Source organism: Lissotriton helveticus, chromosome 11 (genome assembly GCF_964261635.1).
Source record: "Lissotriton helveticus chromosome 11, aLisHel1.1, whole genome shotgun sequence".
In the NCBI taxonomy this organism is placed as follows: Eukaryota; Metazoa; Chordata; class Amphibia; order Caudata; family Salamandridae; genus Lissotriton; species Lissotriton helveticus.
The window spans coordinates 465,422,889-465,567,067 of record NC_136072.1 but is presented as its reverse complement, the minus strand read 5'-3'; the positions used below and the strand labels follow the sequence as shown (position 1 = coordinate 465,567,067).

The 144,179-nt window shown below is 44.0% G+C and overlaps 1 protein-coding gene across 1 annotated transcript; it reads left to right on the top strand.

Annotated features, from left to right (window-relative positions):
- Positions 1 to 67,757: 67,757 nt before the first annotated feature.
- On the top strand, positions 67,758 to 129,053 carry LOC144791348 (uncharacterized). Its single transcript, XM_078666026.1, has 5 exons — positions 67,758 to 67,851; positions 73,944 to 74,178; positions 80,011 to 80,091; positions 82,497 to 82,577; positions 127,160 to 129,053. The coding sequence occupies exons 2-5, from the start codon at positions 73,953 to 73,955 to the stop codon at positions 128,107 to 128,109; spliced, it is 1,338 nt and encodes a 445-aa protein (XP_078522152.1). The 5' UTR covers positions 67,758 to 67,851; positions 73,944 to 73,952; the 3' UTR covers positions 128,110 to 129,053.
- Positions 129,054 to 144,179: the final 15,126 nt, after the last annotated feature.

Here is a 144,179-nt window from a genome sequence, read left to right as displayed (position 1 = left end):
GCGAGTAAAAGGGATACCTTTGGTGTTCCGAGGTATTTTTATTTTAAGACCTTAGCAGGAAAAAGTATCCAAAGTTCACCCTGGAATATGTTCAAGCACATTCTGGTTTTTAGGGACTAGGAGGAGATCCAGTGATGAAGCATGACATATACTAGCAAAACGCGTGTCAGTTCTGATATTCCACAAGCCGATTCGACACAGCTGAGAGGCACCGGGAACTACGTTAGCAGGGCAATGACACACAAATGCATGAAGGGACGCGGAGGAGGGCTGCGAGGGGTCAATGTTTTATTATGGTTTCTTCTACCTTATGTTATGCTTGTTTAGAGTAGACTGTACAAACTCTGCCATAAGTCTATGTTAGCTGTGATTTGTGCCTAAAAGTATTTAGTTATGCACATTATATGATGTGAGACAGCGACTAACAGTTACACAAAACCAATGCTCTCAAATTTGTAACTGCTTTCCTGGTAACCTAGAGAACAGCCACAGAGACTAGGCTGATACTACACAGATGATCTGTTAAATTGTTGACAATATCGAACTTATATGTGTCATGAATGAGGCATCGTGAATGTAGCCAAATGCAGATACAAATATACACACTCAATAAAAGAGATTTATAAAAAATAAAATGAAGCATGACATCAATAGGGCATGTGAGGGTCAATCTAATAACACAATGTGATGCACAGATTACGGGTACAGTTTCACTTTGCATATATTAGGGATTCTTCATGATGCACAGGAATATCAACCAGTGTGTGTAGGATACCCTTTGTGGCTTCTAAATGAACTGGTAGCCTTGGCCCTAAGTTAGACAAAGATCCTTCAAGAAAAGCTGAAATTATAGAAGTATTAAATACTTATAGTTGATACAATGAGTGAGATGACATCCCTCCACAATATCCTCAAGGGTGTATAGCAAATGGTAATAGATAATAGCCAGTTGCTGACTTGGGGATATGGGGCCTGTATCCAAGCAAATGAATTAAGTAATTAAAATAATAACGTGGCCAACTAAGCATAATCATTAAGGGAGAACATTTTGAAAACAAAATCTCTAAAATGAGTAAATAAATATCAAGTTTCCCGCTAGGGCCCAAGAATACTTATGAGAGCCTGAGGAAGTCTGACAAAATCTATAAATTACATTAAATATAATAACCATGGCAGGGCGTGCCCATGGACACATGAAGACGCTGTGTGAACGCTGAGCTTCGGTGCCAAAGGCTCACAACAACAAACCTCCTGCAGCCCCAGAGCGTCCCGAAGTTGCAAGTGGATGGAGAGAATGCTCAGGGGCCTCAACGAACACTGGTGCAACCACAGCGCCGCCAAGGAGAGCTACACAGCTCAAGCAACTGTGCCTGACTAGTGACACGGTACACCAAGATGACGGAGGCAGTGCCGCCATTGTACTGCAGCGGCTGCCGAGGAGCAGTGAAGAGATGTACTTGATCCACAAGAGGACCAATGGAGAACCCTGGGCAGTGGAACAACAAGATTCCCGCCCCCTCCTCCCAAGGATAGAAGTGAGGCTTGAAACGAGGTGTGGGGATGAAACAGATGGAGAGGCCACGCCACACCACATCAGGGTGGAGCCAGGCCCTCAGCTGGGAACAGACAAGCAGTGGGGTGGTACCTGGGCAGATACATGGCAGATTTTACACAAAGAACAATAAGAGAATGCAGCATAGAAATTAATTTTCCTGCTCAGCGACTTCTCAAGTGTTGCACCAAAAGTAACCGGCTTATATCTAAGAATAAGTTGGGATAATCGGGCAAAGTTTCAGGTAATATAACAAGCTTAGCAGGAATTAGAAGCAGCAGTGCTTGTGGAAAGACTTTTATATTGCACTTTTTTATCGTATGGTTCCAAAAGAGAGTTACTTTAATTGTATTTTAAAATGTACTTTTGTGAAGGATATTTACATTGGACTACCATACCATATGGTTTTAAACGGGAGTGGATGTTGGCTGTATTTGTCTCTGTGTGCAAGGTAATTTTGTTTATTATACTAAAGCAGAAAGCACTTTACACTAGATCTAAATCTAAATCAATGCGGAGGACACATCCCAGCCAAAGAGAGAAAAACTTAAGCCAATGGCAACGGCAATAGACCAGGACCTGTAGACGGACACAACAATCATCCTGGCGGCCATAAAAAACACCAAAATGACCCTAGAACAGAAAATAGACATGATGGTACAGGATGTAGCTCTTTTGCAGGCCGATCACGGGAAATTAGTGGAGAGAGCAATGGAGGCAGTATCCATGCTGGCCCAGGCCCAACCTGAGATATCTGACCACACCTCCTGAAAACAGGCACTTGAGAAAGAGATAACTTCCCCTAGGGGGGGAAATTGATGATGTAAAAGGGAGGTTTCACTGCAATAATATCTGTCTGATTGAATTCCCGGAAGGGAAAGAAGGGCCAAGCATGGAACTATTTCTGAAGAACTGGCTATTGTTGATGGTCATGGGAAGAAAAGCATCTAACTGCTTCACAGTAGAGCATGCTCACGGAGCCCCAGGCCGACCACCAAAACTTGAACCACCAGCGTGACCAGTCATGGGGGTTCGGGGTGGGGGGGAGAGAAAAAGAGAGGATTCAGACTTGTAGCCAAACGAAAATCTTGCTAGGGCTCACGCCCTCTGCATTCCATTGCAGCTCAACAGTACAACTCACAACTGTTAATGTTTCAGAAACTCAGTGCGGATGAATGATGAACATACCGTGAACTTAGGTGGTAGTGAGTTTAAACACACTGACAAGGTAAGGTAGGAGGGGAGGGAGTTGGGGAAATGTTTGTAAGTGGAAAGGAATACCAAGATGCACAGGGCTTATGAGGGAAATACATCACCCGGGGAGCAGTAAAGGGACATAGGGATGGGACCCAAATTGATGAAAATGACAACATACCCACCAAAGCTGTTGACGTGGAATATCAACGGATTAGTGAATAAAAATAAAAGAGGCATAGTGACCAAAGTGCTGATAAAAAATTCAACTGACATAGTTTTCCTTCAAGAATCACACATGACAGGTACCAAACGTGAGATGCTGAACAGGGAGAAATACACAGTAGAGAGTCACTCTAGATACACCACAGACTCCTGGGGAATGGCAATCCTGATTAGGAAAGTGGTACCTTTTCATATCGCCAGAATATGGACAGATGACTTGGGATGCTACACAGCAGCACTGGGAGGGGTAAACGATAGTGCTCGTAAATATCTTTAACACCGCTAAAGCTACAAACAAATACACTACAATATTTGGGTCACATACTCACATAACTGCCTCAGACTCTGACTATAATAGAAGGGGATTTTTACATGGCGCTGGACAAATAGTTAGACAGAACCACTGTCAAACTGTCAAATCCCTAGAGGGGAAATGGACTCTTTTTATGCAAGCACGGAGAATGGGGACATCATGGGAACGTTACATAATACACGCATGTGTCATGACTCCCTGTCCAAGCCTTTAGAAGCTTCTTCTAAACCCTAAAAGGTGGAAGGCTAAAATGTTTGAATGGCGCTATTCGCCCATAAAAACCCACCCCTTTCCCGTGCACCTGCACTCCTTCGTAATCAGTTATGTATGATTGGTTTACATTTTTGACTTGAAAGCTAGTTCTGTATCATCATATTGTGGCTCATTGCAAGAACTGATTACGGTGTTGCCATTTTCGCTTGTGCTTCAGTTTGTGTTAGCATATTTAGCCTCTCTTCGCATCAGGACGTATGCGGTATCTAGAAGAACTCTCACACTCGCGTGTGCATCGGCCTGACGTCGCCGTGCACACGCATACGCTGGGTGCGGCTGGGTGCGGTCGGCTATTTAAACCGCACCCAGCCTTCTGGAAGACACTTTGCCTTCCGCCTGCTCCAGATGAAGGTCGCGCTGTGAATCCTGGCACCAGGAGATTTCCAACTTACCTGTTAAAGACTTCGGGCCTTCAGGATCCTTAATTGGGGGTATCTTTTTCTGTGACAACAGCCTGGAAACCTTCATTCTTCTCAGCAACGGAACCTGCAAAGACAAGGAAAGAGATAAGTGATTGTTTCTTTTAACGTTTAAGTCGCCCTTCACAAGAAGGGGACTAGAATAATTTTTGCAACTACTACGTCAAGAAAGACTTCGTGGGACATGGAACTTTCCTGTTTTTTTTGAGAACATCATTTTGTGAATTCAGAACTTTTGATGTAATGTAAAGTGTCAGTGGGTGTTGTATACAATCTAGAGAGGTAGCAAGGGGGAAAGACTGTTACTGTTTTCTTTGTGTACGTGATTACTCTGTTTCAGAAAGCAAGACATAATCATCCAAGAATCCTGGGTCAATATCTAATTGCTTCTCCCTGCCACCACATAAATCACACAACGAGACAACAGAACAGAAGACAGAAAAGCACCCGACACGACAGAACATCAGGACAAGACATACTGCACGAAAACCTGACAACAGCTGTTCGCAGGTAGGCAATTGGTTACAACCCCTGCGTGCAAGCAGAAGGGTTAGAGTTTATTGTAAAAAGGACATAGGAAGGAGACTCGTTTAGTAACCCTTGAACCTTGCTGATTCGCAGGTCGACAGCAAGAACATTTACATCCAGTACCGGCCCTCCTCCCCATTTTCTAGCTTTATTCTTGTAGTCTTTTCAAATCACAAGTTTAAGGTTAGTCACTAGGGAAGTTGGTCCCTTGCGTCTCTGCGAAATTTACTGCGTCGTTTGCAAGAGCAATATCAAGACAAGGTAAGAGACGACGTAGTATTGATCTGACAGAAGGCAAAGCCCAACTTGAACGATTTCGCCCAGACGCAATGGAGCAAGTTTCTTTACAGGATATCACAGCGATTTTAAATGAGTTAAGAGAGGAAAACGTAGCCTTACGTAGGGATATGGCAACTCTTCAAAACTTAGTACAACACAAACCAATTTTAAAACCAGCTACCTTTCAAGGGGCCGCCTCTACTCCTGAAGCTCAGACTCAAATTCAGGTAGTTACTCCTGTTCAGACTCCTTTGGCTCAACCCGAGAGGTTTTATGGAGATAGTAATAAGTTCTCCATCTTTTTCAATCAGTGCCATTTACATTTCCTGGCAAAACAAACTGCTTTCCCGGATGATTCATTCAAAGTGGCCTTTATGTTATCTTATTTAGGGGGCGATGCAGCTCTTTGGTCAGTCCCCCTGGTAGAAAAAGACGACCCGATTTTATACAACTTTAGAGCTTTTGAACGTTCTTTAGGGAAGATTTTTGCAAAGCATGTCTTCGTTCAATCTGCAGACAATGAGCTAATAAGTTTAAAGCAGGGATCATCGGATTTGCTTCATTATATTTCTGTCTTTAATCGTCTGGTCCCTGAAGCCAATTGGCCATTAGACAAAAGAGTTTCTTTATTCTATAGAGGCTTAAGGGATGAGCTCAAAGATATGGTAACTCAAATATTAGAACCTCCCGAAGACATCAACAAATTCATAGATCTTGTAGTGAAATTGAACCACAGATTGAGGGAAAGGAAAGGTGAAAGAGGAAGATTAGATCACAAGGTAATGTTCCTTAAGGATAAGATCTCAAATCCCCGAGATTCAACTCCTAAAGTAGATCCAGTAGAACCTATGCAAATAGGTTCTAACCGGGGACCTTTATCCAAAGAGGAAGAGGAAAAAGATAAAAGACGGAAACTGAACCAATGTCTATATTGTGGGAAAACTGGACATTTTGTTAAGGAATGTCCTACTAAACCCAACAAAATTAAGTCAAGGTCCTCAGAAGTAGCAGTCACTCTAGAAGGGTCGGAAAACTAGTACACTCGAAAGATGAGGAGGTCAGTTTATCGAGTGTTTGTTCCAGTTCGGCCTCTACTGTCCCACCCAAAGGGTGTCGACATCTTTGCATTATTGTAGAATTGAAAAGTTTGTTAAATCCCACAAGTTCTTGGAAAGTAGAAGCAATAATCGATTCAGGAGCTACAGGCAATTTCATAGATACACAGTTTTTGAAACACTTAGGGTTCAACTCAATTCTTAAAAATTACCCGGAAACAGTAAGGGCAGTAGACGGTGAGGAACTGTCTTCTGGACTCATTACTAAACAGACTGAGGAATTACTAATGGACTGTTCTCCCATGCATAGAGAAAGAATCCTGTTTGATGTAATTGATGCACCACAGTTTAAATTGATTTTAGGAATCCCGTGGCTCATTCTACACAATCCTAACATTGATTGGGAGTCAAGAACCGTAACCTTCAAATCGCCCCACTGTTTAGACCATTGTTTTCTGTTAGAACGGACAGAAGACGTAATTCAAGGCTTTGACTTCACAGCAGATTCTCCAAGTGTCCTACTCCTTGAGGGAGTTCCTACGGTATATTCGGACTTACAGGACGTTTTTGACAAAAAAAAGGCTAACACTCTCCCACCCCATAGGGATTTTGATTGCAGAATAGACCTTGCACCAGGGGCAACATTGCCTTGTAGTAGGATATACGCTTTAACGGAGAAAGAGAACGATCACCTACGAGGATACCTAGATGAATACCTTGCTAATGGTTTCATTAGACATTCCAAGTCACCTGTGTCATCTTCTCTTTTTTTTATCCCGAAACGAGGAGGGGAATTACGCGCATGCATCGACTATAGAGCATTGAACAATGTGACGATTAAGAGCAGGTATCCCTTACCTCTTATTCCGACATTATTGGATCAGGTAAAAAAGGCCACCATTTATACAAAATTGGATCTGCGCGGAGCTTATCATCTAGTTAGAGTCAGAAAAGGCGATGAATGGAAGACTACTTTCCATACTAAATTTGGTCTCTTCGAGTACCAAGTCATGCCTTTTAGACTCTGTAACGCTCCAGCAGCTTTCCAATTTTTTATAAATGAAGTGTTGCATGAGTTTATCGATGTATGTTGTGTGGTCTATATTGACGATATACTGATCTATTCACAGTCTGAGGAAGAACATGTAAAACAGGTTCGAGCCCTTCTTCAGAAACTGCTTTCCCATTCCTTATACGTGAAATTAGAAAAGAGCCTATTTCACGTGTCAAGAGTAGACTTCCTAGGATACATCATCAGTCCTTCTAGAATTGAAATGGACCCCAAAAAAGTGGAAGCTGTAAGTTCATGGCCAGGACCCTCTTCTGTAAAGCAGGTTCAAAGCTTTTTAGGGTTTGCAAATTTTTATCGTCGGTTTATTCAAGATTTTTCTCAGACGATAACTCCCATTACCAAATTACTGCGAAAAGGAGTGAAATTTGATTGGACTGATTCCGCCGACAAGGCTTTCCACGAATTGAAAGTAAAATTTACTTCAGCCCCCATATTAAACCATCCTGATCCACAACAACCGTTCATAGTTGAAGCTGATGCTTCGCAATTTGCTTTAGGTGGCATTCTTTCACAACGTGACCTGGAAACTGGTCAAATGCACCCAATAGCCTATTTCTCCAAGAAGTTATCTCCAGCAGAACTAAATTATGCTATTGCTGACAAGGAGTTATTAGCTATAAAAGCAGTTTTTGAGGAATGGCGTCACTACTTGTTGGGGGCTCGTCATCCGATTACAATATACACTGATCATAGGAATTTACAAGCCTTAAAAAAGGTAAAGGCCTTATCAGCCAGACAATTAAGATGGTCTATGTTCTTTGATGATTACAACTTTGTTATTACATATCGCCCAGGAAAAGAAAATCTAAAAGCTGATGCCTTGTCTCGAATTGGAGAAAGAAGCGCTGAGCAAGAGTTAATTGTGCATCCGGTATTGCCAACCACATGCTTTCAAGCCAGTCTGTCTGTCAAAGATATTACAGAAGACATAAAAATAGAACTAAGAAAGAAAGGGGTTGAAGAATGGAAAAAGGACTATCCACACCTTCATGAATAAGACAAACTCCTATTTGTACATGAACTAGTTTTGGTCCCTACAAAAGCACTGCAGAAATCTGTTATTCATCTTCTCCATGATACCCCTCTCTCAGCTCATCCAGGTGTTATGAAAACTTACGAACTCATTAAACGACATTTTTGGTGGCCATCAATGTTCACCACTATGTTGCGACTTGTAGTGTCTGTATTCGAAATAAGGCCTCTCATCAACCTCCAAGTGGTTTATTAACACCTCTTCCCATTCCACCCCAACCTTGGCATTCCATTTCATTAGACTTTATTGTGGAACTTCCTGTAACTAAGAAAGGGTACACTACCATTTTAACTCATTTCATCCCGCTAAAAATACTGCCAACCACTATGGAATTAGCACAGCTTTTAATGGAGCATGTCATAAGATTGCATGGAATTCCATCAGTGGTGATTTCTGACAGAGGGTCCCAATTTATTTCCCATGTTTGGAAAAATGTAAGCTCTCTTCTACACATGGATGTTCGTTTATCCTCAAGTTACCACCCCCAGACAGATGGTTTGACAGAGCGCACCAATCAGACCATAGAACAGTTTCTTCGTTGTATGTTGACTAGTGTTTCCGAAGAATGTTCATATATTCTAAGTGTTTTAGAATTTGCATATAACAATGTAGAACACACATCCACCAAAATGTCCCCATTCTTTTGTAATTACGGTTTTCATCCCAAGAGTTTTCCAAATGATATCAAGATGCATGATTCTGTCCCAGCTATCCATGAATACGTTTCTAGTTTGTCTTCCATTCATGACGAAGCCCGTTACACTTTAGCCAAGACAAAAGAGGCTCAAAAAGAGGCAGCAGATAAACATAGGAGAGAACAACCTCAATATAATCCGGGAGATAAGGTCTGGCTAAGCACAAACAATTTGGCAATAAAAGGGAACAAAAAATTAAATCCCAGATTCATAGGTCCCTTTTCCATAGAATAAATCATCAACCCAGTTTGTGTCAAATTAATTCTCCCTCAAAAATATCGGATCCATCCAGTGTTTCATGTGTCATTACTTAAGCCTTTTAATCCACAAACTCGAATGATTCAAGCCCCTCCTACCATCTTGATTGACGGGCATCCAGAATATGAAGTTAAAAACATTTTGGATTCCAAGAGAGTTCGAGGCAAACATTTTTACTTAGTAAATTGGAAGGGCTATGGCCCTGAAGAAAGATCGTGGGAACCAATAGCTCACTTAAAGAATGCTCCAAGAATCTTAAGAACATTCCATACGCTGAATCCCACTAAACCAAAACCAATAGCAACAGTTTTAGGGGGGGATCTTGAGGAAGGAGTACTGTCATGACTCCCCGTCCAAGCCTCTAGAAGCTTCTTCTAAACCCTAAAGGGTGGAAGGCTAAAATGTTTGAATGGAGCTATTCGCCCATAAAAACCCAGCCCTTTCCCGTGCACCTGCACTCCTTAGTAATCAGTTATGTATGATTGGTTTACATTTTTTACTTGAAAGCTAGTTCTGTATCATCATATTGTGGCTCATTGCAAGAACTGATTAAGGTGTTACCATTTTTTCTTGTGCTCCAGTTTGTGTTAGCATATTTAGCCTCTGTTCGCATCAGAACGTATGCGTTATCTAGAAGAACTCTCACACTCGCCTGTGCATTGGCCTGACGTTGCCATGCACACGCATACGCTGGGTGCGGCTGGGTGCGGTCGGCTATTTAAACCTCACCCAGCCTTCTGGAAGACGCTTTGCCTTCCACCTGCTCCAGATGAAGGTCGCGCTGTGCATCCTCGCACCAGGAGATTTCCAACTTACCTGTTAAAGACTTCGGGCCTTCAGGATCCTTAATTGGGGTATCTTCTTCTGTGAAAACAGCCTGGAAACCTTCATTATTCTCAGCAATGGAACCTGCAAAGACAAGGAAAGAGATAAGTGATTATTTCTTTTAACGTTTAAGTCGCCCTTCACAAGAAGAGGACTAGAATAATTTTTGGAACTACGACGTCAAGAAAGACTTCGTGGGACATGGAACTTTCCTGTTTTTATTTTGAGAACATCATTTTGTGAATTCAGAACTTTTGATGTAATGTAAAGTGTCAGTGGGTGTTGTATACAATCTAGAGAGGTAGCAAGGGGGAAAGACTGCTTCTGTTTTCTTTGTGTACGTGATTACTCTGTTTCAGAAAGCAAGACATAATCATCCAAGAATCCTGGGACAATATCTAATTGCTTCTCCCTGCCACCACATAAATCACACAACGAGACAACAGAACAGAAGACAGAAAAGCACCCGACACGACAGAACATCAGGACAAGACATACTGGACGAAAACCTGACAACAGCTGTTCGCAGGAAGGCAATTGGTTACAACCCCTGCGTGCAAGCAGAAGAGTTAGAGTTTATTGTAAGAAGGACTTAGGAAGGAAACTCGTTTAGTAACCCTTGAACCTTGTTGATTCGCAGGTCGACAGCAAGAACATTTACGTCCAGTACCGGCCCTCCTCCCCATTTTCTAGCTTCATTCTTGTAGTCTTTTCAAATCACAAGTTTAAGGTTAGTCACTAGGGAAGTTGGTCCCTTGCGTCTCTGCGAAATCTACTGCGTCGTTTGCAAGAGCAATATCAAGACAAGGTAAGAGACGACGTAGTATTGATCTGACAGCATGAGCTACTCTTACTATACATGAGCACATAACATCCACTCTCGTATAGACTACTTCTTTACAACAACCTCAAAGGTACACATGTTCATGGCGGCAGAGTACAAAGGCAAGGGGAATATCTGATCACTAATCACTAAGCATCCAATCAGAAACTGGGAAGCCACGGGGAAAGGCTGAATGGGAAATAGCTGCATGGTGCCTGACCAACAAGAAAGAAATGGAGTGTCTGCAAAAGGCCACCAAACATTATTTCAAAGACAAAACTGATACAGTGCGGGGTGCGTCATCATTAAATGTCATTTAATAGCAACCAACGAGTTTAAATTGTCCTGTGTTGGAGAACACCTGTATGATTAAACGTGGTCCGTTTTAATGCTGGCTTTTTAACTGTGAACTGTTTTGTAATCTTGTATAACAGTTATTTGTTACCACATATGTATTAATAGTACCTTGAGTTTTTTTGTTTTTTACGTTCGAAAAAAATTTCAATTTTGTAATGTTTTTTAGGCCGCCCATATTTATTAGTGAATTATATTGAAAGAGTTTTTTATTGTGTTGTGTAATATGGTGTATGTGTTGTACTTTTATGGTTTTTATTAACTGAACTAGCTTAACCTTCGCGCGTTGCTGCGATCTCCGAAGAAAGGAAATTCAAGGAAACTCGTTATGATAATATTCAATTTACATTGTGTCATTTTTATTGAAACTTATTCATTTTAATATGGAAAACATTTCAAAGTGTCGTTTTAATTCTATTTATTTATTCGAGTGCTTGTGGATACACGATTTTTTGTTTTTCCGTCTGGTGCGTACATCAGTATTCGAAAGATTATGAGGGCCCTGGGGGGCCGATATTTAAAAAAAAATTATGCCAGAAACCTTCGCGGGAGTGTACTCAACGACTTCCCAAAGTTTCCTGGCGATCAGATGAATGCTGTTTTAATTCAATTTATTTATTCGAGTGCTTGTGGATACACGATTTTTTGTTTTTCCGTCTTTTGCGTACATCAGTATTCGAAAGATTATGAGGGCCCTGGGGGGGGCCGATATTTAAAAAAAATGTATTCCAGAAACCTTCGCGGGAGTGTACTCAACAACTTCCCAAAGTTTCCTGGTGATCGGATGAATGCTGTTTTAATTCTATTTATTTATTCGAGTGCTTGTGGAAACACGATTTTTTGTTTTTCCGTCTTGTGCGTACATCAGTATTCGAAAGATTATGAGGGCCCTGGGGGCCGATATATAAAACAAATTTATGCCAGAAACCTTCGCAGGAGTGCACTCAACAACTTCCCAAAGTTCCATGGCGATCGGATGAATGTTGTAGTAATGCATAAAGGACAAACAGACAGACAGACATACATTCGTTTTTATATATATATATAGATAAAGTGGTTTGATTGACTGACCTGTGTTGCAAAACAAAAATGCATATATGAAGCTGGGCATAAGGCAGGGAAAATGCTAGTATGGCTCAGTAGCAGGGAACAAGATAGGAATCACATCTAAGAAATAATAGCCCCAGACAGCTTGACAATTCAGGTCAGTGAAACCTTAGCGGCTGCTATGGCAGATCATATGCAGACATTCTATACAGAGAGGCTGCACCTATCTGAAATAAACCTACAAGATTTTGTCCAAGACTGCTCCTGCAGGCGGTTGATGAGTCGTAGCGTATTGGCACTAGAAGAGGACCTAACAAGGGAGGAAGTGCAGTTGGCACTCACACAATTTTAATCGGGAAAAGCCCAGAGTCCCAGTGGCTTCCCAGGAGAATTCTTAAAGAGAATGACAAGTGAGATAATTGCACCAACATTCAAGTTGTACATCTAGGCATACCATAAACGAATGCTCCCTAGAGACCTTGAAAACGCAGCAATCATATTCATACGCAAAATAGGGAAACTTAGGGACCAATAGAATTCCTAGCGACCAATATCGCTCCTCAACTTAGACACCAAAACACTAGCAACGTTTTTGGAAAACCAACTGAGAGGCATAATCCTAAAACTGGTGCACCCAGATCAGTACGGATTAATGCCCCATAGATCCACAAAATGTAACCTCAGCTGCCAAAACCAAAACCAACATCACAGCTGTGACAGGACTGAGTGTGCCATTGGCCGTAGTATCGTTAGACGTGAATAAGCGCCTCAGTGGCAGGGCCCTTCTTATTTGAGACTCTGAACAAAATAGGATTCGGGACAAAATTCTTGAAATGAGTCAAACTGCTATATATGAACCACAGGGCATGACTCAAAGGAAATTGGATCCATTCTCTGTCATTACCGATAAAGAGGGGCACAAGACAGGGCTGCCCCCTATCACTGATGTTGTTAGCCTTCGCCATAAGGGCCCTAGCAGAATAGATAAGGGGGGACGCCAAAATATGGGAAATGAGATGGGAAACCACTTGGTAGGAACAGATATTGCTATATGTGGACGATATCCTTCTGTATCTGGTGGACCTAGAGATATCCCTGACAAGAGTAGATTTGTGTGATATACTGGAGATACATGGAACTGGGCACACATTTGGAGAAATCCCTGGTATTCCCATTGGATAGTTTTTTTTGTTTTTTTTTTTAAGAGTTTTATTAAATATTAAACAGTATTACAACTGCAGTCAAAGGCATTGCAAGGCGTAGCAAGATAACACCGTATCTAAAATGGCACAAATCACAATGGCATAGTCACTAACACAGCCGTTTTGCCAACATCCCTGAACGGGCAGGCGGCGAGGACCTACACACCTCCCTGCATTATGCAGTAGTATCAACATTGATAGCTCGGTCCCCAAGTATAATGTGAATACGCCCCCCGTTGTCACTCCCCTCACCACTGCAACCCACGCTCACAACGTCCACTCCCATCCCTTCGAATATTCCACTCACAGATGCTGTCCCATTCACCCCCCCAGCCGCCCCTACCCTCACCCGCATCCTACTATCCCGAAGCGCCACTTCCTCGCACAACATCTCAGCCGATCCCCTCTGGGTCAGTGCCATTCGCACCACCCGCGTCCCCGTCAGTCCTTGCCTCCACCCCACTGTTGTTTTGTGCACTCTGTGTATATGCTGCGTAATATCCCCAAAAGTTCTTAGGTCTGCTTCTAGGAGGAAGCAGTTCACTGTAGAGTTCCGACTGTGTAGAGCAGTATAGCATATCTCTAGACCATTGCTGCAGCGTCGGGACCGGCCCCCTCAACCAGCACATAGCAACTCTCCTCTTGGCCATAAGTAGCCCCATGTCCACTAACCTACGGATCGCCTTTGGTAGCTTTTTGGTATATCCCAAGAGAGACATGAGTGGGTCCAAATCCAATGCAACCTCAATTATTCTGCCAAGCTCTCCGAAGAATGTCTCCCAAAACGCATGCACCCCCGGGCACAACCATGCCAAATGCATGAAGTCCGCCACGTCCGCCTTGCACCTCTCACACTCTGCGTCCTCTCTCAAACCATATCTACAGAGCCTTTTCGGAGTATAGCATGTACTGTTAAGATAATTAAAGTGCACCAGTCTGTGCCTACCATACAGGGATATTTTTTTAGTGTTCAGACAACAATAAGACCACATGGAATCATCCAGTTGGACATCTAAGTCGCGCTGCCATGCAAGCCTGGCCGCTGTATATTTGTGCGCTCTGTGCGACACTGCAATCTTATAAAGAGCGGTGACCATCTTGCAAGGAGGGTCAGCTTTAATAACATGCGTTAATTCCCGCACCTCAGGGGGTCACCCATGTCCTCCCCCAGCAAGGCCCGCAGGGCCACTCTGACTCTGTTGAAGTGAAACCTATTCAGTGGCTTGTCGCTCTCTGGCGCACCCTGAAGCTGCTTCATTGTGCGCACTGTCCCCTCATGAAACAAGTCCCCCGCCACCTCTATTTTCATAGACCACAACGCTAGTATCACTCCCTTCTCTGTACATGGACCCAACCATCGCATCCATTCAATCGGCATGACCGGCGAATAGAGTATTGCGCCTGCTTGGTTTTGCAGTAGCCAATGCCAAGCATGGCTCATAGCGTTTAATGAGTCCACTATACCAGTCCTGCGGTCTACCTGCTCCATGATCTCCGCCGGCAGGGCTACTGGGGCAGCAAATAGGCGCTCCATCCGAAGGTAGGGTACCCCCTCTCCACCATGGATCCAGGCATGCAGATGCGCTCCCTGCGACACCCTATAATATAATTCAAAATCTGGTGCACCCAGACTGCCCAGATGGTATGGCAGCGTGAGTACACCCCACTGTACCTGGGCTTGCTTACCGGCACAGGCTAACTTGAGCATTAATTGTCTCAATCTATGAAAGAAGGTGCGCGGCAAAACCAAGGGAATATTAGTGAAGAGAAAAAGGAGTCGAGGCAAGACAACCATCACATAATAGATATACGTCCCATTAGTGACAACGGGAGCCGGATCCATAGTTCAACATAATCCTCTAGTTTAGATATGACTGTGCCATAATTTTCCCAGAATACGATATCCGCCTCCGTATGCAGACGAATGCCCAAATACCTCACTGAGTCTACCGTCCAACGGAGGGTGCAGTCCATCTCGAATTCTACGGTAGCAGGTGTGAGCGGAAAGACCAAAGACTTCTCCCAATTGACTTTAAGACCAGACAGAGCGCCAAATCTAACAACTTCCCTAATAACTGCCGTCAAGTTCTCTTCAGGTTCTTTAACATAAAGGAGTGTGTGATCCGCATATGTAGACACTACAATTCTATAGGTGGGGAACCCGATACCCTCATTCCCATGATATTCTCTTAAAGCACAGGCTAGCAGCTCCGCCACTAGGGCGTATAGGAGCAGGGAGAGGGGACAGCCCTGTCTGGTGCCCCTAGTGATATTAAACGGGGCAGTGACCAAATCTCCGATACGCACTCAGGCCGTAGGTTCATGATATAGAATACCCAGCATATGCAGGAATGCCCCCCCAAGTCCCATTCTCGTCAAAACTTGTCGTAAGAACCCCCATTCCACCGAATCGAAAGCTTTTTCCATGTCGGGGAATACTGCCACCGCTCTGTTCTCCTGGCGGACATGTTGCATAGTTCCGAACACAGTCCGGATATTATACGTTAAGTTTCTGGATGGCATGAAGCCTGCCTGCTCAGGTGCCACCAGGAAATGAGACATGAATGCCAGTCTAGTGGCCAAGATTTTCGCAAACAATTTTGCGTCAACATTAAGAAGGGACAACGGGCGATACGAACTACATTCATTTGGTGTCTTGCCTGGCTTCGGAATAGCGACTAGAATTGCTTCCCTCATCGACGGGAGCATTGTGCCTGTTTCTAACATATCTTCAAACAGGGCCGCAAGGTGCGGAAGCAACAGTTCCGAGAATGCCTTATAAAAGGTAACCGTCAGGCCATCCGACACCGGGGCACTCCCCGCTCTCATGCTGCTCAGCACCTCGATCATTTCGTCCTTCTCTATCGGATGTCTCAGCAGCTCCCTGTGGGCATCCGGAGAAATGGCAGCTGTATATACTCTAAGCACTCCCTAATTTGGTCATCCATCCCCACTGATCTGGTTTTATAGAGATCTGCATAGTACTGCCATAGTACTTCTGTCAGGAGGTCGCCATTGTCCGACTTAATCTCTGACACTTGCGTCTTGCCACGCCTAGCCTTCATCAGCCGAGCAAGGACTGATCCTGGCCTCTCCCCTTCCCCGTATGCACGTGTCGTGGCATACTTGCCTAGGGGTTTCACTTCACGATCCACCGTTTTCTGTTACTCTTTCAGGAGCAGCTTTATTTCGTCTTCTAATCTCTCACCTTCCCTGTCTACCCTCTCCTTTTCCAGTTTCTGCAGTTTCCCCTCAAGCTCAGCCAGGCTCCCCCTAATCGCCCGTAATACTCCTGAATGTTTAGACATAACTATGCCCCTGATGTATACTTTGAAAGTTTCCCAAATCGTCAAGAAACTGTCCACTGAGCCTACATTGGTGTCGAAGAAGGTTTCGATGGCTTCAGCTATCTCCTCTCGAAATAACGAGTCCATCAGGGAGTATGGGGGGAATCTCCACGTAAATGGCGGTATGTTCCTCCTAGGAGGTTTCAGAACTAATAGCAAAGGTGAGTGGTCTTAGAGAGTACGTGGCAACACAGTACATTGCCGTACCTGGCTAAACATTGAGGTAGATGCGAACCAATAGTCAATTCGCGTGTGTATATCATGGAAAGCCGAGTAGAGTGTATAGCCCCTCCGCCCCGCATTTCGCGCACGCCACACATCACACATATCCAGACTCACCATAATTTCCTCTATTTTCCTTGCAGCTGCAGCAGCGGCCCGCTGAGCAATCTAGCTCTGGGTTTCTGATCACATTAAAGTCCCCTCCCCACAGTATCCGAGTATCGCCATACTGGGATATAATCCTAGCTAAGTCACCAAAAAACTCGGGACAATCATAATTAGGCCCATAGACATTTACTAGCAAAAAATCCACACCCCGCCCATTACACTTAGATATAACATATCTTCCATCCGAATCCTCTTGGAGCATTTTAAGAGCAATCGACGACCTAGGGTCGGCCCAGCTCAACACCCCCCTTGCATGAGTAGTAAACCCCGCCGTATTTATGTTGCCCTCTAGCGCCCTCAACTTGAGCATAGTACTGGTGTTGGGGAGGTGCGTCTCCTGTAGAATAGCCAGGTCCACCTTATGTCTATAGAAATAATTCAGGACCCTACGCATTTTTTGATGGTCATTCAACCCCCTAACATTCCAGGACATTACCAGCAACCCGCCCTCATAAGAGTCAGACGTTTCACGTGTCATCAACTATGCCATACGACCCATCGTGCAGCCACAATATGAAAATGCCAGCCAAGCATGCAGTAACTGTGTACCAAATACCCCACTTCAAACCAGTCCCCCCATGCACTGCTTCCCCTGCAACACCCCCCCACCCCCACCCACAGCAGACCTCCCCCAACATGGCTGCATGAATCCCCAGTCCAATCCCCCCACCCCACATACCCCCCTTACCCTCAACCAACATGAAGAAGGTAAATAGATCAGTGCCAGGCACTCGCGAGCGGAGGTGGCTCTCAAATGGTAACGAAAACCAACTGGAAGCAACTAAGTTACCCTGCACCAGCCCCCCAGACTTCATAACTATATATGCAGCTTATTGCTCTGCAAACGTCACCCCAAACACTCAGTAAACTGTTCCCCGCACACTAACAAAACAATGAATAGTATTGTGGATGTGCACACGTTGTACCCTTGCCTAGGTCAGGCATGTCCCCCACCACATCATGCCCATGCACCTACAACGTTACCAAAGTACCTATCTTCCCGGCTCACAGGGTCAATAGAGGTAAGTCCAATCCCTGATGTCCCCATGTTCCCAACTGCACCTTTCATAAATCAACTTATTTGCAACAATTTCCAGTGTATTAGTGCAATCGTACACATGAACATTCTCCCTGCAAAAGCTAGCTCTCCTGCCCTGTCACCCCCTATGACACTCAGCACTCTTATAGCTACCAGCCATTGTTGCTCAGTCCTGCTTATCCAGCGTCGACCCCTCCGGGTCGTCCAGACTGTTCTGCTCCGGGCAGGGCCCCCGCTCTGCCGCCCAGTTCTTTATGGCTTTTTGCAAAGCTGAAGGGTCCGTGAAAATACGTGATCTGCCCTGTCGATTGAATCGGAGTTTCGCCGGGTACAGCATCGCATAATCCACTCCCATATCTCGCAACTGTCGCTTGAGCGGTACAAAGTCTCTGCGTGCTGCTTGGACTCTAGCAGTAAAGTCCGGATACAGAGCCAACTCCGAGCCTTCGTAGTGTAGTACCTTCTTCTCCCAAGCTACCCTCAAGGCGGCATCCCGGTCCCGATAGTTGAGTAATTTTGCGATGATCAGGCGCTGCGCCGCGCCCGGTGTCGGCCTAGGACCCTGTGCGCTCTCTCTACCACAAACATAGCCGAGAAGACTTTATCGCCCAGCAATGTCACCAGCAACTTTTCCATGAACTGCTCCATATTTCCCGTAGCCGTCGTCTCCGGTAGGCCTACCAAACGCAGGTTACAGAGCAGAGAACGCGCCTCGATGTCTTCAGTCTTATCCTGTAATACTCTCAAGACCTTGCCCAGCTGCTTATGGTCGGTATCCAAAGTAGTGTGCGCCTCTTTCACCTCCGTTAGGCGCCTCTCCAACATGTCCAGTCGTTCTGCATGTTTATCTAGGCACTCCCCCATCCTGTCCATACGGTAGGTCAAGGCATCCATTTTCGTGCCTAGAGACGTAATTCCGCCCTGCAAGGACTTCTCCATGGCTCTCAGCATGCTGCGGATATCAGGCTCCTACTCATCTTGGGACTGCGATGCCCCCCTAGACTCCCTGTCCGTGGCGGGGTCTTGCGATTTTGCCTGCTTTTGTTCGAAGTTCAATTTTGTCTGGGTCTTGTCACCCTTACCCATGCTGCCAGGCCTGCCCCGCTACGGCACAGTTCTCGCCACACAAATGCATCCCCTACACGTCCAATGGGAAGGCTACGATCCCAAGGCTCCAGGCATAGACCACCGGTAGCGCAGCACCCCCTTTCTCACCAGCTGTTCAGGATGTGGCCAGCCAAACAGATAGTCAGTCCTATATGTGCCAACAAGGACCCAGTACTACATCCACGTATTCTGTCCCTAGGGAGGTCTAGCGTAGCCGTCCTGTCAGCTTGGGCTGTAAACCGCTCTCACAAAATCATGTCTCATGTGTAACACCCTTCACCACGCCGGGCTATGTTATGTTATGTTACATAGGTTTGTATAGCGCACGGCTGCCCCAGCAAAGGGGCGTCCCGGCGCTTTCTGCCTGAAAGGAGAGATAACCGCTACTGATGGAATTTGCAACAACTTAACAAATTTTAGCAGAAGAGGTGGGTTTTTATAGCCTTTCTGAAAGATAGTAGGTCGTTCAATCTGCGAATCTGGGACGGCAGGGCGTTCCAGAGCTTAGCTGCAAGATACCGGAAAGAGCGACCCCCCCATCCGGGCTAGTTTGATACGGGGGACAACTACCAAGTTCAGTCCCTCTGAACGCAGGGTGCGTCGGGGCACATATGCTGTGAGAAGTGGACTTAGCATGGGTGGGGAGGACATTTTCAAGATTTTGAATGCAAGACACAAGGTCTTAAAGTGTATCCTCTTCTCTACGGGAAGCCAGTGGAGTTTTGCTAGGGTGTTTGCCACTGACTGATGCCGGGGAAGGCCAATCAGTGCTCTAGCTGCGGCATTCTGGACACGTTGCAGTCTTGTTTTCTCCGCTATGTTTGCTTCTAACAATAGGGAGCTTGCGTAGTCCAGCCGCGAGAGAATGGCTGATTGTACCACAAGCTGGCATGTCTGATAGTAAAAGAACTTTAGGATTGGTTTAAGGTTCCGAAGGATTCCAAAGCAAGTGGCAGCAACTTTTTTAGTCTGATGGGTAAAATTCAGGGCAGAATCCACCCATACTCCAAGATTTTTTACACAGCTTTTTGGCTCAGGTGGTTGGCTCAATGACTCAGGCCACCATTGGTTGCTCCAAGCCGCTGTCTCTTTGCCCACCAGCAGGACCTCCGTCTTGCCGGCGTTAAGCTGAAGGTAGTTAGAGGTCATCCAGCTAGTGATGTCGGCAAGGGTCTGTTTAAAATTCTGCACGCTCAGACCACCCTCGTCCTTCAGTGCTACCACTAGCTGGGTGTCATCTGCATAAGATACCAATGACAACCCATGCCTCCTGGCCACCTCCGCCAGAGGTTGGATGTAAACATTAAATAGGGTGGGACTGAGTGCAGAACCCTGGAGCACTCCTTGCTTGATGGTACACTCTTTGGAAAGAAACGGCGGGGTAGAGACCCTGAAAGATCTCCCAGATTAAAAAGCCTTAAACCAGTTTAGGGCTTGTCCAGATATACCGGCCTCCTCAAGCCTGAACAACAGCACCTCGTGTGAGACCGTATCGAAGGCAGCACTGAGATCTAGTAGAATCAGTGCTGCCATCCCGCCGGAGTCCAGTATGGTCCGGAGATGTTCTGTCACACTCAGGAGGCAGTTTCGGTGCTGTGTTCAGCGCGGAATCCATGTTGGGACCTGTCTAGAATGGAATTAGACACCAGGAATTTGGTCAAGATGGTATTAACATGGGACTCTGCCACTTTAGCTGGACAAGGGAGTAACGAAATGGGCCTGAAGTTTTCAGGTAGACTAGGGTCTAGCGTGGGTTTTTTTATGATGGGGGAGACCCAAGCTTGTTTCCATCTGGAAGGGATGTAGGCAGTGGAGAAGGACTCGTTTATAATATCTCGAAGAGGACCAAGTACTAACCAGTCTGCTTCTCTGAATTGTGCTGGTTTAAGGGGGTCTGCCGGTGAGCCAGACTTGATTTTGTTGCACAGTTTAAGAAAGTCTTCTTGACTAAGTGCAGGTATGTTGGTAAGTTTGGGCCTGTCCACAGCAACTGAGGGTGTGAGATGTGGCGAGGGAGGAAAGGTACTATATATTTTCTGAATCTTATCCATAAAAAAGATGCCAAATTCTTGCAGAGTATAGGGGTGCATGTTGGAATTTACTACCGTTCTTTTGGTGCTGAGCTCTTTTACTATTCTGAAGATGGTTTTTGAGGCGTTCTGGCTATTGCTAATCTCTGTGGCATAGTAAGTAGCTCGGGTTCTGCAAATGTTACGATGATATCTTTTTTGTGCCTGGGCATAAAGGGTTTTGAGCGAAGGGTCATAATCTCTCCTCCATTTGCACTCCGCAATTTTACACTCTTTCTTAAGGGAGGTGAGCTCTTCGTTGTACCATGGACTGGATTCCTGAGTTCGTGCCCTGATCCATTTAGCTGGTATCAGTGCATCAAGGGCCTGATTAATCCAGTCACAGAAGCCTTCGTATGCTTGATCGGGGTCCTCACTGGATTTAGGGGGGTCAGTTATAAGAAGTGCGTGAAAGTCTTCACGACGGAGCTTCCACCACGGCCGCTTCAGCACTTGCAGGGTGCATCTTGTATTAGGAGTGCTCCCCGTGGGCACTGTCATAATTACCAAAGAATGATCAGTCCAGGTCATAGGAATGGGGGCCTCTACTTTCACATTAGTCAGATTGGAAAAGATGGGGTCTAAAAGATGGCCGCCTCTATGTGTAGGGCAGCTGACGAGCTGACTGAGCTGGAAAGCCGCTAGGTCGGCTAACAAGGTGTTTATCTTGTTGTCAGTCGTGAGGTCGAAATGCATATTTAGATCACCCACTATGTGAAAATTAGCAGTTTCAGTGACTAGTGAACAGACATTATCGAGAAGCGATTTTATAAAGACAGTGTCTGGGCCTGGCGGTCTATAGATCAGAATACCCACAAAGGTGAACTGGGGGTTGATTTTGATATTGTAACGGGCACATTCGCTGCCTTCAATATCCAGTTTAGTGAGTAGGCAGGTGTAATGAGATTTAAAAATTATTGCGAGCCTGCCTCCTCTAGTTTGTCTATTTAAAGTATATATGGAATAACCTATAGGGGTGGCTAAGTTGATGACCGACTCCATGTCGTCTTGTAGCCATGTTTCCGTAAGGAATAGGATGTCTAAGGCATGGCTGGTGAGTAGCTCGTGAACTTCCATATGATGTTTTTGTAGGGATCTTATGTTGAGCTGGCCTATCCTCATTTGTTCGGGATTACCGTTCATGAGGGATGATGGCATTAAGGGTTTAGGAAGAGAGAAACCACATGGACATTTAAAGTGCCCTTTCCTACGTGAGAGGGAGAATTTTTTGCACATATCATCCAGGCAGTTGAGAGTCAGTAAATCTCGCCTAGAGTAGGTTACCGTGCCCCTCATGATATCATCAGGGTCCCTGGCGAGAGGCGACGTGCAGGCGCGGACGGGCGCAGACGGGCTTGTCTTAGGCGAGTCTTCGGCGTGCTGAGAACGTGCCCGATGCGCGCGTCCGCTGCGAATTCGCCCTGACATTGTCTTATGTAGTCTTGTGCCTCGGGTCAACTAGACCGCAGAGCGCTCGAGAGCCGTAAATACCCCCTGCCGGAAGTAGGAGCGTCTGACCCCGTTTCCACCCTACGCTCAATCGGCACTTGCCGTGGCGGACCAGGGTGTGTGGGGCAGCGGTGGTGGAGGTGGTAAATGCAGGTAGAAAGCACAGCAGATCACAATATACAATACGATGTGACTTTGGTGAAGTTTTAAAAGTGAAGTGCGGGCTCAATCAGCGCAGCTTCCTTCAGAGTGCCAGTAGAGCACACGTGCAATTTTACCGTTTTAAAAAGCGATCCGCAATTAAATTTTTGTTAACAGTAGGTGCGATCTCACTCAGCGCAACCTTACAGTCTAGTACAAAGCTAAGATAAGCATAGCAAACAAATTCCTAGGAGCAGCCTTTCTCCACTCGTGCAGTCGATCTATTAGTCAGACCAGTGCCTCGAGTCTTGGTTCTTATGAAGTCTCGTGCCTCGGGTCAACTAGACCGCAGAGCGCTCGAGAGCCGGAAATACCCCCTGCCGGAAGTAGGAGTGTCTGACCCCGTTTCCACCCTCCGCTCAATCGGCACTTGCCGTGGCGGACCGGGGTGTGTGGGGCAGCGTAGCGGCGGTGGAGGTGGTAAATGCAGGTAGGAAGCACAGCAGATCACAATATACAATATGATGTGACTTTGGTGAAGTTTTAAAAGTCAAGTGCGAGCTCAATCAGCGCAGCTTCCTTCAGAGTGCCAGTAGAGCACACGTGCAATTTTACCGTTTTAAAAAGCGATCCGCAATGAAATTTTAGTTAAAAGTAGGTGCGATCTCACTCAGCGCAACCTTACAGTCTAGTACAAAGCTAAGATAAGCATAGCATACAAATTCCTAGGAGCAGCCTTTCTCCACTCGTGCAGTCGATCTATTAGTCAGACCAGTGCCTCGAGTCTTGGTTCTTATGAAGTCTCGTGCCTCGGGTCAACTAGACCGCAGAGCGCTCGAGAGCCGGAAATACCCCCTGCCGGAGGTAGGAGCGTCTGACCCCGTTTCCACCCTCCGCTCAATCGGCACTTGCCGTGGCGGACCGGGGTGTGTGGGGCAGCGCAGCGACGGTGGAGGTGGAGGTCGATCCCAACCCCTCTGTTCTTCATGGAGCTGTTATTTCCCTGCAGGCAGCCAGACCTCAATCCACAATGAGCACACCAGGGTCAAGTCGGGGTATCTGCATGCGCTTCTGTCCCAACCAGGCCCGAAGGGCAACAACCCTCTCACCGCCTCTCACCAAGCTGCCTCACAGTCCACCATGTTCCCTCCACTTGTGGTTCCTCAGGCCTCACCACAGTACTCCGCTCGCCAGAGCACCAACAGTGACCCACACAGCTCCCCAGGGAGGGGCAGCATAGTCCTGCCGCGCCCACATGCCTCGCACTTCCACTCCTCGGGGCACTCAATAACGGCGCCACGGCGCTCCGAGACTCCAACTTCCGTCCGCCGCCTCCAATAGTTGCCAGGCCGCACGTCGAGCGACGTCGCTCGGCCGCTCCTGCTACTGTGGGCTGGGGATCCGCGGCCTGGTCGCCGCGAGTCTAGCCGTAATCCGTGCAGAGCCTTCAGCACCCCGATCTTCAGCCAGGTCCCGCCAGACCGCTCCGGACACTAATTCGCCGCTCAGGCGCTATACACAGGGGAACAGCAGCCTCGATAGCGGCAGGATATTTGATGTATTGGGTGATGCCTCGGGAGAGCTCAAAGCTCAGGCGGCCATTTCGTCTCCAAGCAAGCTCCGCCCCCCCATTCCCAATGGATAGTTGGACCCTGCCAGAGCACCTACATATTTCACTAAAGATTGCAGTCCACCATTTTAAATACCTGGGACAGTGGACATCCAAAGATGAAAGAGCTTATTATAATGAGAATCTGGCCCCTACTACTAAAGCAGGCTAAGAAAGGATATAAAACACTGTAGAGCACTACCACTCTCTCTGATGGGCCGGCTGCAATTTTTTAAATGATTACATTACCCAAATTCATGTATATACTACAGAACAGTCCATATGCACAACCAAATTCTTTCTTCCAAATTCTAAATAGGTTTCTAAGATCCCTGATATGACTTGATGATTCACCACGAATAGCGTTCCCCACACTCCAACGCTTGGTATACGTAGGGAGTATAGCACTGCAGAATATTCGAAAATATTATGAGCAGCCCAAGTCAGTATAATGAACGAATGGGCATATGCCCCATTGGACGACCCTGCACTTAGATTAGAGTGAGCAGCGCTGGTTGAGAAAGGTTACCTCCACATCCTCTATGGCGGTAAGCTGGTCACGGATGCACCGCCAATGACGGCAACAGTGATGTACATCTGGCATAAACTACAGAGAGAAATGGGATGGGAAAAAAGATTAACACGAAGACCACCTTATGGGTAGGTACCAAATTGGGTCCAGTGAATAAACTACCGGGTTACAGAAAGTGGGACATGATTGACCTCTCCACACTAGAGAATGTATGACATGTAAACAGCATAGTATCATTCAAACACCTCAGGGATGAATATTACATGGCACCCACACAAATATTCAAATATCTACAACTGCTAGCTGGTATTCTCCCAGGGGAGTTAACCAAAGAGGATTCCCCCCGGAATGAGGGTTAATGGATGGGCATATGATCACAAAGGCAGTTTCCCTAACATGCAGTACATTGATGAGAAACACACAGGGTGAATCGGATAAATTGCAGTCACAATGGATCAAAATGATAGGGGAGCTAGATGATGATGACTGAAGATGCGCTGCAATTCCCATATGAGAATTAGCGATCCAGGTGCGTTTCTGTCTAATCCAATTAAAAATATTACACAGGGTGTACTATGAATGAATGACTGACTGAGTTATTTGATAATGCTCATGAATCACCCCCACAGGGGTATCTCAGTGAACTATCCCAGGGTACTCTGACACAAATAGTCAGGGTAAGTGTCTACACGCCTGTGGTGGATGTATGACGTTACAACGCATACTTTTACCACGCCTACCATTACCACGCAATTTTTACAACGCAGAATCCATTACAACGAAGTACCATTACCACGCATGTATTTACAATGCATATACCTTTACAACGCATACAATTACAACGTAAGTATTGGTAAGTATATAATATTTTTTAAAATTTAATTTAATTAAAATTAATATAATGTAATTTAATTTAATTTAATTAATTTAATTTAATTTAATTTAATTTAATTTAATTTAATTTAATTAAATTTAATTAAATTTTATTTAATTTTATTTAAAATTTAATCAATTTAATGTAATTTAAATTTAATTATATTTTATTTTTACCCTGTACCCTTTTACCCAAAAACCCAAAACTGACCCTGAACCCTAAAAATACCCCTTTACCCAAAAACCCAAAACTGACCCTGAACCCTAAAAATACCCCTTTACCCAAAAACTCAAAACTGACCCTGAACCCTAAAAATACCCCTTTACCCAAAAACTCAAAACTGACCCTAAACCCTAAAAATACCCCTTTACCCAAAAACCCCAAACTGACCCTGAACCCTAAAAATACCACTTTACCCAAAAACCCAAAACTGAGCCTGAACCCTAAAAATACCCCTTTACCCAAAAACTGAAAACTGACCCTGAACCCTAAAAATACCCCTTTACCCAAAAATTAAAAACTGACCCTGAACCCTAAAAATACCCCTTTACCCAAAAACTGAAAACTGACCCTGAACCCTAAAAATACCCCTTTACCCAAAAACTGAAAACTGACCCTGAACCCTAAAAATACCCCTTTACCCAAAAAACTGAAAACTGACCCTGAACCCTAAAAATACCCTTTTACCCAAAAACTGAAAACTGACCCTAAACCCTAAAAATACCCCTTTACCCAAAAACTGAAAACTGACCCTAAACCCTAAAAATACCCCTTTACCCAAAAACTGAAAACTGACCCTGAACACTAAAAATACCCCTTTACCCAAAAACTGAAAACTGACCCTGAACCCTAAAAATACCCCTTTACCCAAAAAACTGAAAACTGACCCTGAACCCTAAAAATACCCTTTTACCCAAACACTGAAAACTGACCTGAACCCTAAAAATACCCCTTTACCCAAAAACCCAAAACTGAGCCTGAACCCTAAAAATACCCCTTTACCAAAAAAACCAAAACTGACCCTGAACCCTAAAAATACCCCTTTACCCAAAAACCCAAATAATATTTTTAATAAAATAATATACTTACCAATACTTACGTTGTAATGGTATGCGTTGTAAAAGTACCTGCGTTGTAAATACATGCGTGGTAATGGTATGCGTTGTAATGGATCCTGCGTTGTAAAAAATGCGTGGTAATGGTAGGTCGTTGTAAAAGTTGCGTTGTAAAGGTTGTATACCGCCTGTGGTCTGAAGGGAGGGGGGATGGAACAGACTAGAGGAGGCAGCGGGCACATGAATAGAGAGGCAGGCACCCTTAGTGCTGTTGGAATATGAGGAAATTTAGTTTTAGCATTGGACAAGAAGCTCCTTATACACCTGGGCTTTCTATTAGCTAAAAGAAGAATTGTACAGAAATGGGGGAGTGCACTGCATCCATGACTAGAGGATTGGATGAGGTAAATGTATATATGCCACGATAAAGAAAAGCTGGTATAGAAGGGAAGAAGATGCCCCAAGAGTTCGGGAAAATATGGAATGGTTGGTCCACAGAAGATTAGAGATGTGGATATAGAGGGGAGGGAATGCCTGGACTGATGAAGGAATTGAGGACACCTGAACTAGGCCTAGGTTCAACAGGGACAGACTGCAGGCACTAGGCTGCATAGAACAGATAATCAGAGTTGACAAGACCTAACCATATTGGGATAAATGTGCAGGTACCATACTTAATAAGTTGTTGCGGGGTGGAGAGAATGAGCGGGTTGGAACGCACATGTATCATAATGTATGTTTTTTCTGTTTTCTTTGTTGTATATACAAACTCAATAAAATATTATGCAAAAAGAATAGTAACCATGCCCGTACAGACCCTTTTACCATGGAAGACAAAGTAAAAATAATTTCTGCAAAATGAGCTATAATATCTGGTGTCCGGCCTATGCCCAGGAGATCCATGAGAGCTTGAGTGAGGCTGAGAAAAAAATGATTAAATGAATTGCAAATAGTGATCATATTCTACAGATGGCAAACAGTCTAAAAGCACAGTAACAGAAATTTTAGACCGAAAAATGAGGTATAATATCTGGTCTCCTAAAACGCCCTAATTCACAATGTTACCAGTATGCGGGGTTTAAAGGGTCACACACAGACATGCTCACACAAGCTAACACACACACAGACACTCGTTTTTAAAACATGGTGGACAAACTCTTGGGTTGGAAAGGAAGGAGAAGGCACGGAGTACAAAAGGGAATTGTCTGCCTAGCAGGCACTTGTGAGAAGTTGGCCTGGTATATGATGTTCACTATTCTAGTGAGCACCTTACACCAGTCCAAACAACCCTTATGGTGATGGTTGTAAAGTCAACCTTATAGACCAGCTATCCTAGTGGTAGCATGGACAAAAGCAGTCTTAGGCTAAACTCAAGAGGGCATGTGAAGCCAGCTGTTTTACCATATGCAAACCTTTTAATATCAAATGAAAGGACACCACACAGGTTATATATTCAAAATATATATGTATTTATTTCTAAATAAATCCCCTTAACTCTTTATGAGCACAGGAGCACAAGCGTATAACAAGTAACTTAATATAACATACAAAAGTTGCACAAATATGGATAGGCCCTGATGGCCAGTAAAACCATATACTAAAATAGTGGTATAAGAACCACGCCACGAACAATGGTAAGGTCTAGGGCATTTGGAATCGCTGGGGCTACACTGGACTAACAACAGTTAGGACATGGAGGCCCACAGGATGCAGGTGCAGTGTCTAAATGCACACACGTGCAACAATAGAAGTCAATGGGTGCGTAAAGTTAGAAAGTTGCAGATTTGGAAGTCTTCCGACTGGACTAGAACTTAGCCACTTAAAACTAGGACACTAGGGATGTAAATCTCTACAGGAGCACCGCAGTACTCGCGTTACCTCACCCACAGGAAGCGGGTGCATAGGTGTCAAAGTGTGTCGGGTTTCGTCGTGGAGTTCTATGGAGCCTTGGAGAAAAGATGCTGCAGGCGACCAGGAGAGAAGAGTCCGGTTGGATCCAAGGGTGGATCGAAGATGTAGAGTACCTGAAAGCAGAGGGGACAGAGTCTGGGTCACTAGCCAGTGACCAGGAAGGAACCAGGAAGGAACCAGGTGAGGTCAGGTTACGATCAGGTGATGTCGTGAAGCTTGTCTCCGCTGCCACGTGGACCAGGAGGTGTCGACCACGACCAGGTGCTGGACACAGACTGTCCCACGAAGGCTCTCGCTGTCGGCGGTGTCGGATCTCGATTCAGAGTCAACAGGCCTTGGCAAATGCAACCCACGCAGGACTCGAAGATGGCTTCTGGATCAGACCAGCAAGGTCTGATGGGCTGCACCTTTTCAGGGGAGCAAGGGCCAGTCTGGAGCAACCAGACCAGCGTTGAAAATTCGAAGGTTCGTAGTCACAGAGGCCACTAGCCAACGGGCAAGTGACCGGACAGACACATCGAGCAGGAAAATGCAAAAGGGCCCCACGCAGCACTCTGTGAGTGTGGAGAGGTGATCTTTGGTGCAAAGGATGCTCGGGGCTGGGGCTTCTCAATCCCCAATGCAGCTTCGAGGGTGTCTCAGGAGCTGCACAGAAAGCACTTTGCTGGCTTTCCAAGATGGCCGGTCCCACATCTCTCGTCGCCTCCACGGGTGTGGATCGGGCTGTTGGATGTCTGGAAGTCCGGTTCTTGTCGGTCTCTGTCGTTCGAGCTCCGGCGGTAGCAACAACAAAGCAAACCGTTGAGCGCTTGATGGTGCCTGCTTGCACAGGGTGGTCACTCCTTGACCACATGGGAGATTCTTCAGTCTTCTACGTCGAGTAGGATGTCGAAGGGTCCAGAGTTTCGTATCAGAGTTTCAGTCAGGATTATCTAAAGTCTTGGGACACAGCTCCTACCTTTATTCCATATCAAGGGGCTGGATTACCTGCTAGGTCCCTCCTATGGGTGGGACCCAGGAAGGGGGTGGTTACACCCCTTTCCCTTTGTACAGTTTCGCGCCAGAGCTGGGGCTGGAGTGCCCCAGCACCGGTTTGAACTGGCCTATGCATGGGACACCTTGTGTGCCCCAGGCAGTGTCTAGTTTCATTCAGCCCTCCCTGCCCCAATCCACTATCTCCTGTCTGGGGTGGTGCTAGCACCTCCCTGTGACAGGAAACCTATTGTCCAGGCTTCCCCTGCCGGAGTTTCGTCCAGCAGCAGGAGGCCAGACTTGTGTCTGTGGCAGCAGCATCCATTTTGTGATGCTGAGGCTCTGGTTAACTTTAACCGGGATTAAGGAAAGTAACATGTCTTCTCCCTCTAGAAGGGTGGAATGCTACCCCTGTCGCCAGAATTGGTGAGGGGGTAGTATTCCAAAGCGTATGACACCTTACACAACATGTTTTGATAAAGCCAAACCAAAGTTAGCATCTGACCGCGAGGTACATAATGCACTTAAGAGTATATGGTATGGCAATATCCTGGAACAGCTATAAGGACATGGTTCCGAAAACTGCAGACAGGCTCAGCTCATGCTAGAGCACCATCTCACATAAAACCAAGCACTCTACTTTCAGGATTGTTACGGCCTGCCATAGGAGTGACTTATAGGTGCATATGTGTCCAGATATAAGGTTAGACATAGGAATACTATATCTAAGCAAGGGGTGATTACACAACCTTGCCCCAGCTGAGTGATCAGCCAGTTGTGTCAGTTTGGATGGCCAGCCAGGGGTGGCAAAAGATATGCTGCAGCCCCTGGTAGGCCTTGAATGCACCTATGCCCTGGGTACCTATAGTACACTATACAGGGGCTCATAAGGTGACCCAATATCCAATTAGTTATGTACCTAAGGTACATGGAGTCCATTTTATAGAGAGAGCAGATAGCCTGGGGCCCTGATTAGCAGGACCCCAGGCCAACTAAGTCGAAACCCAGCTAAACACAAGGCAAAAAATCTGGGGTAACCATAGTCAGGTATCCACCTTCCTACACAACCCCCCCCCCCAAACGAAAGGAGATACGGCTGACCAGGTAAGCCTATATTGCCTAAGTGGCCATATAAGGAAGTACCTGCACCAGCATGGTTACCCCCTGTCTCATGGTCCACTAAGCAATCCCTCACCCTAGGGGTATCAGAGGGTCTCCACCATAGGGAATCTCTACCTGTGGTGTGTTTTGGCAAAGTAAAAGGCTGGTGTTGAGATGGAGTACTGACGTGAGGCTCCACTAATGTAGGGCTCAGCTTCCTCCAATCACTATCCACCATGTGTGCCTTTCTTTCCATGACTGAGTTGCACTGTGCTCTCAGGGTCAACCTCTGGCTGCCTACAGCTGGAGGCTGGGTCCCTTTTGTTGGCTTACTGGAGGGACAGGTCAGGTTTGGGGCCTTTGGGTCCCATGTTTGGCTGTACCCAACAGTGTCCATCTGGGGGAGGTTCCTAACTAAGAGTAAGGGAGATCCCTCAGGAGTTTCTGTAATTTTCACCTTGCTAGGGCCGCCAGCTTTGGTGCCCCTAATCTGCAAATGGGGGTGTTCTTGGGGTCCACTGGCCTCCCTGTCCTCTACAGCCCTGGGCTGACTAAGGCAGGGTGGAGAGGGGCAGGTTACCTGCTCCAGACTGGGTTCCACCTTGGAAGGGTCCACTGACATCAGGGGCTCTGCCAGGCTAGGCCTGACTAACTCTGGGGCAGTTCCTTCACAAGGGGTAGGGCCAGTTCCCTGAAGAGGCTGACTCTCACCTAATGTCTGGTGGGAGGGAGACTTTTCTTCCTCCCTAATGCTCTCTGTCTGAGTGGAGTGATCCTTAGTTTCAGGCTTCACAACACTGAAATCTGTCTGAGTTTGGGCTGTGGCCATCACAGCCCCACCAACCTTTTCAGGAAGGGACTCAGTTTGGGTTTGGGCTGTTACCATCACAGCCCTGTCAATCTGTCTAGGGGAAGGAGTCTGCTGGAGATTGGGCTGAGACTAGCACAGCCCTACCAACCTTTTCAGGGAGGATCTCCTGAGCTGGGGCTGTGGCCATCACAGCCCCACTAACCTTTCCATGGAGATTTACCATTTTAGAATGGGTTTCTTGTTCTACCTCAGCCCAGGCTGAGATTTCCAGATCATTTCTCAGTAGACAATCTACAGGCAAGTTTGTAGACACTGCCACTCTCTTGGGGCCAGTGAAACCTCCCCAGCTGAGATTAACTACTGCCATGGGATGATCTTTCTGTACTCCATCAATGTTGGTCACCTGGTATGTGGCTCCAGGTAAAAGTTGCCTTGAGGGGACTAGACTCTCAGTCACCATAGTGATGCTAGCCCCTGTGTCTCTACAGGCCTCAATTTTCTGACCATTGATGAGGGGCTCCTGTCTGTGCTTGCTTAAAGTGTTGGGACAAGCAGTGAAGTTGGCAAATCCCTTGCCATCTTCACAGACAAGAGTAGCTGTGGTAGGAGACCTGGTTAGGCCAGAGTCCACCTGAGTTCCCAAAGTAAACCCAGCCAAATTCTTGGGGGCATTCCCACCACCTGGGGGATTACTGCTAACAGTAACAGGAGGTCTGGGAGTATTAATTGGGGGAATGTTTTCCTTATTGTTGGCCCTTGGGTAACGCTGTCAGTTTTCCAGTGGCCAGGCTGTTTACAGACATGGCAATAAGGTTTCTTGACGGGGAAGTGTTTTGGGACCCACCCCCACCATTGGAGTTTTGGGGCCCTGTGGAGGACTTGTCTTTTGATTTATCCCCACCCTTCTCTTGAGTCTTTTGGTCCCAACCCTGATTTTTAGGCCTAATCCTGGTCCTGACCCATTTGTCTGCCCTCTTACCCAATTCTTGTGGAGAGGTCAGATCTGAGTCCACCAGGTGCTGGTGTGAAAGCTGGTTTTGACAATTACTAAGGATCTGCTCCCTCATAATCAAATTATACAATCCTGTATAGTCATGTACTTTGCTGCCTAGTAACCAACCTTCCAGAGCCTTAGTAGCACAATCTACAAAATCCGTCCAGTCCTGAGTCTGAGCCTTTTGGATATCCCTGAACAACAACCTGTATTGCTCAGTGGTTAAGCCAAACCCATCAATCGGAGCACTCTTCAGGTCAGTGTAGTTTTTAGCATCCTCATGTCTAACTGTGAGGAGCTTGTCTCTTCCTTTTTCTGAAAAGGAAAGCCACAAGATTGCTGCCCACTGACTCTGGGGAACCTGCTGTACCATGCAGGCCCTCTCCAAAGCAGTTATCCACTTGTGGATGTCATCCCCATCTTTGTAGGGGGGCACAATCTTACTCAGGTTTCTATGATCATAGGAGCTGTATTTATCCTTAGGGATATTGCTGCCACCAGTGGAATCTAATCCACTTAACTTTTGCTCCCTTGCTAAAGCAAGTTTAGCTTGGGCCAGGGCTGTTTCCTCTTTCTCTATCTGAAGTTGGACAGCTCTCATCCTAGTCTCATGTTCTCTTCTCTGGGGGGAAGTCATTCCCCTTTGAGAACCCCTTGAGGCATTAAAGAGGAGAGACTCCCTGGAATACTATTAAGTCTGGACTTTTCCAGACCTAATAGTAGACTTCTCCCTTCTATTGCCTGGGAGAAGTCTACTATTAGGTCTGGAAAGGTGAAACTCCTCTCCATTCCCATGTAAACTTAGGTTAGCCTGGCTAAGTCTCCTGACTTGGACCTGGCTATCATCTCCATCTGAATCTTCCTCCACTTCCTCACCATCCTCTGGGGTTATCGAGTCATTTTCTGTGGAGGGGACACCTTCACCTGTGTTATCAAAGGGACCTGGTTTAGAGGCCTTCTCAAGATCACCTGCCTCTAGGACTTCTATCAGGTGTTGGATGGTAGGGTTGGAACCCTGTTTCAACTTCCTGGAGGTACACAATGACCTCATATCTCGGAAGTTGAGCATCTCATATCTGGAGGGTGCCTTGGGAAGGTCACTTACCACAGGTAGAGAACCAGAGGGTTCACCTGTGCCAGACATGACTAGTGAGGTGTGGTGTGTGCACCTACCTACACTGAGTGTTTGCCTACTAGAACCTCCCTAGGAGTTGTAGTCAGAGTGTGCTAGGCCCTTTCCTCTACAAAAACTAAGTTCAGTAGAACTTAAGTATTTTAAGCTTTGTTATATGTACCTATGGTACCTAGTGTGATCTTTCAAATTATATCAAAGATTACAATGGCAAAACAACAGCAAGCTCTATGCCAACCGCCGCACACCAATGTGAGAAGTTGGCCTGGTATATAATGTCCACTATTCTAGTAAGCACCTTGCACCAGTCCAAACAACCCTTATGGTGATGGTTGTAAAGTCAACCTTATAGACCAGCTATCCTAGTGGTAGCATGGACAAAAGCAGTCTTAGGCTAAACTCAAGAGGGCATGTGAAGCCAGCTGTTTTACCATATGCAAATCTTTTAATATCAAATGAAAGGACACCACACAGGTTATATATTCAAAATATATATGTATTTATTTCTAAATAAATCCCCTTAACTCTTTATGAGCACAGGAGCACAAGCATATAACAAGTAACTTAATATAACATACAAAAGTTGCACAAATATGGATAGGCCCTGGTGGCCCGTAAAACCATATACTAAAATAGTGGTATAAGAACCACGTCACGAACAATGGTAAGGCCTAGGGCCTTGGGAATCGCTGGGGCTACATTGGACTAACAACAGTTAGGACGTGGGAGGCCCACAGGATGCGGATGCAGAGTCTAAATGCACACGCATGCACCAATAGAAGTCAATGGGTGCGTAAAGTTAGAAAGTTGCAGATTTGGAAGTCTTCGGACTGGACTAGAACTTAACCACTTAAAACTAGGACACTATCGATGTAAATCTCTACAGGAGCACCGCAGTACTCGCGTTACCTCACCCACAGGAAGCGGGTGCATAGGTGTCAAAGTGTGTCGGGTTTCGTCGTGGAGTTCTATGGAGCCTTGAAGAAAAGATGCTGCAGGCGACCAGGAGAGAAGAGTCCGGTGGATCCAAGGGTGGATCGAAGATGTAGAGTACCTAAAAGCAGAGGGGACAGAGTCTGGGTCACTAGCCAGTGACCAGAAAAGAACCAGGAAGGAACCAGGCGAGGTCGGGTTGCGATCAGGTGATGTCGTAAAGCTTGTCTCCGCTGCCACGTGGACCAGGAGGTGTCGACGACAACCAGGTGCTGGACACGGACTGTGCCACAAAGGCTCTCGCTGTCGGCGGTGTTGGATCTCGCTTCGGAGTCAACAAGCCTTGGCAAATGCAACCCATGCAGGACTCAAAGATGACTTCTGGATCAGACCAGCAAGGTCTGATGGGCTGCTCCTTTTCAGGGGAGCAAGGGCCAGTCTGAAGCAACCAGACCAGCGTTAAAAATTTGAAGGTTCGTCGTCACAGAGGCCACTAGCCAACGGGCAAGTGACCGGACAGACGCGTCGAGCAGGAAAATGCAAAAGGGCCCTACGCAGCACTCGGTGAGTGTGGAGAGGTGATCTTTAGTGAAAAGGATGCTCGGGGCTGGGGCTTCTCAATCCCTAATGCACAGCTTCGAGGGTGCCTCTGGAGCTGCACAGAAAGCACTTCGCTGGCTTTCCAAGATGGCCGGTTCCACATCTCTCGTCGCCTCCACGGGTCTCAGCTTTGCTGTGGCTGTGGATCGGGCTGTTGGATGTCTGGAAGTCCAGTTCTTGTTGGTCTCTGTCGTTCGCACTTCGGCGGGAGCAACAACAAAGCAAACTGTTGAGCGCTTGATGGTGCCTGCTTGCACAGGGTGGTCACTCCTTGATCACAAGGGAGATTCTTCAGTCTTCTACGTCGAGTAGGATGTCGAAGGGTCCAGAGTTTCATATCAGAGTTTCAAGTCAGGATTATCTAAAGTCTTGGGACACAGCTCCTACCTTTATTCCAAATCAAGGGGCTGGATTACCTGCTAGGTCCTTCCTATGGGTGGGACCCAGGAAGGGGGTGGTTACACCCCTTTCCCTTTGTCCAGTTTTGTGCCAGAGCTGGGGCTGGAGTGCCCCAGCACCGGTTTGAACTGGCCTATGCATGGGACACCTTGTGTGCCCCAGGAAGTGTCTAGTTTCATTCAGCCCTCCCTGCCCCAATCCACTATCTCCTGTCTGGGGTGGTGCTAGCACCTCCCTGTGACAGGAAACCTATTGTCCAGGCTTCCCCTGCCGGAGTTTTGTCCAGCAGCAGGAGGCCAGACTTGTGTCTGTGGCAACAGTATCCATTTTGTGATGCTAAGGCTCTGGTTAACTTTAACCGGGATTAAGGAAAGTAACATGTCTTCTCCCTCTAGAAGGGTGGAATACTACCCCCTCGCCAAAGCGTATGACACCTTACACGACATGTTTTGATAGAGCCAAACCAAAGTTAGCATCTGACTGCGAGGTACATAATGAACTTAAGAGTATATGGTATGGCAATATCCTGGAACAGCTATAAGGACATGGTTCCGAAAGCTGCAGACTGGCTCAGCTCATGCTAGAGCACCATCTCACATAAAACCAAGCACTCTGCCTTCAGGATTGTTAAGGCCTGCCATAGGAGTGACTTATAGGTGCATATGTGTCCAGATATAAGGTTAGACATAGGAATACTATATCTAAGCAAGGGGTGATTACACGACCTTGCCCCAGCTGAGTGATCAGCCAGTTGTGTCAGTTTGGATGGCCAGCCAGGGGTGGCAAAAGATATGCTGCAGCCCCTGGTAGTACAAAAGGGGGTGGTGATGGACGGAGCATCTGAACCAATCAAACACTCACACCCAGTCAAAAGATCTGGGTTTGATCCATCACCGTTCTTTAGCCCACTCTGCCACCCCAGTTCAGACATGGCTATATGCACATCAGTCTGACCCTGTGCCTCATGGGAACAGTCCAGCCCGAACTGCCAAGCCATGCCTTCCCTGGACCGGAAACAAGCTCCCGAGGACCGGTTTCTGGCATTCCAGCCATCTTCAGCCCGGCTTGTTTGAATCCAGTGGCAAAGTGAGCAAGGGACTCACGTCTGAGCATACCCTGCCACACTTATGGCGGCCAAAAGCGGTACAAAAGGGGGTGGTGATGGACGGAGCATCTGAACCAATCAAACACTCACACCCAGTCAAAAGATCTGGGTTTGATCCATCACCGTTCTTTAGCCCACTCTGCCACCCCAGTTCAGACATGGCTATATGCAAATCAGTCTGACCCTGTGCCTCATGGTAACAGTCCAGCCCGAACTGCCAAGCCATGCCTTCCCTGGACCGGAAACAAGCTTCCGAGGACCGGTTTCTGGCATTCCAGCCGTCTTCAGCCCAGCTTGCTTGAATCCAGTGGCAAAGTGAGCAAGGGACTCACGTCTGAGCATACCCTGCCACACTTATGGCGGCCAAAAGCAGTACAAATGGGGTGGTGATGGACGGAGCATCTGAGCCAATCAAACACTCACACCCAGTCAAAAGATCTGGGTTTGATCCATCACCGTTGTTTAGCCCACTCTGCCACCCCAGTTCAGACATGGCTATATGCAAATCAGTCTGACCCTGTGCCTCATGGGAACAGTCCAGCCCGAACTGCCAAAAGATATGCTGCAGCCCCTGGTAGGCCTTGGATGCACCTATGCCCTGGGTACCTATAGTACACTATACAGGGGCTCATAAGGTGACCCAATATCCAATTAGTTATGTACCTAAGGTACATGGAGTCCATTTTATAGAGAGAGCAGATAGCCTGGGGCCCTGATTAGCAGGATCCCAGGCCAACTAAGTCGAAACCCAGCTAAACACAAGGCAAAAAATCTGGGGTAACCATAGTCAGGTATCCACCTTCCTACAACACTCATATGCTATCTTCACAAAATGGCTCATGAGCACAAGGCATGGAAAAGGGAGGCATTAAGGACAAAAGGAATATGGCTGTCTGCCCGTGAGTGTCCCACAACCACCACCAACAACAAACAAATTCAGCTTTGCAGGGAAGGTTTACCCATGTATACATACCCAAAATGTAGTTAGGGTCATCCAAGGGCCCCTCCACCAACCAACAGAGCTGCAGTGAGAATGTGTAAAAACAACTAAACTTTAGTCAATATTACAACCCAATACAATACCACTGGGCCTCTAAGGGAGGCAAAAGAAAGTAGAAACTGGCAAAAAAACATTAGAATTAATAATGCCCATAGCAATAACAGTGCTAGGCAATGCCCTCAGTCAAAGACGTTTCCAAGTTGCAGACAATACTCCTTATTCAACCATTTTCATACACACCCCACACGTTTAACAAAATGGTGCATGTACACACGGCAAAGGAGAGGAAGGCTAAGAACAAAGGAAAACTGTATGTCTGGGGCTGGAGCCCCTCCATTCACCCTCATGCACATGCAGACAAATATACCCCAAACTCTGCATTCATTTGAGACCATCCACAGGACTAAAACATCTCTAATGATTAAAATAACTGAGAAAAACAAATATGTCATACATCAGACTAGTATACCACAGTACAAAAACAATACATTTGGGTAAAAGCTAAGGAAACAAGAAGAAATATATCATCAGGTCTCCACCACCCCAAAATGATCACTCTAGTTCCACCCTGTCTTTTTCACCCCGGTTGACCTAGCCTGCATTCCCTAGTCCAGAATACAGGCCCTTGAGACACAAACAAAAGGAAATAAATCTAAAAAGAGGGACACTTTGTGATGCCTGCCCTTCCTCAAACAAAAAGAAATATTTTCTGAAGAGCTGAACTGAGTTTACTTGCTTTTCCCAAAACATCCATAGGTGGATTATGAAGCAGAGATTGCAGGCAGAGGGTGAATGATGCTTGATTGCAGTTCTAATTCCAAATTGATGAAAGATTCAACAAAAAACAGGGCCTTCAGAGCACAACGTGGGAGTCAGTGCTATATGTACAGAGGTCACTCTCTACCACACTTACACTGTCAAAAATATGAACATCACCCTAAAAAATGTTGCTGGAACGATGCTTTTAAGCACAAAAACCCCAATAAAATGCATTTGGCTCAATATTTGGTGCATGGCGGTGACACAAAAACGCACTGTACTCATAATAGTTATTATCCCGAATGAACTCCCCCATCATGCATTGTGCCTTAATGGCATAACATTGAGGATTTTTCAGCAGGTCTTCTGCTACACAAGTCTACGCCATCATAATAATAATTGAAAACAGGGGACCAGTCTGAGGTTCATATCGAGCCCCTCGATGAAGCTAATATTAGTTAATATTATAAAAGAGCAGATATCCTCTCCACTGATGCCTTTTCAGTTGTGATATTTCATTACAATAGATTAGTGCACCTGACTGCCGGTTTTAAGAAGTCTTCCCAGAACCAACCTTTATTGTCTCTAATTACATCTGGATAGGACAGATTCATTGATTTCAGTTATTGGGTTTCTAAATTGACATCAGCTGTTTGTGACATACATTGGACAACATGAATGAGGGCACCCTCCAATGACTCCATATGTTACTTCTCTGGACATCAAACAGATAATTATTCTATGTAAGTGGCTGACTTTTTATATATGTCTGCAGTTACCAACTCCCTCATCTTGTACTTTATAGATGAATGAGAATATTACTGATGTGCATTCTTCGTTATGAATGGGTAATATTGCATATCTTATTTAATACTCCTTAATTCACGTTCAGTTTCCCTCGATGTTTGTTCAATATGGGCATACGCCTCTTAGTGCTCATGGCGGCTGTTATGAATTTAATCGCATAAATTATCACATTGCCTTTATACATTATCAGGAGAGTATCTAAACGCCTATTGAGAAATTATAATTTGAGTCTTATAAATTGGAGTTAGGTTAATGGACAGAGTTTTTTTATGACTCAAAGCATAACAGCATGAGTCATTTCATTTAAATTGTTTACTTTATTTCGGTAAAACACCATTAAAGTAGTACACAAACAGATTTTCCAAGCAAATAAATAAAACATTGTTAAAAACATCATACAAATCTCTAATGACAACATTACGATTAAATCATAATTAAAGCATTAAAAAAATCAAAACTTACTAAATAAAAAAAAAATCATAAAACACCCTAAAAAGGGGCAACTATTTTTTTTCCCTTGATTCAGGGACAACATAATTTTCCAATGTATAAACCAGATACTTCTAAGGAACTTTGCAAAAGAAAAAAACTATTGTGGATGACGTACTAGATCTACAACTCCTCAGGACTACTTTATGTTGGCGAACACCCAACAGTCGGCACAAGCGGCACAGCATTTTTGCTGTTTGACGTAAATGGTACCAAAAAACAATAAATGGCTGTCGGTTTCTTCAACCTCACCAGAGGCTAAATAGCTCTTACTACCCCTCATTCCACCATTCCACTTGGGGGTAAACGGTGCAAGTGGGAGGGTACCCAAGCTGAAAAGGATATAAAGAGACGTTGTTTAGGAAGGGTCTATTTCATTTATATTTGTCTCTAGGGAGGAAAATGGCATAAACTCAAAAACAGTTTTAGTCATATGACCTCAATGTGGCCGATTAAGTGGTCTTTCCTCACCCTGTTTCCAATAGGTCATCTTCACGTTTTTTTCTGCGGTGGGTGTGATGGTGTTCACATCAAGCCAATATTCTTGAACGCCTAAAGAATTATGGGCCTAATTACAATGTCGACATTGCAGGTTTAAACTCCAACCGCCACATTAGGATGACAGCGTTCGGGGCTTAAACTGGTGGGGGCTCCGACTCGTTTCCAACTGGCTCAAGGAGCCTGTTGGTCAGTCAGAACTGCACTATAATCCCCTTTTGCCCTCGAGATTATGATGCTGGTTTTCTACAGCTAATCCAAGTAGGCCTTTCTGAGATGGACTGGCTGTTGAAAACTGACTTTGGGGGTCCCCGGCAGGGGCCCCTACCCACTGGCCCTCTGCATTTAGGCCTGGGGGGCACCTATGGTGCCCCCAGAAACATCCCTGCACTGTCTGGCAGGCACCTCACGGTGTCTGCCACACGCTGCAGGGATGTTTACAAACTTCCATTTTTCAATGGGAGTTTGTGCCTCAACCATTTTCAGCCCGCCACACAAGCTCCCATTGAAAAATGGAAGTTTGCAACTGCACCATATGCGGTTGCATCCTAATGAGTTTGCCAAAACCACCGACCTATGGTCGGGCAATTCCTTCCCTGAAAAGGTGTTGGTCGGAGGCAACTCCGACCGACTTCGTAATTAGGCCCAAAGTGTTTGTTTCACACATTTCAACCACAGTAACATATCCCTGCTTTGCTGCCTTGCCAAAAAATCTTTCAGGCCTTCCCTGTAATGTGCTAGTTCGGGGATCCACCAAAGTCGCAACCAGAATAAAAATCTGTTTAAGGAGAATTAAGGGAGCTATTGATCGGAATCCCAAATCTTGCCTAAAAACCAATGGGGAACTTAAGGAAAGTTTGAGTGCTGATCTAAGCAATGTATTTTCCGCAGTCTCTAAGACATTACATTTAGTGTGACGCAACAATTCAGCACTATACACAGCAGCAGCAACGCCTTTAGCCCTCCAGACTTTGAGTAGGGGACAAATAGGATGGAAAGAGGTCTTAGTTAAAGTTAAAGAAAGTAGCGCCCTATGGTTTAATATGAGAGCACTTCTTGTAACCTGGTCAGACCAGGCATTAGACCAAGGTAAACGTATACCAAGGTAGTCATTCTCTATAGAGATGAATGACCATGCACTTTGTTTTACTTGCATAGATTTTCATACTGTGATCAAGACAATTTTTGTAAAAAAAAATTCAAGAAGGTTTCAAGGCCTTTCGTGGTCTTTGATATTAGCAGGGTGACATTGGCGGATAATAAGACTGGGCTTAAAACCCCTAAGTACTGGACAGTCATTGTCACAATCAATTAAATAATCTATGCACTTGTTTTTTCTTTTTTTTTTATATTCTTTTTATTAGCAACAGAGAAAACAGGTGGCAATCATCACAATCAAGGCAATAATATTCTACATTCAAGCGCAGGATCTATGCACGTGTTAATAAACAACAAGAACAATGTTGGGGCAAGGACACAACCCTGCCTAACCCCCTTTCTGACTCTAATGGTGTCAGTAATTTCCCCATTAGGGACCCAGCGGACTTGGGCAAAAGAGTCACCATGAAGCCAAACAATGATGTCAAGTAGGGGGTCTGGAAGCCCTAGCTCACTAAGGGTGCTCCAGAGTTTATTCCTAGATACCATTTCAAAGGCTGATTGTAGGTCCACAAAGGTGGATTAGAGGCTTTCCCTCTTAAGGTCAATTTCCTTCCACCTAATTAACTGGAATCTAAAAACCTGGTCTACAGTACTGACCTTTGCTCGAAATCCTGCTTGAAACTGGGTCAAAATCCTATTTTTACTAACCCAGGTCATTAGACGATCCAGTACCAAATTGCTGAATATTTTTGGGCTACAATCTAGCAAGTTAATTGGCCGATAACCAACAGGATCAGCTTTAGAGCCTTTATGGATAGGAATTACTTCAGCACACTTCCATGATGCAGGGATATCAGCTCATGCTATTAGTGCATTTGCTACCTAAGTAAGATATGGGTCCAATGTCAGATTTGAAAGTAAAGCGATTTGCCGTAATTCGATCCAGCTTTAACAAATTCTTGAGAAGTGATGCCAATTTTAACTTTTGTTACAGAAAAAAAAACAGCAAGATGGAAAACGGGTTCGGTAGCAATTGAATTAGAAATACCAGTCAACTGAGAAGCAAAGTTAGTAGGCTTCTGTGGGGGATTGATAAGGGGGACCGCTATATAGATTCTCAAAATGAGATGCCCATTCTTGTTTAGATATGATAGATTTTCCTGGACGTGGAGGCGCCATGAGAAATAACATGCCAAAAAGCTGACTGATTTTTGGAATACCCCGCTGCCAAAATATGACACCGATAGCAGTATCCAAGCTAGTATTAGCTTAATTTTGTAGTATTTTTTAGGTGGCTCTGGCAGATTGAATATCAAATCGATGGCCACTTTTGAGAGCATTGATAAGGTGATTTGTTGCTAACCTGCATCTCTGATTAAACCATGTAGGATCCGGTTTCAGGGCAGGGTTCTTTAGTGCAGGAGGCTTAGTAAAAAATTGCATTTTCATTTCATAGAACTACTTAGAATGTACATCCATAATTAATGTGGGATGCAGCTCCTGGTCAGCAATTTGTGGAAGAATGGAGCACAAACCATGATATAAATTTTGCATGAGCATCCCTGTCTTTCACCGCACTTTCCCATTTAACCTTCCTACGATTATTGCTAACCATAAATCACCACAGGGTACCTGCTGCCGGTTGCCTGCCTTGACTGCATTACTACATAAAGTTAAAAGCAAGGGAAAATGATCACTCTCAAATCTAGGGAGGACTTCCATATCGATAATCTTTTCACTAGATTGAAGGTTCACCATGATATAATCAATACGACCTTGATACAAGTTCTTTCTAAAGGTAAATCTCCCCTCTAGGTCTGTCTTAGTTCTACCAATGCAGATTCTCAATTGGAGACTTAAGCAGAAGTCCATCCTAGGGCCAGAAATGTGTGGAATACCCTGATATTGATCGTTCAATCTCCCAAGTCTCCTGGGATAAAAGAATATCAAGTGTATCTATGAATGACCCCCAGTCAGTTTGAACAAATATACATGGTAGTCCAGCTATATTCCACAAACTCAACAAGAGGTCATTTCAATTAATAATCGTGGGCTGTACCCAGTGGTTGTATAAGGGGAGTATTCTGACATGTAGTCGGATAAACACTAGAAATGTTATTATGATACGGAGCTCCAACGGAAGATCACAACATCATACGACTGCAGATAACACATTGATAATATATAACATAATTCTTAAAAGACTATTCATTCTCAGTCCATTTACTCCATTACACGATACAAAAATAACTTTCCTTTGTAAAGTGCAGCCTCCTTAACACCAACTACAAAAACTACTATACAAAATACAAAGAAAAATTAAAGCAATCTTATAACAGAGCAAAGTGCAAAATACAATGAGCAAAGTGCAAAGAAAATTGAGACAGTCCTAAAAATTATATAACACACATGAGCCTGTTTAAGAGCTAAAAATGTCACAAAATAGTAGGTAACAATAAAATACCTAATAAATATCCCAAAACGTTTTTTAAAATGTATAGATACTATTGCAAACCTTTTTGTTTGGGGGGACAAAATAAAATAAACGGGTCTCCAAAGTGGAGTGAATAATAAATTTGATGAACATCGGTCATAAAAAATAATGTCTACCATTTTGCAGCGCCAAACACAGAAACACATGATTGATATATTTAATATGTTGGTGACATAACTCACAGATTCTATCCTTTTTCTGTAGTTTGGCCCAATTACCAGTAATTTCTTGTAAGGGCAACAGGTGCACTCTCAACCAGAGGATCAACCTTCTGATCCCATGGGGTAAATTCCAAATTAAATAAGGCTGCTGTTAGTTCCCCAAAGTACTTCCACAAACAAACTCATTACGCAGCTATGACTGACTTAAAACAATATCTATGGCCGAGCTAATGGTGGACACAGAGCTCTTTCTGCACATCTTCAAATTAAACGTTGACATGAAGGAGTCAATATTCAAACTATGCCCAAACACTTCATTTGCTCACTCAAAGGACCTAAAAAAAGCTGACCGTTCTTTCAACGTAAAAAAGATTTCAGGTCTCAAGGCTGCCCTAAGTGTTCCCTCGTCCCTCTAAGGAGTGAGTTAAACACTATAATGAAAAACATATGTTTCTGAGTTAGATAAAGGGATTGAATTACACTGTGGCACCACAGACCGCAATAGAGCATTACAGCTAATGGTCAGGGAGGGTGCTTGCAGATGTTTTGAAAGAGTAGAATGAAGTTTTGAGGAGCTCAGTCAATCCACATTGGAAAGAACCCATTAATCCTGAGTTAGCTCATCACTCTGGGTTGTTGGAACTCTAGTTTTCAACTGGATCTCCAATTTCGAAGTAATAAGGGCTCGCACCGTCAAAAATAACAGGCCATTGGTGAGAGAATTGAAGTCTAATACAATCAATTCTCTGAATTGGATACACGAGCATTCCCAACTAAATCTGAGTAACACTAAATCATTTCCTCACATGCCTGCAGTAGCGGCTCCTGGCAGGGAGTGCTGCGGGGCGGTGAGGTGGGGCGGGGGAGGGGCAGGGTGGGGGGTAGTAAACTCCGACATACGGCAGAACGGAGGTAAGTAAATCTGGTTAGTAATTTTTTGAGAATTGAGAGTAAAATACTAGCTCACTAGCGTCTCTTGTTTGCAGGTACATAATTTTGGATAATATTGGCAGTAGAAAGATTCTGTTTTTATGTTCCTAAAGAATATTAGGAAGATATTGTGCTTGTGCTATTTTTCAATAAGAATGTAATCACACATGTTGATACCTGTTTGAGACGGTTAGGTTTCTTGGTATTGAATAAGGAAAGATGAAAACAATCTCCCTCAAATATGGAACAGAGCGTTTTATCCTGCACTATTAAAAAGATGACGAAAAATGTTAAATCAATAGGCAATTCTGTATAAGATTTTGGGATGGACATTAAACCAGGTTGTATGTATTTATGTGCATGTTAAATATATTTTGTCCATATTTTAGGTCTTGTGTATATATTCATACTTTGCAGCATTGATGACGTTCCAAGAAGAGAATGTAACGAGTTGGCCGGGCTTGCAACGATTTTAACAGCGATGTACTTTTTCAAAAAAGTGTTTTATCCACGACAAAATAGATTGCAGTCTGAGTCTTTCAACCCAGATTTGTGAAAATCAATTGTGCTGTTTCTCTGACACTATTTGCACTATGTTTTTTTCAATAAAATGTATTGTGTGCTCGTCCACAACTATGTTTGCATCCATTGAAAAACTAGGCGGTTGGGTGGCTGGACTCTGGATGGTTAAGCCCCGGGACTATATTACCAAAATTGTGCATTTGCAATGTAAATTGCCACGTTTTCTTCTTTTTTGGACTTATAGAATGGCCTAACGATGACTTCAGGTTGTATGTAAGGTGGTGGGTGTCTGTCTTAGTAAAACTGTTCCAAGTCATTTGATTACTGTCTTTGTACATGCACGTTGGAAAGAAGAGAAGGTGATCATGGTCCAATAGGATGCCAACTCATTCAATCAATCAGGGTTTTGTAAAGCACGCTACTCACCCGTGAGGGTCTCAAGGCGCTGGGGGGGGCGCAGCTCCTGATTAGTCGAAGAGCCAGGTCATTGAGCTAAACAGTTTCATACGTGATACTTTAAAATCTGCTTCATCATGTTGAGACTAAAAAAGTCATCTCAACTTCATAAACTGCCTTTCAGAATGGAATGCTTACATCAGACCTTACAAAGGTACTGTTGGTGCTCGCGAAGCATGCTTTACACTGAGGATTTAAACCACTTCTATCTCCTTTCATTGACTTCTCTACATTCTTTCAATAAAATGGTGCTCCTTGTATTATGCTGAAAATGGCTGCTGAGGTGCTCGCTTGTGGCTTATCAACATCTTAAAATGGCTATGACTTTAAATATGGACCACAGTGAAGAGTACTTTCTCTACACATTTTAATATCCGAGGAGATCCGTGTTGAAGTGGTGTGATGCAGGGCTATGCCTCTGCTCCAATATTGTTTAATATATTTCTATAAACTTGAAAAGGTTTGGTTAATGTTGGGAGGAGGATGCATCTGGTGATTTGGAATTCATCTTTTATAGAGATCTGCAAACACCAACAAGTGGTTTTATGGTTACAACAGCAATACAATCAGACCCCTAAACGATTTCCATCATACGTAGAAAAGGCATCGATTAACAAAGGTCATCTATACTAATATAATAAAGAGAGAGCCCAAACCTTTGAGGCGGGTAATCTCAGGAACCTCAGCACCAATCACAACACCCAATACAGCGATGGAAAGGGCAGTTGCAGCAGAAGGACATAGGCTATGCAGACGCCCCCCATATACATTTAAACGGTAAAAGAACCGTGCCAGCAAAGTAGTCCCTTGTGGGCGTATCTGCGTTGTGCTGTGGGCGTGAGCTGGGGGCGTGACAAACGCTGGGGGCGTGTGGTACGTTCCGCCCTTCATGCCATGTCTCATATTGTGTGCTGTGGGCAAGTGCTGGGGGCGTAGGCGTGTGCAGGGCGCGGGATTACGGGGAAAAAAAGCAAGCGTTGTGCCCAATATTTCATTGTTTTTTCTTCCCAGGTTCTGTACATTCCAGCTCCGGGTGTCCACCCTGCTCCCTTTAAATTCCCCTGCACCCCATAATCATAACCCACCCTTACTCCCTAAAATACCCCAACACCCTTAAGCACTAACCCATCTTAACCCTATAAATATACCCTGTACCCCAAAACCCAAACCTATCCCTAAATCCTAAAAATACTCCTGTACCCCAAAACCCAAACCTAGCCCTGAACCCTATAAATACCCCTGTACCTCAAAACCCAAACCTACCCCTGAACCCTAAAAATACCCCTGTACCCCAAAACCCAAACCTAGCCCTGAACCCTAAAAATACCCCTGTACCCCAAAACCCAAACCTACCCCTGAACCCTAAAATACCCCTGTACCCCAAAACCCAAACCTAGCCCTGAACCCAAAAATACCCCTGTCCCCCAAAACCCAAACCTAACCCTGAACCCTAAAATACACCTGTACCCCAAATCCCAAACCTAGCTCTGAACCCTAAAACTGCCCCTGTACCCCAAAACCCAAACCTAGTGCTGCACCCTTAAAATACCCCTGTACCCAAAAACCCAAACCTACCCCAGAACCCTAAAAATACCCCTATACCCCAAAACCCAAACCTAGCCCTGAACCCTAAAAATACTCCTGTACCCCAAAACCCATACCTATCCCTAAACCCTAAAACTACCCCTGTAGCCCATAACCCAAAACTATATCTGAACCCTTAAAATACCCAAACACCCCAAAACATATACCTCAGTACCCCAAAACATATACCCATATACCCATACTTCCCTTATCCAAACATTAAAAAAAACATGCTTTTACCATTCATGCGTTTACAACGAATTTCGTTGTAAATGTATGTGTGGTAAAAGAATATAAAATGTAATGCCATGCGTTATAATGGCATTGCGGAGTCATGGTACTTTCGTAATGACAGTATGCGGAGTGATGGTATGCGGAAAGAAAGTTGCGGGATAATGGGTGTTTACCCTCCCCGGTAAGTACATTGGTGGCACGGCGGCCCACATATCCAGCAACATACTCATATTTTTTCACCACCGATTTGAAAAATGCACAGGTCTCTCTCATTGATGGCCAGCACCGACATACACTTTTAGACACACCTCCCGCCACAAGTTCTAGAATTGCGAACTTTAGAGCTGGGGAGCTACGTTCGAATCTCGGCATCAGCTCAACATCCTGTGATTCCAGGCAAATCGCTTTGTCTCCCCGTGCCTACCACAAATGAATGTGTTCTTCTGTAATGTAAATTGTGCTCATGGCATGTTGTCGAGTTCGCGCTATATAATATTGCAAGGAAAAATAAAGTAGGGAAACTCGAGTTCACACAGTACTGAGCGCGCACTCTTAAGTGCATCAGCAGTGCACTGTGAATCGGAGCGTTTCACAGGCCTGTCACAGATAAGAAATGCTATCAAAACGAAATCCTACAAAACAATATACTACTGGCCGGCAGCAATTCATACCCGGACAACGTCGGGATGGGCTGCTAGTTGTGGCATAAAAGTATGGTGAACATCTGGTTTCAGACTCAACCCAATTAAAGGTCAAAGAAACAACACATTTGCTTCACCTTATAACTTTAGACCGTTTTGCCGATATGCAATGTATTTAGGATGCTCTTAGTTGTCACTCATAATATTTTGCTTCCTAACTTTGGTGCAAGTTTATAGAATTTGCCGAGGCTATTAAGGATTCAGTAATCAGATTTCAGATTCAGTAATGAGTCACCGGTGACAGCAAAGGCATACACTGAGAGGAATCCCCCCCCAGTGCGGTGATTGCCTGGTTTATGATGACTCAAAATCTGTATTTTATTACAGAAGAAAAGGTGTGAACCAGGTATATGTCCAAGATCCTTTCCTCCTGCAATGTAGTGCAGACTGGACATATTCTTTAATGTTGGAAGACTACTCTCCATGTTTACCACCAAATCCGAACCATTTTACCTTAACTCCAGCACAATCCAGATACGTTGCTAAGTTATGCTTGGCACTATGCTGGTCTACCCACTAGAATAGTATCATCTTGGGATCCACACCTCAGAACTGTAGTAAGTCATCCTCATGGTTCAAGCAACACAGTTCTAGCAAAATGTCGCCTTCACTCACTATCGCCACTTGTGGGATATAAGAGACCATGGTGGAGGATAATATTCTACCATTAATCATTATCTTTAACACCAGAGCATAGTGTAGCTCGAAAGATGTTGCAACCACAGATGCAGTGCCATTCAAGTCATATGAACAACTGTTGGTGGGCACAGAAGAACCCTCTTCACCCAGGTACGCCATCTGTACACGTACGGGGCTGCAACAGACGTAGAAGGTCTTGCACCATCCTCTCCTTCCACATTACGATTTGGCTGTTCAAAACCATCATAGGTATGGACAATCCTCCCACCACTTTGAAAATGTTAATGCATCCTGCGAGATATACTCTCCCAATGCTATGACTGTATGTGTTGCAGTATAGGTGTCATGCCTAAATGGCATGCAGTCATGTTACTATGACTTAACATATCACCACATATACTGCATGCAAAATCTTTCACAAGCCAGCGTTCAACACATATGCATGATGTTAAAATTGTCACAATTTTCAATCCAGTAGCTTCTTGTTACTCAGCTTTCACAAAAAGAATTGAACTCTGAAAGCCCCTGGGGTACACCTGCCAGGAGGGCCCTGTTAAACAAGAATGACATATCTTGGTGGTCTTGGACTTGGAGAGTATGGCTAAAGCCCAGAACAGCCTGGTCTGTTGCCTGTCTCCCCAGTGTGGAGTAACCCTATGTTGGCAGTGGAACAATAACACTGTACAGAACTTTGAGGAAATGTCCCCTTGATGCTGAATCACATTTTGCACGGAATGGGAAACATTGCTGAGGAACATTTTCCTGGGACACCTTTTGGTCCCAAGCCAGTGGCACAGCGTATTTTCTTGCATTTGCAACCATACTAATAATTTGTTCCTGTTTTACTCTCCGTTTATTTTCCTCTTGTAGATACATAATTTTTTCTCTTGAAAGTTAATCACTCTAAATATCCTCGTGCAAGGAAAAGCAATATCCAAAGTTTCTCATGTAGATGCTGGGCCATCCGAACCTCTATGCAAAAACACGTACCAGAGACAGTCCATTTCAAAGCAGTTTATTTAAAACCCAATGCATTTCAAGCCTCAAGGGCCCTTCCTCAGGGGAAACTGAAAAATAAACAATTCAACATACATTATATTTCTATGTATTATTTACAAACACATCCTCATGCGCTTTACTCTTGATTCAAATTCTTTGCACTGCTCAATCTTACTCGCTAATATTTATAATCAATCTTTTTGCTATGACACCTTCTCACAAAATTAATGATTGACATCATCTGCCTACGTGAACTAGCACCTTTAAACTTTTCCTTGGAGACTAACACACAGTATACGATTATCTCTTCCTAAAAACGTTTCTCTCTCTGTTGGCGCACGTCATGTTGCCCCCTAGACCATTGCTTCCCTTACCTGCTAACAACTTCACATCTTCCTCCCTCGGTCAGGAAATGGAATAACCTTTCCTTTCCGACCACGTGTTTATAAACTTAACGCTTGTACCTCCTCCATGAACCCACCCACTTTTAGCAACACGATCATTACCATTAACGTGTTTGTGTTTGTGGCACAGCGTATTTTCCTTGCACAAGGATATTTAGAGTGATGAACTTTCAAGAGAAAAAATGATGTATCTACAAGAGGAAATAAACGGAGAGTAAAACAGGAACAAATGATTAGTATGGTTGCAAATGCAAGAAAATACGCTGTGCCACGGGCTTGGGACCAAAAGGTGTCCCAGGAAAATGTTGTTCAGTTTAACACGTGTTCTACGGGCTGAGCGCGTTGCCGGTGTGCACGCAATAATTAAAAGTTTCAAAGTCCAAAAAAAGGAAGAAAACATTTTTGAACAAAGAGGTGTGCTACCCAATTAGTTATGTGAAACATTGCTGAGGGCCAGTCGCTGAGTGCCCTTCCTGGGGAGTTTGGGGGAAGGAAGCTGGGTACACACAGATTGAACAGCACAGTTTGTGCTGCAGTCCATGGTCCAGGGTTTCCAAGTATATATATTTGTAGGGCTTTCCTGGGGGTTGAGTGATGGCTTGGTTACTGGTGGGCAGAACCATGCATTTTGAATGAAGAGATCCTACTGACCAAATACCTGTTAGAAGCTTGGGGGCACATGCATCATTGGTTTTTGCATTTGCAAACGGTGCGAATCGCAAAATTCGGCCGTTTGCGAATGCAAATCCAATTTTTGAGATGCATCAAGTTTTTTTTTCCCCCGCAATTTTTTTGCGATTTCTTAAATTGCGATTGCATAATGCAATGCATCATCTAAAAGAAATTGCGAATTCGCAAATTAGAAGTGGTACATTACCATGAAGTCAACCTTCATGGTAATTTGTGAAAAGTTTCAAAAATGCACAAAAGTGCATTTTTGAAACTTTCATTTTACACACACACATGCCCTTGGGGCATGTATGTGTGAAAAATGGACTTTATGTTACATTTCAGGGGTGTCCTTTGGACCCCCCTGCACCCTTGAAATTGCATTCTCATTTTGCGATTCCTTAATTGCGAATCGCAAAATGAGAATGCCTTCCTATTGATTCCTATGGGCCTCTAGGCCCATAGGAATCAATGTAAAGGGATTCCTTATTTGCGATTCGCAAAATTGAGAATCGCTAATAAGGAAAAATAAGATAACGCAAAAAAATTGCGATTTTTTAATGCATAGGTATTTGCGATTTCTAAATTGCGATTCCTTAATTTTCGTAATTTAGGAATCGCAAATACCAACAATGATACATGTGGCCCCTAGTGTTGTGCCTATTTATTAAGAAAAGGAATCTTATGCACAAACCTTTAACAGATATGGCATCAAAACAAAATGAAGCTCTGTTGGCTTGAAGAATAAAAGCGGAATGGATCTAGCGAGGTGACGATAAAATCAGGGTTTTGTTTAATCCAATTAAACAATCTACATAGGGTGTACTACTCTGGCGTACTGAGGCTGATGACTGGGAGAGTCAGTACTGCCGATTTCCTCAGAGAATGCGAACAGAGGGGCACATTCATACACACTCTATGGGAATGCCTTGACACATCTTCCTACTAGCGTGAAGTGGTGGGAACCCTGGCAGCTGTTACGGGGTAGCGCTACCCAGTAGTGGTGAACTTTGCACACTGGGTGTATGCGGGGATCAGATTGGCACTAGATACCAGCACCTATTTACAATCTGGGTTTAGTTGTAGCCAGAAGTAATATACACAATTGTGGAGGACGCTTGAAATACCACGACTGGAGAACTGGACTTGTAATATGGATTGATGTATGGGAGCTAAACAATTTGTGTATGAGGTTGCCCGCATACGTTTTATGCCTGGCAAGAGGGTTTAGTTGGCAGGTCGACATGACAGTGTAAAACTTCATATTGTTAAGTATACAAAGCCTCTGACACCATGGATCGCACAGGTTATTTTTTGTTCAAGTCCTATTTATTGACAATGAACGCTATTATATTAGCACATTATTTTAGAATTCAAAAGGGTACACATTGGGTGTGAACAGCTCAGCTTGGAATATCTCCTTATGACATGAAGTACATTTACTATTTACAACAAATAACTTGTTTAAGTAAATCAACGTGAGGAAAACACAGTGACAAAATTACAATGAAAAAATTAATAAATTCAAACGATCCACAAAAAAGAAAGAGAAATGTGAGTACATGTGACAACAGAATATTATTTACAACTGGTTTTTCAAGGTCCTACTATAAATCTAAGGGAGATTATGTTAGTGTCCCAGGGGAATATTATCAATTTGTCCCTCAAAGGGAAAAGTTAGTTATCCTGTATCTCGCCAGGGACAGTCATGTATTCAAAGGTGTTAGATGCCTAATTGTGAGATACGTCTCTCACTATATGTCCCAAATATTTGGTAAGATCATATGGCAAATGTCTCTCCTGGCACTGAAGTTGAGCCTACGCGTTTCGACCTGGATGGAACTCTTGACAGGATGGGAAGTTTAAGCAGGTCTTCATCAGGGCTCGCAGTAGGTGTTGGGGATCATCATATCACACCCAAGTGAGGGAAAATCAGTACTGCATTCCTTGAGTACAGTTGAGTAACAGGAGGCGGGGTTTCTCACAAGCCGGTGTGTTGAGGCTGTGTGTCCGCAGTCTTTAGTTACTGGGGAAATCTGGTGATTTCTTTTGTAGCGCCACGGCGTCGTCGTTGCGGGACGGTTTCTCCGCAAGGTAGAGGAGCAAGGGTGCCTCACATTCCCGGCGTCTCCTCTCTAGAGCGTGTTGCTTCTCTCTCCGCTACCACTAAAGTTTAGTGGTAGCGGAGAGAGAAGCAACACGCTGCGGACACACAGCCTCAACACACCGGCTTGTGAGAAACCCCGCCTCCTGTTACTCAACTGTACTCAAGGAATGCAGTACTGATTTTCCCTCACTTGGGTGTGATATGATGATCCCCAACACCTACTGCGAGCCCTGATGAAGACCTGCTTAAACTTCCCATCCTGTCAAGAGTTCCATCCAGGTCGAAACGCGTAGGCTCAACTTCAGTGCCAGGAGAGACATTTGCCATATGATCTTACCAAATATTTGGGACATATAGTGAGAGACGTATCTCACAATTAGGCATCTAACACCTTTGAATACATGACTGTCCCTGGCGAGATACAGGATAACTAACTTTTCCCTTTGAGGGACAAATTGATAATATTCCCCTGGGACACTAACATAATCTCCCTTAGATTTATAGTAGGACCTTGAAAAACCAGTTGTAAATAATATTCTGTTGTCACATGTACTCACATTTCTCTTTCTTTTTTGTGGATCGTTTGAATTTATTAATTTTTTCATTGTAATTTTGTCACTGTGTTTTCCTCACGTTGATTTACTTAAACAAGTTATTTGTTGTAAATAGTAAATGTACTTCATGTCATAAGGAGATATTCCAAGCTGAGCTGTTCACACCCAATGTGTACCCTTTTGAATTCTAAAATAATGTGCTAATATAATAGCGTTCATTGTCAATAAATAGGACTTGAACAAAAAATAACCTGTGCGATCCATGGTGTCAGAGGCTTTGTATACTTAACAATATCTATTCTGATTCCTGCCTCTGATTACCTAAACAGAATCAATCCCCTGTGATTTTTGTTAAGTGTAAAACTTCACACACACAGGCTCTGTAGTGGAGGGCCTGTACCTGGTCATGGGTCTACTTATGTAGGTGGCACAGTCAGTGCTGTAGACCCACTAGCAGCATTTAATGTACTCTCCTAGAACACATGTAGTGCACTTTTTCTAGGGCCATATCAGTAAATTAACTATGCCAATTGGGGTTGAACCAATATTATCATGTTTAGGGGAGAGAGCACAGATACTGTAGCACTGTTTAGAAGTGGAAAAGTGTACAGAGTCCTAAAGGCAACAAAAACTAGGTCAGAAAAATTAAGGGAGACAGGCAAAAAGTTGGGAGAAGACCACCCTAATGCTGTCAGGTCTAACAAGGTGCATATATAGTGGTACTCCATAAACAAGGTAGGTTTGTGACCTGCATCCTGTCCTACTTTTTCCTTAATGGTGTCCAGTAGATTAAAGCTGATACCCAAACCAAGGTAGACAGACCTTTGATAATATAAAAGAGTTTGGTCTAGCAGCGAAAGTTTGCGAACATTGACACACAATTAGGAAAATGTTGGATTAAAATTGTTAATAAAGAAGTAAAGAAAATGGTAAGTCTTATAAGATTTTAGGGGCTAGTGGCAGATGTAAGTGGAGATGATTCATTGGCATGTCTGACAGCACTTTTCCATTTATCCAAAAAATCAACATATCCAACATCAGTAAGATGTGAAACAGATTTGGGCTGTGTAGCTGATAGTGCCTTGATGAAGAGAGTCTAAATAGCAATCAGCAAAATGTGGGGGCATGTTTTGCCAGGCTAGTTTCATCTTTGGGTGGAAGTCGGTAGTGGACAACCACTTTGGACGATAGACAATGTATGATAACATAAAGTGTGGTTTGGGAAATGTGTCATACAAAGAGGCAAGATCTTCCTTCATTATAAAATAAAGCTGGAATATGTCCAAGATCATTCCCTCTCACATGTAAAATAATTACACTAGAATAGTGTGGACTTGTCATGTTATGTTACATTGGGACCTCTGCTCTCCATCCCATGCCATGAAATCCAAACCCCCTTAACTTAACTCCTGCCCAGCCCCAATCCATTATTAAGTTATGCTCAACTGCATACTGCACTACCCCTTACCTTAAGGAAACTCCAAAGATCCAGGCTTCATGACATCTGTGGACTGACCAGTTCAATCTCAATACGGTCCGAAAAATGAAAATAGTCGACATTTCAACCCCTATGCGTTGGATGGGGTCTTCATCAGGACAAAGTGGATGCCCCCTGTAACTTCGGAAAAATAATAATATGAAAAGGAATTTGTAACAGAACGGTGTCACATGAATGTAAATATTTGCATTCCCATACATCAGGATATACTTTAGGTTAAAGCTGCCAGATGGTCTACAATAAAGACAAGCATTTGCAATGCAATAGGTCTCGCATTAGGAAAGTTTGAGCTACTGGTATTGTAAATGACACATTTTTTGTTTATGTGTTGGTTTTGAAAATAGCGAAATTAATAGCTTTGTCACTTACAATGCCAATAGTTTGAACTTTGGCAAATGTGACACCTATAGCATTTGTAATGCAATATGTGTTGTATTTACGTGACTTAGATGTATTGATATCACAAATAACAATGGCTTTTACATTTTTTTAATAATTAAGACTTAAATAAAAGTTATTGTAATGTACAATGGCAATAGCTTAAACTCTTGTAAATAACTTTTGTGAAGATTATGTTCAGTGTATTTTATTGTGACGAAAATCCAAGAACAGAAGTGAAATATTAACATCTTTTTGTGACATTTGTAATAAAGTTTGAAACATTGAAAGAACATATTTGAACCAGTTGTTGTTGAATGTTGAATGGTTGCACAGATTGATGCAGTGGCGACGAGTGATGCTGTGGTGGTGCGATAGATAGATAGAGTGAGGGCGATAGATAGATTGAGTGAGGGCGATAGATAGAGTGAGTGAGGGCGATAGAGTGAGGGCGATAGATAGATTGAGTGAGGGCGATAGATAGATAGATAGAGATAGAGGGAGGGCGATAGAGTGAGGGCGATAGAGGTAGGGCGAAAGATAGATAGATCGATAGATAGATAGATAGATAGATAGATAGATAGATAGATAGATAGATAGATAGATAGATAGATAGATAGATAGATAGATAGATGGAGTGAGGGCGATAGAGAGTGAGGGAGATAGATAGAGTGAGGGCGATAGAGTGCGGGCGATAGATAGAGTGCGGGCGATAGATAGATAGAGGGAGTGCGATAGACAGATAGAGTGAGGGCGATAGACAGATAGAGTGAGGGCGATAGACAGATAGAGTGAGGGCGATAGACAGATAGAGTGAGGGCGATAGATAGATAGAGTGAGGGCGAGTGAGGGCGATAAATAGAGAGAGGGCAATAGATAGATAGATAGATAGAGAAATATAAACCCCAATAACCTGAGTCCCTTGTTGCAGCTCAATCATTTCAACATGTGCCACTGATTCAGATAACTGAGCAATAGCATGCACAATGTCAGATTTACCTCTGCTTCTTAAATAAAACTGGGAACCAAATCATGTTCACGCAGTGTTTAAGCTACTTCTATCTGCAAGACAGCTTCCTGTGAACCAGGCACACAACAATGTCAATAAGAGCAGAATGAATCCACCTTTTGGCTTCCAGCCTCCTGAGCCGCTCCAACCCAATACACTGTGTAAAAAACCTGGGAAGGCTGGGTGGTAGTACTTATATGGTTCCTGGCGGTTTTCAGAACTTTCCCTGCACTGAAATGTGAGGAAACTGTGAGATATTGGCCAAAAGTTGTAGTTTGCAGGTCATTCTGCATATGAAAACCTAATGGGATACACGTAGATGAATGAGCCCTTACACAACGTGATCTTACGTCACCTTTCTGATGAGCAAAAGGTACATTAATGTATCATATTTTCTCGCTCTAAATTGTTTGCGAAGAGGAAGCTATTATTCCAGAGTTTAACCAGCATAATTAAGTAGGATTTTTTAACAGGAAATTATGCAGTTTCATGAATTTAGGATATATCAAAGAAAGAGCACAGAAAATTTTATGAATGAGGTCAATCGTAGTAAAATTAAAACTTTCCCTTTCAATAGATAGCATGTATTCTGATTTACTAAGTTGAGACGCTTCTGCGAGTTTAAGCAAGTGATTTCATTGCATTTAGAAGGCACCTTATTTTTTCCGAACATGTTCTTTGCAGCCCTGCTAAGTGCCAAACATCGAAGGTTAGACTGACTCATTTCAGTGCATATTCCCACATCACTGGACTGAAATGCAATGTCCCGCAAATGTAGTAGTGCCCCTCTCCCTCCACGTTTCCTCTAGGTGCTTTACAGGCGCGATGCCGGTGTCTGTGCTGGAGGAGAGATTCAATGCTAGCAGCATCTCGCTGTTTAGTGTCTCTCTGCCCTCCACTGCTACATTTAAGTCCTGAAACAGCTGTGTGTTCCTTGCTTGATTTTTTTTTGTCACTTGCAAAACACACACATATTGCTTTAATGGGTATTTTTCTTTTCCAATCTGCTCAGTTTGTTTTTAGCATATTATTTTTACTTTTCATTTTAAAACCCCAAGTTTGGTAGTAATGTTAAGAGATTTGCACTGCTGAAAGTAGTTTTTCTATGTTTATATGGCACCGAGCAAACAGCCATCTGAGTGGAAATGTTATTCAGTTAATTTTTCACTGAATAACAATAACTCATTTATAAATGCCAGCACTGTAAGCAGCAGTAGTAACTTAGCAGAGAGCGTGGTTAAAAACATGGGACTGTTGTTTTTTTATATTGATATTGAGATATTGATATTGAGATGTATTTATAAAGCGCTCGTTCGCCCGGGGGCTTCATGGCGCTATAGACAGGGACACAACGCATTGGCCTTTGTAAACTTGCCCATAAAGGCAACAGGGATTTATCAATTGACCTAAGCGCGCAGCAGGTGACACCAGATTGACATCTTACACCAGCAGACAAAAAGCTGTAGTTCCCCTCACCCTGTCTAGCCATAAAGTACAGAAATATGTAGCCGGGCTGCTGCCATATGTGTCACTTTCAGCTCGTTCTGATTTGTTAACCCTCCTGCAAGCTTTAAAAATAAAACGACAAATCCCTGAATGCACCGTTGTTGTAAAAAAAAAAAATAATATTAATAATGAATGACCGAAGGTGGCAACCAATATTTTTCAGATTTTTTTTTGTTTTACTCGCATGATGACTGCCCTAAAGTATTACTTGGTGTCATTCAGAAAAACATTTGAATGTCACGCATTAACCACACGGACAATATCTTAATGTCACAGATCAGCAATCTGATTACTTGGCAGCTATGTCTTAGCTGTAGGCTGACATGCCAAAAAATGAAGGCTCGGCTCGTGCACCGGCTCTTACAGCCCGAGTCAACCATATCCTGACTACAATGTGCAAGTTTCTCCAGATGCCCACCAAGCCTTTCGGGACAAAACCAAACACTATAATAATTTAAAACGGCCGTGAGCATTTTGCAATCAGGGAAACGCGTTCGATTTCTTTCACTAGGAACAAAGAAAACATACAAATGACAGGCTCTAGGTTTCTGAATAAGGAATTTGCGCTGTATGACCAACACCTAATGACAGTCGGCTGTGTGATGCCACTTCTCTTTTCCTGACCTTCTTGACTTAACCAGCCCAAGCTTCTCACAGAACACACCCCATTCAGAAGCGACCACAGCCTGCGGCTACTTCCCCCCCCGATTAAAACACGTCTCACCTCTCTTAACCCACCACCACGTGCAAAGCCACGAGGGAGAACGAAGGGCCAACCATGATCTTACCCGGAGAGCGTGAATCCTGCAGTAGCAGAGAGAAAGAGAACAGCGCCACCAGGGGCAGTAGCGAGGGTTACGTCACCGCCGGGGACGAAGGACTAGCATCGCCTCGTTCGGGGACTATAAACCCAATCGGAGATGGCCAACGCATTAATTCAGTTTTTCTTTACAAGAAAAAAAGACCGTAGTGCTCATATCCTGTGTTTGAATGTGCTCTTTCCAAAAGAAACTAGCGGAAGTCAGGCAGCCTTCGTTGGGACGTGGGCGGGGCCTGCAAACAAACAGGAAGGAACTGCCGGGAGAACGTCCTGGAACCCTGCACGCTGAATGCTGGCTGCCGAGGGACACGCAGAAAGAGCCCGGTAAGTGGAGGGGGAGGGGAGGGGAGGGGGGGGTGTACGCGCGTGTGTCTGTGTGTGTTCGAGTGTGTCTGTGCGTGTGTCTGTATGTGTGCGCATGGGTCTGTTTAAGGGGGGGTGCCTGTGTGTATGCAGTGTGTGTGTGCCTGTGTATGCGTGTGGCTGTGTATGTGCGCATGCGTGAGTGTGGCTGTGTGAGTGTGTTTGCGCATGGGAATATGAGGCACGAGAGAGGCACGGCGCCGTGCGCGCCCACGAGGTGAAATCTGCGCTCGTGCCCCTCTCGTGTCTACATTCCCAAATACGGGCAACAATAGGTCTCGAGCAGACTCTGCTCGACCTAAAAAGGACTGTGGTCACATTGAAGAAGGTACTCAAAGAAAAAAAAGTGCAGTGATAAAAGTGGCAGAAATAGCTTAGATTACAAATTTTCACCATGCGTCTAAAAACCCAAACGCTGTGCGGTAGACTACTCCAGGGAAAAAGAGGCATGAATTTACAAAAAATACAATAGACAAAGATAAGGGCGGTGACGCTAACTCAGAAAAACCAATACAGACCATCACGCACATGCTAAATATACTCACTGCCTTTCCGGTAATTTGCTGGTTTCCTTTCACAGACTTTAGTCAACAGATGGATCCCCATAGATTTTCAAAAAGAAGTTAGATTTTTTTTTTTATCTGTATATTAAACACATATATGGCACAATTACATCATTCAGATTCATCATAATACGTATAATCACAAATAGCCTAAGTCGTATTCTCGGATCATCATATCTACGGACACACATTGTGCTGGCATGTCCAGCAGCACACACTTTAGCATTCTTTTACATTAAGACAGTTCTGGTTCAGGAGGCAGAGTTGGCAATTCACATAGTCCCCCTCTGTAGGTGTTCCATCCAAAAAGAAGTTAGATTTATTAATAAAAGTAGTTGTTCACAATGGAATAGGACGCTGCGGCAAGACCTTGAGTGGCCCGTCGATGGCTTATGATATGATAATCAACTGTCAGTGAATTGTGTCACAGCCCTTCTTTACAGGAAGAAATATTGTCGTGGCACAGAAGGCGTTCAATGAGCCTGCATGTGATGCAGTACATCTTTCATAATTACAACAGGTAACCAAACATGTTTAAATTTGGAAAAAAACTAAGGGGCCGATTAGGATGGCGGTTTTTCCGCATCCTCCGGGCCGGCGGAAGTGTCCGCCGGCCTGGAGGATGCGGAAAAACCGCGGCGGAGACTCCAAAGACCCACCGCCAAATTAGGATGGCTGGTGGGTCTGGAATTCCATCCGCCGCTTTTCCGCCGCGGTCGGCTTCCGATCGCGGCGGAAAAGCTATAACATGGCAGGCGGTGTCTATGAGACACCGTCCGCCATATTATGATGTTGGTGTAAATATGCTTTTCCACGGCGGCTTTTCCGCCATGGAAAAGCATACGGACATTCACTTTGGGGGCCCGTTGCGGGCCCCCTGGGTGAATGGGGGGTGCACATGGGGGGTACCTATGGTACCCCCCTGCATTTGCGTACACAAAGCAGCAGGCACCGTGCGGTGCCTGCCGCTTTGTGCATGTAAATGCAACACATGCATTTTTAACATTGCGGCGGGTGCAGCTTGAAGCTGCATCCGCCGCAATGTTAAAAATAGAGGATGTGACCGCCACCCTGGCGGTCACATCCTAATTGCCATGGAGGGACCGCCGCTGCCCATGCGGACGGTCCCTCCTACTCAGGGGTGGCGGACGGACGCAAGTCCGTCCGCCATCCTAATCGGCCCCAAAATGTGCGCTCCACTGTAATTTAGGATTGCCATGACATGACGTGGTAAATATTTATTTATTTGCAGTTTTGCATAAGCGGACATGGCCCGAAGGCTTCAGAGCACTTTACAACAGACAGGATGCAGGGTTACAGTGGCTTACAGTAATAGTAGGGACCCTGCTAGCAACGTTGGTTGCTTGATTGACACCTCACCTGCCTTCCGTGGGGATTCCATTGTCCGAGGAGCAAGTCCTGCTGCCTGCTCCCTCACCCTCCCCCGCCGCCGCAAGACTTTGCCACCTATCTGCGGTCGCAGTGTGGGGGAGGGCTTCTGACACCGGGGCTAGCTGGGACTACAGTTCCCAGCCTGCATAGCGACCGGAAGCCGCCAACCGCAGCAACAGAAACGCGCCAGGAGGCGCTACTTAATCTGCCTCTTCCCCGGTGGAGCGGGGGACCCTGCTAGCAACGTCGGTTGCTTGATTGACACCTCACCTGCCTTCCGTGCCTTCCGTGGGGATTCCATTGTCCGAGGAGCAAGTCCTGCTGCCTGCTCCCTCACCCTCCCCCCGCCGCCGCAAGACTTTGCCACCTATCTGCGGTCGCAGTGCGGGGGAGGGCTTCTGACACCGGGGCTAGCTGGGACTACAGTTCCCAGCCTGCATAGCGGCCGGAAGCCGCCAACCGCAGCAACAGAAACGCGCCAGGAGGCGCTACTTAATCTGCCTCTTCCCCGGTGGAGCGGGGGACCCTGCTAGCAACGTCGGTTGCTTGATTGACACCTCACCTGCCTATCGTGCCTTCCGTGGGGATTCCATTGTCCGAGAAGCAAGTCCTGCTGCCTGCTCCCTCACCCTCCCCCCGCCGCCGCAAGACTTTGCCACCTATCTGCGGTCGCAGTGTGGGGGAGGGCTTCTGACACCGGGGCTAGCTGGGACTACAGTTCCCAGCCTGCATAGCGGCCGGAAGCCGCCAACCGCAGCAACAGAAACGCGCCAGGAGGCGCTACTTAATCTACCTCTTCCCCCGCGTCGCGGGACGCGCGCGGGCGTCGCCGAGGGAAAAACCCAGGACAAGGGCGGGACCATCTAAGGCCATCGTAGGCCAGAGGAGGCCGGGCCGGGGCATCCCCCTTGGAACTGATTTAAGAAAAGAGGGGAAAGGACAGAAGGTACAGACATCCTTTTGACTAGTTCTACTGTCATATAGGTTTCTCCCAAGTGTCATAGTAACGGGACTGGTGAACTTTTCATTGGGGAGGGGATATTGCTCCAGTGTCCACCATCAAAAGCCAGTTTGCTATGAACTGTAAGGGGGGCATTAGAGAATCCTTCAATCAGAGTAAGTCGCTTAGGGGAACAATGGACTATTATATTAAGAGCTCTGTCCTCCCTATTGCCCGCGAATTAGAGAGAATAGAGCGGTCACCAGTTATGGATAGTTCCCTGAGTGTGTGTTTGTCCCCAAAAACTACTGATCTAACTCAAGCCATTTCATTTCTGGAGGAACTAAACAATATGTGTGGATCCACATATGCTCCTGTGGAATCAGGAGATTTTCAATCTAGAGGTCCCATTTCCCCTATAGCAATGCCTAGCCCTAGGACCAGCTGCTCACTTCAACTCACCCAAATCTCACAGGATACACCACATGCAACAGGCCCAATAGTAAACTCACATCTCACTGTCGCTACCCAGGTTTCCTCTACTAAAAGGAAGAGGGATGGGGTTAGAAAAACAGGGAGGCAGGTCAAGCAACATACGCTAACTATAAATTCCCCACTCCCTAACACTCCTAGCATTGTAACATCTAAAGTATCTACCAATGCCTCCTTACTGGCCTCGCTTGAAAACATGATAAAGTCAATAATCTCTCCATTAATTGACAAAATGACCAGTCTAGGGGATAGGCTTTCGGGGGTCGAGGAAGCAATTAAGGCTAATTCTCTACTTTTAAGAACTAAGGCAGGGCCCGCTCATCCACCGTGTCCAGCCCCCACAGAATCCCCTAATACTACCATACAAAGTCAAACAACCCACAATCAATCAGTAGCCCCGCATAGCAAAAACATAAACCACTCGAAGGCAGCCACAACTTCACGGAGTTCTCAGCCTAGAAAAGAGCCAAACAAAGAAATGATACCTCAAACGGGAATAGCGGTCAATTGTGACAATCTGCCACAAAAAAACAATCATCTACATTTGCCACCAGAGGCCGCGCCCATTGTGTGCGTCCTCTCGGGGTGCACCAGAAGTCCCAAGGGGGAAATACGAACACAACCAGGATTTAAGAAACAAGGTAGTGTTTTGGCTATCTAAAAATAGACCTCTCCCATCCAACATTGATGGTACCATACTTAGCGTCAGAAGGGTGGGCTGGTTAGGATCTCTCCCAAAACACATCGCGGGCGATCTGGTACTCGTTAAATTTAGAAACAAACATGTCGTCTCATACCTTCAATCTCAACAGCCACAGTTAGGAGATGGGCCCATATCTGTTTGGAGTCTTACTGATTTCTACCCCAGAACATCTTATGCTCTGCTGCATCGCCGAAATGAACAGTATTAGTTATTTAGATACCCTACTACTATTATTTCTATTGAACACCCTGCGAAGCATTATGTATTATGTAATTCATGTATTATGTTGGTTTTAATATTTTATTGTGTTTATTCTGTGATGTCTTTCATGGTTAAATCTTTTTTACCGAAATAAAGACTTTGAATAGTAGGTAAACTCGGACATTTACATCAGTGGACGAGTACAAAAGTTCCCACAAGACACAGTTACATCAGTTGGGCCGAGGACATACACAGTTACACAAAGTCAGATCAGGACACTGTGTAGAAAGTACTTAGGTTTGGTCAAGGGCGAATTAACCAAGATGTCTGTCAAACAAGAGGAACTTGAGGTTCTTTTTGAAGGTTGCTAGGTAGGTGGTTAAATGGAGTGAGGAAGGAAGAATGTCCCAAATTCTAGTGGTGCTAACATAGAAAGACTGGTTCATGTATCGTTCTCGACTAAGGGTGGGAGGTTCCAGGAGAGGGGATTGGGAATTTCTGGAACCTCTATCTGGTCCAGAGATTTTCAATTTCTCGTTTAGGTAGGGAGATGAGGAAAAGAGCAGCGCTCTGTGGGTAACGCAAGCGAATTTGAATTAGGCCCGCGCTTCAGTGAGAAGCCATTGGAGGGTTAGGAGGGCAGGGGAAATGTGGTAAAATTTCTTGATACCTAAGAAGAAGAGTGCTACAGCATGAAGTGTTGCTCTCAATGGGCCTAGGCGAAGTTTGGTAGTGCCAAAAAAGACTATATAAAGAGAGGGTATGGTAACACGAACTACAGAATGCAGTTAAAAAGTGTGAACATCTGTGCAATAAGCTACATCTCTCTAACTAGCAGTGATACATGGACTAACGGTACGAAGTAGGGCAGGAACAAACAGAAATGTATCATAAAAAGTAAAAGGATGGTAGGTCGAGAATGTCCAATCATACTAGGAAGCAGACAGCTGGATTTCTAGCTTGATCCCGTGACATGATACCTAAAGCAACTAATAAGAAGTAAAGATGATGCAAATAATGCTTACTAAGGATGCTTGCTCCAATACTACTGGGTAAACACTCTTGTCACTGTGGGGGTGCAGAGCTAATGATGATGCAAACAGAGGGGTATTCTGTCAGCCAAACTTCTGTGACGTAAATAAATAACTAAAACTGCAAGATCATTTTCACCTCAGTTCGGAGACTGGCAACTCTGATGATACAGTCCTTATCAAGAGAATCCTGGATTGAAGAAGTGTTTTTTTAAGGCCGTCGTACACCAGGTAACGATGGAGTACAGGGGACGGACGGCTTGTGGCATAGTAAGTTGATAATAGTTGACAGATCTCAGACATCTGGTTGCTCTAATTCGGTAGAGGATGCTGACAAGGTGTAGGGGGGCTGTAGAAGTCTGAGGACACGGCCCCCATAAAAGAGTCAAAAAGTAAGATCTTTATTTCATGTTAGGCCTTTTGGTTACAAAAAGAGCAGGTAGGTCCTGTCAGGGCTCCACCCTCCCTCCATCTGTCTCTACCTCCTGGCTTTCCCTCCGACCACAGAGCAACATTCTATAACTTCATTCACTCTCAACATTCCAGACACCGATCAGATATACAGGGAATGGGGACACACAGTTACTACATACCTCCCTTTCTTACACCCAAAAAACACAAAGCACAGGCGTTCGCTTGCATATAAAGTACAGAAACAATTATTTACAATTACATAATCTCCAACATGAATATCTTAAACACCCAAGAACCTTTCAAAATCTCCAAAAGCCCACAAAGATACACAATGACAACAAATATCAGTAATAGAAACTCTGCCACAGGTCAAAACATGAGGCTCCTCATACCTTCTGGCAAGCAAAGAAACGAGACAACAACTAGGTTGTGACTACCATGGCACAATGGTCCAAGACATGCAAGACATCATTCCCTCTCAGCATTCCAGAAACTACCTCAGACATACAGAGAATGAAGGCACACAGGATACTACAAGGGCATGCCACTGATCCTTTGAAAACAAGGGTAATCCGTTTCTGTGTCCATCTCCCAGACCATCCATCATATCACCCAGCCACCTATCCATCATCCACCCATCATACTTCACTCTACCCCTCCATTCATACACCCATTCAAACCAGTGTGCAGCTCTCCATTTCAGCATGCCTTCCTTCATCAATCCCTCTATCTATCCATTCATCCATAAATCTAAATATTCATCATCCTTCTGACCAATGGTCTCTTAATTCTTCACTTCATCTACCATCCAACCATATTTTTCAGTATTGATTTCTCATCAGTTGTGCCTTCCATCCAAGCGCACACACACCTATCTCCCTGAAAGTAATTCCATCATCCACAGTTATCCATTCACTCATTAATCATCTGCTTTCTTATTTATAGATCCATGCATCTAACTGTTCATTCTTCCAGCCATCCAAGAATCCATCCATCCTCCTATTAATTCTTTAAGTTCATGTGCATTGATGCATATATATAGGCAGCCATTGTTTTCTCCATTCATGTCCACCTACCCTTCATCATCCATCCGTCTCACTGCCTGTCCATCCCTAAACCATCCCATACACTAATCCATCTTGCTGTCCACCTTCCACCCGTCCATCCATCTGTTTATCTCTCCATCCTCTTTTCCACCCACTCAGCTTTCATTATCCTTCTCTACATTGGTCTGTCAATTTAGCCATCATCCATCTGTCTAGTCATTCACACTCACCCCCACATTCATCCTCTCATCTGTCAATCCCATCTGTCCATTCATCTCTCCATCCACTCATCTCAATTCCATATGTCCATCCACGCATTTCTCCCTCTGACCATCCATTAATTTGCCCACACCATCTGTCTACTCCCCCACTGATCCAATTAATCAGCAGTCCATCCCACATCTTACATCTATCCATTCAAGCAAGCTTACTTACATTCATCTGTCCATCCACTCAATCACCTATCTCCTTGTCAATCTACCCATCCGTTCATCTTCTTACCCATCTACCTAACACTCCCACATCAAGTCTTCCAGCCCCTTTCCATTCATCCATCCATCTACTTTTCTGCCACACTTCTCATCCCTTCAATGGTCTGTTTATTTGCTGCCCAGCCATCCATCCATACACGGATCTATCTTGATGTCCCGGTATGCACGTCCATCCATCCAATAATCCATCCATCTATCCATCCGTCCAACAACCCATCCATCCATCCGCTTATATATCCTTTCATGCATCTACTCATCAAACTTTTCACCATCCTTTTCGCCTGTTATGTCTCTATATACTATATAACACTTTATCTGCTCCTCTTTCCTCCCACCATCCATTCATACATCTATCCATCCCTCCATCCATTCTTGTTCTCCAACCACCGTCTCTCAATCTATCCATCCATTCTCCTCCCATCAGTCTTTCCACCCATCCGTCTCTCTATCCACCCATCTCTTCATCCAACCGCCTGCGCCTCTAAATGTGACTGTCTGTCGTCTGCAGATACCTTAGAAACTGTTCTTCAGAGGCTGAGAATTGAGTCCTCGCCTCTCTGCAAGACTCTCCCACTTAAAATTACATTTCTTGGTGGGAATTACTTTAATTCTAACCAGTGTAGTATCCTCTAAAGATAGTAAATACTGCATGTAGTACAGGTTGTATTCAGAAAAAGATTCAGAAATGTGGCTGCACAAAATAAAGGACTCAAATATCAACTCTCTGTCGGTTTGTCTACCCATCTGTCGTGTCGGTCTGTCTGTCTCAGTAGCAGCCTGGCTGGATTCCATCTATATATAGATATATGCCAGTGCGTCGGTGGGCCACTTTGAGATAAGTCACGAGGGAGCGGCGAGTGGGGAGTTCTATGAAAGGGTGGGGTGCTAACTTTGTTTCTGGGGTGCTTGTGATCTGTGTGTGAATTCGGGCCGCACAAAGGAAAGCTGGCTGGGCCGGTCGGTTCCCAGCAGTGGAATGAAAGGAGCCGCTCCAGCCCAGGCCTCCGCTGGGGTTCGGGCGGGCCCGCGAAGCCACAAGCCCTTTTATCAGTGGAATGGGGTCAGCCTGTATAGCTATCATAACTCCCGGGTGGTGGGAGGCATTCACCTCGACGCATATAAGAGCAGCCATCAGATCGGGCAGGTCAAACCTCTCAGACATTCTCCAGCAACAGCAAGGTAAGGCCTCCCTCTATGCCTATGCACGCGGATTAGCTGACCAGAGGCAGGGTGCACGAGACGGGGGCTCGTGGAAGCACGCGCTGACGTGTGAGGGAGCGGGGAGAAGCCTGCCTGGGCATGCGCGTTAGGAAGAAAATCATGCGCAGGCTTAATTCCGAGGTCAAGGGGGAGCCTGAATTCCGAGGTCAAAGGGGAGCCTGCTAACAGGTGTGCGTGTGAAGTGCGGGTATGCGCGTCTCACAGGTGTCTGTGTATGGCAGTGGGCTGATTGTGTACACGGTACGTTTGTGAGGTTGAACTGAGCCGCGCGCGCCACGCGCACAACACAAATATTAGTATGAACTGGGGAGCAGAAGACCAACTACATGTATTGGGTGGTGGGACTGGCATGCTTTCATTTGCAATTAAAACTTTTGATAACAAAATGGTGGTGCTGGTTTTAAAATAGTTGTATTTTGGTATACTTATGTCAACAATATCTTTATATAATATTATTACATCCGAGACATACCCTATCATTACATCACCAAGTTAAGTATATACTTACTATTCTTAAATCCACCAATACTTATCTTCGGAGGCAAGTGTAGATGGAGTTAATAATAGTAATTATATACTGACTTTGCAATGTAGCAGGTAAGGCGATGTAGTGATGCAATATTATTGATTTTTTATAGCGCATTTTAGTGACCCACCAATTTTAGAACAGAACACAGGACTCTGCCTGCTGATTTTAGAGTTTAAGTTGGCCTTTTGCATGCCGCCATCTTGGTTCTTCGCAACATGCTTGCTGCATTTAATATTGAGCTTCCTTGTATTGAAATCCGGCATTTGCTTTTTCCAACCGTTGATTGTCCTCGAGATTGTCTTTGGTTTGTTTATGACCACACTTTATTCAGTGTTTACTGGTAGAGGTAGGGTGCATGTGGGCTGCTTGTTGTCCGTTCGTGGAATCAGATCCATGGTTGTGACAGATTAGGTAAAGGTTATGTTTTTTGGTGCTGTGAGATCTTTATAGTCTGTAATGGCAGAGCTTGGGACTTGGATCCCGCAACTGGTCAAGGCTGCTGTGCACTGCTCCATGGGTGACAGCAAGACTCGGAGTCCCACATCCATTTGGTGGACTTTATCTCAGCTGAGTGGCAGTAGGCCTGGGTAAAGTTCGAGGTAGCTTAAAGTACACATAGCGGTTCTACTTCTGAGACAGCGCCTAATTGTATAAAAGGCATCGTGCCTGTGCAATTTTGTCATAAACATCTGCATCCAGTGAGAAATGTAAAAATTACATTTATGCCGACTGTCCAATGGGAATGTGACTCTTTGTACTAGTCACCAGTCCAGATGTTAAATTGTCACCAGTCACCACTCCAGATGATAAAGTGTAGTTCTCAAAGCCACCAATCCAGATGTTAAATTTACACCAGTCCCATTGGTGTAACAAAACTTAAGGAGGCCCCCTGCAAAGTACATGGAGGGGCCCCCCTCTGACTCACCGAGGAGCTCTCATGCCAGTGTACTGTGCTGAGGGGGGTCCCCTGGAGCTCGGGGCCCCCGCACTGAGCTACTGACCAGTGCAAATGTCATCATATTTGACTTGTTACCAGTCCAGATGATAAGGTCTAGTTGTCAAAGTCACAAATCCAGATGTTAAATTGACACCAGTACAGATGCCACCAGATATTACCTGTCGGCAGTCCAGATGATATAGTCTAGTAGTTAAAGTCACTGATCCAGATGTTAAATCCAGATGTAAAAATTCACCACCACTCCTGAAATGTTTATAATCCAGACAGTCAAGAGTTCCGAAATATTTTTCGACTAAAGTGACTCACTTGTAGCACCCTGAATATTGTGAAATTGTATCTTGGATCTCGCTTTAACGATCTCTAAATCCTGATTTCTTCACAGCAAAGGATACTGAGTGATGTGGTAATTACTGCATATCCGAAATGTTTCCCTTTCACATTACACCAGGAAAAACTAGGCACACTTTGCTTCCTTTTCAGCGCCCTAGCAAACGTGATGGGCCAGATCACCTGCTTGAAGCATACATAGTGTTTATGCAAATCTAAATGTATAATTAGCAGGTGGAGAGACATGGGTTCCTACATGTTAATCCAACGTATTCTCAAGGATACTTCGCTCCCCTACATTCCCCTTGCCACAGTATTCATAACTTGGGGTGGAGGGAAAACTCGGCCAGTTTGCAGCCCACGCAAAATGGTGCTGATGTGAAAGGTAAAAACTGCTCGAAAGATGGTAAAACAGCCGCAATTCAAACTCTTATTGCGTCTTATGCCTCATTCTGAGTAGGGAAACGGATATATGTCAGAATCTCGGAGACAAAATATACTGCAATAAGACAGTATCCAGACTATCGAGTGGCACACTATTGGGACAGTAAGTATGCATAGGTAAGTGTAAGTGTACTAACTTAACTCCAAATCTATGTATCTTGAAGATAAATGTATACCTCTTTAAGTTGCAATGATGCATAGTTAAGAATAGTGAATGTATACTTACCTTATGCATTGTATTGCAATTGCGTTTATAGAGGTTGTTTTTTTTTTGCGGATAGCGTGGCAGTCCATGAAAGTCATGGTTACTGGTTAGTTCATTCTTAAAATGGTTCAGATAAAAAAAAGTTTCATGCACAAATTTAGGATTTTTGTGGTTGAAAATTGATAAATTGATTTAGTCTTCGACTCTCTAGTTGAACCATGCTGTGAATCACATCTAGGATTCTTTGGGATTAAACCATGTCAAGCATTACATGTAAGATTTTTTGGGTTTTGAACCATGCCAGACATTACATCTAAGATTCTTTGGGTTTGAACCATGCCAGGCATTACATCTAAGATTCTTTGGGTTTGAACCATGCCAGGCATTACATCTAAGATTATTTGGTTTGAACCAAGACAGACATTACATCTAAGATTCCATGCATTACATGTAAGATTCTTTGGGTTTGAACCATGCCAGGCATTACATGTAAGATTCTTTGGGATTAAACAGTGCCATACATTACATGTAAGAATATTTGGGTTTGAACCAGGCCATGCATTACATCTAAGATTCTTTGGTTTGAACCATGCCAGGCATTACATGTAAGATTCTTTGGAATTAAACCGTGCCATGCATTACATCTAAGATTCTTTAGGTTTGAACCATGCAAGGCATTAAATGTAAGATTCTTTGGATTTGAACCATGCCAGGCATTACATCTAAGATTCTTTGGGATTAAAGCGTGCCAGGCATTACATGTAAGATTCTTTGGGATTAAAGCGTGCCAGGCATTACATGTAAGATTCTTTGGTTTTGGACCATGCCAGGCATTACATGTAAGATTCTTTGGGATTAAACGTGCCATGCATTACATGTAAGATTCTTTGGTTTTGGACCATGCCAGGCATTACATGTAAGATTCTTTGGGATTAAACCGTGCCATGCATTACATGTAAGATTCTTTTGGATTAAACTGTGCCATGCATTACATGTAAGATTCTTTGGGTTTGAACAATGCCATGCATTGCGTGTAAGATTCTTTGGGATGAAAACAATTCCATGCATTACGTGTAAGATTCTTTGGGATTGGCCCAAGCCATTTCTTACATCTAAGATTCTCTGGATTGAGATTCATTTTCGGATTGTTTAGTTTAAAGTTAAAGAATAAAATGGATTTCTAAGTTAAGTAATGCATTCATGTATTAGCTACCTTAGTAGAGTTGGAACTCACTATATATATTTGTCTTTACAATATTGAGGTAGGCAGTATCCTCGCCATAATATTTCCCAGTTCGATGTTTAAAATTAAGCATTGTGGTAGAATACCAGGGAAGTTCATAATGGTGTGGTAATGACACATCCAGTAAATAGTGTACTATCTGCTGGGTGAGCATTTATGCCCAGGATTGGTGGCCTGTTGGAATGGCTAGGTCTCCCTAGCTGTTTGAGCATTCATTTGCCTGGTGCTTTCTTCATTTTAGTGACCAGTTTCGATGTATGTTAATAGTTTTGGAGCGTTGTATTTATATTGCCAAACTGGTTTTTGGCATCTCTTTTGGTAGGACAATATCAAGAGATCTCTCTATATATGAGACTCTTGCTTTGTTCATGTTCACTCCTTACGGTAATCTTTGGTTTGTTCATCAGAGTTTGTAAAAAACTTTGGAGAGGCCCTGTTTAAATTCCTGCAGGACCCAGCTCTCAAGATGGTAGAAGAGTTTTCTCCCCCGAATGCACTGTAACAAAGGCCACTGGAATTATGCGGGAATGGAGGACCAAATTATGTGGTTCATATAAACTACTAGGAAGAAAAGCGAAATATGCAGAATAATGCAGCACATTCTGTGTTGGTATTATTTCACTATTTTGTAATTTTAAGAACTATTGATACTATGTCGGCAAATATGTCACCTCATTAAGTCTAGTTTAATGACTCAATCCAGCAATCACTAGCAAAGTGAAATCTAATCAGTTGCCCTTTGTAAAGGGCCTGTCACAGCACTGCACCAAGAGTGTGTTTTTTTTTAGAAACGTTCGATCTCTTTAAGCTAGAAACATGTCTCATTGATATCTTAAACTGATTTAGCAGATGGTAGATAACGTGACAAGGGCACAAAAATCATAATTATGCAGAAAACACTGCAGCTGCAAAATCGCATATTTTCTGTAGCTCTTTCTATATGGACATTGAAGTCTTTGAGGGCGTGACGTCTCCTTTGTTGCGGGTGATGTTGTGGTCTATGAGTCCCTGGTTATATGTAAAGGTGATGCTACTCGTGAGCAGTTGAGGGACTGAGGTCGAGAGAACACGATGTCACTAGATTTCAAAGACTCAGGCCTCGACTATGACTTTTTGGCGGAGCGGTGGCGCGGCAATGCAGACCGCCGTGCCACCGTTCCGCTGATAGTCGCCGCAGCCCGCCACCCAGATTATGAGTTTTCGGTAGTCTGGTAGGCAATGTGGTGGTCCCATGGAGGTGCCTCTTTTAACCGCATCGTTGTGGCGGCTTTTCCCGCTGTGCCCGGCGATTTTAAAAACCCCGCGGTTCATGACGAACTCAGCTCGTCATGAGCGTACGGCAGGTTACGCTCATGACGAGCTGAGCTCGTCATCAGCCTGGAAGGGGTTAGAGGCCACAGTGCTTCTGAAAAAGTCACCGCAATGGGACTGCACTACAAGGTTCCTGCACGGCATGGACTCAAAAGTCCATGCCGTGCAGGAACCTACGTGCATGCACATGGGGGTACATGTTATACCCCCTGTGTGCATCCACATGCGGGTGAGGCACTGGGGGCCCTATAGGGCCCCCTTTGTTTCCACTCCTCCAAGGTTTACATGGAGGAGGAACCAGGGTGCAAGTGAAAGGTGTCCCAAAACCGAAACACAGCTACTCAACTGATGTAACACAGGCAGAGGTTGCAATTCAATTATATAGATAGTTCCTAAGATGTAGTTTTAAAAGAAAATACACTTTTGTGTATTTGTTTCTGTAGAGTAACAAAATGTATTGCACATTTTAGGCTAATGCTGCGGCACAGCATAGCCCTCCCACTTGCATATTTTTCTAGTGCTTCCATATGTTCAATCTATTGTGGTGGGGAAGAGGAAGTATGGTGCCTGATTATCGTGAACTAAATATTCTCAGACAAACATATTGTATTCTAAAGACCACGTTGTGACCACAGCAAAATAAGATCCTTTTGTTTTTATACATCAAAAAAAGGATGCGTTGCTTCACCCTTTTGTCTATATCTTAAGTTCTCATCACCCAATTTCTTACCTTCATTTTGATTTAAAACTCTTCTTGTTGCAAATACCCAGCCTTGGCCGCTGCAGGTAAGAGCGGTGGGGCCGGCCGATTTCGAGAGACGACCACGAGGGAAAATTAAGCAAATCATTGATTTTCCCTTGTGATCGTCGGCTCCACCCCTCTTACCTGCAGCGACTGCGGCTACAAATACTTAGACCTATATTCTACATATGTACAGTAGAATATAGGGGGTGCACATGTGGGAATTTGTATAATTGACCCCATTTAACATTTACTGTGTGGCAAATGTGATATATTCCTTCATTTCTACAGGTAGATCACATGATGGATAGGTGGGTGTTTGGTGGTGTCCAGCTTCTCCTGGCCTTTGTCTGTGTTGGAAATGCTGTGCCAAGTACCCCCGTTAGTGTGGTGGACCAAGCAGCCATGTGCCAAGAAGTGCTAAGCAGCAGTCCGACCCCGATGTCTGTGCCCTGGAGCTGCCTGTGCTACTCCTGCAAGGGAACGCAGGGTATCCCAGGGTCCAAGGGAGCCCCAGGAGCTGCAGGTAAGGGGATGAATGGCACAATAGCCTAACGCTATCTAAACACCTTAAGTCACGAAAAAAGGGCACACACATTCCCTGAAAAACCACACACTTAAAGGGTACTAGCGATTTCGTGAGGACTAACACGAAAACCCACAGAAACTCATTGGTTGTGGTAAGCAACGCACAGTGTACACTATATCTCATGCCGCATTTCATGCTCAGTACACCACTTTGCCAATAATTTATGAAAACAAACCTGTTTCCCAAGAGCAATATATGGCGTGTGGAGTTTTTCACATATGTGTTTTCCAACCCTAGCTAACCTTTAACAGTTTTTGTGTCAGGTATGTAACGAAAAGAGGCAGTTAAAAGTTAGTTATGGTTCATCAAGCATAAAAGAATAAAAGCAATGACATTCTCCAGCTGTGTTATGCAGTGCAATATATATATATATATATATATATATATATCAGAAGTTCCTCCGCTCAGCAGCGCCAGCAAACACTGTGTATCGGCCTCCAATTCTTTATTGGGTCAGCTCACAGGGGTGAGCTGACCCAATAAAGAATTGGAGGCCGATACACAGTGTCGTTGTTCTTTGCTGGCGCTGCTGAGTGGAGGAACTTCTGTTATTTTAAGGACCGTTACTTGGGTGGTCCTCTTAACGACACACCCGCTGATTTGCTGATTTGGAAGGCGACGGCTTATCCTGAGTACGGAGGAATAAAAAAAAAATTATATATATATATATATATATATATATATATATATATATATATATATATATATATATGACTCACACCACCTGCCATGATGTGCTTTTAATAAATTGTCTTTTTTTTCACATGCCATCGATAAAAAGGTGTACTGGGAATCAGCTGCAGTTGGTGTATGTAAGAGCGGTGGGGCCGGGGGGCGTGGAGGAGGGGGATTCGACAGATGACCACAAGGGAAATTAATTTTCCCTTGTCTGTCGAAATACCCCCCCCCCACCCTCCCTCCCGGTCCTACTGCCCCTAAGTGCACGGGCCGGGCTGCTGGGAATGGAATGCACAGTGAGCCTTAGTGTGTGCTGTGCATTGCAACAATAACTGGAGAATTTCTGTGTTTTGGGGTTTGTGTTAACTGATCCATGACAAACCTTTTTTCAATCAATGTCAGTTTTTTTTATTGTCTACATTGACCTACTATATACCCATTCTGCTCTGCTCACGTCCGTCAGCCACACCCTTTCAGCCATGTTCAATGGGGGCTGGCCACATTGCCTGCCTATCCTTACAGTGGACTTAATTTGCTGTCTGCCAAATTTCAAGCAGATTTGGTATACAACACCAAAGGTATTAGTGAAATGTATCTTTTATTGCCCCTCATTTATCTTTGGCTACCTAATAGATCTTCTCAAAACTTGACATAACCAGCACAAAGCTAAACATCTGTCAAATTGTGAATGTATTAGCCAAACAAAGCCACATTTATTAGCAATTGAACACTTCTTTGACCGCTCTGTTAAATCTGCCCTCCTTTATGGACCTGCATGAAACCGAGAAAGTGAAGAATAGGCTAAATATGCAAAGTCTCTGCCAAATTTTGTGAGGATATGTCAAATTGTGGCAAAGGTATTTATTTAGTAACTCAAAAATGGTTTTACTTTCCCTTTACCTCTTGGCCCTTCCCCTTAATGGATTAGCACGAAAGCTTAAATACCTGAACTGAATGTAACTTGCTAACTTCCTGACACATTTGATGCAGATACATGAAGCAGCACTAAGGATATAAGCAATTAAATATTTGATAGGGCCACCCCATTTACTTTTGTTGATCCCACCGTGATGGAGTAGTAGAAAATGACATGTCAATACAAAAACAACCCCCCTAAACTTCTAACAAGTTTTGTGCAGATGTGTCACACATTGCCAACGTTATTAGCAAATGAACACTTTTGTGCCCCTCCCCTCTTTTGAAGAGCACACCCTTGGTGGTTCTTCATGGATATAAAAATGCCTTGAGAAGATTAAACATGCTACATTTCTGCCGAATTTCATGAAGATCCAGACAACGGTACCAACGTTGTTAAATAAAACATCAATTATATTTTGGACCCCCCTTTTAACTTTCGCCTTCAGTGGATCTGCACAAAACCTGAAATAACTGACCTCTTTGCCTCTTGTTAACTGCCTGCTACATTGATGAAGATTCGTCAATCTGGAATTACCAAAAGTATCTGCAAAACGTCTTGGCAAAATTTATAAACAAATCAAAAAAATTGATTTTTAATTGGCCAGAAATACAAGTGCTAACACTTTCAAGCCCACCTGACACCTTTTTCAAACTAATATTTCAAAAACTACGGAACGCAATTACACATCATGAAAAGTTCACTTTCTAGACAAAGTTCTATTTTTACAGTGTAAATATTTTCAGTAGTTTTCCTGTACTTGTGAGCAAAACTTTCCATGAGAGCTAAAATGGGAAAACATGTATTTTTTGGCACCCCCGAGTTAAGTTTTTTCTTCTACATAGAAGTGCACGAAAATTGGCATTCTGGACGTTACTTGCGTATGCTAAGAAAATTGGGGCAGGTCCGTCCTCAGGAGCCAAAGGTATAGGCTAATCAAAAAATACCTTTTCAATAGAAAGTGCAGCTGAACCAAAACTACACAGTGGTGACTGCCACTGGGTAATATATTATATTTCCCGAGGGATAATTTCTCCATGTATGTGTTTTAATAGAGTTTACTGTTGTGGGATTGAGCTGCCAACTCCTTGTCAGTGCTCTCAAGAGGTTTAAACCCATGGAACTTCCCACCTAGCCCCACTATGTATCTCTTCAGAGGATAACACCCCTGTGACTCACCTCAGCAGTTACACTGAAGGCATCCTAAAAAAGAAACAAGCCGGCAGCTGCCCTCACTATTCCAAATGTATGCATCCCCAGAGCGAAAGCACATGGAACTCTTCTAGCAACCCCCAAGTCAGACTCACAAAAAGGAATAGACCCATTCAAGACACAAACCATCTCTACAAATATTGCTCCAGATGAATTACGACCTCATCTGAGGCACCTCAGCCATCCTGGATATTCAAAAACTCGTGAACTTACCTCACCGTCCCCACCACAGGTATCCCCACAATCTCCGAAATGTACTTTATAGTTCTAGGGCAGATATGCACCTAATTAGAACATTGGAATGTTGAGCACTCCTTTGTAGACAATGGAGTGCTCACTGGCGTAACGAAAAGTGAGGGGGCCTCCCTGCACGGTACTTAGGGGGGCCCCCTCCGGGCTCAATCAGGAGCTCTCGCGGCAAGAGTTCAGTACCGAGGGGGCCACTTGGAGCTAGGGGCCCCCCGAACCGCGTGGGCTGCGGGGGCCTGTGTTACGCCCCTGAGAGTGCTCTGAGCTTCTACTGGCCGATAGAAACCTGGAGAGCAACATTCCAATGTTGTTTTCCTTCCACAGCTGCTGCTGCGAACAAAGGCCTCTCAAACCCCGAGGGGATTTAAACAACCTCGGACCCAGAGAGCGTTTGTTTTTACTACTTAGAACATTCTGCCCTCTAGATGCGGAATGTTCAAATAGCTTTAGAGCCCTCCTAGTGGGCTCTACCGGCCATGAAAGGCCTGCTCCCTTGTTAAAGGCCCTCCCCTTCAGCTCGGGCCTTTAACCCTGGAGCGGGCCTTTAATGGCCGGTAGAGCCCACTAGGTCAGGCCGTAAGGCTATATGAAAACACCCTGGAATGCAGGTGTCATTTAGACACCCATGGATTTGCACATAACTCATCTCATCAGCCCTACTGCAAGTATATATAATTATAAAAATGCCCCTGCTTTGAAAGCATCATCGGATGGATATAAATTGAAACAACTCACGTCACCTAAGATACCATGCTGCACACACCCCAAAAGGAAATCACATTAGAACTCATCATGCCAGCATCACCGCAGTTATTTCCAGAAGGAAAATACCCTGAAGTATGTTATCAGTATCCCCACTGAGGGATAACAACCCTATGATCCACCTCACCAACACTCCATTATATCACTTAGTCAATCTCACAAGTGCCCTCAGTAAGAAACACCAAGGGACAGATTTACAACTAAAGTGGCGGAGCACGGCATTAAGCCAAAAAAGACCAACGTCACGCTCCGTCACTTTAGAAACGCAGGGCTGCACCATATTTACAACAATACGGTGCAGCCCTGCATTTCTCCCTGTGTTAACGCTACATTTAGCTGCCTAGTGCCAATGTAGGCACCCGTGCACATAATACAAGGATGCCTGCATTGTAGGAATGATTGTTTATGTACAGGAAGGTGTTGCTTCCTGCATATAAACAATCCAGAATGGTTATTTGTAATGTGCAGGAAGGGACCCTTTCCTGCACATAAAAAATCATGCATGCCATTTTGCTGTTTCTATGTGTGCTGCACAATGCATCCCATCCTTGTAAATATGAGGCAGCGTCAAAATCAAATGGTGTTGGGGTAGAACGCCCACTGCAACACCCATTGTCCAGCCCTTTCATGCTAAGTGAAAGGGTGTCTTATTCACAAGGTGGTGTTTAGCCACTTTAAGTGCCTTAACGCTGCCCTGTGAATAAGCCGAGGACCCTATCGCCATAGGAACGTCCAAAAACTTGACGTTCCCGTGGCGGTAGGGGGTTGTAAATATCCCCTAAATTGTAAGATCAGACTTGTTTAGCGCTGGAAGTAACGTGAAAGTAATGCAAAGCAATGCGCTTCTTTTCATTACTTAGCGCCAAGGGAGCGTATCACGGGTCGAGCATGGGCATTCCCATGCATCTACCCGAGGTTTCTGATGCTAAACCCAATTTACTAAATAAAGTAGAGAGTGTTTAGCGTCAGAAAACTGCACCCTTTTGAAGTAGTTGCATTGAAGGAGAAATGCTTTCATTTCTCCTTCATTTCATATGCACTGTACAGCACACATACAAACAGGGAAATGTTGTTGAGTAAGTCTATGCATAGTATTTTGTACTGGAATGGTTCCCTTCTAGTACAAAACCAATGCTAGACTCACAGAGACACCCCTGAACCATGGCGCAAAGGTGCAGCTAATATCAGCGCCGGAGCTAGGGAAAGGAGAGGACAGTGCCATTTTTCAGTAAATGTGGTGCTCTCCTATTCACGCAGCCCAACATTTGCGGCTGCTGCACCGCGTGAAAATGTGGCAAATATGTCCCTAACTTTCCGCAAAGAAGACTGAGGCATCATTATAAAATATCACCACAGGGACATTTTTGCCGCATTTGAGGGATCCCCACGGGGAACAGCTAGAGGCAGATCTACCAACAGATAAAAACAACCTGGCACGTGCAGTCTGTATATTTCTTGACTAATCTTCACAGACAAACTGTACGTGGGCTAGATATCAGGCAGGGTTCTCCATACGCACTATGTATGGTACAGATGATTTGGTCTCAGCAGGTTTTCGTCAAAGCTCATCCTAACAAATTAATCTCAGAGCTTCACTTCCATCCTATTCACCCTATAGGAACTTCATTGAGAGAGCACCCTTCTCCCTCTAAATTGTGGATCTTTGCCGGGTCTGGTGGCTCAGTGGACGAATGTGTCCACTGCCGGGGTCTGTGTTCAACCTCATGGTCACAAGTTAAAATCCTGGCGGGTCCACTCAGCCTTTTATCCGTCTGGGATTGATAAAATGAGTACTATTGTCATCTGTTATTCTGTGCCAAGATGCCTACGGGTGAACGTGCGCTTGACAAATATACATTGTTATGTTATGCTTCATCCACGTCATTGTCATTGCTATTATTGCTTTTGTCACATTTTTTGGTCACTATCATGCTCTCCTATTCCCCTTACAGGTAGTGCTGGAAGTCCTGGTATGAGAGGTGCGAAAGGAAGCCCTGGAGCAGCAGGTCTGCAAGGAGTGCAAGGACCAAGAGGCAAGAAAACAGATCATTCTCTTCTGAAATTCTATATATAATTCTTTAATTGTCACAGTCACCACCAAATATTATAAGGATACTTTGATTACATTCATAAAGTGCACTACTAGCCCAAAGGGCTGACACTGATTAGTGGATAAATTGTAGCACTAGCCACATCTACTACATAAATAACAGAGACTTTAGGACCTTACAAAATTTGCTCTGATCTGCCATAACAATGGATGCTAAGTGAGCCAGAGGACAGTGGCTGGACCAGTAAAGCTATTTCCCCAACGTAACTTGTCTGAAAGAAAACATTTCAAAGTGCTCCAGTATGCAGACCTCCAGGTTCGTCATGATATGAATTTGCGCAATCTAATCTGCATTTCTTATAACCAAGGGCAATTTATTCATAGAACAACAGAGAGGCCTGCAACCTCGTCTTTAGCCACGAGAAAACACAGTGGCGGGGACAGAGAAGGTCCTCTATCTCTTCTAGATGAGTGCTGCTGATCCATGGGAAAAGGGAGTGACTTACATCATCTTTAACCGAGGATACCACTGCCCACATCTCCTCTAATCAGAACCTCCCTAGGAATAGGGAGTAACATACTTCATGATTCTTTTCAATCTTTTGACCAAAGGCAAACCATAGATGGGAAAAGACATTGGCTGCATCTCCGGTAATTGACAACAAGAAACACATGAGAATAGAAAGAAGCCTATGTCTTCTCTAACCAGGGGACAGCCCGGGCATGCACTCTGGGAAGGACTTGTACCTCCAATCATAGCACATTTTGATTTGGGCATAGCTAATGACCAGTTAGTCTCTTCCTAAAAAGCTCTTCCGCTCTGTGTACAAAGAAAGTTCTGTACCACATATCTTTATTGGCCCAGTCCAGTCCAGTCCTACATGTAGTGAACTGTATTCCTGACCTCAACTGACCTTCTCCTGGGAAGGGAGAGCCATCTCTGTATTTACTCAAGTGTGAGTGTACTCTGGATGGGAGATGATGGCCTCGCTATCTGATCCTAGGTGATGTCAGCTTGGCACATACACACTTGGGTATCTCACTCCACCTCGCCCTTCCATATACATACGCAATGACATCTGCACCCTCAGTGGACTGTTCATCAAGCACAACATATGTCTTGAGCAGCTGATCTTGGCTGAATTTGGAATCAGGTACAAAGACTGACCTGTGTATCTAAAACTTGCAAACCCTTTCCGAGTCACAAAAAAGGATCTTGGGATCCGATTCTCACTGGCATGAGGACAGGATCTAACCTGTGCCTCTAACAATGCCAGATCTGCTACTGGTCGCACTGACCATATGATATGGGAATATCAATTGTTAAATATTGTGCCACAAAAATACTGTAGCAAAAGTATGGATAACCGAAATATGACAAGTTACGTATATCTAGGTAAGCATAGGTTGACGCCACTTACCTCCACTTATGTGTAGCTTGACTACGTATATGTCTTCAAAGTCTGTAGATGTGGATCTAGAAATAGTAAATCTACCAATATTTAGTTACTGCCTCAATATATTGGTTCCAAACATTTTCCCTTTGATATTGTTGTGGTTATATTTCTTTTGTTGATATTCCGACATACATCCTGTACAGAAGCGACTCAATACTGGTAGAACTGTTTGCGGGAACACGGGCGACTTGGTGTAATCAATACTAGCTGATCCTACTCTGAGTAAAGAACATCCTGCATTTGCAAAAGTGTCTGACCCTGCTCCATCTACAGAGAATGTCTTTTATGTCTGATTCCAGCTGATCCTCAGGGCGAGTGACTTCTTTATCTGTTATTGATTGACTGATAGTGTCATGGGTACAGAGAATGACTGACTCAGTCTCTGGCTTGTCCTGCGTCTACCCACAGAGAATGACTCATGTATCGGATACTGACATGTCCTGCTGTAGCCAGGCTCAGAGATTCCCCTGTATATACAATACTGACTAATCTTGCTCTGGCCTCAGAAGATTGCCTTTGTATCTAATACCGATAGTTCTTCCTCCGGTCACAGGAGATGACACATTACATGCATCTGATTCTGACGTACACTGATGTGTATCATCCAGCTCACGCATATCCTAAGCTGGGAACAAGGGTGTTCTGCCTAAATCTATGCTGGAAATGGAAATGAGCTCACCTGGGTCTTCTTTGGATCCTGCAACCTATACGTCCAATATCAACTGACTTTTTACGGAGAAAAAAACCTAAATATTATTTCGAGCACAGTAGATTATGTTATTAACATGGAAATAAATGAACCTCAGTTTTAGTCCTTCAGACATGGGGTGGCCATCACGCCATGAAACAGAATGTTATTATTAAGAATTATTCTTAAAAATGTTTTATTAAATCATTAATTCCTACTTTAACTCCTTGCTTTGTGTTTCAGGCTACAAAGGAGCGGCAGGAAATCCAGGAGATCAGGGACCACCAGGAAACGTAGGGATGAAAGGCAATCCTGGAGATAAAGGTAAGCTAGGATGATGTAAGAGAAGGGAGGTTGCAGTTGTGGGTGTTACCAATGTCCTAATGTGCATTTGACTACTCCATAGGAAGCTCCCACACCTGTGAAACATGGCAACACTTCTGTATTAACAGGACAGCCCAAAAAATAAAGTGCAGGGATCCAAGGTTTTTCTTAGGTGTCTGTCACCGGTGATGACTAATGCCAGAGTCAACAAATATCGAGTCATGATTCCACCTCACGCCTCTTTCTTCAACCACAATACCCTTCCTGACTTCTTTTGCTTCCAGGTTCCTTTTCATTCTTTCCTTGTCAACGTTTTGCCATCTTTCTTTTCTTCCTGCTCTCTCCCTGTTCCGTTTTTCTCTTTCCTGCTCAGGGTCAGGACAGGGTCCGATGATAAAAAGTAAGTCTGGGTACCCAAAAATGATTTGTTGGTGACTATCCCCTACAACCACCTGCACAGACTAAGCACTGTCCATATCAAATCTCATCTGTGACTGGCCACCATTCAGTCTGTTTGTTCTTCACCCCAAATTCAGCAGGTTTATTTTCTGCTTGAGTACCCCTATAATTGTGCCGGATTTGCGTGGGTTCCACTTGGCTCTACCACTTGACTTCAGTTACACCATTTGCAACTTGGGGGGGTCAACACTAAACTCCCCTGTTCACACAACTAACCTTACTTAATTGATATTAGGCTCGAAGGTTGTTTCTTCCATGGTGCTTTAGTAAAGGTATGTCTTAACCAGACTTAATGGTTGACCAATGCAAATATCACTTTAGGGCTCAAGGTTTGCCTGGGCTGGTGGTTACAACGTAAATCTGTTTTGTACCAAGCCATCTGTCCAAGCATTAAACTAGCATTTACAAAGAAGACATCCACGTTCATTCATTTTGAGACTCATACAATATTATCTTGGCTGCTTTGGGCTTTTTTTGGAGGCAGATGGAGACTGTCTGCCTGAACTCAGGTTTTAAATAACCTCAGGCAATTGCCCCTCTTCTTTTCCACCTAGGCTTACACTTTGGCCGTGAGTTTCAAGATATCAGCTTTTAGTTCATTATTCCCATTTCTGCTCTTACTCATAACATACAAAAATATCCTTGAATAAGGTTTGCACCCTGATTATCGAGTAGGAAACATCATAGGATTTTGACAAACTATTGAAAGGTAAGCATGTATATATTTTCTATATCTGTATCTAACTTCACATAGATGTATCTTGACAATATAGATGTATATTCAAGAAAGATGTGGAGTCAAGAATAGAAAATCTATACTTCCTCCATACACACTTTAGTCCCTCAATATTTTGTTAATTATTTTAGGGTATCACTGTATTTCTATTTTCAACTTTAAGTAATACAATGTTGAAAAAAGATTTCCTATTGTTACTTATCACAAAAGCTAGAGAAAAATCTGAATATGTTTTTCAGGCCTAATTATTTTCTCAGAAGAAATTTCACATCTCTTTATATATATGGTTTCTTTATCATTCTTTCTTCCACTGCTCCACTTCCTCCACGCTTATTTTAACTTTTATATTTCTTGGATTCCATACGAAAATAATAACACGTATTTATGCAATATGCAGATGTTGATCTACCAAAAAAATATGCTGCAGTCCTTTTATTATACCTTATTTAATTTTGGATTTCATAATTTATGGCAAAATCTAATTTCATTGTGGACTTCTAACAACAATGAATATCCTATCAACAGAGTAATGGAGTAAAGCAATTGATGTAAATCATGTAAGTCAGGCCACAAAAATGGGCTTTTAGGTCTGTCCTGCTCCTTTTTCTAGGGAAGATGGTCACTTGTCCTGACACGTTTCGGTTACCACCGTGACCTTGATCACATGAGGTAGCGTCATCAGTGCTGAGTTTAAAACCAGTTCACATCCGATCACATGGTTTATTTATTTTATTTATTGAGTTTTATATAGCGCTGGCGAGACCCTGAGGTATCAGAGCGCTTTACATGAGGAAGAAACATTGTTTAAGAACATGGTTACAAAGTTACATCAGTTACTGGATCATAGTTACAGGAATTACATGAGTACAAAAGCATAGCATAAACATGAGGAAAACAATAGGCAAGGGGAGAGAAGATTAGGAGAGAGTGGGAAGTAATAGAGGAGGTAGAAGGAGAATAATGGAGAAAAGAGGAGGGGGAGGGTGTAGAAGGCACAACGGGGACACAAGGAAAAACAGTGTCTGACATCCGGCTGGGTAGGTGACGGCCAAGGGGTGAACCAGAGCCAAACTCCTCTATAGCTGCGTGGGACAGCTCCACCGGTCATCGGCCAAAGGTTGCTCGGGCACCGCAGTACATATAGAAAGGTTACAGTTCTCGCCTAAAGGGCATAGTCCAAAAGTTCCATCAAGCGCGCCGGTCACGGTGTACGGTGCTGTGCTCCCAGTGTAATGGGATAAAAACCCAGGTCTCCACAGTGTGAGAGTCCCTTGTCGCTGTGGCCTCTCTCAGAGGGGTCTCTGAGACTCCAGGGCATAAATGCTGGATCCCTACCCAACAAGGAGAGAAGGAGTGCTTTGGATAGGGCCCACTCATGGTGGCCATTATTAGAAAATTGGAGTGGCAGATGTACCCTGAGGTGGCCATCTTAGGGTCAGGCATTGGGCACAACTCGCTACACTCCTCGCGTCTGGTCTTCACACTGCTCCTCATTGGTCCCATTGGCCTCCCGCTGGGTTTTTCAGCTGTCGGCGGGATGAATGCGCCCCCCACGTCCACACCTCCTCACCTCCGCAGCGGCAGGTGTAGTGCTGAGTAGTTCGACATGTATTTTGCGATGATTTGAGAAGCGGGGGAAGAGGGGGGCTGCAGAGAGAGCCTAGCTGGTCCAAGAGTGGCAAGGATACTAGTATGGCATAGGCGTTACAAGATGGCTGCTGTATTTTATGTTGTGTCTGATGGAGGTATTGCAGACCTTTGTGTTTACAGGGAGGAAGTCCTCTGTTTCTTTTTGTTGTTATTATCGGCTGGACTCTTGTGCCCTAGGCAGGACGAAAATGGCCCAAGTTGAGAAATGGTGCCTGATTGTAGACGAACCTCTGGAGGGGATTAGAGCCATCAATTATTTATTTCAGGCATTGTTGTTATTTGAAAGCCCTTCTTATTTAGCCTTAGCACGTTTAACATTGATGTTGTTGGTGCTACCAGCAGTTTATCTATCCAGAGAATATGCTTGTGACAAGACAGTTTAGCACTTGGATCCAGTGAGTGTTGTTCGGTCCTGGGGGGAGTTGGGCAGGCAGCCACACACAGCAAAGCAAGAAACCTCTGTTCGAGAGACCCTTTTTGCCCAGTCTGTTCAGTCCTGGGGGGAGGGGGCGGGCACTCTATATGGAAAACAGACTATGTGCACACATTTTCTTAGCTTATTTCATTACGTGTTGCTAGTGTATTAACAATGGACTCTATGTTGCTCAATATTCAAACATAACTGCAGAAAAAAAGATTCATGATTATTATCACTACTCGAGTGAAACCAGCAAATGTTAACGTTCAAACGACTTGATCAGCATTGGGCAGATGGACATATCATATACCTATTCAGACATTCCTGATTGTATATAAGTATACACGGAAGAGATTACGGTGTTCTATTCATACGATGAAAACCCTAATGTTTCAAATTTATTTAAATATACAAATATATTAAAACATTATAAATTTATAAATATGTGCAAAGCTTTGTCTTCCACCTATTAAAATGAATGAATAGTATGCCTTAAAACATGGGGACTCCTGATTGCTATCTGCATTGTGCTTGTTGTTCAGCATCACCCCTTGACATTGGAGTAAAAAATATAAAATAACCTGTTATTGGTCCACCTGTCTTCTGATTATCTCACTCAATCTTGTTATTAATTCTCGCTGCATACATGCTCTAAAGAAATGCCATATTACGCCTTCTATATCTGCATATAGTTGTGTTGAACACATCTAAACATCCATATATAAAGTGTAATGTGCAAAATCAATCTAAAGTGCTTAGTGTGTTAAACAATTATAATAAGTGCTAATCACTTGCTAAATATCTAGCTGAAAACTCCTGTATTCCTCTAAACATAATGGGTAAGAACTCATAAAGGAAAAGTCATATAAGAAAAGAGAGAATTTTTATAGGGCAGTTCTGCCATTTGGTCGCAAAAGAAGTTTCTGAAAACGGGCTATATATGTCAATATTGTTCAATTCAGCGGAGATTAGGTACAAACATTTTCTTTAGGGGGTAAAGTGCAAATGCTGGTCTTACGTGCATAAATAGATCTAAGGTGCAGGGGTAAATATGAAAAGGAGCTGAGGTGTGTGAATCCCTCCTTTCTAATGTGCAAATATGCATAAATAATTAAATAAATACATAAATGCACACAGTCAAACATGAGGAATTATCATTTTAAGATCATAAGGGGATGGTGATATCAGGAAAACATGTCTCTTAGTTAGAATTTGCCATTAAAAATACGCGCTCCTCTGGTGCGATGGGTCCCGATGAGGTCCCCATCTCTGTTTTAAAACAACAGGCGGAGCTATGGAGCAAAATACTTTTTCCTGTGTTTAAATTCTGTTTTGGTAGTGGAATAGTCCCCCCTTCCTGGAAAGGGAGTATCCTTGTCCCTTTATACAAAAAAGGGGCAAGAGACCTCCCTCAAAATTATCGTCAAATTGCCTTACTTGACGCTATCGGTAAGGTATTTGCAAAATGCATTCTCACTTTAATCAACGATTGGGTACTTGAGTTTAAAATCCTGCCCTTTGAGCAAACTGGTTTCAGGCAAAATCATGGAACGTTAGATAACTTGACTGCACTCCAGGTTATCACGGAAAAATATGTGAAAGTTCGCGGAGGGCACGTGTATGGTGCATTCATCGACTTCTCCACGGCATTTGATAAAGTGGACAGAACTTTGTTGTGGAGAAAGCTTTTCGACCTAGGGATGCCCCCCTTTCTTATTTCATTAATCCGTGCGCTTTATTCAGATACCTGGTGCAGAGTGCTTCTTGGCGGTGAAAGAGGTTTATCCAGAATAATACCCTCATCCAACGGGTTAAAGCAGGGGTGCCTTTTGGCTCCTTTGCTTTTTTCTTTATATATGGTTGATCTTCCTCTGGCTCTCTCAGCATGCTCGGGTATTGCTCCGTCCTTGGGGGGGGACCCCAATTGCATGCCTTATGTATGCTGATGATATTTTGATTCTCGATCTAACCCCAAAGGGCCTGAATAATCGCCTGCAAGCTCTTCATGAGTATGCTGGAAACCATTTTTTGTTGATAAATACTGAAAAAAGTAAAGTGATGTGCATGTCAGGAAGAAAGAAACCTAAATTTTCCAACTTTCCATGGACAGTAGGGGGCCAAAAACTGGAAACTGTGAATTCTTATACCTTCCTTGGTAAAATTGTGTTGAGAAATTTAAGTGAGAAAGCTCATATGGCCAATAATTCGCGGAAAGCTGTTTCGCAGGGAAAGAGTTTGGTATCCTTGTATAAAGCTACTGGTAGAAGGCATTTCTCTATACTATTAGATGTATTTAGAGCAAAAGTTCCTGCCTCCCTTCTTTACGGAATAGAGTTAATTGACCTAAAAAATTGGAGCGTCTTAAACTCCGCGGAAGGAAAAATTTTACGCAGTTTATTATCTGTTAGCACAGCGAACTCAACTCCGGCCATAAGACAGGAACTCGGTTTACGAAGCAGCTGGGTCCAGGGACTAGCTGGCATCGTACGCTGGGTTTCCAGTCTGGCAAGGAGTGAGCCTAACACCTTAAGACATCTTTTAAAAAAGGGAGCTGTTGGGAAACTTCAATAATTTCTCATCGATTGTAAAAAATTTTAGATTCGCTGTGGGTCAATTGCAATTGGATAAGGATGTTTTATTTTCTTTATCTCCTTATCAGTTAAAATCTCTTCTGAAATCCTCTACGTAGGTTTCAGACTAGATAGAGATTCGCGGATGGTGAAAAAAGGCTGTACGCCGGTTATTGAGTCCTGTCTTTTGAGGAAAGCTCAACCCTATATTCAATGGAATATTCCTCATGGCGTTAGACGCCTAATGTTCTTAGTAAGACAGGATTTGCTTCCGTTGAAATCTCTCCATTCCAAATGGTATGGCCTGTCACCGATTTGTGATTTTTGTCAGATGTATGATCAAGATTTGCCCCATGTCATCTTCGTTTGTCCAGCTTTGATGCCTTTTAGGCGAAGATGGTTAAGACCAATTTGCCTTCAACTTAACATTTTGTCTGCTACTGCTTTTTGGGCGGCCTTGATCTCCCTGCCAAATGAAATGTTTTGTTTTAAACTGTACAAGTTTTTTAAGTGTTTTTTGGATGTGTATTAATGCAGTGTTCCTGATGTTATAACTATCTTTGAAAATTTCTTGCTGTTCTGTATGTATATTTTATGTCTTTTATGTGGACCTCGTAAAGAGTTCCGTTAACATAATAAACTAAACTTGAAACTTGTCTCTTAGTTAAAAAACACGTTACAAAATTATCATAAATATCCTATATAATCCCATTAAAACCTTAAAAGAGACTAAAAAAAATCATATAAAAAGTATATTTTGATTGATATGTACATATAACCACTACAGCTTCCTTAACAATTAATCATATAGTCCAATATGTAAACTCTAAGTGTTTAGGAATTATACAATTAGTGATAAAAAATGGTAAATTTCATCATTATTGTTCAGACCGTTTGGTGCCTTGGAGTCTAGTTCTATAATCATACGCAACTCCAACCTCCTCAGTAGTTTTTTTCTATTCCCAACACGTCGTAATGGTGGCACTGAACCTATCACAAAATAGGTAAGGCATTCTAGATTGTTCTGATGCACGCTTTTAAAATGCCTAGCCACAGGATATGTTTGATCTGAATAAACTATTGCCCGCAGATATATATATATATATATATATATATATATATATATATATATATATATATATATATATATATATATATATTTTTTTTTTTTTTAAAGATTATCTGGTGAATAGCCACTATGAGAAGAAGAAAAAGAGAAAAATCACTGTTTCAGGCTTCTTTCCTTGCATGAAGTGCAAGGCCTGTAGAAACTCGAAAAAAGTCAAGGAATACTCAATTCCAGGCAAGAAAACAAAAAGCAAGATCACGAAATTGCTTAACTGTAATTCTGACTATACAGTGTACTGCTTGATATGTCCCTGTGGACAAAAATATATAGGGAGCACAGTAAAACCTACTAAATTGAGGGTCCTTGAACACATGAGGGCGATCACCACAAAAGACCCAAGCTACCCTGTAGCTCGTCACTTCGAGCAGAAACACAATAGCAATAGTAATTTACTAACATATTTCATTCTGGATCAATTAGTCAGAACAGAGAGAGGGGGCAACTGGGTAAAAAAACGGAGAACTCTAGAATCGAGATTCATCATCCAGTTACAGACCAAGGCCCCGGGTGGGATGAACAATGAAGAAGAGATGTGGACACACATATGAGAATCCCACCTCACTGTGTTATGTTTTCTTAGAAACCTGGAACAAGAAATGTTTGTGTTTATTCAGAAATGTATGCCCCCTTTTCCCTATATCTTGAGTATATCACAAAATTAAGATGAATGAATCACTTGAATAACGTTATGCCCATTCAGGGCGCGATAACTGAGCATAGGAAGACTGATTCTCTACATATCACTTAAACTGTGAACCTTTCTTGAGGACTCATGAATGAATTGTAATGAGTCGCGAGTTTTGAAGGCACCATAGGCGCCACTATACGAGAATGTACATTATAAAGTACTGGGTAGTGTGAATGATTGATTTTGACAATAATAGGAGTATAATTCTCATTTGAACCCAAGCATTTGAACTATATACTTGTATTTAATGCAGCATGAATATTGATTTACATTTTGTTTGGACCACTATAAGATGGCTGCCGCATAAGCACATTTGAAATGACTAGTTTTGTGCCTTCTTTTATGTTGTTGTGCATTGGATAGGGAACACGTGACATATGGTCACCATGTTTGTGTTTAAATAATGTTCAAAACAAACGCCAGTTTACACTGACGAAGGCGACAACGCCGAAACGCGTTTGTAAGCTGACTTTATCTGCAGAGAAATATCTGTAATAAAATACTTGGCGAACCCACGATGTACTGGCTTTGAGTGCTCTTAATTGTGGAAAATCCCGAGGACTGGGAGATTCCGGCGTTGTAAATATATTACGCACACCACTGTGCGGCAAGAGGCACCCGTGAACGTGTGGAGCGGCGGTGGGTGGAACCTGTGTGCCAAAAAATTGGATTACCGCTGGCCCCGCCGGGAAGACGTGCTAAGGAGCACAACTTGGCATATCAAGCGTCATATCGTGACTCGAACCAGGGAAAGACGACCGACCGTGAGGGAACCCGACGGTTGGGGAGATCCGGAACTGGTGAGTGGACGACGCTACATCTCTTTTGACAAATAACCCGGCAGACCACGTACAGCCATAGCGAAAGGACACGCCAAGTACAGATTAAATTAGACTATCTGCAGCAGGAAATGTTCACAGATAGCGAAATGGAAAAAGCGGCAGACACACTGTTTATCCGCCAAACTGGGGCAAGGAAAAAAGACATTCCTTCGCAGAGAGCGGAGGCACCCGACACCCTTACAAAACTCTTCTCGACGTTAGAGAAAATATACGAGCGAGAAATTCGTAAGTGGTGGGAGGCCACTAGCCTGCAAAAGTACTTGGAAGTTGGGAGAGTCCCAAGGGGACTAAGGATTTTATTAGTTCCATCGTACGAAAAACCTAACAATGATTTATTGCGGGAGTGGTCAGAATTCATGAATGATGTAATGCAAGGGATGCTGAAACTCCTAGTGAAACACGCATGGAATGACAGAACAAAATTACAAGAGGAGATTAAGGACATAGAGGCAAAGATCGGCGATGATAAGGATACAAAAAAGTGCGAGGAGTTGCGCGACTTAATGAAAAAACGGCTGATTGATTATGAAAACACAATCAAATTGAGGAAGCAATCCAAATTTATCCGCGATGAGAAAGATTATGCGAATGGGAGAATTCTGACATTCGCGCGGAAATATGATGCCCCTAGGAAAACGCTCCAACAAGAGAAATTAAGAAATAGAACCCCAGCAAGCACTGAGGAATCTGAAGTCTCAGAGGACGAATCAACAAGGGCCAGGAACGCAGAAGTATCTAGGGGTGCAGAAGGTGGTGATGATCACACTGTAGCAACAACAGCAACCCCAGAGTCCGATCCTTTTTTCGAGGAGTACGAGGTAATAAGAGGACTCAGGCAGCGACCCGCGGCAACCCCACATCCACCAAGAACCCCAAAAGGAAAACGAGGAGGGGTAAGTGGGGGAGTGCAAGGCAGATCCACCCCCGTGGTGACGAGGAGCACCCGAGGCAAAAATTGGAAATGAATATAATGATGCCCAAAGAAAACACCATTATAAACCTATCTGATCGTGAACTGACACCAAAGGAGGAAGAATTATTACAATTTGGATTATCTTTCTGCCCAACTCCAACGTTTGATTATACGCAGACACGGATAGATCTGTTTAGGTTTATCAGGAAAATGAAGTTACAGAAAATACATACTTTGAACCCGAAGGTCGATACCAGACTCATAATAGGAGAAATCGATCCACTAGCAGCGATAACTGGGAAAGATTTACAAGCCATTGCTGTGGCTCAGACTTTGATTGGAACCAGTCATTCTCAAGACTGGGAGGTCCAACCCACACAAACATTGGAGGAGTGTGGAATAACACAGCAGGGTTGTAAAAGTGGAATGACAATCAAATCCAAAATCAATCCAAGGACACCGCATGATGGAATCGACACATTCCAAGAAATAGTCATTGAAGAACTTAAAGGTTTACAGACCGAAAAATTCAATTGGAAAAGAAGGAATTTGAGCAAGGAAGATTGGGCTATTATTCAAAATCTCAGGGAGGATGAAAACATTATTTTCAAACCTAGTGATAAAGGTGGGAACATTGTTATTTTGAATCGTAGCCAATATGAGGATGAGGCACTCTCTCAATTGAACAAGAAGGAACACTATATTGAGATCAAAAGAGAGAAACATACTGAAAGTATCAAGGCCTTCAATGACATGATTGGAAAATGGAAAGATAAAGGGATCTTGGACTTGAAAGATTGGGAAAATCTCAAATGTGAATTCCCTCAAATTGCCACATTTTACCACCTGCCGAAGGTTCACAAGAGTAAAATATGGCCTCCAGGTAGACCGATTGTGTCTGCTAAAGACAGCCTACTGGAAAAAACCTCAAGCTATATCGACAGCTTTATTGCCCCATTTGTGAAAGATCTCAGTTCGTATCTGAAGGATACGAAAGACTTTTTAAGGATTATACAGGATGTCAAATGGGAAGAGGATATGGTCTTAATAACACTAGACATTGCCAGCTTATATACTTCCATTAGACACGAAGATGGCCTGCTGGCAATGAAGAGTTTTTTGGACAACAGACCGATTAAATTTCGAAGCCACAACACTATGTTGTTAGAGCTAACAGACTTCTGTTTAAGAAATAACATTTTCTTATTTGCAGGAAAATTGTATCTACAGCTCCAGGGGACCGCGATGGGCACGTGCTTCGCCCCCAGCTACGCGAATTTATTCGTGGGGTGGTGGGAGAAGCACGTGGCCTGGGCGGGGGACAATGACAGATGGATGAATAGTATTATTTTGTGGACCCGCTACATCGATGATCTCTTTTTGGTGTGGCGTGGTCCACAGTCTGAAGCTGAGGAATATATTGCGGAATTGAATAAAAACAGTTTGAATCTTAAATTCACAAGCAATATCCGCAAGAGTGAGGTTTTCTACTTGGACCTTCGGGTCTATGTGGAAAATGGTTCCATTCAAACCGCGGTTTATAGAAAACCTACCGCGGGTAATACCATATTACACTCACGCAGCTATCATCCCCGCAGTGTTATCAATAACATTCCCCTTGGAGAGTTCTTGCGAATAAAACGCAATTGCTCAACTGCACAGGAGTTTGAAAAAGCAAAGGAGCAGTCGAGGGAAAGATTCTCACAGAGAGGCTATGGGAAAGGGATCTTGGATCGAGCAGAAATGAGAAGTGACCTAGTGGGGAGGAAAGATCTACTAACTGATAAACCCAAATCCCCAGATTCAAAGATCCGACTAATCACTGATTATTCAGAAAAATCTCCAGAAATTTTTAATATAATGCGGAAAAATTGGAGGATTTTGAAATCAGACCCCATAATCGGAAAATCCATATCGGAGTATCCGCTCATTACATATAGAAAGGGGAATTCCTTTAAAGATTATCTGGTGAATAGCCACTATGAGAAGAAGAAAAAGAGAAAAATCACTGTTTCAGGCTTCTTTCCTTGCATGAAGTGCAAGGCCTGTAGAAACTCGAAAAAAGTCAAGGAATACTCAATTCCAGGCAAGAAAACAAAAAGCAAGATCACGAAATTGCTTAACTGTAATTCTGACTATACAGTGTACTGCTTGATATGTCCCTGTGGACAAAAATATATAGGGAGCACAGTAAAACCTACTAAATTGAGGGTCCTTGAACACATGAGGGCGATCACCACAAAAGACCCAAGCTACCCTGTAGCTCGTCACTTCGAGCAGAAACACAATAGCAATAGTAATTTACTAACATATTTCATTCTGGATCAATTAGTCAGAACAGAGAGAGGGGGCAACTGGGTAAAAAAACTGAGAACTCTAGAATCGAGATTCATCATCCAGTTACAGACCAAGGCCCCGGGTGGGATGAACAATGAAGAAGAGATGTGGACACACATATGAGAATCCCACCTCACTGTGTTATGTTTTTTTAGAAACCTGGAACAAGAAATGTTTGTGTATATTCAGAAATGTATGCCCCCTTTTCCCTATATCTTGAGTATATCACAAAATTAAGATGAATGAATCCCTTGAATAACGTTATGCCCATTCAGGGCGCGATAACTGAGCATAGGAAGACTGATTGTCTACATATCACTTAAACTGTGAACCTTTCTTGAGGACTCATGAATGAATTGTAATGAGTCGCGAGTTTTGAAGGCACCATAGGCGCCACTATACGAGAATGTACATTATAAAGTACTGGGTAGTGTGAATGATTGATTTTGACAATAATAGGAGTATAATTCTCATTTGAACCCAAGCATTTGAACTATATACTTGTATTTAATGCAGCGTGAATATTGATTTACATTTTGTTTGGACCACTATAAGATGGCTGCCGCATAAGCACATTTGAAATGACTAGTTTTGTGCCTTCTTTTATGTTGTTGTGCATTGGATAGGGAACACGTGACATATGGCCACCATGTTTGTGTTTAAATAATGTTCAAAACAAACGCCAGTTTACACTGACGAAGGCGACAACGCCGAAACGCGTTTGTAAGCTGACTTTATCTGCAGAGAAATATCTGTAATAAAATACTTGGCGAACCCACGATGTACTGGCTTTGAGTGCTCTTAATTGTGGAAAATCCCGAGGACTGGGAGGTTCCGGCGTTGTAAATATATATATATATATATATATATATATTTCCGCTCACTTCCCACCTTCGTTCGGAGCACTCTTCGGCGGGTGCGGCAAGCGGCTGTGGGAGTCCGCTAACATGTACAGCTCAGGAATCCTCGCCCAATCAAATGGCAAAAATAAACCGCACTCACACGGGAGGAACGTTTCAGGTACTAGCTTCTTTTAATGGTAGGTAAACCTACCATTAAAGAAGCTAGTACCTGAAACGTTCCCCCGTGTGAGTGCGGTTTATTTTTGCCATTTGATTGGGCGAGGATTCCTGAGCTGTATATATATATATATGAATGTACAGCTGCTCACACAACCACTCACTCTCGCATACAGCTTCTCACCCACCCACCTATTCACCTATACAGCCATTCAGACGCACTCACTCACACACCCACACAACAAGTTACATACCCATTCACACATCCATGCAAGCACTCCCACATCCACACACTTAACCATACAGCCACTCACACAGACACTCACTCTCCAATACTACCACTCACACACCAACTCACTTAACAAAACACCCACTCAAACAGACATTCACTCACCCATAAAGCCACTTACACACCCAGTTGCTCACTCATACAGCCATTTAGACACCCACTCACTCATGAGTGATGTCACCGAACATGTCATAAGTAATGTAATATGTGAGGTCATACGCATTTCATTACGGGGCCATAAGTTATAGTTATCTCAGGTAACTATGTATACTTTTGGGTTGATATGGAATGTCTAGTGATTGTGGCGATACATTTGGTCCCGGTCTTTTTTGTTACTTTACTTGCAGTATTAATTTGTTATGGTGCTTAGGGAGGGAGTTATAATCCTCAACCCCATCAGTCAGATCCTAAACAAAGATCATACATACAATTCTTACAATATCCTAGCACACATAAATGCTCAATTCTCTTAAAGGTTATCATAAGATGTAATCATATTTTGGTGAAAAAATAACAGTTTTTCTTCTGTTCTGGTTGTTTTATTCTCTATTCCAGTTGTTACCGCCAACACGTGTTTCGTCGCTAATTGGGCTAGTCACCCGCGACTTCCTCAGGGCTGTGTCACTCTTGTTGGATGAATCTAGCCTTCCAGCCGGTTATAATTCCGTCCGGCAAATTTGCGGCCCGGGATTAAAAGAATTCTGTTCTCCTAGTAAATCGCTGTCCCGTAGGTTTTTAGGTTGTATACTCTGTAACGTGAGTCAAGGATCAGGAATATCTGTGATCCTTTCGGAAGAGTTTATAAATGGTAGTTCTAAAATCAATACTTAACGTTTCCCGCAGACTTGTAGTCGTAAATATCCCGGCTCCCAATCCGATCGTGCTGTCCAAGTTCTGGCATTTATTAGTACTTGTTGTTGGTTATTTGTAGTTATTCATGTCATCGGTACTTAAAATGCACCGCAGATCCGTATTTCGAATACCCCGGCTCTCTGTCTGGCTCAGGTAACTATAACTGCTGAATTTCACTGGTTTGTATGAGTGAAGTCTGAGCCTAACTATAACGTCTCTTTAACCTTTGTTTTATCAGCGAATTTCTAAGGTTTAGAAAAAATTCTATTTCCTAACTTTAACGTTCCTGTTACCTTTATTTTTTTCAGTGAATTGTGAATGTTTTTTAACATTAGTAAGATGCCCATCGCGATGCACAGTGGGGGAGAGGGGTGAACGCAAGGCCTGGCCTGGCCTCGTGCTGCTCCAACACAAGCTTGTGGCTCCTGCCCCCTTCCTTTCCATCCATTGTCCAAGTGCATGACTCTGCTCCCTCATTACAGCCATGTGTGGCCGTTGGTCTGTCACTGCCCTTCCCGTCTGCCCTAAACAGTTTGCTTGCTGCCCCATTGACCTCCTTCCAACCCTTTATTGTCAGAGTCCATGTGCCAGACAACTCCCTCCTGCCCTGCATGATACACCACTGCCCTGCATAGTGCTTGATGTTCCTGCCCACTCCTCCTGCCCTCTGTTTCCCAATTTTATGCCCCATCATTGCCCCCCTCCTTATCCTCTGTGCTTCTGTGCATGCCCCTGCTCCCTCCTTTTTGGCAACCATATTCCATATACCTGCCACCAGCCGCGGTCAGTAGTGGGAGTACCTGCAGGGCGGTGACGTGGGGAGGGGGAGGGGCAGGGTGGTGGGTAGTAAACTAAGGATTATGAAGGTTTACAGGTAAGTAAACATATAAATAAATAAAACGAATTTCGTTGCGTGCACTGCATCCCCAAATGCGATGCAGTGCGCGCAACAAAATTCATTGTATTTATTTATATGTTTACATACCTGTAAACCTCCATAATCCATAGTTTACTCCCCCCTCCTGATTGATCTGGGTGAACTAACTTGGTGATGACCTCCCCCAGCCTATTGGAAAGCACTTTTTCTAGAACTTTAGCCTCGATATTGATCAGAAAGATGGGTCTATATGAGCCACACATTTCTGCTGACTTGCCCGGTTTGTGAATCGCGACTATTATGGCCAGCCTCTGATCCACAGGGAACCGTCCCACCTCCAGGCTTTCCTCATACATAGCCTGCAAATGCGGTATAGTATGAGAGGCAGTGGCCTTTAGGAATTCAACCGGGTTACCGTTGGGTCCCATCCCCTTCCCCGATTTAATCCGCCCTATAGCTTTACCAATTTCTTCAGCAGAGAGATCCTTATCCAGGGCGTCTCTATCCTCCTCCGACTGAGTCGGAACATCACTATCCCTCAAGAGCTGATGCGAGTCCTCAGCTGTGTACCGAGTAGAGGGGGAATATACCCACTCTAAGTGAGCCGCAAACTCCTCCGCAACATCCCACAGTTGTGACATAGAGCCCCCATCAGACGTCGTCAACTTATGCACCCACCTCTAGCCCTGTTCACGCCTCTCTAACCAAGCCAGTGTCCTGCCGGCCCTATCACCCATTTCATATATTCTATGCTGGGTATGGCGATATTTAGCCATCATGTGTTCCCTAGTCTTAATCCGAAACTCATCTTGCTTCAACTGGAGCATATGCACGCTCTCAGGTGATGGGTTCAGTGCCTGTTCTCGTGCGAGATCCAGAAGGTCTGCCTGTACCAAAAGCTCACGTTTCTTAGCGATGTATCCCATCTTCAAGGACAGGGCCTGCCCTTTCAAGACCACCATTTATGCTTCCCATATCGTCTGGGCGGACGTGACCGAGTCCACATTTTCGGCAAAGTAATTCTCTGTTTGCGTACACAATTCCTCTCTGAGGTCCGGTATATGTAAAAGCCAAGGGTTTAGGGCTTTTGTAGTGCATGTTTGTCTTTCCCAGTGGGTGTATTTCACCCAGACCGGGGAGTGGTCGGATATATCTCTCGGTAATACCCGGGCCTTAACAAAACTCCCCACCACAGGGATTTAATTTTCTTGAGTGTCTGAGTGGATCTATGACTGGGTGTATGAGTGTCTCACTTGGTCTGTAAGTGGGTGTGTGAGTGTCTCAGGGGGTCTGTGAATACATACTTGAGTGGGTCTGTACATGGGTGCATAACTCACCGAGTGAGTCTGTAAGTGGGTGCATGAGTATCTGAGTGGGTCTGTGAGTGGGTGCATGAGTGCCCATGTGTGTCTGTGAATGGGTGTAAGATCTCTAAGTGGGAATTAGATTGTGTTCATAAGTATATGAGTAGGTCACTAAGTAGATACGTGAGTCTATGAGTCGGTCTGTACATAGGTGTGTCACTCTCTGAGTGAGTCTGTAAGTGGGTGCATAAGTACCTGAATTGGTATGTGAGCGGTGCATGAGTATCTGACTGGTTATGTGACTGGATGCATAAGTGTGTATCTGAATGGGTGTAAAAGTGTCTGACTGAGTTTGTGAGTGCGCATATGAGTCAGTGACAGTGACCAACGAGTGTTTACATATATATATCCATACTAATATAATAAAGAGAGAGCCAAAACCTTCAGCAGAAGGACATAGGTTATGCAGACGCCCACCATATACATTTAAAAGGTAAAAGAACCGTGCCAGCAAAGTAGTCCCTTGTGGGCGTGTCTGCGTTGTGCTGTGGGCGTGTGCTGGGGGCGTGACAAACGCTGGGGGCGTGTTGCACGTTCCGCCCTTCATGCCATGTCTCATATCGTGTGCTAATCCCACCCTGCTCCCTTTAAATACCCCCGCACCCCATAATCATAACCCACCCTTACCACTTAAAATACCCCAACACCCTTAACCCCTTCAGTGCTGCGCGAATTCCGGTGCGGTGCTGAAGGTTCTAAAGAACCTATGGACTCATGACGGAACGGTTCCGTCATGAGCACAGGCCAACCGACGCTCATGACGGAACCGTTCTGTCATGAGCACCGAAGGGGTTAAACACTAACCCATCTTAACCCTATAAATATACCCTGTACCCCAAAACCCAAACCTATCCCTAAACCCTAAAAATACCCCTGTACCCCAAAACCCAAACCTAGCCCTGAACCCTATAAATACCCCTGCACCTCAAAACCCAAACCTACCCCTGAACCCTAAAAATAGCCCTGTACCCCAAAACCCAAACCTAGCCCTGAACCCTAAAAATACCACTGTACCCCAAAACCCAAACCTACCCCTGAACCCTAAAATACCCCTGTACCCCAAAACCCCAACCTAGCCCAGAAACCTTAAAATACCACTGTACCCCAAAACCCAAACCTGCCCCTGAACCCTAAAAATACCCCTGTACCCCAAAACCCAAACCAAGCCCTGAACCCTAAAAAACCCTGTACCCCAAAACCCAAACCTACCCCTGAACCCTAAAATACCCCTTACCCCAAAACCCAAACCTAGCCCTGAACCCTTAAAATACCCCTGTACCCCAAAACCCAAACCTACCCCTGAACCCTAAAAATACCCCTATACCCCGAAACCCAAACCTAGCCCTGAACCCTAAAAATACCCCTGTACCCCTGTACCCCAAAACCCATACCTATCCCTAAACCCTAAAACTACCACTGTACCCCATAACCCAAAACTATATCTGAACCCTTAAAATACCCAAACACCCCAAAACATATACCTCAGTACCCCAAAACATATACCCCTATACGCATACTTACCTTATCCAAACATTTTAAAAAAACATGCTTTTACCATTCATGCATTTACAACGAATTTCGTTGTAAATGTATGCGTGGTAAAAGCATATAAAATGTAATGCCATGCGTTATAATGGCATTGCGGAGTCATGGTACTTTCGTAATGAAAGTATGCGGAGTGATGGTATGCGGAAAAAAAGTTGCAGAATAATGGGTGTTTACCCTCCCCCGGTAAGTACATTGGTGGCACGGTGGCCCACATCTCCACCAACATACTCATATGTTTCCACCACCCATTTGAAAAATGCACAGGTCTCTCTCATTGATGGCCAGCACCGACATACACTTTTAGACACACCTCCCGCCACAAGTTCTAGAATTGCGAACTTTAGAGCTGGGGAGCTACGTTCGAATCTCGGCATCAGCTCAACATCCTGTGATTCCAGGCAAATCGCTTTGTCTCCCCGTGCCTACCACAAATGAATGTGTTCTTCTGTAATGTAAATTGTGCTCATGCCATGTTGTCGAGTTCGCGCTATATAATATTGCAAGGAAAAATAAAGTAGGGAAACTTGAGTTCACACACTACTGAACGCGCACTCTTAAGTGCATCAGCAGTGCACTGTGAATCGGAGCGTTTCACAGGCCTGTCACAGATAAGAAATGCTATCAAAACGAAATCCTACAAAACAATATACTACTGGCCGGCAGCAATTCATACCCGGACAACGTCGGGACGGGCTGCTAGTATATATATATATATATATGTAAACACCAAAACAACGACAACGTGGCTATAGTCGTGATATCCTCACGATGTTATACAGCGAGCTGCACTAGCAGTCGCAACATCATCGTGAATATCGCACGTGATTAAAAAAAACGATTTTGAACACAAATTGTGCCACTAACACACCCATTTCTCAAACATGGGGTCACAGTTCCTCCAACTTGACCCTTACGTTAGCTCTCACAGACATTTTCAGCCCCAGAAACTGTTCCCGAACGATAAATCAGCAGCCACAACTTTCTGTTCAGGTTGCATCCAGGTAATCAGACTATTCCCACTGGTGCACACATTTGTGATTTACAGTTAAATCATCGCAATATACCTGCAACCATTGCAAAATCACACAGAAATATCCACCGCCAGGATATCACTATATTGTTTGGCTTCAGTTTCTAAAAAACTACTGAACGGATTTGTCCACATTCACAAAAAGCACAATCTGCGTAACAACATCCACCTTTCTGTCACATTTGGTTTAATTCTGTCCAGTGGTTCGGGCTGTAGGGTCAACAATGCATTCCTACGGGAATTAACATTACAAATGCACCTAATTTCGCTCCCCAATTTCTCGGTCCCCACTGCACGGATCACCCCCAAACTTTCCATGACACACAGAGCCTACTTTGACACTTTTTTGGAACATTTCATGAAGATTTGTCAAATTACGCCAAAGTAATAGGCAAGTCAAAAAATGCTTTTCCCATGGAAACTAGGCCCTAACTATAACTACCTATTGCTAGCTTGTAGTAACCTTGGCATATGCCATAGTCTTTATGCCACCAGCTACAAAAGTTTGCAGTTTCTACAGTTCTCCAATAGTGCATTTATTCCTGTCTTGTTCAAATCGACATACTAAAAGTGTATTGTACTTCTTGGGTTGCTTGATTGACTTGGTTCTCTGGTTAAATATAAATATGTGGGGGTGGGAGATTATTTTCAGTGTACATACCAAATATGGGCACTTACCTAACCCCAATAAGACTGGAGTAGACAGCTCCTGGATACCCTACATGTTATTGACTCTCTTATCAGATTTAAGGCCAGGTTTGGACAGCCCGGTTGGGAGTTTGATACAGTCACTTCATAGTAAGGTATTCGTGAGCTGCAACATAGCAGCACCTGCCCCCTTGTGGAGAAATAGCACACTTTTTCCAGCAAGCATTTTCTTCTCTCACATCTTCTTGCAGTATTAGCTTCCACTTAAAGCCCTGGTGACACAATGTTGCTGCTCCGGAGTTTCAAAAAGAGAAGGAAAATCCAGAAAGAAATGGAATCTTTAAAGCATTTCCCTTCCCCTACAACGCTCGCCTGGCATGACGTCATGCCGTAACCTCTCCCTTAGTGAGAAGTGAGCAGTCTGAGGACGCGCACATCGATGTGCCCGCTGTCACTGCAGTCCCGAAAAAAACAGACCGCCTGTGCCAGGGCACAAAACAGAGCCCGATAGAGACCTGTTTCGAGGCCCAATTATAAAAACTGCCGGTGCTCAGACCCAGTGAGACCCAAGCCACTTAAAGCCCTGAGCCTTCCTGAAGGAGAAGCACCCAGCTGAAGCAAAAACATCAACACCTCTCATGGGCTGGGATCCATTATTGTTTGTGTGCTGTTGGGCTACTTTGGGTTTGGTGTGGCTCTCCCCTCTTCCAGTAACTGTTGTCGACCTACTCCCTACAATGGGATCTCTCCTACTGGCCCTGGAGATATGAATGCGCTCATTTGCACCCAGCTGCATTGATCTCTGCCTGGCTATACCAACATATTTCAGAGCAACAGCCTGATCGCATATATGACTCCTTTTCGTGTCACCATGGTAATGAACCGGACAAGATGTGAGTAAGATAGAGGTGACTGCTCGCATTGTGCATTCCTCTTTGCTAGCAGACCAAGCCAACATCTGGCTCAAGGTCTCCCGAGAAAGATAAATATAGAGAAATTGTTTATTACACTGAAATACACAGCCATATCTTTGAGCCTTTCTAAATGATCTGGAGCCCTATACTTTACCACTATGGTATTGATAGTAAACTATGGGGTAGATTTACAAACAAACATAAACCTGCTCCTCAGCCACCTAAAAGACTATTGCCTCATCCTGCGATCCTGCACAGTACTCTTTGATTTCCTGCCCATTGTATGACTCGTGTCCCTGTAAATTCCCTGTTGTATAGCTTCTCTTATCTCAATTGTGCAGTATTTGTTGTAATCTCCTGCCCACCCTATGACCCCACAACTTCTGTAAGCTCTATGATGTACAGGTTCCTGTGATTTTATTGCGCTCTATACTACCCTTTGAATATGTAAAGCGCTCTGATACCCTCACGGGTCAAGTTCGCGCTCTATAAAACCTTAAAAATAAATAAAATAAAAAATATATACGCCCTACGCCAAAATTGAAAGGGGAGGAATGCACCGTATTTAAGCAATACGGTGCATTCCTGTCCTTTCTGCCTGCGCTGGCGTCGTTTCAGCAGCCTAGTGCCAACGTAACTCTACTCAAAATCACACATGATAGCTTTGCGTGGCTTCATCAGTCTTTACGAGAGCCCTGAGTCACACATGTGCCACATTCTGTGGTGCATATATGACGTAGGGCTCTCATAAATAAGCCTTCCAGTACAAAACCTATGCTCGACTCCCGCACACACCGTTGTACTATGGCTCATAGGTGTGTGCGTGGCGCTAAGCAGCAGAATTCTGCGCTGATGCTAAGGGGAGGGGAGGAGAGAGCCATATTTCTGGGAATATGGTGCTCTGCTTTTCCCTTCCTGTCATGCAACGCAGCCCAACGTTTTTGGCTGCTGCGTTTCATTGAGTGACAATTTTGTAAATCTGCCCTTATAGTTTAAATGAACTACTGAACTTTTAAATGAAAGCCCTTTGTTAAATAACTGCCTCAGCAATCTAGTCATGGTGTGATTCAATGAGTTAATTATATACCCTCAAAGAGTAAGCAATGATTGCTAGCCCTCATTTTCCCTATAGAGTACAAATACGAGGTTCTTGCCTTCAGGTCCCAGCACATGGACCTCAATATTAGGAAAGCTTGCTCAGTACCTATTAGTCCCCTGCCAGGATGTCTCAGACTTCTAGACTGTCAGCACAAAGTAGGTCTAAGGGCCTATAGGAAAGCAGCTGAAATGCACTACTTTTCTTCTCCCTGGATGCACAGAAACAGAGACAGCCCCTGGTGGCAGGCTCTGAAGGATGACTACCAGGGTGTCTTGGCAGAGAACAGGCTTTAGCGAATCTGTGAGGTCAATGTACACCTCACCCCATGCCTACCAAAATGAATGTGTATATCTGTAATGCAACTGGTGCTCATGTAAAGCGCTCTGATACCTTCATGTTGAGTTTGTGCTATATAACCCCCCCCCCCCCAAAAAAAGGATCTCCCTCCAAGCAGAGTAGTCTGTCTTGGATTTCTTTTAATGTAAGAGGACTACCTGGTACATGTGGCGTTCTGCCAGCCTAGGGTACTTGCCAAATAAGCATGCCAAACACACAGAGTAGTTTTACATGTGTAAGTCAGAACTCAACATTGTAAACTGACCTTCAGTTCATCTCTCTGACGCTTACGTCATTGGCCTACGGTGTGCAGTATGACTCAAAAGAGTTCCAAAGTTTCTTAATTTACAAGGCACTAAATCTCCCGCTTGTTAAATAAAAAGTTACAACTTTTCAAATCAGTGAATAGATAAAGAAATAGTAAAACAAATACACACATATAAACGCATAGGTAATCATGAATATACATATAATTGCAATTCTTCAGTTAAACGTTGTGGCACCTGAATCACACATCCTGAGCAGCTCACTGGAAACCGGGAACTGGCAGTCAAAGTGTCAGGTCTCTGCACAGAGGAGGTGGAATCACCAGCAGGTACAGAACCATTGACCATCTGTCTGGACCCAGTCTATACATTGACATTGTTGTTTGGTGAGTGATGGGCCACATGCCAGAAGTGAGAGGAGTCTCTCATAAGGGACTTCCCAGGATGCTGGGCAGTCACCATGTATCTTTAGTTCGAGTGACAGTAAAGGGCTCAGCCTCAAAAGGAGCATCAGATGTTTTCTTTTTATGTTATCTAGCAAGCACCGGATCTCCTCATGTAAATCTGACAGTTTTGACACAACACCGTCGGTCAGCATACATCTTTATTTTCTGTTTTCAACCAAAGTGCTTAATCTGAATATCTTCCTCACTTTTAGATTGGAGGTTGGTCCTTTGGGGCAGCTTGGTCGACATGGCTCTTCCAAACATAAGAGTTGCAGGGTTTTCCCTTGTCGTTGAATGAGGGGTCGAATGATAAGCTCGAAGAATAGTGTTTAAAACATCTATGAAATTGATCTTCTCTAATGCAGCATGCTGTACAGTTTTCTTCAGAGTTTCCATGAATTGTTCTACCAATCCACTGGCCAGAGGCCAAAAAGAAGTGCTTTTTTAATGCCTTATATTGAGGTGATTTATAAAGTCTTTACATTCTACCAATATTTCTGTAACCTCAAATCCCAACGTTCAATTCTAGGAGAAATCTTAGCTATGGGATTGCCGAATATTGTTAGCAGTGCTTGATGATCATTTAGTTCTGTGAAAGGCTTTCCATACAAAAACACATGGAAGCCCAGACCATTGCCAAACCTTCTTTTTTCTGGTTGCGAATAGGCACATTCCGTTTGTGACAGGCTTTTACTGACATAGGCAATTGGCTGTCCGTTGTGCTGTGCTAGTATGGCACCTAACCCAGCAGGGCCAGATTCAACTACAACCTCTGTGTGAAGTTTGAGATGGAAGTAGGCCATTTCAATGGCACCCTCAAAGGCTTGCTTGGTCTTAAGGAATCTCTTTTCACACTCTCATGACCAATGAAAAGACACAATTTTCTTAGTTTGTTCTCGTAATGGTGCACTGACCGTAGCAAAGTCCTCTATGTATCCCAAACACAAGTGGCCATTCCAAGAAAGGATGGCAGCATAGAAATGTCTTTGGGGTGACTTTCAGTAGACAATCATTGCACTTTTGCTGAATTTGGCTTCATGCCCCCAACAAAAAATACATGGCCAAAGAAGCTCTTCTTGTGGAATTCACATTTGTCAGCATTCAGGTTTAAGCCTCATCATTCAGTAGATGACACACTTGCATGAGAACCTTGTTGTGCTCTTTCTGTGTGGCTCCAAAAACCAATATGTTATTGCTATAGTTAAATACATTTACCATAGGCTATATGATATGTTGAATGACATCTTGGAACAGTTCTGCAACAGAGGATACATCAAAACTCTTTTGCTTATAGCAAAACAACCCAGTGTGTGTAGAAACGGTTGTTATGTATCTGGATTTTTTTTATCAAGTTCCAGTTGGTGAAATCCTTTTTGCAAGTCGAGTCTAGAGAAGAACTTTACACAATTTAATTGAGTTATCATATCAGCAGTGTGCGAACTTGGGTGTCTGCCTCGCTCAATCGTCTTGTTGGCTTGCAGCATGTCAATGCATATGCCTACAGCTCCTTCCCTGTCTCTCATAGACAGTACAACAATGGAAGAAACCTATGATGTTAGACCAGTGGAACATTCAATGCTATCATGGTTAAGCATTGAATTAAGTTCCTTCTCAACAGCTTCTTGTAAATGAAACACAATTCGTCTGTGTCTCTGTGCAACAGGATGAACATCCTCATTTATTGTAGCTTTACTAACATTGTCTTGAGTTTTCCCAACCCATGAAATAATGAGGGAAATAGACTTACAAGTGTTCATATTGCAATTTACTGATATCAGTCCCATATCAAGATCAGTGTTAAAGCTTAGAAACCAGGCACTTGAAGCTGCAGTACATGAACCACAGTTTTCTTGTGTTACATCGTGGCCACAAATGAACCTTGACACTTTAGGGGTGTTGAAGCAGCCCACGTGCATACCTTTGTCTTTGACTTCGTAAGTTGTATTAATGGAGACATGCTTCTCCTCTGGCATAATATTTAAAGACACATCGCTGTTAATTACGAATGGTATCGGACACCTATTTATCTTTAATGTGATCTTTGGGCAGTTTTTTAATGTTTTCAGTTCTTTCTCAGGTCGATTTTTCTTCACTTTGAATTTTTCCTCATACTCGACCAGTCCCACATGTTACATGGATTTTTGAAGTGATCATCGACATGGAACATTTATCATTGCCACTTTCACTGGAAACTGATACTGAGGAACTCTTTTTCGATGAGTTAGACGATGATCAATTTCATTTGGTGTCGATTTGCAGCAGTTGATGAGACCCCTGCGCCTTGTGGGAGCACGTCGAATGTCGCTGAGGTAGTGTTCAGTTGGCCATTTTGTCTTCATGCTGTGATGCACTTATTTTTCTCTTCACCATGCAAGTCATCACAAAATGGTTTCTTTACCACAGCCGATGCATATTTGTCCAATTGCAGAACATTTGCCCTCATGAGAAAATGATAGTCCACACCGGTAACACGTTTTTCTTTTCTGTGGAGACATCCCCTTGTGTCCCTTGGCCTTGTACCTTGACTCCGGCCTCCATGTCAGTCGCTTGCCGAGCAACACGTTGTTCAGAATGTGCAGCCATGAGAACCTACTATAAGCTCAGAGCTTCTTTCAGCATTCTTCATCGAAAGGAATCTGACAGACATCCATTGATTACTCTGATGCTGGTAGCTTCCTCATCATTGAATTAATTGAACTTACAGAGCCTCACCAGAACATCCAGCCTTTCTACAAATTCATCAACGGTTTCACCTGGTCTCTGGTGTTCTTGACTGAATGCATAATGTTCATAATCAACATTTGGCATGGATTTAATTTGAAATTCAAGGTTGGCTTTGTTAGATCATATGTCACTTCACCTTCATGTGGTATCTTTTAATGGCCTCTTTCACACTTCCCCAGCCATGTTCTTCAGATACTTTGTGATCTTTTTGTCATCTTTTTCATCAATGGCATCTATGAAATCTTCCGATGTCTCTATCCATGCAAACCTAAGTTTGTCAATATTATGTTTCTTGGCAGACTGAAATGGAGATGGTGGTTTTAAGACTGCAGCAGTAGTATATACATCGGTGGACAGTAGTGATCTCTCAGTCGCTTCTTGTGAAGATGGATCAGGCAGAGCCTCTCTAGCGCCTTGGGATGTGCTGGCTTCGGGGTCAGTATTAACAGCCCTTGGAGCTTGGGTTTCACTCTTGCAGTCCATTGGAGCCTTTTATTTGATGGTGCTCTAAGGAGTTGTTCTAGGCCCCTATGTAGTGGTTTAGGTGGTGGGACACTTCTCTTTGGGACCGCTCGGCAAGAACAACCCCTTCCCTCATTCTGGGGCCACTCTGCAGCACATTGTGGATTGAAGATGTGTTATTGGTGTTGGCAAGTAGATAGAAATAGAGTACTACAAGTCCATGAAAGCAGATAACAGTGGTTGGCTTTTCTCCTAAGTATTTCTTCACAAAAACCTGGTTAATCTCTCTTTCGCTTTGTAACACATGAATTTCAATACAGCTTGTATTGCACACTTGCGCTGCTTTTGTAATTTGATTGCAACCGCCTTTGGCAATTTTATTTCATTGAGCTTATAGTATTTATTTGCGTGATGGTGCAGCACCTTTATTTCGTGGTCGTTTCATTCAGTTCCTGGCCATCAACAGGTAGGCTTTTGATGTGGCTTTCTGTCTCTTGAAGCATTTCGCAAAGACTGGCGTTGCCCTAAGAATTCACCAGTGCCAATGTCGACTCTTCTCTTCGACTGCAGCACACAGGGCACGCACAAGCAGTTTGCGAGACCACAGCAAACACTCTGGACAAGCGCTTTCAGGGTAAAGGCTTCGTATCGCATATCTTGTTGCCAGTTTTAGGGTCCTGTCAACCTAGATACTCACTAGTAGGCACACAACATATGGAGAGTAGTTTTACATGTCTTTATTTCACTGCGTGTAAGTCGGAACTCAGCATTCTAAACTGACCTTTAGGTAATTTCCCTGATGCTTATGTCCTAGGTCTACGGTGTACAGTTGCAACCAAAAGAGTTCCAGCGTTTCGTTATTTACAAGATACTACAGTACTTTTGTACACATAGGTGCCACTTGCAAACCCCTACACAGACATGTAAGTGATTTAGTCAATCAGTGGAGCTCTCATATCAATCTGTCAGCGGAGATGTACAAGTTAAATACTCATATTTCTGTGTTGCAGTATAGCAGAGATGACATACCTTTGCTGTAGTGTCTAAAGTGATGTTGTCTTTCCTCTTTCCTGAAGTGCAGAAGAAATTCTGACTCTGTTCCATGTTGCAGTCTGTGCACTGCGATGCGGCAGGGATGAAGCAATTGGGTATCTGTCCTGCAATGTAGAAGAGCTTCTGTAGTTTTGTCTTACTGTTTCAACTTAGCAAAAAAGATTCAGCCTTGCCTTTATGTTGGGTTATCTCTGGCAATGCTGTCATATTTCGATGTTTTAAAGTCCTGCTTCGCACTAGGAGCATAGGTGTACCCTGGGAAAGACTGTGACTAACCTTTTGGTCACGTATATACCATCTCGTGGTGTTTTCTTCATTGTGTTCTGGGATTTTACACCTAAGACATTTTGAAGATTTAAATTATTCCTCAGCCTCACGTGAGGGTAGCTATTCACTATTGTATTATGACGACTTTATCCCGAGGAATATCCCAGTCAAAAATTGCTGGGGGTCCAAACATCTTCAACCATTGTTGAAATTGTACTCTGCCTCTTAGAACACTAGTGGGCTGTGAACGTGTACCTCTGATTCAAACACAGAACCTGATGTTACTGAATGGAGAAGTGTGGCTCAATGGTTAGAGCGGCAGACCCTGATGCAGAAGTCTGGCCCGGGACCAGGGTTCCATTCCCGCCTCGGTGGTTGTTGGACTCAGTTTGATAATTATCGCCTCGGTGCCTAGTCTAATCATGGGTCCCACTCTGTGACTCTGGGCAAAAGCTTGCTTAATCTCCACAACGGCCCCAGCAGTGCTTGGATGCCTGGCTTCACCTTGGGGGTGCCCAGGAGTGGACATTTCACAGGAAAGCCAGGATGGGTTCCACAGCGGTATGAATACAGCGCTACGAGACTTCTGGGTAGAAGTGCGATATATAAATACAAACACATTTACACAATCAACATAGCCATTGCTTTGTGTTTTTATTATACTTGTCTCTAACTATACAACTTTTTTATATCACCCGACCACTGTCACCATGCACCTTCTGCAGCATCATTGATATTTACAAACATTGTGAAAAAAACTGGCAGAAAGTAAAAATGGTGGTTGATGGTCTTTGTCCAGAAAGCTTATAAAAGCAGTAATCAAGCTAAACATGGGGGGCATAATCCATTTCCCACTGCAACTACCAACACAAGTAGGCATCGTTTCCTAAGTTGGAACATCCTGGGTTTAGGGCACTTTACCAAAAGGCATCAAGTGTGCTCATTTTGTAAATTATGTGTAATAATTTGATTCTACAGCAAATTTATTTACAAAAGGCAGAAAGTGTGAAACTCACACATAGATGGACAGGTCAAATGTTTTGCACCAATTACTCAGCTTATGCTAGGTGTATCTTGCTTCGGGTCTTCACTGGAATTTCATTTAAATCTAATGTTCAGCAGTTTGACTCTGAGGGTGATATGTTTTGTGTGTGGTTTACCTGACAGTTCAGAACTGCATATTCTTGACCTGCACTGCCCTGATATCATCCCTGTAGCACTTGTGGTCCCCATTCTGCTAATGGCAATTTCCCACTAAATGCATGTAACAAGAGGGAGAGAGAGGACTAGATAGCTAGTCCGTGTCCCCGAGGGTTTATATGTGATTAATCAAAGAGGACTAGCTTAAGTTGACCAAAGTGTTGCAGTACTCTAATTAGTTCTGTCACGGGCACCTTGTTGGTGTATTCATGAAGCCCTCACCCACCAACCTAGTTGGTGGCATGCTTCATCATCGGGCCCACCCAGTGACACCTAGTATGTCCCGGGTGTGCTACGACGCCTGATTACAGCGGAGCTGGTATATTGCTGAGAGTGCAGTGAGTGAGTTGTGATTTAAAACGGCTTGGTGGTGGTCCCAGTACCCGAGGGTAAATTAAATTTTAATAACTGGGCCGTCACCAGCGGTTAAAAGTAAGGCTACAGGACGCGTGAGGGTGGCGAGTTACTGCCCCCTGCGTCCTTCAGATGGTCGACATGTTTCAGCCAGTGCCTTAGAGTATTCTGGCTTTCCTCAGGACCGTTTTTTAAAAGGTGTGGTGAAATAAAACTAAGTGTTGCGGTACAGACTATGTGATACACTCACTAAGGCGTTTTTCTATATGTCAGAGGGGGATTCCCTTCTCATGCATACGCTTTGGGTTATTAGCCAAGGCTTCCTGGAGGGAAGCGGTAAGGGGATGACCAGTCTTTCTGGTCAGTGCCTGCCTTGTACCTGTTGTCCCGCCGTCGTCCTCCGGTAAGCCTGAGGAAAGCCAGAATACTCTAAGGCACTGGCTGAAACATGTCGACCATCTGAAGGACGCAGAGGGCAGTAACTCGCCACCCTCACGCGTCCTCTAGCCTTACTTTTAACCGCTGGTGACGGCCCAGTTATTACAATTTAATTTACCCTCGGGTACTGGGACCACCACCAAGCCGTTTTAAATCACAACTGACTCAACCTCACTCACTGCACTCTCAGGAATATACCAGCTCCGCTGTAATCAGGCGTCGTAGCACACCCGGGACATACTAGGTGTCACTGGGTGGGCCCGATGATGAAGCATGCCACCAACTAGGTTGGTGGGTGAGGGCTTCATGAATACACCAACAAGGTGCCCGTGACAGAACTAATTAGAGTACTGCAACACTTTGGTCAACTTAAGCTAGTCCTCTTTGATTAACCAATTTCCCACTAAAACCTCCTTTAGTAGTAGAAGATTTTAACAGAGTATAAGACGCAGATTGTGACAGATTTGCCACTGTCAGAAGCATGACCTGGAACATTACAGTGTATTTAGCAGAGTGGACATCAAGTTGGGAAATTACAGAAAGCTGGAAAGTGGCCCATCCCAATACCAGGGAATACTAATATTATTTGGGCCTAGACACACTACACACCCTACAGACTTAATTTTCTCTCTAATTCACATTTCTGAATTGACTCACAGGGTGGAGTATCCAGCTGAACGTTTGATGGATCATAACTATTTACTATTGTGGATACAGTGGGGTACTTAACTAACCTGTATACCAACATGGCGTTTAGAACCCACAGTCCTGCATGATGCAGTGTACAAGCGCACTAATGCTGAAGTAATAACTCATTTTTTCAACTCTGTCCGTGACTCACTTACTGAATAGGAGAACTTTCTTTATATATATTTTTTGATTGGGCAGATAAAAACAGACAGATAATACAGAAAGAGAAATTCATCCATAAATAGTCAGCATAACGGTACAAGATAAAAAATGCACTTCGTAGAAAAAGGTCTCGTATTTCATCACACACTAAATAGCATAAATTCATATTACAAATCCAGTATTACCTTTAACAACAAACAAATTGCATACAATAAGAATAAATAAGGCCATAGAACATTACTGAAACCCTAGAGCAATACTACTCTCTTCCCTTTTTATTTTCAATTTGCGTGAGTAATCAGAGCATAATCCTCCCATGTAGCCCTATATCTATCGAGTGCCCCTACCCTCTTTACATAAGCCTCTTCGAATTGATAGGTCCAATCCAACGTAGAGAGACACTGGCCAATTGTCGGTACCTTCAATGATCTCCAATTTTGCAACACCAGGATTCCGGTTACAGCTATAGCTATGAAAACAAAGCATTGGCAAAATTTTGGAAGCTGCAAGCCTAATTGGGTAAATCCATATAGGGCCAATGACGTTGAGGGGAGAATGACCATAGACATGCATCGACTAATAAACCTAAAAACATCCTCCCAAAAGTCCTGCAGTCAAAGAAATGTACAAAATATATGAACCCCTTCTATCCCCCCCCTTCCCAAACACATTGCATCTAAAACATTGGTTAGGGGTTGATGGAAAAAGTTTATGCAGTCTAAAGGGTGTGTAATACGTCAGTCATCTAGACAAAAAAGACATTCTTTCAAAGTTGGCTGCCCTCAAAGCTTTATTGCCAAACTCACTCAGTGTCTGCCATTCCATGCAATTAACCAACAGTTTGTTTCCTGGGCAATGTTTGGGAACATCTCCTCAATAAGCTTTTTATTTGTGCCCTGACGTATTATCCGGTACCAGTTATCAACACCGCTGAAGCTCTTCTCAAAAAATGCTTTTATAATTGTTTTTTCCATCTCATTAATCATTGTGTAGTTATTCTTAAGGAAACCTGTGATTTGTCTGAAACCTAGCCACAGGCCTCGACTTTGGGGTTGAAATTGCAGAGCACAAATTGTAGTGCAAATGCTTCCCACGTTATCAAATGCATAGAAATATCAAAATCACATAGCTTCCAGAACCCTCAATTTTTATAAGACTGTAACACCTCTTGAGGAAGCGGCAGACCCCATATCTCACCATCTTGGAGAGAGGTGTATGTGTGTTTTTATTTTTTGCCCATATAAACTCACAAATAACTTTATCCAACTCCTTGTAATAGGAGATTGGTATTTTTAAAGGGAGATTTAAAAACAAAAATACCAACAGGGAAAGTCTTGACATTTTAACTAGGGAAACTTGGCCCACTAATTGAAGAGGTAGTAACGCCCATCTTTTCAAAAGCCTTTTTACCTTAGTAAGGATATTTCCATAATTAGTTGAAACAGTTGGAGAAGCTGTAACATACAATCCCAAAAATCTTATAGGTTGAAATGGGAAAAAATGTAAGCCCTTCTTGGAGTTGACCCTCTGAAGAATTGAACAAGAGAAGCTCTGTTTTGGCCTGATTCACTTTGTAGCCCCCCTCCCCCCTTCCCCTCCCCCCCAGAGCTGTAAACCCCTGGATTTCCCCCAACGCAGCCTGGATGTTAAACTTATCTGCCTTCAAATATAAAATCAGGTCATCAGCAAACAGCTTGATTTTTGCCATCCCTGTTAGAGTGGCCAGTATTGATGTATTAAAATGAATTTTTACTGCCTGTGGCTCAATAAAAAGAGAGAATAAGAGGGGGGACAAGGGGCAACCATGTCTGGTGGGACATCTAATTCCCACCTGTCTTACCTGTTCCGCATTAATAATTATCTTTGCAACTGCCCCATTATAAATTCTCCTTAACATCTCTATCAAGTGAGCTGGATACAAGAATAATAAAAATGGAGAGAGCTCATCTAAAAACATCTTGTAGATTTCCACCGGAATTCCATCATTACCACTTGCCTTAACGCTAGCCATCTCTTTTATAGTTTGGATCAATTCTACAAGTTTGATCGGTTTAATCTAGGCCACACTATCAGAATTGGAGTTCGGCAAAGAAGTTCTCTAGATCGTGTAGGTCTACTATCTGGGTCTCGGCATAGATTTGCATGAAATGGTATACAAATATTTCAGCAACTCTGTCTTTATCAGCTCCCAGACTTGCAGTACTGGGGTCTCTTAATTGTGAGATTAATTGCCTACTCTGTTGTGCTTTGGTAGACCACGCTAAAAATGTACCTACGATCTGGCTTTCTTCGTAGAATTTCTGCTGAAATGCCTTACTCCCAGAGATCTCTTCTAAGATAAAAAAAAATAATAAATGCTCTTTTGCTCTCGCAAATTCCTTCTGTGACATCTTCTCATCGAGGTCACTTAGGGGCATAAAGTTAAGATCTGCCCCAGCCCGGCCTACAGCTTTTTGTAGTGATTCAATCTTCTGTTGCCTCTGCTTATATATGTTAGCTTTATATGCAATCACCTGCTCCCGAAAAGAGGCCTTAAAAGCTTCCCACACCATAAAAGCTGGGGCTGAATTAACATTCTCTTTAAAAAATTGCTGAGTAAATTTCTGGGTTTCTGAGATCTATATTGGATCCGAGAGCAGTGCTTTCTCCAAGTGCCTCCTAAAATTACTTCTTTGGGTGGTGCGTAAGCGTATCACCAATGAAACTATCGATGGTCCTAGAAAGAGGTAGCAAAAATTTCAGACTCTGCTCTTATAAGTTACTTATTAATCAGGAAGAAGTCAAGTCGTGAAGCTGTTTTGAACCTTGCGGAGTAACATGTAAACTGTGTAGAATCTGAGTGATCTACCCGCCAAGGATCTATTAAGGCAAAATATTCGTTTAGGAATTCTTTATAATTTTGCAGTTTTCTGTTTTAGTTGTTGCTTAGCCTTATTTGACATTTCCAATCCTAAATCTTGTATAAAGTTAAAATCCCCCCATTAACTATAGGACCATGGGCATTTATTAACATATCGTATATCTATTTTAAGGCTTTAATATCGTCAAAAATTGTCCTATAGTAGTTCAAAAAAGTAAGACAAACCCCAGTCACTAAGCCCTCAAACCAAATCCACCTTGCTTCATCGTCTTTGATCACTTCTCTCGCCTCCCAATCCAAAAAAAAAGAGAATAAGATACCCACCCCCATACTGCCCTATTGGCTGGGGCAAAATACCCTTGAGAATACTTCTTGGGGAGTGATAAATTGGAGGTATGAGACTTAAGATGTGTCTCCTGCAAAAAAATCACCTGGGGGAGAATGAGCCCAACCATTTTAGCACTGCCCCCCTTTTACGAACATTTAGAAGACTGTTTACATTACATGAGATTATCTTTAGTGATTGAGACATTCTTCAAGATAAGACATATCACAAATACTCAGCATAGGAATATTGATATCGCTCCTCTTTGTTATACCCCCTTTCATATACCGTGCTTGTTGAAGTTGGCCCAGACCCCTTATTACCATATGAGGCACAGCTAGCCCCTCCACCCCTGCTCTTACTCCAATCTTGTATCTAGCCAATTTCTGACCTGCTGTTTTCCTGCCCTTTTCTTGATGCTTCACCCAAAACCCCCCTGCATCCCTCAACCCCCGCCCCCCCCCCCCCAAACCCATCTGGAGAAGGGAGTGGCCCTTGACTCCCTTCCTCAACCCTCCCAACAATCAAGGATGCCTTGACCTGGCGCCTCAACACACATCTCTGCACCCTCCTCTCCGTGGTACCTAACCTACGCTTTTTTGCTGCTGTGGAGAAAAAAAAAGAAAAGAGAGAAAAGGGCCCCTTCCATAAAGTGCTAACAGTATAAAGAGAAGAAAGTGCTTGTGCTTCTTTGCGCCAGTATTGGCCAACGGGTTCGTCCCCGATTTGCAGAGCCTGAAAACACTCTTACACACAGAATCCTGCCAGGAAAAAGGTGCAACATGCAAGTGAAAAACCTTTTTCAAGAACCTCTTAAGATCTAAAATGGAGTCTGGTTTAAACAACCGATTGACTTTAAAAAGAGATTAAAGCCATCGTTTCCCATTACAGCATAAAGATGTACTAATAAGTGACTCTAAAAGGGAAAGTGCAAAGTGCAAGTAAACCCAGTTTGTAAAGTTCAAAGTGCAAGGAATTGGACCTACTGAGATTTCCAGGGTATCATAGATATACTGAACGTAATATATTGAGCTGTTCCTCAAATTAATTTGGCTATAAAAAACGATGTTCTGTCCCACAACAGGCAAGACCACCCTACTGTTTTTCTACTTTCTACTTGATTGTGATATCTTTTGTAGAATTACTTGAGCTTCTTCCAAAGTAGAACAAAGATGGAACTGACCTCTCCATAGTACTTTCAATTTTGACTGTTGAACGATAGAGGCCTGTGCCCCTACGCTATTAAATTGGCCAATTAACCACACAAACTCTCTCTGCTGATGAACTGCAAGCACCGACACATCAGAGAACACCCTCACCCTGTCCCCATCAGATAGAATGATATCCTTCTTTTGTATTGCCTTACTTAAAATGGCCTAATACCAAAGTCCGTAAAATTCACAATCATCATCCTTGGGTACTTAACCCCTGGTAGTTTCTGGAAATGAACCCTATGGGCCCTCATTATAGTAAGGTCCTCCAGTACATTCTGAAGTATGTGTTCGCTGATCAGCGTTTCCATATACGATAAGGGGCTGGAATGGCCATTGAGGTGCTCACTATCCTCCGGTATCTCAGTAAAGCGCAGATTTGGTGGCCTTGCGTAGTTCTCCATTTTGTCCATCTCCAACAGTGAAGCCTGGAGTTTTTTTTTAAGAAAGGCAATATCGGAGTCACAAGCCAAAGAATGGTCTTCAATTTCTGATACTCGTTGCTCCAATTCTTTGATTCGCTCTGGTATTTGTTGTACCATACTCTTGATTTTGTCAAGTCTTTGATGAAGTAAAGTGAGTTCTTCGGCCTGGGAGGTCTTACAGTCACGTATTTCCTCTAGGATAGTCTCGAATAGCTTTGCATTTGATACATCGAGACTGTCGAGGACTGGCTCTCTCTTTCACTTTCCCTGGAATGCCCAGTCGTCGTCTCCACCACCTGCTGATTTTGCATCCCCATTTCTTTAGCCCTGGCATCCATCGGGAAAACCTGAGATACTGGAGAAGGCGATGGACCCGGGCAGCCTGACATCACTATATCATGAAATGGTGCAGCCAGACCTTTCGCTGATTCAAACTGCCCCCTTGAATCAGGGTCACCAACAGACAGAATTTCCAGAAAATCTAGTACCGGGAAGTCCCTAGATGATGTGCCGCCTAGGGTTTGACCAACAGGTTGTACATTGGTGCTCGTGTTCCAGTTCAGGGAGGACCTGGCATGGAGGATCGGGCTGGACTGTTTCTATTGGAGCAGGGTCAAGACTGATTTGCATATAGCTGAGTCCAAACTAAGGTGGCATGGTGTGCAAGATAACGATGGACTGGGATGCGGCCCCAAGTAATTTCCAGTGGCTGAGAATAATTTAAGCATTCTATTCATCACTGTTGTACACTTTAATATGTCACCCTAAATGGGACAGGTATGCCTAGATGTGGGTCCCGTGCCCACTATTACTTGATCCAAGCTATATCTGGCTGATGAGCCCATAACAAGGGCGAAACTTGCCCTGGATTGTTTGCGCTCTGGTTCAGAGAGGACCTTCTGTCTGGACTGTTCCTATTGGAGCAAGGTCAGGACAGATATGCGTATAACTGGGTCCAAACTGAGGTGGTATGGTGTGCAAAATAACAATGAACTGGAATGCAGCACTGAGTAATCACCAGTGGCTGAGATTAATCCAAGCATCACTTTAGTATACTTTAAAACTTCCTAAAAGTGGCATTTTCAAAATGGTAACTCCAGATCCAATTTCATCATTAAATAAGATTTGTAATTACCATTCCAAAGGTACTAAACATGACAACTTAACCTTCTCTTAATTCGGAATTACAGTATATTAAATATAATAAGGAATCCCCAATGTTACCCTATGGGAGTGGTGGGCCTCTAAGTAGTGAATGACTTTGGTATTTTTTCACTACCATGGCATTCAAAACTTAAAAGTACGTGTCCTTCCTTTTAATTAAATAGCACCCTGCCTTATGGATTACCTAGGGCCTACCTTAGAGGTGTAATAAAAGGGGAGTTTAAGGCTTGGCAAGGGGTTTTAAATGCCAAGTCCACGTGGCAGTGGAAACTGTACACCCAGGCTCTGCAGTGGCAGGCCTGAGACATGTCTAAAAGAGCTACTTGTGTGGGAGGCACACTAGTAGAATTTAATTTTCAGGCCCTGGGCACATGTAGTGCACTGTGCTAGGGACTTACAGGTACATTAAATGTGCCAACTGTGGATACATCAATTAAAACATGTTTCAGGGGAGAAGCACATGCATTTTAGCACTGCTTGGCAGTGGGAAAGTGCTCAGAGCTCTAAGGCCAACAACAAGAATTGACAGAAATTTGAGGCAAACAGGCAAAAGGTTTGGTGGAAGCCCACCCAAATGATGCTAGGTCTAACAAGTGTACATTAGGCTGTGTTCCCATAAATACAAAGAATCCAGTGCCCTGATACACTCTGAAAGTGAAAATCTGGGAAATTGGTGGGCAGGTTGTCTCAGTCCATTAACCCCCATTCAACTATCCCTGCTTTTAGACATCCTCAAAGCCATATATTACACACTCAACTAATTAATCAAGAGTTTATCTCTTACTAGGAGACGTTATATGGTTTAGAGGTAAGCTTGGCTTAGAGCATACACAGGAATGTTACATTCAAAACACTGACCTAGCCAACTTGGAGCCTGATCAGTCTGCTGACCAAGAAAGGCCTCTCTCTCTCTGACAGCAATTTGGAATCCTGCAGGGCTTACCACCCTGTGCTGTTACAGTGTCTGTGTGAGGAAATGGGGTGCATTAATATATCATGTGGCTGTGCACCTTCACTGTGTAATACACTGAGCAACCCCCTTAGGTCCAGTAAACTTAGTTTGTAAAACCCTCAGCTCAACCGTGGGTAGCTGTGGCATTGAGCATGAAGGTTTTCATAGAGGACCAAGTTTTAAGCATTTAAAAAGCACCAAATCAATTGAAGAACAAATCAACACAGCACTCAAGAAATCAAATACCAAGTTATAAAAATAGACTGAATTTTTAAAAGATTTTAAACAGTAAAATGAAAAAAATCCACCAAATGGTTCCAGAAATATACATTTTACAAGCAGTAATAAATCAATGCAACCATGAACAAGCCTTTTTAAAGTCAAAGAATTGGACAAATAGAAACGTTTTAGAGGAATCTTAGGGTTGTCACTGCAGTGGGTTAGAAGTACTTGGAGTGGCCAACTCCAGCAGGGTGGCAGTCAGGGGGGCCACTGCCAGCCCTTAAAAAATTAAACAAAAACGTTTCATTTAAAAAAAAAAAATGTATCCCGTTCTACATCTAGTCGCAGCAGATTGTTTTATGTCGTAGATCAGACACCAGAATATTGAGCTTACACAGCAGTAATGTCCATTGATATGGAAAAAGGGTTTGGTAAGCATGATTAGAATTTCCTGTTCCTGATCCTGAAGAGACTGGGATTTGGAGACAGGGTCCTTTCTTGGATCAGACTTCTCTATCATGGATGTTGAATCACCAAAATGCTTTGGGTAGGGGAAGTGATATCAGACACCCTTGACCTTAACGACATCACAGGAAATTACATCATATGACCTTTAATCATCAGTTTCCTAGGAACTGATGTCACATGATCTTAACTCAGATGACGTCACAATAATTGGCATCGCTGAAGTTCTATAATAAAAGCATGACTAATATAATAATACAATAGAGAAATGTCTGTTTTAGATACCACCTTATTAGGGTGGTAACATGATATGCAAGGGCTCATTAGTCATTTCTCTTAGTATGACACGAAAAATTATGTGGCCATCTGAAGAGGATATAGTGGCACAAAATACACAACAGCACTGGAAACCTAAAAAATGTTATACTGCAAACTGTCATCATTTAATAGCTTCCCTACTGTATACTGCAATAAGTAATGTGTTGTTAAATAATAGGAAGAGAAAAAAAGAGATTTCAAAAATAAAACGTAGTTATTTCCAAATGTATTAACCCCTTGGGCGCGGCGGCGATTCTGTGCCTGTGCGGCACATTCCGATCGCGGGTGCGGTCATGACGGCCGGGAGCCGTCATCAGCACACGAGCACTGTGTGCCATGACCGCTCCCGGCCATCATCAGCATGGAAGGGGTTAATTGATGTAGACCAAATATTGAATCTGGACTATATTATTGGCCTAAAATATTTGTTACTGATGACACATTTTGATTTCAGATAATTTGCAAGGTTCTATGACTCATGTGAAGCACAGAGATGAAGGTTTTATTCAGACGCATTATTTTTTATGAATTCTCAGCAATGCAACATGGCAACAACGTGTTAAAAAACGTTTGTTTTTTAGTTCAAATTCATGTTTTTATGTAATTAGAAGAGTGCACAATGCACTTCTGACTGTATCCATTTGACAAAACCTAATGTGTAATGATCCAGTCAAGTCCAATTTGAAGTTGTAGAAAGTAAAAAGTGCAAAACACTTTTTACCTGCTCTTCTTGGAGTGGCAGCTAGTGGTTTTTGAAAGTGATGAGCCATAATACTTGCCCTGAGAGAGAGTGAAGTGAGTGAGCCTGACATCTTCTCGGGAGAGTTCTGGTGACTCTCCCCAATGAATAGTTTGAAAAAATTGAACCAGGTAGTGCATTTTAAAGCACAGTTTACATACATTTTCTAAAAAGCCACAGGTTCTTCTCTCAGTGAATATTCCAGTATTTTATGATGTGCCAGGTCAATTTAATCTGTAGCTCCAAACAGTTGACCCAATTTTCCCAAAATATGCTAGAGGTGCTCCCATACATCAAAAATTACCTCTATCATGTATGCCCAACATATTCCATGGGTGCCCCTGTAGTCCAAAATTGCATACAAAATGACTCTGCCAGAACTTTGCAATTAGTACTGCCCATATGCCATGGGTGACCCTAACATAAGAAATTAACTTTAGTATGTCAGGGCCAGCACTTTGTCATAATTCCCCCCCCACCCCCACATACACACACTCAGTACTCATATCCCTTGCCACAAATTGCCTCCAGTATGCCAGTGCCAGCATTTTGTTATTGGTGTCCCTATATGCCACGTATAACGTCTAAAGCTTGGCTAGAATTTTCCCACAGGTGCTTGTCATACTAAGAACTACCTCCAGTATGCCAGTGTTATAATTTGTTACAGAAAACAAATGATGGACGGAATGTTAAACAATGCATTCTCCCCCAGTCAAAAGATCTGGGTTAAATCCATCGTTCTTTTGCCCACTACGCCACCCAAGTTTGGACCCAGCCATTTGCAAATCAGTCTGGACCCTGTGCCCTATGGGAACAGTCCAGGCCGAACTGCCAGGCCAGGTCCTCCCTGGACCGGAAACAGACATCCTGGGACTGGTTTCAGGGTATGTCACCCTTCTTCAGCCAGGCTAGTTTGAATCCAGTGGCACAGTGAGCAAGGGACCCACGTCTAGGCCTACCCATCCCACTTAAGGCAAAAAGTGTTACAGCAAACAAATGATGGATGGAATATTGACAATGCAAACATTCTCCCCCAGTCAAAAGATCTGGGTCAAATCCATTGTTCTTTTGCCCACTACGCCACCCCAGTTTGGACCCAGCCATATGCAAATCAGTCTTGACCTTGTGCCCTATGGGAACAGACCAGACCGAACTGCCAGGCCAGGTCCTCCCTGGACCGTAAACAAGCATCCTGGGACCGGTTTCAGGGTATGCCACCCTTCTTCAGCCAGGCTAGCTTGAAACCAGTGGCACAGTGAGCAAGGGACTCACGGCTGGGCATATCCATCCCACTTAGGGCAAAAAGTGTTACAGCAAACAAATGATGGACATAATGTTGACAATGCAAACATTCTCCCGCTATAATTTGCTACAGGTTCCTCTTTAAAGCAATAATTACCTTCAGTATGCCTGGGTAAAGCGCCCACTCACATAATGCCACATTCTCACTCATGCTCCTTTACATTCACTCATTCACAATCACACTTCACACATTCATTCTCACTAACTTGCACTCATTCATTTTCCCTCACAGTTGTATTGTATTGTATAGTATATGAGATTTATAAAGCGCAACAAACACCCTACGGGTACCCTGGCACTGTGGTACAAGACGCAACCCATCAGAACGTGAAGTAGGGAGAAACTGATTGGACATCACTTAAAGACAGGAGATCATTTTCTAGGGAACAGCCATGTTTTAATCTGTTTCCTAAACAAAGACAAGGTGTTGCATTGTCTAATTTCCAGTGGTAGCTCATTCCATAGCCTCGCAGCAGCGAGACTAAAAGCCCTCCTTCCTGTTCTAACCTTATTGAATCTAGAAACCTTTGCTAAACAAGCAGAAGAAGAGCGGAGTCTCCGAGTAGGAGTGTACCAAACCAACTTCTTCTGTAGAGACTTAGGGCCAGATCCATGCAAAGCCCTGAACACTATACATAGGGAATTTAAGTGTATTCTTTGCAGCACTGGCAGCCAATGTAACTCAGCTAAACACAGTGATGCAGAAGAGCCTCATGATCTGGACAATACCAATTTTGCTGTGCATTTTGGACACATTGCAGACGCTGAACCAAATACTTTGGTGACTCCAGCAGTAGGGCATTACAATAATCAAGTCTGCTTAAAATAACGCCTCGTACTATTAAGGCTTTGACTGAGTTAGGAAGCAGTGGGAGGATCTTTCTTAGAGCCCTGATCAGACCAAAGCAACATCCCTCCGTTTTATTCACATGCGACTCCAAAGACAGGTTGGCGCTAAATGTTACTCCCAAATTACACGCCGTTTTAGTCGGAGCCAGTGGAGTAGAAGTTGCAAGGGGCCAGAAGTTATGAGGGTGGGGCAGAGGAACCTTCCCACCTGTACAGTATAGAATTTCGATCTTATCCGAATTAAATTGTAGAAAGTTGTTCCGTAGCCACTGTACAGTGTCAAGCATACAGGTGTGAAAGTTCTCCAGGGCTTTAGACTGGGTTCCATCCAAGGATAAGATAATCTGAGTGTCATCAGCATTATTTACTAATTGCACATTGTGAGCCCGAATTATGTCAATCAATGGGCTCAGATATATGTTGAACAACATCGGTCTGATGGCAGACCCTGGCGGAACACCATGCCAGATGTTGGAAAAGGCTGATTGAAACGGAGGACGAGCCACTGCCTGACCCTTACCGGAAAGATAGGATTGAAACCTATCCAGGGCAGTACCCGCTATTCCCACCTCCTCTAGGCGGGTCAGCAAAATGCCATGGTTAACCGTGTCAAAAAGTTGAGCTCACTCATGGTCATTCACTCTCATTCATTCTTGCTTCCACTTGCTCCCACTCATACATTCTCACCCACATACTCTCATTTTTGTGCAGACACTCCTCTCTCTCACCTATTCTCACTCACTGTCTCCCTCATACTCACTGGCACTTAGAGCACATTTACAAAAAATACCTGCAGCACAACCAAAGTTGCTACGGTGCATTGTGTGCTTGGGGAAGAAAGTATTGTAGAGCCATGTCTATTAAGATACGGCACTGCTGCTCTCCCCAGCACTGGTGCACAAGCAGTCTGCCTAGCCCCATATACACAGTCCTTTGCACCTTGGTGCAAAAGTGTGCGCATTATGTCTAGCATAGGTTTTGTACTTGCAAATTTACCTTCCAGTGCAAAGTACTAAAAACAATGCCTGGACAAACTTTAAAACTTTTCACATGTTAGATGTGCTCCGTATAGCTCAGCACATGTGAAGTGTGTACAAAGTTAGAAGGAATTAAAACATTTCTCTAACTTTACACCTGCCTCAAGAAGGTGTTACTTTTTTGGTGCAAAGCACGGTCTAACATTTTTAGTAGACTACGATTTGTGTAAAAAAATCCCTGGGTTGTAGCTAGAGAATGGCCATGTAACACCCATGTTATGCCCCATGGTGCAAAGCATTGCAGACCAGCTGAAAAGATTATTTGCGCTACTTTAAGGCTATTGTCCAATGTACAAAAAGGTTTTGTGATAGAAAGCAAACAGTTTATCAAGACTTTTCTCCTGAATCTCAGTCATTCTCAGTACCTGTCACTCACTTTCATGAGCAAACAGGGATCTATGCTCACACATACAGACTCATGCTTACATGTACACACTCTTCTCTCACCTAAACAGACTGTTGCCCGCATGCACACAACATGCATGTGAAAGCATTTTATTTTACTTTCCACAGGTCAGTGGAGGTCCAACTCCAGCTCCTGCTACTTCATTTATTATCATGCTCAAAGTGAATAAAATACTGTTATAATAGTACATTACTAATAAATGGGTCTTCCAGTGGAGCAGTTAATTTGGTTTAAGCAAGGAAGCCGCCAACCATATTGATGCTACAGTCTGTGAATGTAGGAGGCCAGTGGCATGTCCGGCTACTGGAATGCGCCACTAAATGGGTAGACCGGTCTTTGGGGTGACTCGCAGGCTTGGATGTGGCCGTCCTCTGCAGCATCAATATTGTCAGCGGCTTCCTTGCTTAGCCCAAATCAACCTCTCCACTGGGTCTTGTGTGTATATATCACACTAGGAGCCACTCCACAATTTCCTGACCCATAGTTAGTGTAATGGCTGTTGCACTTTCGAGGCTCGGGCTCAGTTGAGCCTTCCACAAATATTCATACTCCGAAGGGCTTATCTTTTGAGCCCTCCCCCTTCACCATCCACAAGCATATCTCCCCATGCACTGGGCCATTTGATTGCCCCTGCCCGTTGCATTCTCCCATCTGGGATTACCATTTCGTTGGATTCCTTCCCACTATCCTCCTTCCAGATACTGGGTGCTCCCGCACCCCATCATGATGATGGCCTCACAGTGCTAGAGGTCAAAATGCCGTTGACAGTAGATATTTACCAACTCGCATTCTACTATATAAAAATCCCTAAAGGAGTCAAACGTCTTTTTGTTTTTATATGATGCACTTTTCTCTATCGCTCCCTTATCACTGCAAGTCTCTTCACCCAGTTGTGAGCACTGGATCTTTGCTATACTACCAGAAGAAAAGCTTCAAATTCTTGATTGTTTTGCAATGAAGAAATTAATTGAAATACAGCATCGTTTATCTTTTTTTCCGTTTGTCCTGGTGGATTAATAATTGTCTGGTCTTGTAAATAGTTAAGATAATGCTTTCTCTTTCAAATATGAATGATTCCCTAAGTGAACCATTGTTTAGTGCAAAACAAATACAAATAGCGAGTCACCTCTGATGACATGCACAACGCATTCAATTTTGCCCCAAAGTGCGCCTTGATGGACCGGAAGCAGTGTAGTCCTTAGGCGGACTTCGTTGCTCCCCACTGACCTGTCTCAATTAAAGGTGGCAATCTCAAATTACAGAAATGTAGAACACATGTGGTCTTACAGGAATGGCAGACAATGAAGTCTCAATTTTAAAGGTTTAATCTTAAGGAATTTTTGTCATACAGGAAATCAACTAGTCAGTAAATCAGAGTACAAAGCTCAGTTAAGATACAGAATCAATCAAGAACTCAAAAAAGGTCAGTTCCACTAAACACAGAGTATAAAATGGGGAAGAATTCCAGCATTAGTTTGCCTTCTAAAGTAATGGGAAAGGGCTTCCTTGTATATCAAGGAATCACACTATTATACAGACATCGGAACAAAGAATGTCATACATTCACTATAGGAGTGCATGATTCACAAGTTCTTAACCAATCATAATAAAGAGAAACACTTGCAACTTAAGGCATTCAACAAGATTCTCATAATTCTTCTACATAGAGCTTCTCACGATCAGTGTCTGCACATGGAATAGGAAAGTTTAACGTATATGTGATCCTCCCTGGAACAGCTAGTTTTAAACCTTAATATGTATGCTTCATGCAGAACAGTCTATGAAAGACTTTATCCTTCTCTGTGGAAAACATTTAAAACAAATTCTAGCGAGAAATGAAAACAGAAATCTATTCACGTGGGACAATGAAACATCACTGTAAATATGGAGTCTGAGGCATGTTTTGCCCTAAGTTAGCTAGAGCACTAGTTTACAATACTACAAAACATTAAAATGTAGCAAAACATCTATATCACTTCGTGGTTATCAATCCTTAATTTTTACTGGCGTTTGCAGGGGGTGGCAGTGACAATTATTCTCGAGGATCAGACTTGTTTTTCATCATCGGACCTTGATCCAAAGTAAGAGGGAGGAATGCAGAGAGGGGAGAAAGATAGGGGAAGATAAAAATAGAGGTAGAGAAAGATAGGGGAAGGGAAAGATAGGAAACCCATAAGAAAGGTTGGAAAAGAACCCACAAGAGTAAGATTAAGACCCAGAAATGGTATGGTGGAGGAAGAAAAAGGCATGAGGTGAAATCAAAACCAGTCATCCTTGGAATTTGGTAACCATTCAGCAATCATGTCATTCAGCAACACTAGTGAAGGGCTCTTGTGATAAACCCAGGGCTATTGCACCTATTATTTTAATAAATTAAGAACTGGTGGTTATGGTAAAGTGATGTTGGAAAAGACTTCTTCTGTTAATGGGAACTTGCTCCAGCAGAAGGATTCTTGTATGCGGGGGCAAAATAGATCTTAACAGTTTTATATTAATTGCACAATAACATGTCTTCTTTTGTCTTCAGGTGATAAAGGTGATTCAGGAAATGATGGACTTCCAGGAACTATGGGGCCACCAGGTCTCCAGGGAGTCTGCCCACCTTGCACGGGTCAGAAAGGGGCTCCTGGTGCCAATGGACCCGCCGGAGCCCCCGGCACTCCCGGGAACAATGGACTGCCAGGTGTGAATGGCACCAATGGAAGCAAGGGGGACAAAGGCGATGTTGGCTCACCTGGAGTAGGAGGACCACCAGGAGCCAAGGGAGACCTGGGGCCTCAGGGAATCTGCAACTGCGTCAATGGTGCCCCCGGGCCAGCAGGAGCAGTGGGTCCTCAGGGCCCTCAGGGGCTAGTGGGTGCAGTGGGTCCTAAAGGGAGTGCAGGGGCAAAAGGTGACCAGGGATTGCAGGGGGACAAAGGGAGCCAAGGGGATCAGGGGTATCAGGGGATTCCAGGCCCTTGCACCGCACCTGTGCAGTCTTCCTTCTCTGCCATGCTCACCGTTTCCTACCCCAAATCCACCCTCCCCATCCCATTTACTAAGATTCTCCATAATCCTCAGAACCACTTTGACGCAGTGAACTCCATCTATATTGTCCCCACCAATGGCACCTATCTTCTGAGCTTCCAGCTCTCTGTCTATGGAAGAGTCCTTGTGGTGGGCCTGTTCAGGAACGGAAAGCTCGTTTCTAGAGCAGCCCAGGATGCCAACCGGGGGGTCTGCTCGCAGACTCTGGTGATGCGTCTCTCTGCTGGAGACACCATCTGGCTGCAGACTAAGAATGACCAGAGCAATGGGGTCTACTTCGATACGAACAGCGACAGCACCTTCACTGGGTACCTGATCTACCCCGACGTCTGTGATGGTTCGCTGACTCGCAGCTTCGCATCTCCTTCAATACCCACCACTTTTCATGGATTTCCAGTTGAACCAGAGAACCTCTTTATCCCTCCGACCGCATCACCTTCAGGCTAAGCTGGCTAGCTTTGAATCCCTCCCCTACTGGCTGGATGTTTTAGTTCGTGAGTCCCTCTTCCACACTCTGTCTGTCTATGTGCACCTGTCACAGTTCATCCTGCTCTTCACCACAACCACAGGAAACAGAGCCCATTAGGGTTACGTCATTTGCTACAACCCCTCCCATTGTGCCCAGTGATCTCCACCCTATATGAGCTAATGGGTGACATCGTGTAGGGTAAAGCTAGCGACAGGGTCCCAGATACTTGCCTTAAAAGCAGATAAATGCCTCCAAAGTCTGGTCTGAATAATCTTTTTCTGCTGCCGCCCACTCACCCCTCTTCGTAACAACGCTTGCACGCGACCTCCTGCCAGATGAAGCAGAGTTGAGAGTGAGCAAGGGGGACGGATGGGCTGGGGCCGCCGCCTGATCCTCCCTCCGATGATTGGACAGCCTGAAATAAGTGCCCGTATCTGCTTAATATAATCTGTGAGTCTCTCAAATTTAGTAAAGCAGTCTATAACATCATGAAGAGATTTTGTGAGTGTCTCCTTCATAGAAAAGCAGTGAATGAGAACATGAAATGAGCCATCTGACTCGGAGAGGAAGAAGACTTTTGGGTGGTTGGAAGCAGAGATCCACTTCCAGGTCAAAGTTCAAAGGTTGCAGTATGAGGCCCTCTAGTGTGATGCATTGATTGCCGTGCCCAGATGATGGTACGATCAGGCTCTGTGAAAGGCGAAGAGGCCTCGTAAAAAGATGGCACACACATAAACCAGGGTGCCGCATGCGCCCTCTGGCCACAGGGACTATGGCGGATATTTGCCCTCTGTGTGAATTGTATCATTAAGTGCACCCAGTTACGATCCCTTTTACCACTTTCCACCCTTTCCTAATGGGGTCTGTTTTATTCATCCTTCTGCAGCATTCTTTCTTAATAAAAATGAATTTATAGAAAATATTTCTAAATTAGTTTTGTGTTTTATTCAGTTTTTGATTTATTTCAAATGAGAAACAATCTCTAATATAAATGATGTGCAGAGAAACAAAATGAAAATAAAAATCTTTTTTAATTCAAGAACCATTTTATTGGGATTTATAAAGAGCGAAACAGAAAGAAAACAAGGCAAATCAACAAAACAATCATAAGCTGGAGGGCGTGTCAAGGAGTGTATACAATCCAGAAATGACTGTAACAAGGTTGAATCCAATGCACAAAGTTCCATAAAGTAAAAGAGAAACGTAAGAGTAAGCGAGGGAAGAAGGAGGGAGGGGAAGGTATAGAAATGCGGGCCGCCACTTCAGTATTCCTAGAATGGCATGCAGGGCACTTACATCCTATCTGGAATCTTTCACTTTGTTTCAAATGTACCCCATGGAAAGAAAACAGATCTGATTCCCAAACCCCATTTCGAGCTGCGAACCCTTTGATTACAGAGTTTGCAACAACAAAATGACTTTTTGCAATATACAAAAAAAGCTTCTTTAGGATGGGTTCCAAATTGCAAATAGGAGGACGTGTGACAGGAGAGTCATTCTTATTTGCGATTTGGGAAAGGATGTATTGATGGTTTGTAACTGAAGTGGCAGTCATACACCATTAATTGGTCACCAATGCCCGAATTAGGGTGGTAAATGATTCACAAAAGGGATGCTCTCCCCATATGGAATCAAGGTGGCGGCCTCTGTGGTGCTGGCAGAGGCCCAAAGGACTGATATTCCCGCTGTATCTCTAAAGTAAAACATGCTTATTAAAAGCAGCACCCATCCCCTTGATGGACACGGGCTGCGCTTTAAAAAAAATAGTTCCCATTTGAGGATGGAAATGCACTGATGCTGCAGACAGTTCATTTTTCGACTCACAAATACTGGGCGATTTGCAATGCAACCTGTTAGTACACAGGAAGCATTGCATAGTGCATTCCCATTTGCAAACACGCCATTGTGCAAATTTCGCATCCCTGGGCTGGAAATAATACACCAGTCTGTAAGGGTAGCTAGCCATGTTCCATATCATTCCATTAGGTTTGGAATCTGAGGTTGTGGTAAGCTACGGGAGGCAGGTAGGCTGATCAATGCAAGCAGACCAGTCTTTGATGGTCAGTTAACAAAAGTTGGATTTTTAAGGTAGTGTTGATTAGCATGTTATTATGCAATTCAGCAGTAAGGGAGTTCTAGTATTGAGTCTCAGGAAAAGGTTCACAATCAAGGTGCAGGGCAAGGGAGTTTTGGGTCCCAGAGTAGGTTCTTAATTGTGGAGTGCAAATTGTAAGCAGGGATTGTCCAGCAGCGAGGGAAGGGTTTCTCAGGATCTGTTGAATAAAATGGGAATCTCTCTTGCCCTGGGAGTTGGAGCATACCGGAAAATGCCATCAGTCGTCCTGAATATCCAGTTTGGTGTTGTATCCAGAATTTCAGCGCAAACATCAACACCAGAAGCCTATGTTTTGCAGGTGGTGAAAGAAGTGTGTGGCATTACATTTTCAACTCTTCAGCTGTTTCTCAGACTCTGGAACTATTCCTATCCCCCGGCCTCATTCCTGACTGGAGAGGCCAGCCATTTTTCTTTGTTTAAGAAAGTTTTTGGAGAGGCCAGCCATATTCAAAGCTGTTCCAGCCTTATTGCAAAAGTGAGCAATGATGACAGAACAGTGGGGACAGAAGGGATCTGAAACTTCATTCTATTCTGGTACCCACAGGAGATTCTGGCTTTCAAGAAAATATGGGGCTTATTTACAAGCCTCTTGAGCAGCAGCAGCGTCACTTTTTGTGACGCACCTGCGGCGCAACCTGCTGCTGCATATTTGCAAGAAAAGGTAAAGCCACCCTGCGTGGCTATTTGAGTCCTTGTAAACATGGCCCCTTTACACGCAACACTTTGCATTAAAGGGACGTGCTATGGGTGTTGCTGTGGGTGTTCCCATGCACACCCATGGCTTCTGCCACATTTCCAGATTCACGAGAATCATAAACCTGGAAATGCATCTGAATGCTATGCCTCCCCAGGGGAAGCTTAGGGTGGCACAATAAGGATAAATGTTTTAATTTCTCCTCGTTTTTTTCCTCTTTCTATGCGTGCTGCATTCTGCAGCACACATAGAACGAGGAAATCACCTCTTGTGATTGTTTATTTTCAGGAAGGTGTCCCTTCCTGAACTTAAACAATCATTGAAAATAATTAAGTTTTTCAACTTTTATGTGTGCTGCATTAAGCAGCACACATAGGAAGTTTAAAACACCATTTCAGATTGTTCATGTGCAGGGACACCTTCCTGCACATAAACAATCCTCCCTGTGACGCAGACACCCTTGCACCATGGTGCAAGGGTGCCTGCATCTGCGCATGGCAGCTAATTGTGCGACAGCGCAGGGGAGAGCAGAGGGATCCGTCATTTATTTGAAAGGTTTTATATAGCGCTGGCTAGACCGGAGGGTATCAGAGCACTTTACATGAACAAGGAAATCGAGGAAGACAGTTGTGCAGGAGAACAAATAAAGCAAGCGAATACGTCACAATATAAAGTTATAAGTGGGCAAAAATTATTTTGGCGATTTTTCAGGGAAATAAAAACATACTGGTACACTTCAAATATTAAGAAAAGGGGGATTAGGAATACCCGGTGGTTAGAGGTTAATGCACATAACAATAATATACATGGGAGTAGCAATTAACGTCAGAGAAGAGAGGGTAATATGTGAAGATGGAGAGTGAAGAGAGGATTAGGAAAAGAAACTGAAGATAACCGCAGCAGGGGAAATAGAACGTACGGTCAAAGGAGAGATTAAGGACGCAGTATAAGTTGAGAGGTGATGCTTTAGATCTTTTTTTAAGTTGAGGGCAGGTCGAGTGGGAGGGCATTCCAGATGTTCCGGGGGTTCCCGGAGAAGGAGCGAGATTGGGTGGATTTCTTTTATAGAAGTGGGGGGATGAGGAGGAGCAGATTGGTGCTTCTCATCAGTCTGGTACAGCCCGCCTTATTGAGTTTGTTTGATAGGTATAGAGGGGTTTGTTGGTGAAGAGCTTTGTACGTGATGCATGCAGTCTTATAAAAGCATCTTCCTTCAATGGGGAGCCAATTTAGGGCTTTAAGGGCAGGGGAGATGTGGTCAAATCATTTACAATCCGTGATGAGTCTGGCCACCAAGTTGAGTACAGCTCTAAGTGGAGCTAGGTGAACTTTGGGGGTTCCTGTGAGGATAGCATTGCCAAAGTCCAATTTCGATAGGACTAGAGACTGGACAACCGATTTGAAGTCATCAGAAGGAATGAAGGGTTTGATTTTCTCAAGGTGACGGAGAGTGAAGAGTGCTCCTTTTGCTGAGTTTTTTATGTGGTCTTTGAGGTCCAGGTTTTTGTCAAGGGTGAAATCCAGGGATTTCGCCGAGTCATATAGGGAGAGTGTGCATTGAGGGCATTTAGGTCCGTGATCCAGCCTTGGATGGGGAGCCGATTATTTTTTGGAGAGAAGAGAATAATTTCAGTTTTTTAGGGTTCAGTTTAAGATGGTTGGAGTAGAACCAGGATTGGATCTTACTCAGGGTATTGTTTAAATGTAGAATATCAGAGTGGGATTTAATTTTGTTGTAGAGTTGGGTGTCGTCAATATAGAGGTGATAGTTGATTCCAGCTTGTTTCAGAATGGGGGTAAGGGGTTCCATGAAGAGGTTAAAGAGAGAGGGGGAGAGGATAAAGCCCTGGGGTATGCCCAGGGAGACGGGTGTAAGGTTAGAGAGGCAGGTTTTGATTTTGATTTGTTGAGTTCTGTGTTTGAGGAAAGAGGTGAACCACTTGAGGACCACACCATTAAGGCCAAAGCGAGTTTGAAGCAAACTAACGCTGCGCGCCGCCAGCCAAATGGCTAGCAGCACCGTTCTGTGTTAATTCCTTGTAAATTAGGCCCTATATTTTTACTGGCATCTCTTACATTTTATGACATAGTACATAACGGGGTATTCTGGTTAATCATTGACCCCAGGGTGGCCAAACTGGATGTTGAGAGGATGCCTTGAGACATTCTCAATTCCTGTCTGGCTCTACACTGTTTTCTTCCCAACCTTTCCCAATGTCAGCTTGTTCCACAGCATCTTCAGAATTGCACATTTCTGTACCAAAATGCCAAAATGGATGTGGTGTTTTTGCTTGTTGACCTATCTTAATGTTCAGGTTGTCTCTGTCCTCCTCAATGCCTCTTCATCATGCCACAGTACCCCTATGGTTGAAGGTTCGGAAGCACATGACCTTGTTCATCTTCACCGTTCCTTGGTCTCCTCTGCACCTTTGACCACTTGTTACAGGTCTCCTTCTATACTCGAGCCTTTGGAATTTACCTTTAGTCTTAAAGCCTTTCAAGTCCTCCATTTTGATCTAATCGCTTATGTATATCTAACATTTTTTACCATGGATTCTGCCTTTCTTGTAGAAATTCCCCTAGCTTCTTGCGCTGGTGACTTTTGTGTAGAGACCCCTGTTAATTATGACTCTTGAGGATGGGGTAGTGCTATGGCCTCATCCTGAATTCCCTTCTATGGTTGCTACTGAGTCTCAGAGGGATTGAAAGAATATTTTACCTGTGTTCCCCTTCTTTTTCTGAGGATTTAATTCTGGATTTGGATAGTAAGAAGGTATTCCTAGTTTATCTGGACTGTTATAGGCCCTTTCGCACTTACAGTTATCTCTCTGTTACTCTTAGAGTAGAGGGGTAAGGGTCAAACCAACTTCTGTAAGGATCAGCCATTGGATACGATTTACTGTTGAATCCTTGCATACTCCTCGGCTGGGAGTCCTCTTCCTGAGGGCATTCAGGGTAGGTCCACTTGGAGGTTGGCTGCTTTCGGGTGGGATCAGGGACTTTCTTTGCCTGAAATGTGTAGGTCAGCATCTTGGGATTTGTCTTGTATCTCTGTACAAAATTACTGTCATGCTGGTATAGATATGGTCTTCATTTGTACAGGGGTACTTAGTTTCAACCCGTTTTTAGTCACTACAAATATTACTGGGTGTTGCAGCATTAGCGAGTCATTGGTGTGTTTTCTTTGTTTTCAAAGGCCTGTTTTTGCTTTGGTACAGCTCACAAGTAACGAGTGAGACACATATATGGGATGAGGGATATCAATTACTTAGCGGTAATCTTCATCACTCATCGTCCTACTCATCCTCATCACCATTATTGTGACCCTCTCATTAATTATCCAGCCATCGATGTTGGTTGGATAGGTCTGGAAGAATGTTGGGGAAGCTAGCCTATTGTGATCCTGAACTGCATAGGTGGGCCAATGCTTTCCAGCATGCTCCCGAGTTTCCTCCCATCTTGAGGTAGGAATACCTTGTAAGCGATGAGTTTGTGATGTAATGTTGCAGACAGTATTACATTATTTTGGTAATCTCCTGAGTTGGATCCTACAGATTTTTTTTAAGGAATTGAGCATGCTACGCTAAATGAGGAGTGCAAAAAGAACAGTTGATGGACAGAATGCAGAGCGAATGATGGATTAAACCCAGATCCTTGTGACTGGAGGTGAATGTTTGCATTGTCCAGCATTCCGTCCATCAATTGTTTCTTTTGCATCATATGTCCCGGTAAATGAGGAGAGCAGACTTTCTGTACAGTGAGAAGAGTACTCTGTCGCAGTGGCGGCTGGTGACTTTTGAAAGTGGTGAATGTAAAAGTTCTTTCCAACTTTCACGGAACAAGCAAGGCAGACACACGGTCCCAAGGTCTGAATGTCACAATGTAAATGCAGAAATCCTGGGAGAAATTCTGTCTTCCTCGCTTGACCAAACTGTGCGATCTTAGGCAAATATTTTATTTAATCCTGCCTCCTTATAATACACAGGTTCAGGAGGTGCTCTGTAGAAAGACATCTTATGTTTGATTTCATCAAAAATAATGTTGCTTCATGCTAATGTTGCATCATGTAGCATACGAAACTAGGCTACATATAGGGTGAACATGACAACTGACTAATAGCATTGTCACTAGGGCAGGGACACAGAAATATTTCTAAATTCATGTTTAAAAAAATCATATTTAAAAAACAGAGCAGGCACACATACTCTCATACACATGCTACACAGTCACACACATCAGCACCAGTCAGCCACTCATTAGTGTGTTTTGAGGCAGATAACACCAGGGGTAAAACTGCTGTGCTAATCACTATGAGTCACAGAGCAGTGTCACCCCTGGCATTGAGCTCCATGCAGCAGTCGTAAAAGGGAAGGGAATTTGAGGTGCAGAAAATTGGTCACTGCAGAAATGCCAGAAGTTCAGAGCAGCAGTAAACCCTCATGAGCCCCTCGCAGATCCAGTAAGTGCGATGTACAGATTTAAGGGAGGACACAACACCTATTTGTAGCCTACGAATGTCACCCCTCTCACCTTGACTCTGCCAGCTCTCTATGATCACTCTGCTCTCTATGATCACTCTGCTCTCTATGATCACTCAGCCGTGGCTGCTCTGTCACCTTTGAAACAGCTTACACCTTCCACTGCACTCTAAATCAGCTCCTTAGGTATTCCCTTTAGATTCTTGCTTCTCCAGAAGTAGGGGACAGGAGCAATCAAAGTTTAGACTAGGGAGTGGTATGGATTTGAAACTCAGATATAGCATGGCACAGCCTCCAACACAATAATCATGTCAAGTTGGATGGTACTTCCAACTGAAGTTGGTCTTTCAATGAAAAGAAGGTCAAATAGAGAATAATAAATAAGGCATACTAACGAAATACAGCAGATCATAACTACTTCTAAGGCAAAGTTGTGACCCTAAAAACTACTACAATGTTCATATGCTAGAATACAAATATGCTGTTATCCTGTGGGTGTTCCTTTGACCCGGTTCCATATGTTGAATTTCAGGCTCCATGGATCCAAGTTGTTTGATGCTTTACTATTTTTATTGTTTAATAAATGAAGTCAATTAGAGGTATGAGACAGACAGATATACGTTTTTTTGGAAATGGACACATCCTGACGCTGCTGACCCTGATCACCGGTTTGCTGCTTCTAGCCCCGTCCCGCTCTCAAGAATTCAGAGCCGCGTAGGAGCCATGGAGGTGCCTGGCAGCTTTGCGGCTGCCTCAGTAACCGTGGCCCCTACTGAAAAATGTCTTTCCTCTTGCCGAGGCACCTCTCCTCCTGTGCCCGCCGCTTGCTGCCAACATTGCTGCTGCTCGCCCCTCGTGCTGGTTTAGGCCGGGGTTTGAAGTGCTGGCTTACCTCTGCCCTCATTGTGCCTCTCCCTACACAGCAAATTGGACTTCTCAGGCAACCTCCTCCATATTGTTGTTTTTGTGCAAGCATCAGGCCCGGCTTTGGCGTCCTTTATTTGGCACAGCTCAAGTCAAGTCAATAAAAACTTTATTCGGCCACATTTTAGCATTAAAGTACATTTACACAGGGACTATTTATTTTTATTTTATTTGCAAAGTTTTATATAGCGCTGCTAGACCCGGAAGTATCAGAGCGCTTTACACGAGGATCAGCAAGTTACAGGATACACAGTTATATCATTTGAATCAGCGAGTTACAGGTTACATAGTTACAACAGTTTAAATCAAAGAATCACAGAGGGAGGGGGAGTGAAGGAGAAACGAACGGGGAGAAGAGGAAAACAATGTCAGATGACCGGCTGGGTAGGTGACGGCCAAGGGACCAGACTCCTCTATTGCTGTGTAGGCCAGCTCCACCGGGCATCGGCCAAGGTTGCTCAGGCTCCGCGGTAGGTAAGAACAGTTTTGGTATCCGCTCAGGGTATGCTCTGGCAGACTGAACCTTATGAGAGCCTGTAAAAAGATCAAATCCAATCCACTCAGAAATAAGGCGGCACATTCAAATTTAATGAAAGGTTCGAAGTCGATCTTCTCCAGTAGTGGCCCGTGGTGGGAGTGCTGCCGGGCACTGACGTGGGGCGGGGGAGGGGCACGGTGGGGGGTAGTAAACTCTGGAATATGGCCACACAGAGGTAAGTACACATACAATTAAATAAAATGAATTTCGTTGCGCGTGCTGCATTGCCACGGGCCGCTACTGATCTTCTCATTCTTTCAAAAAGGGAATGGCCAACATGTTGCCAGGTATGACAACCCTTTTCCTAGTATGGAGGCCCTTACTGATCCTGCAGCAGCAGAGTCAAATTTAAATCCTACTCCTTCCTTTGCTCAGCACTCCCCTGCCTCAGGCATTGCAAACTCTGTGTCTGGGGAGTCCAATAATCCTTACATTGAGGCTTTTCCTTTACAGGATGTAGACATTAACTTGAGAAGCCGTACTCCAATGGGCAGCGGCTCCCCTAGGACCCATCTGGGCCTTCGCATGTCACTGGTTTAAAGCTATTTAGTAGCACTCTGTCAGAACAATCATCAGAGGACTTCTGTGACACCCGACTTAGAAATGCTTGGGAATTTATCCTGCAAACTTCCTGGTCAAATTGTGCAAATCTCAGAGTCAGTTAGGTGTATGCAAAGAATCCTGTCGTCTGTCATAGCACTCCTAGAACAATCTGTGAATAACAGATCACATCCAAGATATCTTACTGGTAAATCGTGAAAAGTGCTGATGGGTTCAAAGGATGAGGGGGTGCCTCCCAAAAAGGCACTTCAAACAGCAACAAATGAGGCTTGTGGAAAGCTGGGTCTCCTGGATTGTTGGGGCCCCTAAGTGCTAGGAGACTGACAGCCCGCTCCAATCACCCCATACTCTTTACCGGGTGACACAAGCTCGTAAACCCCAAGTTATGTCGGTGGCGGTTTCCAATCAGAAGCTACACAACGTAGATAGTCTCACCCATTTGTTAAAACATTTTTTGACTTAAGTTCCCGAAGCCTTGCATTTCCCAGCTCATTGGTGAAGACCTATTGTCCCAGGTTTTGAGACTTTTCCTATTTTCAGACCTCATGACCGGACTACAACAAGCTTGGTAGTCCCTGTGGAATCTGTTCAATCTAAAGGAAAAACCAAAGAAAAGAAACAGAGCCGGCAAAAAAAACAACAAACCGAGATTCTCTAAGAAAAAAAGAAGTCAAATTTCACTTTCAAGAATCGGTCAACACCGGAGCCTCCACTCCTAAGGCCTCAGGGGGGATTTCAACTAATTCCCATTGTAGCATGAGCATCCCTGCCACAAAGGGGAGTTCAGCTGTAAAGATGGATTATTGCTCCATAATAAATCCTCTGGCAGATAGAGAGATGGAATCACACAGAGATAAACTAGATTCCACAGAACAGGTGTCTAAGGACCTTGACATTGATCTGGGGAGATGGGCGACGTAGAATAGCCCTGCGCACTCTCCAGCTGCCCACAACGAGGGGGGCCTGGGTGCCCCGTCCTTCGAATCATACTTCCTGGCTGCGCAACTCCAATGGCGGTCCCACTGGATGGCGGAAAGACATATGGGCGAGACGGTCACCGATGGAGGAGCGCTGCCACTACCGGCTATCAGGCGGCTACTAATGCCAGGCTCCAAACTGGACAGCACACATTCAATACAGGTCACTGTGGCACGGAGGTGCATGATGCGAGTCCATCGACTGTCAAAGGGGAAACCGTTATATTCCCCTCTGCTCCCCTTGGTGGGCTTTCTTCGAAAAGAGGGATATTACACTGTGAGAGACCACGGGCATGGACTGACAGCGGGGTGACGGAAATGGAAGCCTTATTCCACGAAGGTCAACTGAAAACGTATGACCAGCTAATCGAGTGGTACGACCTCCCACGTAGACAATTCCTGACACACAGGCAGCTGATAGACAGTGGTCCAACATTCTGGGACCTGGGTAGTGGTGAACCCCCTACACATCCAGTACTACACACGGTGATGCGGATGGGAACGGGCCGTCACCTAGTGACATGGCACTATAAGGCTATACGGGAACTGACTACGGTCCCCCTGGACAGACTTCGCCAAACCTGGGAGGACGACGTGGGCCGGGTCTTTCATGATAAGGAGTGGGCACAAGCGCTGGAATACCCAAAAAAAGTCTCCCGCAATTCCCGCTTGAAGAATATACAGTACAACATCCTATACCGTGCCTATCTTATATCCGAGAAACTTCAAAAATTCTACCCGGACACGGAATTCCAGTGCCCTTTGTGCCAAACGCCAAACGCGAATTTCAAACACATGTTCTGGGACTGTCTATCCCTACACCCGTATTGGACTAAAGTGCATCACACCTTACAGACCTTAGTCCACCTTCAACATGCTGACACGTGGGAGGCCTGCGCCATGGGGATTTACAGGAAAAAGAAGACTGAGAAAATGCAATGGCGTTTCGCATCCCTGGTCCTCCTCCTCACCAAAAGAAACATAGCCATGCATGGATAGGAGCGGTATCTAAATGGGGGGCAGCAGAAGAAGAGGCCCTGAGAGAGGAGGAGGTAAAAGGTACACGCAAACACCCAATCTCAATGGAATGGGCACATCTTCTCATACAATTTAAGTTAGAGACAGCCGGGGAGGACACCCCAGAGCCGACACAACTCCCGCCCTGCAGCTCCACTCGAAGCCCCGACCCACGGTCCCCCCCTCACTAATTGAATAGGGGAACTGACACGCAGCGAGTGGCGATCTCCACTCGGGTGACGGTCTGCCAGAGCCGGGATCCCGATATATTCCCCCCTCTCCCCCTCTCCCCCTCTTCAGGGCATACACACCAGCCCCCGCTGCCTGATGAACACTCTACGTGCTGATAGCATAGACCGATCGACCTTGTCTGCCGCGCTCCCACCCCCCTCCATGCCTGCCCCCCTTCTATTCCCTGGTTGATTTTAATTTTGAGGGAGGTACCCACCCTTCCATCGTTAGTTGCCTAGTTTAAGTCGGCAGTTCGAAGTCTGACTTAGTTACACAAACATAATACTGCACACATCTATTCAAGGGTACCACACTACCAGCGGGGGTAATAACCTCCTCCATCTCGACTCAATCACCATGTGAGTGACCAGGCCTACTTTAGACCGACATATAATGATGGGATAGTTTCACGCAATACACAGGAGACACGGTATAGATCCCTTTCTTTCTCACGCTTGCTGCACACTGCAAACTGGAGTTTGTTTACTGTTGTTGAGCCATGGTCGCTGATACTGAGCATTGTTTATGTTTATGCTGATAGACCTGTGATTTGTTATATGTCCCGCAAGGGATTGTGCTTGGACTTGCAAAAAAACCCTAATAAAAAGATTTAAACAAAAAAAAAACAGGTGTCTAAGGACCTAAACTCCAGGGCTGAACCTTTTTGTGTCATGCCAGAAGGTCATCACAAACTCCATACGATCGCGTGACAGCATTCTCCCACTCTCCCATGTCCTTGTAGATACTTTTAGGTTAGATATTGTGGCCTTATTTGATTCTGATTTAACTATGAACTGTTTTTTTCTATTAATCTGTTTTGCAGAGATTGAAAATCAGGAGATTATACAAAGCAATGACATTTCTCTTGTATCCTTGATGCACTGTCCTGCAGCGCTGACAACAAGGGTTAAGTTCCATTCCAAAATTGTTGTAAATATTATTCTCCAAAATAGTGAATTCCTCCTATGTAAAGGCATTGATGTAGTCCCTGTCCTTGGGGGAAATATAATCCCCAATCGACACCATGTCACCCAGAAACCTTCAATTTCTGAGTATTATTGGATGCCCTTAAATGAGCTAAGGGCTGATAACTTTAAGCCTGCATGTCTCTGTAGTGAATGGAGGGAGACCAGTCGGGCATTGTGATGAGTCTAGTGTGCCCGTAATCCCTTCCACCCCAGTAGATGATGAGTGCATGAAATGTAATTGACTAGCCGGTACACTTAATTGTGCACGTGCATCGGGCCAAGTATCTAAACCCTATTATTAGCAATAACATAAAAGTGGTTTCCTGGATGCAGACTGTCTACTGAATACTCAGGGGAACATGGAACTCCCAAAAAGCTTTAAAGCAGATATGATCTGCATCCAGGAAACGTGGTGCTGGGAAGATTTTTTGTGTGATGGCTATTTTGTCTTAAGTTGTCACGTTCTCTTTTCCAAGAAAGGGCATAGCCATTCGGTTGAGGAATTATTTAAATTGGGAATATAATAGTTTTTCAAGTTATAAAGATTGTTCCAATTGTAGATGAGATTGTGAGAGAACCACTGTTAGTGGTGAATGCATATATTCTCAAGATAAAAGTTATAACGATATGCTTTTTGATATTTTCTTCTTCTTATCAAATATTGTGAACTATGAGGGGAAACATCAAGGGGCATATTATCAAAGGACCTTAGCTCCGCTTTTTTGTCTTTAAAAGCCAAAAATGCGGAGGTAATGTTTTTGTCCTATTAACAAGAGGGTGATAACATGCATTAGCGCATGTTAGCACCCTTTTACCCGACGCCTCCCTTTGCATCTCTAATGAAATGCAAAGTGGGCGTCACTGGGCAGAACAACCTTGTAATTATCTCTGATGTGCACATCGCGATATTTACAAGGAGGCCCAGGCGTTTTTGCAGACGTTAGTAAAAAATAACGTCTGCAAAAATTCTGACTTACCTATACTTTATATTGGAGGTGGATTATGCTGATACGACCACAGGGTCGTATCAGCAAGGTTATCGCCATTTTCGATGGAACATCGCTGGAAAACCAGCGATGTTCCATGGAAAACAAGCTATCGCTGGAATAATTATCGTCATTGTGCTATGTGTTGTTAATACAGCGCTAGCATGGCGATAATTATCAGCGATAGCCGGCGATAACAATTCTCACGCTAAGAACGGCCAGCGATAATTATCGCTGGCCGTTGATAATATGCCCCAAAGTTATGTTGGTTGGAGACTTAAACTGCAAATATATATATGTTTCACTTACCTTATATATACTTACCTTGCATTGTAAAAGCGTGTGTGGTAAAGGTATATGCGTGGTAAAATATTGTGTTGCTAAGGCAATGAGTGGGAAAGGCATTGCTTGGTAATGGACGTGTGGTAAAGGCATGTGTTGTAAATGAATGTGTGGTTCTGCCATACAACCCATACCACACAAATGCACACTGCGCCTCCGCATGAAAGGGGACCCTTTGGAAACTGCGGATGTTAAAGCTCTCTGGATGCTTCATAGCAAATAAGTACATGTGCCCAGAAACAAAGAAATCCTGCTACTCCTTTCTCAACCTACAAAACATATTCCAGTCCTTACTAAATACAGGCATGTATGATGATTTTGGTGTAGGAGCAGTGGACTGAAATGGTTGTTTGAGTTTGTCCTCCACTGACCCCAGCAATAAAATCAGAGGAATTAGTTGCCGCATTAGCATCGGGTTGATACACTAGAACCCCTCTATAATATTATATCTATATCACAGGAATGGCTGCGGCTCTGGGAGCAAACATGGAAGCTCAAAGGTCCTAAGGAAGTGTTGCAAGAACTGTGCTCAGAAGCCAATAGCTCATCACCCAAAAAGGAGCTTTATCACAACTAACACGAATATGAATATTACAGGTTATTACAAAGGAAATTAGACAGTTAGTATTTCTTGAGTGTTTGGTCACTAGACCATCGTGGATCCAGTTATTAATATAGGAATGGAGCAAAGAAATTCAGAGAGATACCTTTAATTTAAAAAAATTCAAAAGTCGATGTTTCAGGAGGCAACTACTGTTACAATATGGATGAGCTCGCCACAAGGGCATCTAAGATGTAAAGGCCTAAAGGGTTTTACATATTAAACGTTTTTGCAATTAATCAACATTAACACACCGAAACGTAAATGTAAATTGAAGAAGAGGATTTGAGGTAATTCACTTTTTTTTTTTTTTGAAATATGTTTTTATTGCGAAAAGACAGTATGGGCACAGTAGACATAATCATGAAAAGCCGTTCACAGAATAGTACCATAGTATCACGTATCAGAGAGTATACACAGCCATATACGGCCCACATCCCGGGGGCTGGGCGGCGTAGGAGCAGGATAATCAAATCACCTCTGTGCACGAGAGATGTAGCCGTATCACTGTATTCGCTGGTTTTTTCAAGTTACAGTCATATTTCAAAGAAAGAAACCAAATGAACAACAAACAAATACCCCAGAAACAGCATCAGTAGCACAGGACCGAACACAGCAGAACAGGTACGTGGGGAGCAGGGGAGGCACGGGTGGCACAGTGCCCCATCGGCTCATGGGAGACGTAGTTATGTCCAAGCATATACATATCAAGGAATAGCAGTGTGGCTACTTAGGGCCTCTACACCAATTCCAGACCTCTCACAGTCCCTCCCCCTCAGTACAATCGGAGACCGAAGCAGTGGGGGAGAACAACTCCGCGCTCGTGGCATCAGAGTCATCCTCCTCCAGCCCCTCCATACACAGCACCCTCCAGGCCAACAAATCATCCTGTAGCTTACTATCTCTACGGGTGTGCTGCATGTGAGTCTCTTCCGCCAGGGCCCATTCTCTCGCATCCTTCAGCCACAGGGAAAACTCTGGCGCCCTTTGACCCATCCACGTAATAGCCACACGCCTCCGCGCCAGGACCAGCAGGAGTTGTAAGAATTTATAGGATAACTTTTTCTTTCTGGGCTTCGGCACCAGTGCCAGGAGGCAATGGATGGGTTCCAAAAGGAGTGTAATCTGCGTGGCCCGAGCAACATGAGTCACCACCTTCCTCCAAAAGTCGTGAACCAGGGGGCAGTCCCATGCCAGGTGGAGGAAGCCCGCCCTCCGCGCCCCGCATCTCGGGCAATTATGTTGTCTGTCCGCCGATATACGATGTAGGGAGACAGGCGTCATGTAAGTACGGTGGACAAAATTAAAGTGGATAAGTTTAAAACGGGCGTTGCAAGAGACCTTACGAGTCAGAAGCCCGATCCGTCTCCGTTGGTTCGGGTCCAGGTCCACTCCCAGATCCGCCTCCCATGCCGCCCAAGACGGCGCCACCGGCGGGGTTGAATCCCGACGCATAGCTGAGTAGAGAAGGGAGATCAAGTGTTTGCCTCTCCCACATGACAAAATGATGTCTAGGGCGTTAGTAGACGGGGGAGCCTCCGGGTACTGGGGCCACGTAGTCCTGGCCACGTCCTGGAGGGCCCCGTAGTGGAGATACTGTCCCTCTTGTAGGCCG

Coding starts and splice junctions, on each gene's coding strand:
- LOC144791348 (XM_078666026.1), top strand. CDS start 73,953: ATGATGGATAGGTGGGTGTTTGGTGGTGTCCAGCTTCTCCTGGCCTTT. Junction 80,092..82,496: donor AGGAGTGCAAGGACCAAGAG/GCAAGAAAACAG, acceptor TTTGTGTTTCAG/GCTACAAAGGAGCGGCAGGA. Junction 82,578..127,159: donor AGGCAATCCTGGAGATAAAG/GTAAGCTAGGAT, acceptor TTTTGTCTTCAG/GTGATAAAGGTGATTCAGGA.